At 39.2% G+C, this 144,179-nt stretch overlaps 1 protein-coding gene, 2 non-coding genes and 1 pseudogene across 3 annotated transcripts; 3 read left to right on the forward strand and 1 right to left on the reverse strand.

Annotated features, from left to right (window-relative positions):
- The first annotated feature begins 46,772 nt into the window (after window positions 1-46,772).
- Window positions 46,773-67,355, forward strand: LOC140840652 (protein NRT1/ PTR FAMILY 4.5-like; annotated as a pseudogene).
- A 22,664-nt stretch (window positions 67,356-90,019) lies between these two features.
- On the forward strand, window positions 90,020-90,490 carry LOC140840653 (uncharacterized mitochondrial protein AtMg00860-like). Its single transcript, XM_073207830.1, has 2 exons — window positions 90,020-90,073; window positions 90,182-90,490. Exons 1-2 carry the CDS (start codon window positions 90,020-90,022, stop codon window positions 90,488-90,490), a joined length of 363 nt encoding a protein of 120 aa, XP_073063931.1.
- A 9,902-nt stretch (window positions 90,491-100,392) lies between these two features.
- On the forward strand, window positions 100,393-100,498 carry LOC140842238 (small nucleolar RNA R71). Its single transcript, XR_012120367.1, has one exon. It is a non-coding gene; the product is annotated as a small nucleolar RNA R71 (small nucleolar RNA).
- Window positions 100,499-123,291: 22,793 nt separating this feature from the next.
- On the reverse strand, window positions 123,292-123,397 carry LOC140842233 (small nucleolar RNA R71). Its single transcript, XR_012120363.1, has one exon. It is a non-coding gene; the product is annotated as a small nucleolar RNA R71 (small nucleolar RNA).
- Between the last annotated feature and the right edge of the window lie 20,782 nt (window positions 123,398-144,179).

A 144,179-nucleotide genomic window follows, 5' to 3' on the forward strand; every position in this document is an offset into this window, starting at 1 on the left:
AAAGATTTTTCTCATTTTCAACCTTTTTGACAAAAATTTTGAAATGATCAAAGGCATCATTTTTGTGGGCTAAAAACAATGTCCAAGTAAAACGTGAAAAATCATCTACAATGACAAAAGCATAAGATTTTCCTCCTAGACTAGTTGTCCTCGAGGGACCACATAAATCTAGGTGAAGTAATTCAAGGGGCATAGAAGTGGATACAAAATTTTTATTTTTGAAAGATTCCTTTGTGTGTTTACCAAGTTGACAAGCATCACAAAAAGAATCTAATTTTAAATTCAGCTTTGGCATTCCGGAAACTAGGTCAAGTTTTAAAAGTTTTTCTATGGTGCTCATCCCAACATGACCAAGTCGTCTATGCCAAAGAATGTTGTCATCAACATTTAATGTTACAAGGCTTTTTATTTTTGAAAAAGATGAAATCTTTAAATCGACCTTGTAAACATTTTCACTTCTATAACCTTTGAAACTAATGGTTTTGTCAGTTGTGAGTGATACAGTGCAATCGTGTGGTGTGAATTTGACTTCATAACCCCTATCGCACAATTGACTAATGCTTAGGAGGTTATGTTTAAGCCCTTTCACAAGAAGTACATCATCAATAATAGTAGAGTTAGATATACCTATTGAGCCGATGCCTTCTATGATCCCTTTGCTGTTGTCTCCGAAGGTCACCGATCCCTTTTCTTTTGGTCGAATGGATTGTAGCAGCTTCTTTTCTCCCGTCATGTGTCGAGAGCATCCACTGTCAAGATACCAAGTGCTCGATGACTTGTCTCCCCTTTGTCCCTACAAGGTTGAGATACAGTTTGATAGTTGGTACCCGTTTCTTTGGGTCCTTTGGGGTTAGTAGTAGTTGGGGATTTGGGGATCCATTTCCAATAACTATTCTTGTTGTGTTGGTGTCTAAGTTTCTTGCATTTAGGTCTTATGTGGCCTATCTTACAACAGTAAGTGCATGTTGGTGGTGTTCTTGGTTTTGCCTTTGCGATAAGACTAGCGAAGTTGACTGATTTCTTTTCATATCCTAGACCTCCTTTGTCGAAGTTACACCTTTGCATGCTCAAGAGGTTTTCTAGTTTACCGCTACTCACATTGAACTTGTTGAAGGCTTTCTCTAAGTCTCTTAGGTTTGTTTTGAGCTTAGTGTTGTCATGCATCCTAGCTTCTAGTTCAGTTTTAAGTTGCTTATTCTCATTTCTAAGTGACTTAGCCTTATTGTACATACTAGTGTACGCGGAGAGTAATTCATCGTAAGAGGGTACCTCGTCGTCATCTGAGTCGGTCAGATGATCTTCCTTCGCCATGAAGCATAGGGTAGACTCCTCTTCGTTGTCGCTGTCGCTCCACGTGGCTAGAAGGGCCTTTTTCTTGTCTTTGCCGGCCTTCTTCTTGGAGGGACACTCGTTTGCATAGTGACCCTGTTGTTGACAGTTGTAGCAGGTCACTTCCTTCTCAAACTTTTTGTCTTTCTTGTTGAAGTTGGAACTCCGTATGAATCTTTTGAACTTTCTAGTGAGGAGTGCCATTTCTTCATCGTCGCTATCTTCAAGTTGACTGGTCAAGGCGATCCCTTTCGCCTTTACTTTGTCGTCATCTTTCTTTGTCTCCTTCCGGGTAGATACTTCAAGTTCATGGGTCTTTAGGGTCCCATGAAGTTGATCAAGGTCGTAGGATGCCGCATCTCCCTTGTTGGATTCAACGATAGCCGTGCGCTTTGCATCCCATTCCGCCGGTAATGCTCGAAGGGCTCTCCTCCACACTTGTTTAGTTGGGTAGTTCTCATCAAGTTGGGCAAGCTCATTGATGATTTGGGTGAGCCGCCGGAACATGGTGTCGATATCCTCCTTGGGTTCCATCTCAAAGGTCTCGTACTTGAGTTGGAGAAGGTCTATCTTCGTTTCTTTGACTTGATTGGTTCCCTCGTGGCAAATCTTCAATTTGTCCCAAATCTCTTTGGCGGAGGTACAAGCCGAGATTCGGTTGTATTCATTCATATCTAGAGAACAATGAAGAATATTCATAGCTTTAGCATTTTGAGAGATAAGTTTCATATCGTCCTTGGTGAAGTCATCCATTCCCTTAGGAATTTCCTTATTATCCACCGTTTTCATGGGGATATAGGGACCTTTCACCGTTATTTTCCAAAGGTCGTAATCGACGGATTGGATGTATAGAGATATTCTATTTTTCCAATATCCGTAATTAGTACCATTGAAAAGAGGGGGACGATTTGTGGATTGTCCTTGGGCATACTCGCTTGCTAGATTGGCCATTTAAAAGATTTTGAAAAACCTTGCTCTGATACCACTTGAAGAACCTAAAAGGGAGGTGAATAGGTTCTTTTAGGCCCTTTAGCGTTTTTAAAACGAGTTTGCAAAAATTGCAAGCAGAAGACTTGAGGGACAATCACAAATGAATGCGTAAAGTAAGTGCGTAAAATAAATGCGTAGTAAAGTAAATACGTAAAGTAAAGAGGGATAGAGATGTTTATGGAAGTTCGACGAAGAATCGTCTACGTCTCCCCTTCTCGATGAGGATCGAGGTATCACTATATCGACTTGGCTTTAGGAGCTCCAAGCTAGCTTTTACAACCACGCCTCGATGCGTCTACTTGGCCTTGAGGGCTCCAAGGATAGCCACGAACTTTACAACCCACTCGAGAGTATTACTTTCACTCTTTTTCTACAACTCTTTTGATATTACAACTCTTTTAATCAACGCACACAAGAGATAGTAGAAAGCTTTGTAAGAGACAAGAGAGAGTGGAGTGGGATGATTGAAAATGCATCCTCAAAGGCCTATTTATACTAGTCTTGGACGCCAAGGTTCGGATCTTCTGTTTATGCTTCGGAACGTCCGATGTGATTGAAATCAATTTGCGTAATTCTGGGATGACTTCGGATCGTCCGTTCTTGACTTCGTAGGGTCCGAACATATGCTTCGGAGGGACCGATCCAGCTTCGTTTCTTCCGAACGGTTCTTTCAGACAGTGTATGACAGCTTCGGAAGGTCCGAACTCAAGTTCGTACCGTCCGAACATTCCCGCGTTTCCGGAGATTTGAAATCTTCAACACTTCGTAGCGTCCGATCATGTCCTTCGTAGCGTCCGAAATCTTACTCAATCAACAGTCAGATCAATTTGTCTCCGCATTCAAGTGATTTGATTGCTTGTGTTCGGAACGTCCGATCACGTCTTCGGACCGTCCGAACTAGCTCCTCGCAGCTTCCGAACAGCTTCCACTTTGCTTCTGATCGGCACCTTTTCGGAACGTCCGAACCAACTTCGGATCTTCCGAACTTAACTTTGTTCTTAGTTTCCTGCATGCCTCAATATAAAACATTAGTACATTTTTAAGCCAAGTTTTGGTATCATCAAAACAAAAACTTTGGGATATGTTACAGCATTAAAAACATTAATCTCATCCTCGAGATTTGTATGCGTTTAAGGCGTAACACCATCCTTATCAGAGGTGCCAGTAGTCAAAGAATTTCCAGACGTCTTTCCTGATGACGTCACCGGCCTTCCACCAGAGAGAGAGGTGGAGTTTTCAATCGAGCTTGTGCCGGGCACAGCGCCAATCTCCAAGGCGTCATACAGATTAGCTCCAGCTGAGATGTTAGAGCTCAAACAGCAGATTCAGGAGCTCCTCGACAAAGGATTTATCCGCCCTAGTTTCTCACCGTGGGGCGCACCAGTGCTCTTTGTAAAGAAGAAGGATGGGAGCATGAGGCTGTGCATCGATTACCGTGAGCTGAACAAGGTAACGATCAAGAACAAATACCTTTTGCCTAGAATCGAAGACTTGTTCGATCAATTGCAGGGAGCCACCGTGTTCTCTAAGATAGATCTTCGATCAGGGTACCATCAGCTGAAAGTGAAGGATGCAGATGTCCACAAGACAGCTTTCAGGACCAGATATGGTCATTACGAGTTCTTGGTGATGCCATTTGGATTGACAAATGCTCCAGCGATTTTCATGGATCTCATGAACCGAGTATTTCAGCCGTTCCTCGATCAATTCGTCATAGTATTCATTGACGACATTCTAATATACTCGAAGAGCCATGAGGAGCACAACCAGCACATGAGGACAGTATTACAGACATTGCAGAGTCGCAAGTTATTTGCGAAATTCAGTAAGTGTGAATTTTGGTTAGAAAAGGTGGCATTTTTGGGGCATATAGTATCTAGCAGTGGAATCGAGGTGGATCCAGCGAAAGTAGCGGCTGTCAAGGAATGGGTTGAGCCGAAGAATGCATCTAAAATCAGCAGCTTTTTGGGTTTAGCAGGCTACTACCGTAAGTTTATTAAGGGATTTTCATCCATAGCGGTGCCACTCACTTCACTCACCAAGAAGAATGCTAAATTCGTGTGGAGTGATGAATGTCAGAAGAGCTTTGATACTCTGAAGCAAGCTCTTATTTCAGCGCCAGTGCTAGCCATGCCGACAGGGCAAGGTGAGTTTGTGCTTTATACCGATGCATCTAAGCTCGGATTAGGCGCAGTGTTGATGCAGCAAGGTCAGGTCATAGCTTATGCTTCCAGACAGTTAAAGGTGCACGAGAAGAACTACCCGACGCACGACCTTGAATTAGCCGCCGTTGTCTTTGCATTGAAGATTTGGAGACATTACTTATACGGCGAGAAATGTCAGATCTTCACCGACCACAAGAGTCTCAAATACTTCTTCACGCAGAAAGAGCTGAATATGAGACAAAGACGGTGGTTAGAACTTGTGAAAGATTACGACTGCGAAATTAGCTACCATCCGGGAAAGGCTAATGTTGTCGCAGACGCTTTGAGCAGAAAAGTGGCAGTTGTTGCTCAGTTGACAGCTCAGAGACCACTACAGTCGGAGATTCAGAAGTTTGGTCTAGAGATTTATCGTGATGGCAAGGCTCCTAGGCTGTCTAATCTGACAGTCAAATCTGATTTGCTAGACCGAATCCGAGTAGGTCAGTCTTCAGATGAGCAGTTACAGAAATGGAGACTGAAAGACGAAGCCAAGGGCGGTGTGCTGTACACAGTTTCAGACGGCATTGTGAGATACAGAGGTAGAATGTGGGTGCCTATTGTTGGTTCGATCAAACAGGATATTTTGACAGAGGCACACGCATCTCCGTATTCCATTCACCCAGGAGGCACCAAGATGTACAAAGACCTACAATTATTGTATTGGTGGCCAGGGATGAAGCGAGACATCTGTAGATTTGTATCAGAATGTCTCACTTGCCAGCAAGTAAAAGCTGAACATCAGAGGCCAGCAGGATTGGTTAAGCCACTACCCATTCCCGAGTGGAAGTGGGAGAACATTACTATGGATTTTGTGGTTGGATTACCGAGATCAGTCGGAGGATTGAACTCCATTTGGGTTATAGTGGACCGACTCACTAAGTCAGCGCATTTTCTGCCAGTGAAGACGACTTTCTCCATGACGCAGTATGCGGATCTTTATATCCGGGAGATCGTCCGGTTGCATGGTTTCCCAGTCTCTATTGTGTCCGACAGGGACCCGAGGTTTACATCGTCCTTCTGGAAGAGCTTACATGCAGCTATGGGGACGAAATTGCTTTTTAGTACAGCTTTTCACCCGCAGACAGATGGCCAGTCTAAGCGAGTGATTCAGATTTTAGAGGACTTGCTAAGAGCCTGCATGATTGATTTTCAGGGAGCTTGGGAGTCTAGACTACCTCTAGTGGAGTTCACATACAACAACAGCTTCCAAGCATCTATTGGTATGGCCCCCTATGAGGCACTGTATGGGAGAAAGTGCAGATCACCAGTTCATTGGGATGAGGTTGGTGAGAGAACAGAGCTTGGGCCAGAAATAGTTCAGCAGACTGCAGACGTGGTGGTCAAGATTCGTGAGAGAATGAAGACTGCCCAAAGCCGTCAGAAGAGTTATGCTGATAAGAGGAGGAGAGATCTCGAATTTTCAGTGGGTGATCACGTTTTCGTCAAGATAGCACCCATGAAGGGTGTGATGAGATTTGGAAAAAGAGGCAAGTTGAGTCCGAGGTTTATTGGACCGTTCGAGGTTTTGGACAGAGTTGGGACACTAGCTTATCGTGTAGCCCTTCCGCCGAATCTGGCCGGGGTGCACAATGTGTTCCATGTCTCGATGTTGAGAAAATATTTGGCTAATCCTTCTCATGTTCTGAGTTATGAGCCGTTACAGTTGACTCCAGAACTGTCTTATGAGGAGAGACCAGTCCAAATCCTAGACAGGCAGGAGCGCAGACTTCGGAACAAAGTGACTTAGCTAGTCAAAGTTCGGTGGTTAAACCAATCAGTGGAAGAAGCCACTTGGGAGTCAGAGGCCGACATGAGACTTCGCTACCCGGAGTTGTTCGGTAAGACTTAATTTCGAGGACGAAATTTTTATAAGTGGGGGAGGATCTGTAGTGCCCAAAAAAATTCAGTACACGTATAACCTATGCATTTATTTAATTATTAGATCAATTATTTACTTTTAAATGAGTTTTAGTCATGCATAATTTATTTAAATGGATTATTTTAAATTATTTACGTTTATGGGATGCACGTTAAAACATTTTTCAAGTTTCATGTTCCAGGCGATTATTCGAGGCGGGATCGAGGAGGAGACCGGTGACGATTTTGGAAATTTTATGCGGTGTTTTATTTTAAGTTAGGAAGGGGCATTTTAAATAATTTATTTAGTTTAGCATTTTAAAATCCTTATTTATGTGCTTAATTATTTAAGAGTTTGAAACTTTTAAAATTAGCACTTTTGTGTATTTATTTCTAAGGAGGATTAACTATTAATTATTGGTTAATTCATTTTTAAGAAATATTTTAACCCCCTAATCTAGCCACACACACACTACACGATTTTCACACTTTTACACACACCTAACACACACACCGATACACACACACTCACACACATTCAGATTTTATTATTTTGAAAAAGAAGAAAGCTAGGGTTCTTGAGAGAAAAGCAGCCGCCCCCTTCCCCTTATCTTTCCATCGAGTTTTTGGTGAGTTTTATTGCAAGAAAACGGTGCCACGTTCGTCCCGGATCAACCTCGCTTCCATCTCCGCGTCGATGTCGTCGTCACGGTATTTTTAATATAAAAAAGGCACGTATAATCTGTTCTTGCTGTGTCGATCAAGTCATATATTGCATTGCGTTGTTTTTATGCGTAAAATTTATGTATGATGATAGTAGTTTGAGCGGATCATGAATTAGATCAATTGCGAAGGAAAATTTTTAGATCTAAAACTCGTTTTACTGTTCATGTCAAAACTGCGATTTTTCTGTTCATATTTTGGGAAAACTTTCAACGGCAAAAACGTAGAACTTTTCGATACCTTCGATTTGATATATGATTCGAAATTTTTGGACGAATATTGAGTGAGTTATGGTGTTTTTCGTGGGACTGCTCAAACTTCGTTTCAGAAAAGTGTTGATATTGATAATTTTTGAAGTTTCAGTGTTGCAGGCTTCGTTGGAAATCGACGGGCGATCGTTGCTGCGTAGGAGTATGTTAGTATTGAGGTTTGTTGTATTTTTCAAGGTTTTGTTGGACGTCGTTAGGCGTTTGAGTTAGTTTAAAGTCGTAGGAACTCAATTGATGTCAATTGCTAATTAGCGTTTTATTGGGTAGTATGGTGGACGTCGTATCTTGAAGTGTTTATATAAGTTTTATGCAATGTTATGGTGTCCTTAAGGTGTTGAATCATAGTGTTCAAGTGTCAATTTGGGTGTGTAGGCATGTGCATAAGTTTCTCGCAGGTTTCTTCGTACAGCGTGCAGACGGACCCCCATACGGACCCGAGCACGGGGTCCGTGCCCTTGTTTTCCATTTGGTGTTCCAAGACAGTAGCCGCACGGACCTCAACCCGGACCCTCACACGGGGTCCGTGTCCTTTCCTTTTCGAGACACTTGACATGCAGTACCTACACGGACCCCCATCCGGACCTAAGCACGGGGTCCGTGCCCCTTCCGTTTTCCGACACATTTTAGGCAGTACGTACACGGACCCTCTCCCGGACCCAAGCACGGGGTCCGTGTACCCTTGTTTTTGGGAAATATTTGTAAGTTCATTTTAAGTTTGATGTCATGGTTTAGTGCAAGGATTTTCTAGGTCGTGTCATGGGAAATGTTAGAACGTCCTAAGTATTGATTTGAACTTGAGGGTAAGTATGATTCCTACGTTTATGTTGTGAAAATTCATGTTAGTTGGTGCAGCAACGGCCCCGATCGAAGTCCAACGAATCCCTCAATGCCAAGTAAGTATGCTGACGTGCAAAGAAAATATTTTAAGTTTTGAGGTATGCTAAATGTCTTGTGACCAAATTATGTTAGGATTGGAAAGCGTTAAATTATGAACGGGGACCAATCCGCCCGTTAAATTATGAACGGGTTAGATCATGGTTGGAAAGCGTTAAATTATGAACGGGGACCAACCAGCCCGTTAAATTATGAACGGGGATCTTATGTATGTGGCAGTGGATACGTCCCTGTCAGCCCAGTACTGCGGTGTGTCTGATCAGGCGTTTATTATGTTATGAGTCACTTGCTTTGAAACATGCCTCTACGCAAAATGATGAAGTTATGTATGTTTACGTATGCAGTATGTTTATGAAAGTTTATGTTGATGGCACGTCTAGTTTTGTATGTACGTATGTTCAAGCTTCAAATTATGTATGTCCTATTTTAAAGTGCATGTGATTTTTATTATGTAGTACTCGTTATTCCAGTTTATACGTGTTGAGTCTTTAGACTCACTAGACTTGATCGATGCAGGTGAGTACGATGAGCAGGAGACAGGAGGTGGCGACCAAGGGGCAGACTTGGGCTGAGCGGCAGGCTAAACCCGAGGACCGCAAGTTTATGTTTATGCAAATTTTTAAAATACTCTGATGTTTTGATTTGAATGTGAGACGTTTTGAGACAGCGTTCTTTTAGCAAACTTTTATTTGGTGATGGATTATTTTAAAGATATTTTATGTATGTTGGGTGACGACCGTACGGATGTTTTATTTGATTAAAATTTTTAATTTCCGCAAATTTCAAGTAGTAAAAGTACGGTATGTTACAGATATTGTCAGTATTTTGAGCATCTGTCGGACAAAATAAATCCTAACAAGTGGTATCAAAGCATACTCTTGATATACCAAGTGCTGATTCTAGTTTTTGTTTTGTTTGACAGTAAATCTATCAAATGGACACTTCATTCGCTGGCTCAGCACTTCGACCACCAGACCTAGATGGTACAAATTATAACCTATGGAAAGTTAAAATAAGATACTACATACAATTTATAGATTAACGGGCATGGCAGCGTGTCATCAATGGATGGTCTCCACCAATCATGTTAGATCAGGAGGGTGATAAAACTTGCCAAAGCCTGAAATCGACTGGACTGCTGATGAAGTGCAAAATTCGAACTATAACGCAAAAGCTTTGAATGCCATATTTACATCGGTTGACATGAATATGTTCAGTTTAATCACAAACTGTACTACAGCTAAAAGTGCATGGGATACCCTCCAAAGACACTGTGAAGGTTCTGAAAGTGTGCGACGAACCAGATTGAGTATGCTCACTTCCAAATTCGAGATGATGAGGATGGAGGAGTCTGATAATATACTAGACTATGATCGTCGTCTACGGGAAATTGCTATGAATCGTTCAGTTGCGGAGACCCTATTTCCAATGAGAGTTTAGTTAGCAAGGTACTTCTTTCTTTGCCTGAGAGATTTAACATAAAGATTTGCGCAATAGATGAGGCTAAAGACACTTCTCAGATGGCTCTGGAAGTTCTTATCAGTTCACTTCGGACCTTTGAGATGAACCTGGACATGCAGAAAAAGGATAAAGGAAAGAAAAATGCACTCCAAGCTTCAAATGACTCCTACAATGAACTCCATAAAATTTCCCAGGAAGTCAATGACTCTATCTTTGCGAAGATTCTATCTCCTTGATCACCAAGAAATTCGGTGATTACTTGAAGAGAATCCGAGACAAGAAGAAGGATACACAACCATCAAAATTTTCAAGTCTTTCACCCCTTGAAAGGCCACAAAAGGTCCCTGCCAAACAACAATTTCAACCAAGGAATGATGGCAAGGGAAAATCTACTGCAAGGAAGTATGATTCGGTGCAGTGTAGAGTGTGCCAAGGTTTCGGTCACTATACCAATGAATGTGCCAACAGATTACGCAAGAACAAAGGCTACACTGTTTCCCTAAGTGATGAAGAATCTGATGAGGAGGAGAAATCCAAAGATGAAGATAACCACACCTTCTTGAATGCACTGTTGACAGAAAAACGATGGCTGCAAGTGAACCCGTTAGGTGTTGCCACTCCTGGCCGCAACATCAGCGCAAAACCAGTATGTTTGAAATCCATGACTTCTGGAAATCCCGATGAAAATGATGTGGAAGCTAATGATGAAGAAATCACTCTTCAGAGTGTACAAAAACTATACGAAGAGTTGTTTGTAGATTGGACCAAGAGAAATAAGTTGAACTCAACTCTCATGAAGTAGAACACTAATCTAAAAGCTGTGGTTGCTAAACTTGAAGTAATCTTGAGCAAAAAGGAATTAGAACTTGGTAAGACCAAAGAAGAGCTTCAAAAGGCAACTGAAACTGTAACGTCCCGAAAATTTTAAAGTTCACGTAAACCTCATGCGCGCAATTATTAATGGCTTTTGTATTTTAATTAATTGTTGGGATTGCATTAATTGAGTATGTGGTGCATAATTGACATGTTTAAATTATATTTTCTACATGATTGCATAAAATGGCATTTTTAGGAATATTCAAGTGACGATCGAGGAATGGGGACCGAGGGCTGAAAAATGTAAAACGATTTTATTAAATGATTATTTTTTGTAATTATTTAAAATGAGGTCGATGTTTTTAAGTAATTCGTGAAAGTAGCGGGTTGTGAGGTGATTTTATACGCCGGAACGTAATTTTTATCGGTATTGGCTTTTCAAATAAAATTCGAGCTTTCGGGCATCCCGGCTATTAAAATCACATTTTTATGTAAAAGAAAACTTTGTTTTTATTTTTATTTAAAATCTAATTAATTTAATTGGGCTTTAATTTATGGCTTAATAGGCCTAAGCCTAGTTAGAAAATTAATCTAGTATTTAAAATACAATTTAACTCAAAACCTATTCTAGTCTGCACAATTCAATCGGCCACTCTATTTTATCTTTTAAAAACTCTCTCCAACACAACACCACACACGGCACTCTTCTTTTGGAGAAAAGAAAATCGGCAGCAGCTTTGGGAAGGCAGTCGCGTGTGGTTCTAGCCTCGTCGTTCCTCCGTTCTTCGTCGTCGTCGTATATTCGAGGGTAAATTACGCTAAGGCACCCTCTAATCTCCCTTGCTCATCCATTATATCATATTAAGATTGAATTATTGAGTGCATGAAAAAGAAAAACAATGCGTTGTTTCCAGATTTTTGTTTTATTGCATGGGTTCTTGAAGCAACTTGTTTTCTTGATTCATATAAACTGTATATTGATTGTTAAGGGGCTGCCATGACATAGGGCAAGATCAAGAGAGGGTTTGACGTGCACTAGAGTCACACACACTCACCAAACTCACGGCAATAAGGAAAAGAATCAGCAAGAACCGAAATCTGCACCAAAGAAGTCGATTGCTGTCAACAGCTTGGGGGCGATCGAATTCTTGGGTTTGAGGGAAGGGGAGCCACGGCTTGGGGCCAAGGTCTCGGTCAGGGGTGGGTTGTGTACGGGGAAGGGTCTAAACCTCGGTTGGGATCGAGTTTGGAGGAGGGGAAGGAGTCCTAAACCACTAGGACTCTAACCCGAGTAGGCGCAGCCTGCACGCTGGAGTGTAGTTGCACGCCTAGGGTCTTGGGGGTTGTTTAAGGGGCTTGGCTTGGGCTAGGTCGAAGTTTAAGGGTCCTAGTAGTGTGCCAAGTGCGCTGGGTCGTGGTCAGGGTCGTCGGCTAGATTCAGAAACGTAACAAACTTAGAGTCTTGCATTGTAGAACTCTCGGCCAGCATATGCATGACTTGAGGGTCTTCGTTTTTGGGTTTTTGGCTGTTCCCTTGTCAAACTTAGAGTCCAGTAGGTAACTTTAACATGTTGGGCACCTTTTGGCTCGATATGGTTCGGGGGTAACTCGATAAAATTAAGAGATGGCTCGGGGTCGAAGTTTAGGTGTCAAATTGAGTTCTAAAATAAAGAAAATTTGGAAAACGGCTCACGGGGGTCGAGTCGTGATCCATAAGGGCTAAAATAATATAAAAAGACTAAATTTAGAATTTAGGAATTTTATATTAAAGTTTGGTATTTTTCGGGATTAAAACACCGTTAAAATAATTAAGAAAAGATAAATTAAAAAGTTTAAGTTTTATGCCAAATAAAATTACGAAAAAATTCATATAAGCTTAATTAATTATTTGGGACATTTTAGAGTCATGAAACCAAGAAAAAAATTCGAAAACGAAAAATGTCGAGTCCAGGGGTAAAACGGTTTTTTTACACCTAGAAATTAGTAAAGGTCATGGCCGTGCCCGAAATGCTGTTTTTATGATATTATGATTATTTTTAAATGTTTATGAAATGTTCATGATTAAATTATGATTTTTTTAAATGTCTATTTGATATTTATGATTGCGGGAAGACAATTAAAATACATGTTGCATGCTTGGTTTCAAAATGAAAATGTAATGATATTCATGATTTTTCTAAGTGATGTGAATGAAATGAAAAATGTTGAAGGATGTGAAGTTATTGTGACGAATTCGTTAATGGTGGCGACGTCGTGAGGGTTATGGTCCCAGTGGGAGCCCGACGATCGTGTTTCCATCATTGCGAATATGTGGTAACGGTTTTGTGGTAACGGAAGAATAGGAATATCGTGAGGGGAGAAGGCCCCAGAGGGAGCCCATTTATGGGAAAAGGCCCCAGAGGGAGCCCCGACGATCGTATTTCTATTCGAATCATGATAGGCCAGGGCCCGGTTGACCGGTGAGAGTGTTGCCGGTGTCCCCCGCCGCCCAGTACTGTGGTTTTATGTAGATGGATCCATCGACCCTCATGAGCATGATCAGGAAAGTCACAATTAACGATCTGAATTCAACAAAGGAAAAGGAAAAGGAAAAAGGGAAAATGATTATGATCAAGTTAAAATGTTTTATGTCATGATAAGGGAAACGATCAAAACTTTAATGTGCATGTTATGAAATGGTTTATGATAAAGTTTTATGCATCATGAAAGTATTTATGAAAATGATTATGTTTAAGTTTATGCATCTTCATGATAAAGATATTTTGAGTACAAGTATTTTTCACCGTTATATGTTGACTGTATTACGTATTACTAGTTATCAAGATTATGGTGTGTTGAGTCTTTAGACTCACTAGGTGTGATGGATGCAGGTGGTTCTGAGGGAGGCCTTGATGAGTGATACTACTGGACTGATGGCGCACACAACCCGAGGACCAGCGCATTATTTTCCGCATTACGCTTTATGATTTCTTTTAAAGATTTTAAGACTATTTATTTATGCTTTTGAGAGGTTTTTTGAGAGTTTAGTATGGGCTACACTTTTCAACATTTATTGTTTTTTTAGGTTTGGTAAAACGTTTTACGATTTCTGGTTTGACTATTACCTTTCAATTTTCAAATACTAGTTGGATGATTTACTTTAAAATGGTGCAAGATTATTTTATGTGCATGTGCATGCAATGATTGAAAATGTGAGAGATTTAAAATAAAAAAAAAATAAAAAATTTCTAATACTTTTAAAGCAATAAAAAGGTCAGGACGTTTCAGTTGGTATCAGAGCGGTGGTTCCTGTAAAGGGTTGTGCCACCATCAGCGCCGGAAAGATCAGTCGTCAAGCCTCAAATTTGTAAGTTTACATGCTTTATATGATTTTTGATATTACCTGCATAAGTACATGAATTATATGTTTATGTCACATGTTTAATAGTTTTATGATGAGTTATGATTTATATGCTTCATGATTTTTATTCGTAATACGACATGAAATGAAAAATTATTTTCAACGCATGTTGGCTTCGTGGTGGAATTGGACTATGTTGATATTTGGGTTTTAGTATTGACGTTCTAATTTTTGGGCTATAAGTTAATCGTGAATATTATGAAAGCTTTGGGACACGTAGATTTTCTAAGAAAATATTTATGATTCACGGTTACTAGTCGAATTAATTTTTGGAAATTAAGCGTAAGGAATAATGATTTAAGGATTTACAACGACTTTGGGAGTAAGAAAATGTATAAATTGGGATTTAAGTTTGATGAAAAGTAAAATTGGTTATAGAAATTGATTTTTGGGTTAATAAGTTTAAATTTATCGAAATTATGTTATGGAAAACCGTAGAAGAAAATTAAGAATACCGAGAATTTATGGGTTAATTATAAGATTTTCGAAATTAAGGACCAATTAAGATAATTTTGAGGAAATTAAGAATTTATTTTGCAAATATTAAAGAAATTGGGGACTAATTTAGCAATAAGCGATAATTTGATGGTTTAAAAGATGAGAATTTTGAAGATTTAGACTTGTAGTAATATTTGGAACTTTGAGATATTTCGGTTATAGTGTTATAAGGAATGTCGATCATGGGTTTTTAAGGATAAACAATATTAGGCTTGAAAAATCTAAGCGTTAGCGATTACGTTGGGGATTTTAATATTGAAATTTAATAAGTTGATGAATATTTTGGGTATAAAGTAAGGAAAATAATATACCATAAGTACGACCATCCATATTTTATATCGGGAATTTTAAGAAAATGTGAAATTCGAGGTTATAATAGTATAATATTAAGTCATCATGGGTCATTTTAAGTTGCAAATTTGCAAATAAGGATTTAAGAAAGAAAATTTAATTGGGATACTAGAACTGAATCTAAACTTTGGGTTATTGAGGATAAGCGAATTTCGAGGACGAAATTCAATTTAAGGGGGGGAGATTGTAACGCCCCGAAAATTTTAAAGTTCACGTAAACCTCATGCGCGCAATTATTAATGGCTTTTGTATTTTAATTAATTGTTGGGATTGCATTAATTGAGTATGTGGTGCATAATTGACATGTTTAAATTATATTTTCTACATGATTGCATAAAATGGCATTTTTAGGAATATTCAAGTGACGATCGAGGAACGGGGACCGAGGGCTGAAAAATGTAAAACGATTTTATTAAATGATTATTTTTTTTAATTATTTAAAATGAGGTCGATGTTTTTAAGTAATTCGTGAAAGTCGCGGGTAATGAGGTGATTTTATACGCCGGAACGTAATTTTTATCGGTATTGGATTTTCAAATAAAATTCGAGCTTTCGGGCATCCCGGCTATTAAAATCACATTTTTATGTAAAAGAAAACTTTGTTTTTATTTTTATTTAAAATCTAATTAATTTAATTGGGCTTTAATTTATGGCTTAATAGGCCTAAGCCTAGTTAGAAAATTAATCTAGTATTTAAAATACAATTTAACTCAAAACCTATTCTAGTCTACACAATTCAATCGGCCACTCTATTTTATCTTTTAAAAACTCTCTCCAACACAACACCACACACGGCACTCTTCTTTTGGAGAAAAGAAAATCGGCAGCAGCTTTGGGAAGGCAGTCGCGTGTGGTTCTAGACTCGTCGTTCCTCCGTTCTTCGTCGTCGTCGTATATTCGAGCGTAAATTACGCTAAGGCACCCTCTAATCTCCCTTGCTCATCCATTATATCATATTAAGATTGAATTATTGAGTGCATGAAAAAGAAAAACAATGTGTTGTTTCCAGATTTTTGTTTTATTGCATGGGTTCTTGAAGCAACTTGTTTTCTTGATTCATATAAACTGTATATTGATTGTTAAGGGGCTGCCATGACATAGGGCAAGATCAAGAGAGGGTTTGACGTGCACTAGAGTCACACACACTCACCAAACTCACGGCAATAAGGAAAAGAATCAGCAAGAACCGAAATCTGCACCAAAGAAGTCGATTGCTGTCAACAGCTTGGGGGCGATCGAATTCTTGGGTTTGAGGGAAGGGGAGCCACGGCTTGGGGCCAAGGTATCGGTCAGGGGTGGGTTGTGTACGGGGAAGGGTCTAAACCTCGGTTGGGATCGAGTTTGGATGAGGGGAAGGAGTCCTAAACCACTAGGACTCTAACCCGAGTAGGCGCAGCCTGCACGCTGGAGTGTAGTTGCACGCCTAGGGTCTTGGGGTTGTTTAAGGGGCTTGGCTTGGGCTAGGTCGAAGTTTAAGGGTCCTAGTAGTGTGCCAAGTGCGCTGGGTCGTGGTCAGGGTCGTCGGCTAGATTCAGAAACGTAACAAACTTAGAGTCCTTGCATTGTAGAACTCTCGGCCAGCATATGCATGACTTGAGGGTCTTCGTTTTCGGGTTTTTGGCTGTTCCCTTGTCAAACTTAGAGTCCAGTAGGTAACTTTAACATGTTGGGCACCTTTTGGCTCGATATGGTTCGGGGGTAACTCGATAAAATTAAGAGATGGCTCGGGGTCGAAGTTTAGGTGTCAAATTGAGTTCTAAAATAAAGAAAATTTGGAAAACGGCTCACGGGGGTCGAGTCGTGATCCATAAGGGCTAAAATAATATAAAAAGACTAAATTTAGAATTTAGGAATTTTATATTAAAGTTTGGTATTTTTCGGGATTAAAACACCGTTAAAATAATTAAGAAAAGATAAATTAAAAAGTCTAAGTTTTATGCCAAATAAAATTACGAAAAAATTCATATAAGCTTAATTAATTATTTGGGAAATTTTAGAGTCATGAAACCAAGAAAACAAGTCGAAAACGAAAAATGTCGAGTCGAGGGTAAAACGGTCTTTTTACACCTAGAAATTAGTAAAGGTCATGGCAGTGCCCGAAATGCTGTTTTTATGATATTATGATTATTTTTAAATGTTTATGAAATGTTCATGATTAAATTATGATTTTTTTAAATGTCTATTTGATATTTATGATTGAGGGAAGACAATTAAAATACATGTTGCATGCTTGGTTTCAAAATGAAAATGTAATGATATTCATGATTTTTCTAAGTGATGTGAATGAAATGAAAAATGTTGAAGGATGTGAAGTTATTGTGACGAATTCGTTAATGGTGGCGACGTCGTGAGGGTTATGGTCCAAGTGGGAGCCCGACGATCGTGTTTCCATCATTGCGAATATGTGGTAACGGATATGTGGTAACGGTTTTGTGGTAACGGAAGAATAGGAATATCGTGAGGGGAGAAGGCCCCAGAGGGAGCCCATTTATGGGAAAAGGCCCAGAGGGAGCCCCGACGATCGTATTTCTATTCGAATCATGATAGGCCAGGGCCCGGTTGACCGGTGAGAGTGTTGCCGGTGTCCCCCGCCGCCCAGTACTGTGGTTTTATGTAGATGGATCCATCGACCCTCATGAGCATGATCAGGAAAGTCACAATTAACGATCTGAATTCAACAAAGGAAAAGGAAAAGGAAAAAGGGAAAATGATTATGATCAAGTTAAAATGTTTTATGTCATGATAAGGGAAACGATCAAGACTTTTATGTGCATGTTATGAAATGGTTTATGATAAAGTTTTATGCATCATGAAAGTATTTATGAAAATGATTATGTTTAAGTTTATGCATCTTCATGATAAAGATATTTTGAATACAAGTATTTTTCACCGTTATATGTTGACTGTATTACTCGTTATCAAGATTATGGTGTGTTGAGTCTTTAGACTCACTAGGTGTGATGGATGCAGGTGGTTCTGAGGGAGGCCTTGATGAGTGATACTACTGGACTGATGGCGCACACAACCCGAGGACCAGCGCATTATTTTTCGCATTACGCTTTATGATTTCTTTTAAAGATTTTAAGACTATTTATTTATGCTTTTGAGAGGTTTTTTGAGAGTTTAGTATGGGCTACACTTTTCAACATTTATTGTTTTTTTAGGTTTGGTAAAACGTTTTACGATTTCTGGTTTGACTATTACCTTTCAATTTTCAAATACTAGTTGGATGATTTAATTTAAAATGGTGCAAGATTATTTTATGTGCATGTGCATGCAATGATTGAAAATGTGAGAGATTTAAAAAAAAAAAAAAATTTCTAGTACTTTTAAAGCAATAAAAAGGTCAGGACGTTTTAGAAACTCTATCCAAGTTCAACTCAAGCACATCCAAGCTTGATTCCACACTCTTGATGGGAAGGGATGAAAAGAAAGGTTTAGGCTTCAAAAACAGTGTGTTTGAAATTGGTGAATCTTCAGAATCTACTGTGTCTGTGAAAGGAAAAACTGAAACATTCACATCATCACAAACTACATCTTCAATCAAAAACTCTCCATCAAAAAGACAACCTGTTGCACCCACTCCTAAGAAGAAACGCAGGTATGTATGTCATTACTGTTTTAAGCCTGGTCATATCAGGCCCTATTGTTTTAAACTCAGGGATGATCGCATGAATCAAAAGTCAAGTCGGATGTTGCCCCGAATGTTGACCAACACTTACCGCAACACCTCCAACCATCGACCTACAGTAAGACAAATTTGGGTCCCAAAGGTAAAAACTCACTGTAAAGTTGTTTATACTTCGTTGAAAACTAATACTGCAGGTCATTGGTACTTTGATAGTGGAATCTCACGTCACATGACGGGATCACGAGAATATCTCACCGATTATGTTGAGCAAAAATGTGGTAGAGTGACATATGGAGGGGGAGCTAAAGGAAAAATTGTTGGAAAGGGTACTTTGAATGTTGAAGGACTGCCGAAGCTCCACAATGTGCTTCATGTTGAAAGATTAAATTCAAATCTTATAAGCATAAGCCAATTGTGTGATGATAATTTGCTTGTTAAGTTTGATAAACATAATTGTGAAGTTTTTGATGAAGCTAACATGTGCATTATGACAGGTACAAGGTCTTCGGATAATTGCTATCAAATAACTGAAGGATCTTCATGCAAACATATGCAAATTACCGAACTTGACCTTTGGCATCAAAAACTTGGACATGCAAGTTTCAAAACCTGAAGAATTTGAGTAATTACGATGTTTTACGAGGTATGTCTAACCTTTCATCTAGTACACCATATGTTTGTGGAGACTGTCAAAAGGGTAAGCAAACTCGTGTGACACATCACATGTTGCCCTACTTTGGGACAACACATTCCCTCGAATTGCTACACATGGATCTTATGGGTCCTGTGGAAGTGAAAAGTTTTGGAGGTAAGAAGTATTCCTTTGTTTGTGTTGATGATTTCTCACGGTTTTAATGGATAAGTTTCATTAGGGAGAAATCAGACACCTTCAATGTGTTTAAAAAATTGGTCACAAGGATTACAAATTTTCATAATTTGAAGGTGAGAAGGATAAGGACTAACCATGGTAAGGAATTTGAAAACTCCTCATTCTCATCTTTTTGTGACAAGAAAGGTATTTCACATGAAGTTTCTGCTCCAAATAAACCACAACAAAATGGGATAGCCGAACGTAAGAATAGAACACTTCAAGAAATGGCAAGGGTGATGTTGACTTCAAAGTGCATTTCAAAGCGTTTTTGGGCAGAAGCCCTTAACACCGCATGTCATATTTCAAATAGGGTGTATTTGAGAAGTGGTTCGACTATGACATCGTACGAGATAATTATGGGAAAGAAGCCTAACCTTAAATATTTTCATGTTTTTGGTTGTGTGTGCTATGTTTTGAATGACATGGATCAACTTGCAAAATTTTATTCAAAGAGTGCTAAGTGTTTGTTTTTGGGATATGCAACTAATAGTCGAGCTTACCGCATGTTTAATTTACGAACTAGGACTATTATGGAATCCATTAATGTTGCTTTTGATGACTGTGCAGATTTGAAAAAGAAAACAGCTGAAGATGATGTGGAAGACCTACTGGAAATTCCAATCATACTGGAAAATGCAGATGTTGCTCCGGATGTTGCAACACCTAGCACAACACTTGACACTGAAGTCACTGAGGACGAAACGAATAACGATGATGACGCAGTAGATGATGGACAGAATATTCCAAGTAAAATTCAGAAAAACCATCCATCATCTCAAATAATTGGAAGTATGCATGAAGGTGTCCAAACTCGAAAGAAAGAAAAAGTGGATTACCGAAATATGGCTGGACTTATTTGAATGAGCTCCTTATACTTACAGATTAAGTGAATATCTACTGGAAATTGGCTTCAAACGAGGTGAGGTAGACAAAACTTTTTTTATTCAGAAATCTAAAGGTGAAATTCTTATTTGTCAAGTCTAAGTTGATGATTTCTCACAATTTTCATGGATTAGTTTCATTAGAGAGAAATCGGATACTGTGATAATTCTAGTACAATTGATATTTCAAAAATTCCAGTAAAACACTCTCGAACAAAACATATTGACATTAGACATCACTTTATTCGAGAATTAGTAGAAAAAGAATTGATTCGAATTGAATTTTTTGGTACAAATAACCAACTGGCTGACATATTCACAAAAGCATTAATTTTTTTAGAGATTCTTCAACCTTAGGAAATCTCTCAGCATGTGTTTTGCCTGATCATTCATAGATGTTGTCCTAGATGTTACAACATCTCGGACAACACCTAACATGCATGTGCATTTTTAGGACTTAGGCATTCTGCATTTTCATGCATCCTGTGATATGATGTGTTTTAATGATGTTGCTTAATCTTCTGTTACACTTAAAATTCCTTATTCTATCTCGTTTAACACACTTGGACATTAAAAATACTCTAATTGAGTCACTAAGTAGTGAAGGATAATCATGTGCATCATGAGTTTGTCCCATGTGAAAAGTGATTTGAGTAGATTGAAAATAGTTATAAACGTGTCTTGTATCAGAAGAAAAGATTGGAAAAAGCTACCTAAAAGAGTCAAATGAAGATAGTACTTTTAGTGTGGGAGCTACCTATACAAGAAATCAAAATAGAAGAAATTGGAAAAAGCTACCTAGAGGAGTCCAAAAGAAGACAGTTCTTCTAGTGTGGGAGCTACCTCTTCTATGATCAGAAAGTTTTTAGGTCCCTAAATGTGTAGAAAAATCAAAATATTTTTTTTCAGGAATTGGACGTGTGGTCAGAAGATGTTGCCAACATTTGCGAAAAACACTTCATTTCTGATCATATCTCATATTTGCTTTCATGTTTCTATTTGTGTTACATTCTGTTATTAGGCATAAATAGGTCATGCATAACATTGTGAATTTTGTTGTGTCACGAGGACATGAGTATCTCGACAAAGAAAATTTGATGAAAATCCAGATTTTACGAAAAATTGAATATGTGTAATTTTTGATGGTTCAGTGCTGTTAGATCGATGTGGGATTTAATCCTGAAAATTATTTTGAAAAGATATTGGACGCAATTATCTTGGTATTCTTGGAAGGTGATAACGGCTAAAAATATTTCCCATTAAATTTTTTTTCCATTAAGGATCTTAGGATTGTTTGAGTTAATTTTGATTTTGTTACCGCTGCATGCATGCTTATTCTTTTGATTTACACTCTTCACAATATTCACATAATTCCTTCTTCAAGATTTCGTGATATAGCCTATTACTATAATCTTGTTGTTGACTACAGGCTGCTATTGGATGTTTGTAATAGCCGAGCCCGGTGTACGGTACAATTTAAGTTTCGTTTGTTATTTGAGTTATTTGATTAGAGGTTTAGAGTTGTGTTTATGGGCTATAGTATTGTTAGTTTTATTGTCTTGAGGTGTTAGTTGATGTTGGTTGTTCGTTTCAGAGTTCCGGATCGATTTTAGTTGCATGGGAATAGTGCTTGGCCGTGGCTTGAGTGCACCCGCGCTCTTAACTGGAGTGCCCCCGCGGTGTACTGTGCAGTTTTTGTGTTGGAGGGCCGTAGCATCACCGCACCCGCGGTGATGCAGTGACCGCACCCGCGGTGTGTAGCGCACCCGCGGTGCTTGCAGTGCCGCACCCGCGGTGTCTGTGGTTCAGGAATTTTGTGGACTGCCGAAAGCTCAGCGCACCCGCGGTGCTTAGAGGAGCGCACCCGCGGTGAAGGTATGGGCGAGTTTTTAAGCTACTTTTTGGAGTGGTTGGCCATACTTTCCCTTTCTTTTCTCCTCCATTCTCGACTTTTCTCTCCATTTCTAGGGTTTTTAGTCATTTCTTTCCTTTCCTATCTTCGATTCAGGCGTTTGTTTGGAATTTCGACTTGAGATCGACGTTCTCCTTGGTGCTAGGAAGCTTGGGTAAGCTTTTGGTGCGATTCTGTTAAGGTTGTAAATTAAGAGTTGTTTAGGTTGGTTGTTTATGTGGATTTATGGATTATTTAGCTTGTAATCTTGGATATTTAGTTGATATTGGTGTTATTTGTGGATTATTTGTTGTAGGTGGTGATCAAGAGCTAAGTTGAGGTGTTTGTTGTGGTTTGTAAGTGGAAATTCATTCCTTTTGCTCACATGATTATATATGTATGTGTTTCAAAGAGTTTATTGTGTTATTCCCTTTCATTTGATCCATAGTATGTATTGTTATATGTATTGGAGGCATTGTATGTCTCATTATTGATTAAAGGGAATACAAAGAGATATATAGAGTTCAAAGTGATTGTTAAAACCAGAGAAGAGTTTAAATGTTTTCGGATTGATAAATACATAGTCAGAGATTGCATGCAATATTAGATGATCATCGCCTATAGGCTTATATCCCTCAGAGTTATCGGTATTTATATCGATTTGGGATACGAGCACCCCAGAGCAGAGATACTATTGATATCAATCCCCAGAGCAAAAGAGAAATACCATCATATTTTTATGCTATTGCTATGTTATTGATATTCAGAGTTTACAGTTCAGAGTTGATGGTATTTATGATTTCAAAGAGATGTTTTACAGAGTTATTGTTCATTGTTATATAAGAGTTACACTTGCTGAGATTTATTCTCATTTCAGTTATTTTCATGTGATGCAGATCAGAGTGGTGCCTCGGGACGTTGACTGTAGATCGGGGGTCATATGCATACACCGTTGGAAGGAGGATTTTGGCATGATCATAGGAATGATGTTTTGTTTTTGTTATGTCATTTAAATGATCATGTATTTATTTTGTAAAGATATTTGATGAAATGTATTTTGAAACTCCTTCCGTATAATTTAAAGAGAAAATTTTATTTCCGCTGCGTATTTATTTTAAAAGAGGATCGGGGTGTCACATTTAGTGGTATCAGAGCGGTGTTCTTCGGACCAATGCATATGACTTCGTCTACTTTCAACTGTCCGGGTATGTTTTCTTTGCATCTATCTATTGTTTTGTATTGATTGGTGTCTTGTGAGCATTGTAGAGTAGAGGATGCCTCCTAAGCGTAAGGCGTCAGAGGGAGAGGATAGTTCGTCCTCGAGAGTTGTCGACGAGTTCGGCAAGTTACTGAAGGAGCAGGCTAAGGTTCACAGTGAGCAGATCCAGCAGTTGCTTAGACTGCAAGGAGCAGGCCAGGGCAGAGGCCAAGGTAGAGGGCAGGTTGCTCCAGCTGCAGTTGGTTCTGATGCTATCTTTTCTGCGTTTAAGAGGATGGATCCACCCGAGTTTCCAGGCAGCTCCGATCCTTTAGCTGCAGTAGAGTGGGTCAAGGCTTTGGAGGCGATTTTTGATCATCTCCACTATGAGGACAGAGACCGTATCAGTTGTGCTGTTTTCATGCTGGTTAAAGCTGAACGTTTGTGGTGGAATGCGACCAAGGTTGGCATTGATGTTTCTACTTTGAAGTGGTCTGAGTTTACTGAGCTTTTCTACGACAAGTACTTTCCTGATGCACTGCGAGCGAGGAAGGTTACAGAGTTCTTGGAGCTTCGTCAGGGGAGCTTGAATGTGGACGAGTATATTCTCAGGTTCGAGGAGGGTTGCCTTTTTGCTCCGTACATTGCTACTAGTGATAAAGATAAAGGCGCTCACTTCATTCGAGGCCTTAGAGCGGAGATCAGGCGTGATATCAATATGTCCAAGGCTGTGACTTTCAAGGAGATTGTGTCCAAGGCGTTGCTAGCAGAGCAGGACGAGAAGGATATCGCCAGGGAGAGACAGGCGAGGCACCAGGCTAGTGTTCAAAGAGGCCAGAGTTCAGGTCAGCGTGGCAGAGATCGATTCAAGGGGAAGGGCAAGGTGGATCAGAGTCCTAGGCCACAGTCAGTGCCAGTTGCTCCGTCTGATTCTGAGAGATCTTTGTGTCCCAAGTGTGGCAGACCTCATCGTGGAGAGTGTAGATTTGGCACTCGTTCTTGCTATCGTTGTGGCATGCCAGGCCATATTTCCAGAGATTGTCCTAAGGGAGCTAGCCAGGAGAAGGTGCAGGGTCGTATCTTTTCGATGACTAAGGAAGGTATTAATCGTAATTCTTCTGTAATCTCTAGTTCCATTTTAATTTCAGGCAGAGTAGCTACTACTTTGATTGATACTGGTGCTACTCATTCTTTTATGTCTGAATTGTTTTTGAGATCTTTGAGTATAGTTCCTTCTGTTATTCCCCTTCAGCTTAGTGTTGTTTTGCCTTCGGGAGATGTTTTGTGCCCGACTTCCATAGTGTATGCGTGCCCCGTTCGTTTTGTTGATCGAGAGGTCTTTGCTGATTTGATTGTGATCCCGATGGTTGCCTTTGATGTTATTCTTGGCATGGATTGGCTGTCGACCTATCGTGCTGTTATTGATTGCGTTGCTAAGACGGTGACTTTTGCAGATGATGGCCAGGGAGGAGTTCTCGCCAGCTCAGGTACTTCGATGGTCCTTCCTTTTATTTCGTGTCTTGATGCTGAGAGGCTATTGTGTAGAGGTTGTGATGTTTTTCTAGCATCTGTTGTGGATATGGACAGACTGATTAAGTTGAATATTGATGATATTGATGTGGTGAGGGAGTTTGCTGATGTGTTTGAGGATGATGTTCCGGGTTTGCCGCCGGATAGAGATGTAGAGTTTGTTATTGATCTTGCTCCAGGTACGGTTCCTATTTCTAAGGCTCCGTATAGGATGGCTCCTACCGAGATGAAAGAGTTGAAGACGCAGTTGCAGGATCTTCTAGATAAGGGTTTCATTCGTCCGAGTTCTTCGCCTTGGGGAGCTCCGGTTCTATTTGTTAAGAAGAAGGACGGGTCTTTGCGTCTGTGTATCGATTACAGAGAGCTCAACAAAGTGACGATCAAGAACAAGTATCCGTTGCCACGGATTGACGATCTATTTGACCAACTCCAGGGTGCCACTGTTTTCTCTAAGATTGATCTTCGGTCTGGCTACTATCAGTTGAAGGTTAGGGAGTCTGATATCCCTAAGACGGCTTTCAGGACCAGGTATGGTCACTTTGAGTTTCTCGTGATGTCTTTTGGTTTGACCAATGCCCCTTCTGTTTTCATGGACCTGATGAACCGTGTGTTCAAGCCGTATTTGGATAGCTTCGTCATTGTCTTTATCGACGATATCTTGATCTATTCCAAGACCAGAGAGCTTCATTCAGAGCATCTCAGAGTTGTTCTCCAGTTGCTGAGAGAGCGGAGGTTGTTTGCTAAGTTGAAGAAGTGTGAGTTTTGGCTGGATCAGATTTCTTTTCTAGGCCATGTCGTTTCGAGGGATGGCATTGCTGTTGATCCGATGAAGATAGAGGCGATTCAGAAGTGGCCTATTCCTACGACTGTTTCAGAGGTACGCAGTTTCTTTGGTTTGGCGGGTTATTATCGTCGTTTCATTTCGGATTTTTCCAAGATTGCCCTGCCATTGTCCAATCTGACAAGGAAGACTGTGAAGTTCGAGTGGTCTATAGATTGCCAGAGCGCATTTCAGGAGTTGAAGGATAGATTGACGTCAGCTCCTATTCTCGCATTGCCCAGTGGTTCAGAGGATTTTGTGGTCTTTACCGATGCGTCGAAGAAGGGTCTCGGTGCAGTGTTGATGCAGAGAGGTAAGGTCATTGCCTATGCTTCTCGCCAGTTGAAGGATTATGAGAAGAATTATCCGACGCACGATTTGGAGCTAGTAGCTGTGGTTTTCGCCCTTAAGATTTGGAGACATTATCTGTATGGCGAAAAGTGTGAGATCTTCACAGACCACAAGAGTTTGAAGTATCTGTTCTCGCAGAAAGAGCTCAATATGCGACAGAGGAGGTGGTTAGAGCTTGTCAAGGATTACGATGTGACTATCAGTTATCACCCAGGGAAGGCGAATGTTGTGGCTGATGCTTTAAGCCGCAAGTCGAGTGTTTCATTGAGTTCTTTGATTCAGAGACCGTTGCTGATGGATTTGCAGAGAGAGGATATTGATCTGGTGATTCCAGGCACCATTGCTCGTCTTTCAGCGTTAGTTATTCGATCTTCATTGACGGACAGGATCCGTAGAGAGCAGTCGACTGATGTTCAGTTGACAGAGTTGAGAGATAGGGCAGAGATTAGAGGTAATTCAGAGTTCGCCTTGAATGGTGATGGTTTGGTGACTTTCAGAGGTCGTATTTGTGTTCCTGTTGGCGATGATATTCGTAGAGATATTCTGACAGAGGCTCATACCGCGCCGTATTCGATTCATCCAGGCAGTACGAAGATGTATCAGGATCTTCGTCGACTCTACTGGTGGCCAGGTATGAAGAAGGATGTTGCCGTGTTCATTTCTCAGTGCCTTACTTGTCAGCAGGTGAAGATTGAGCACCAGAGACCTGCTGGGACATTGTTGTCGTTGCCGATTCCTCAGTGGAAGTGGGAGCATATTACGATGGATTTCGTGACTGGTCTTCCCAGAGTGCGGAGAGGTTTCAATTCTATTTGGGTTATCGTTGATAGATTGACTAAGTCAGCGCACTTTCTTCCAGTCAAGACGACGTATTCGATGAACCAGTATGCTGAGGACTACATAGCAGAGATTGTCAGACTTCATGGTGTCCCTGTGTCGATCGTGTCTGATCGTGACCCCAGATTTACTTCAGAGTTTTGGAAGAGTTTGCACAGAGCTATGGGTTCGCGATTAGCGTTCAGTACAGCCTATCATCCTCAGAGTGATGGTCAGTCAGAGAGAGTCATTCAGATTCTTGAGGATATGCTCAGAGCTTGTACTATAGACTTTCCAGGTAGCTGGGATTCTTTGTTTCCTTTGGTTGAGTTCACTTATAATAATAGCTACCAGGCGACGATTGGCATGGCACCGTATGAGGCACTTTATGGCAGGAAGTGCAGGTCTCCCTTGTATTGGGACGAGGTTGGTGAGAGGAAGATGTTTGGACCAGAGTTGGTCCAGCAGACTGCTGATGTTGTTGATGTTATCAGAGAAAGGATGAAGACTGCCCAGTCCAGACAAAAGAGCTATGCAGATGTTCGTCGCAGACCTTTGCAGTTCGAGGTTGGCGACCATGTGTTTCTGAAGATAGCACCTCTCAAAGGTGTGATGAGATTTGGTAAGAAGGGCAAGTTGAGTCCTAGATTTATTGGTCCATTCGAGATATTGGACAGAGTTGGCGATCGAGCCTACAGATTAGCCCTACCTCCAGATCTTGACAGAGTTCATAATGTGTTTCACGTTTCGATGCTCAGGAAGTATGTTACAGATCCTTCCCATGTTCTACGCCATGAGCCATTGGACTTGACGCCGAATTTGACATATCAAGAGATTCCGATTCAGATTTTGGATCGCACAGTTAGAGTTCTGAGGAACAAAGAGATCGGCATTGTCAAAGTTCTTTGGAGGAACCATTTGTTAGAGGAGGCTACGTGGGAACCAGAGGATGAGATGAGAGAGAAGTATCCTGAGTTGTTCGTGCCGTGACGTCAATTTCGCGGACGAAATTCCCTTAAGGGGGGGAGATTGTAATAGCCGAGCCCGGTGTACGGTACGATTTAAGTTTCGTTTGTTATTTGAGTTATTTGATTAGAGGTTTAGAGTTGTGTTTATGGGCTATAGTATTGTTAGTTTTATTGTCTTGAGGTGTTAGTTGATGTTGGTTGTTCGTTTCAGAGTTCCGGATCGATTTTAGTTGCATGGGAATAGTGCTTGGCCGTGGCTTGAGTGCACCCGCGCTCTTAACTGGAGTGCCCCCGCGGTGTACTGTGCAGTTTTTGTGTTGGAGGGCCGTAGCATCACCGCACCCGCGGTGATGCAGTGACCGCACCCGCGGTGTGTAGCGCACCCGCGGTGCTTGCAGTGCCGCACCCGCGGTGTCTGTGGTTCAGGAATTTTGTGGACTGCCGAAAGCTCAGCGCACCCGCGGTGCTTAGAGGAGCGCACCCGCGGTGAAGGTATGGGCGAGTTTTTAAGCTACTTTTTGGAGTGGTTGGCCATACTTTCCCTTTCTTTTCTCCTCCATTCTCGACTTTTCTCTCCATTTCTAGGGTTTTTAGTCATTTCTTTCCTTTCCTATCTTCGATTCAGGCGTTTGTTTGGAATTTCGACTTGAGATCGACGTTCTCCTTGGTGCTAGGAAGCTTGGGTAAGCTTTTGGTGCGATTCTGTTAAGGTTGTAAATTAAGAGTTGTTTAGGTTGGTTGTTTATGTGGATTTATGGATTATTTAGCTTGTAATCTTGGATATTTAGTTGATATTGGTGTTATTTGTGGATTATTTGTTGTAGGTGGTGATCAAGAGCTAAGTTGAGGTGTTTGTTGTGGTTTGTAAGTGGAAATTCATTCCTTTTGCTCACATGATTATATATGTATGTGTTTCAAAGAGTTTATTGTGTTATTCCCTTTCATTTGATCCATAGTATGTATTGTTATATGTATTGGAGGCATTGTATGTCTCATTATTGATTAAAGGGAATACAAAGAGATATATAGAGTTCAAAGTGATTGTTAAAACCAGAGAAGAGTTTAAATGTTTTCGGATTGATAAATACATAGTCAGAGATTGCATGCAATATTAGATGATCATCGCCTATAGGCTTATATCCCTCAGAGTTATCGGTATTTATATCGATTTGGGATACGAGCACCCCAGAGCAGAGATACTATTGATATCAATCCCCAGAGCAAAAGAGAAATACCATCATATTTTTATGCTATTGCTATGTTATTGATATTCAGAGTTTACAGTTCAGAGTTGATGGTATTTATGATTTCAAAGAGATGTTTTACAGAGTTATTGTTCATTGTTATATAAGAGTTACACTTGCTGAGATTTATTCTCATTTCAGTTATTTTCATGTGATGCAGATCAGAGTGGTGCCTCGGGACGTTGACTGTAGATCGGGGGTCATATGCATACACCGTTGGAAGGAGGATTTTGGCATGATCATAGGAATGATGTTTTGTTTTTGTTATGTCATTTAAATGATCATGTATTTATTTTGTAAAGATATTTGATGAAATGTATTTTGAAACTCCTTCCGTATAATTTAAAGAGAAAATTTTATTTCCGCTGCGTATTTATTTTAAAAGAGGATCGGGGTGTCACAATGTTAGTGTCCATTCTGGACAAAAAGGGGGACAAGACGTGACTCAAATTCAAGGGAGTGTGAATTGAAAGGACCAAATGATACCATCTATCTGATGCTTCCCTGATGTGTTTTTGTTTTAATGAACTGCTAATGTTTTTGCAGGTATTGTCTCAGGTGTTGCCAACACAATGAACAACACATGTACTAACTTGATTTTATTCAGGGGGAGAATTTACTAACTTGATTTTATTCAGGGGGGAGAAAAAATCTCATATTAAGGAGGCGTTAACTGGAGTTCAACTGAGAAATTGAGTTTGATTTGATTTTGTCCAGAAAGGCAAAAAGAGAGAGATTGAAGGGAAATATATATTTTTTATTTAATTGATATAACTTCTTATCTTAAATAATTTCCTTAATATTATATTTCCTTGTTGATTTGATTGTGTATAATATTTAATTATGATTTTGCCTTTCTAGATAATTATGTTAAGATTTTATTGTGATATATATCTTCCTGAAATCAATTTCATTCTTGATAAGATTATGAGGAATATTGGGTTTGTATTTTCTAGATATTATATTTATGATAATGATTTAATGAGATATGATATCAATGTTTAAAAGGAGTTTATTTATAATTAAACTCTCAATTTCCTTGTGAAATAGGTTTCCTTGAATAATAAAAGTCTACATCTATAAATAAGAGATCAAGGACATTGTTGAAGCTCTCTCTCTCACTCTCTCTACTCTCTCTTGTGCACGAGCCTTCTCGATTATTCATCCACGCACTTTGGAGAGAGCTCTTGCATTGAGGATTCACGCAAACTTTTAAGAGAGAGCTTTTTCGATTTATATGGTTTTCACTCTTCGCTTGGAGATTTTCATAAATGCATAACTGATGCACTTTTGCACGTCGAGATTTCATAGACAAATAATTCTACAAAGACGTTGTTTTGAAGAGTGTTGGACATGTTGCTGCAAATGTTGCCAACATCTACAGACAACATCCGTAACGATGTTGACTGAAGATTGCATCTAATTGATCGTGCTTTTCGGGATCAAGTTTTTGCTTTTTTGTTTTAGGTTTATTCTGGTAATTTGTTTTAGAAACCATTGTTTTCTCAACTTGTTGAGAAAATTGATTTTTGTCATAATCACTAGTGTTAGGTTTTTGTAAACGATTGATTTTTCTAGTGATTAATTTTTGTCATAAGGCACCGCACAAGTATTTATACTTGTGCATATTTAATCTCGTCCATTTATTTACGTTGAGCGAATTTGTGTTACAAACTATATTTTTCTGCTGCATGTTGTGCCAGATGTTGTAACTATCTGGAACAACATTTAATTCTGATAAAACACAAATTTTCTGCTTTACATCATATACTGATATTGTCAGTATTTTGAGCATCTGTCGGACACAATAAATCTTAACAGTATTTGTTGAGGAAATTTAATCCATTTATTTTTACATGTTTAGTTTGTCATAATCTTTAGAAGTGTCAGTAAGTTTGTTTCCATTTACCTAGTCAATAGGAGTTTGTTTTTTTAACGTTGGATAATTTTTTTTTCATGCTAGTTTCAGTTATGTATTAGTCTATATATATAGGTTGTTTGTTTATTGATGAATAAGGAATAAGCATATTTATCCTTTGCTCCTTCAGTTTGTATTCTTATATCTCCTTCAGTTTTTTTTTTCTTCTTGCATCAGTATTTGGAGTCAAAATATTCAAATACTGGGAAGAAAGGTTCTTGAATTCTTTCGAACGTATGAGTCTTTGTAATTTATATCTCATTTTTTGTTCTGTCTTCATATGAATATTTATTGTTTTAAATTAAAATAAAATATAAAGTATCTTAATTTTAAGGCAAAATATCAAGCTAATACCGAAAATAAGTATTCGTAATTAGATAAATCGCAAAATATGCAAAAATTTAAAAGAAAACAAAAAACGTATTCACGTAGTGGATTAGAAGAATAAACTTACTAGTCACACTATTAAACATAATACTCCATAAGATGAAGATTATACATATGAGTCGAGCTTTATTTCAAAATTATTATAGTTAGTGTAAGAAGGTTTATGAGATCCTATAACTGTCAAATATTTTAAAGACAATATAAATTGCACTCCATTTCATGTTATTCACCGTACGCCAAGAAATAACACTTCATTGGATCGGAAGTGGACACCAATTTCCCCCAAAATATGCTGCAAGCAACATAATGATTTTAACATTCAAGACATCCAAAAATCAAAAGCACACTAACATTACTTGTTGGCAAACTGTGACTATGTTCTGTATAATTTACAACAGTAGTATCACAAAATCTATTCCACGTTATGCATGTCACGCCCCGAGACCGGGGTTAGTTGACACCGGCGTTGTTTTACAACCACACAATTGACCAAAAACCAGTTTATCACTCATAATCAATCAAAAGATTTTCTTTACAACGTAGATTCTTAAAATGATAAAAATAATATGCGGAAACTTTTACAACTTACTAAGCCAAAACTAAAATAAACTTCTCGAATCATCTTATTATCAGTCCCAAAACTGGTCATGTTCATCTTTCTCGATTTTCTTTTCTGATTTATCTGAGAGAGTAGAGTAAGGGGTGAGTGATATGGTCGTCACTCAACAAGTGGAGGCCGTTCGAGCACAAAATTAAAATACTTACACAATTTTTGAAAATAACACGTAAATATATCATGCTTTTCATATCAAATCATCATATTCATATCATAATAGCACTGAGATTTTTCCACCTTCTATGGTTTACTGATATCAGTCTCTAATTTTTAATCTTCTAAGGGGGTGAGGCAATAAAACGGTTCTATCCCACCGTGAAGGGCCATATGTTGGGATTCTCACCCATTTTCAGTGAATCCTCACAGTGCCAACACGTAAACGAACCAAAATCGCACAAAAAAAACGTAGAAATAGAGTGAAGGTGCTCAATCGAAACTTTCGAAAACGAAATAATTCATACGCAATATATTTAAAACAAGCCTACTTACAAAGAACAAGTGTGCAAATTATAATATAGCAAAAACCCAATTACCTTAGACTGGAAGAAAACGTGAAGAACTCGAAAACCATAGAAGAATCATGCTCCGAAAACGCAACAACACATCTATCGAAAAATCAGCCATCTTGCAAAATTTCTTTCACATAATTGAACCGTTGGATCGGGTTCAAACTTTTACACTACGTTCACAAGTACGTTAAGTAAATTATTAACGGTGACGATCGAGTTTGTAAGACGTTTTAATCTGCTTATGGACGAAAAACCTTAGGTATACTGTTTCTCGCATAAAATCTTAGCAATTTTCTTACGAAGGCTACAAACGAAAAACTAACCGTTGGATTTGGCCGAAATTTGGAAATGTTATGCAAAACATATGGAAGCATATTCTAAATGGTGGAGATCGGAGTCGGAGAAATTGAGCGAGAGAAACGAATTTCTGAACTTGGACAAAACTTTGATAACTCATGCAGAATTTTGGAGAGGAATTTCGAAAATATCAAGAGAAACTCGAAAATTGAGGTGTGAAATTTGAATGAGAGGTCCTCCTATTTATAGAGAGGTGGTAATAATCTTACCATAATTTGATTGATATCTTTCCATAATTTGGAGATGCTCTTTCCATAAATTCGAGATAATCATTCCATAAATATTGATATGCTTCCTTGTTGAGAAAATCTATCTTATATGTAATATTTCCTTCCAAATTTGAATAATATCCAGCCTTATTTATCGTGTATCTTACACTGGATTTTGTATTCCATGTATTATTTATATTTTCGAATTTATTATAACTCGAAAAATAAATTCTTATACATGTCTATATTTAATTAATTACTGGTCCAAAAATTTGGGTTCTCACAATGCATATATAATCCGCACGAAGTTGGCTAATCACAAATTTGATAAAACAACTATTCGTCCTCGAATTTGTTGCAACAAAAAATCTCAAAATGGTGTCTACCAAAAGTATTTGCTCGAACCTCAAACAGTAACACAAAATCAGAGTAATTAAACATTTTCATAAAATTAAAACTTGGCGGTCCTCGGGTTTAGCCTCCCGCTCAGTCCAAGCCTGCTCCTTGGTCCCCACCTCCTGTCTCCTCATAAACATCTTCACCTGCATCGATCAAGTCTAGTGAGTTTAAAGACTCAACACGCATACACTCGAAGTATCAAGTACTACATAATAAAATCACATGCAACTTTAAAATAGGACATATATACTTTAAACTTGAACTTGCAAGATAAAACTTGAACATACGTACATACATACTTAGACGTGCCATAAACTTTTCTTAAACATGCTTGCATACTTGAACGTACTTAAACATACATGGCTTCATCATTTTGCGTAGAGGATGTTTCAAAACAAGTGACCCATAACATAATTCGCCTGATCAGACTAAACCACAGTACTGGGATGACAGGGACGTATCCAATGCCACATACATGAGATCTCCGTTCATAATTTAACAAGCTGATTGGTCCACGTTCATAATTTAACACTTTCCAATCACGATCTAAACCCGTTAATAATTTAACGGGCGAATTGGTCCCTTTTCATAATTTAACGCTTTTCAATCCTAAACATAATTGGTCACAAGACATTTAGCATACCTCAAAAACTTAAAATATTTTCTTTGCACGTCAACATACTTACTTGGCGTTGAGGGATTCGTTGGATCTCGCTGGGGTTCGTTGCTGCAACATACTAAACATGAACTCAACACTTAAATTGCATAAATTAGACGTAGGTATTCGTGCTCACCTCAAATTCAATAAATAACTTAAGACATTCTATAACACACGGGAATTGACCTCATTTAAATTATCGTACTAACCCAAGACATGAAACTCTAAGACAAAATAAGATATCCCAAAAATAAGGAGTACACCCCGTGCATGGGTCCGGGTAGGAGTCTGTGTAGGTGCGCAAAAAGGAATACTCGGGAAGAAAAAGGGACATTGACCCCGTGCCCAGGTCCGGCTCCGAGTCCGTGTAGACTCGGTTAAATTGACGTCCAGAAGGGGGAAGGCACGGACCTTGTGCATGGGTCCGTGTGGGCTCGGTAAAAAGACACTTCGAAGGACATAAAGGCACGGACCCCGTTTAAGGGTCCGTGAAAGGGTCCGTGTGGATGTCCGTGTAGGCTCGGTAAAAAGACACTTCGAAGGAAATAAAGGCACGGACCCCGTGTAAGGGTCCGTGTACCTGCGCAAATTGCAAACTCACTAAAATCCTGTACATGTCATGCTTAACATTCTAGACTTGTTTGTACGGACCATGAATCGACACCCCGAGACCCATCCTAGCCTGCCAAAACATCGAACCAACTTCATACAAGCACCCAAAGCAATGACGTCCACCCTACGACACATACAATTCAAAAACGTGGCAATTGTACACCAAGTCGGTTTTATACGACTTCTAATACAATCGAATGCTTATCGACACTAAACGACGCATCACATAACAACCCATATAGCTGTATATTTTTACATGTGAGCATGTGACACACATTGGTGTTGTCCATATAGTTGATATGCCTGTACAGTGTGAGTTTGTATTCGGTTTGAGCATTGACTCATTTAACATGATTTAAGTTTCTGTACAGACTAAGGTTTATTTGAATTACTTTGAAATAAAGTGATGTCTTTCATAGAGGTTTAGCATTTGGTTGAAAGTCTGTTATTGGACTCTTTGAATCATTAGGAGGACCAGTTGGAAATACAGGTTTATTCTGGGATCACATTTATGTATTTTCATGCTACACATCCATACTTGATCTATGTTATTGATTATGCTAATATTGTGATCATTGATGGGTCTAGTGATTTTAAATGTAGCGATGACTGCTTTGGTTCGATATTGGTATAATTGATAGACCAAATTGTTAAGGAATATTTTGGTTTGGATAGCAAGAGCTCCAGTTTTTGCATGTACAATATCCGGATAACTTATGTGGCCCAAGTGGGAGATTGTTGGAATTATTTTGTGGGCTCGCATAAGTCAATTAATTGTACATGAACAAGCTATCTAATAAAAGACCCAATAAAGTGATCTAATTAATTATGGGTTTCCAAAGTATTAAATAAATTGGTATGGTCCACCTTATGTGTAGAAGCGCAGCCCAATTAGGTCTTCTATAACGGATCGAAGACTGCTAAAGTTATATAAGGTTATGGTCCCCAAGGCACAGAGAATATAACACAGAATACATACGGCACATGTATTCTAGATCTCTCTCCTTCTCCCATCAAAGGCAAGAATAAGGTGGTCGATTCTCTGTTGCCTTGGAAGATCCATAACTCTGACGCTAGATCAATCAATGGATTCTGATACGTATTTACTGTTATTTATATTTTCTGATAACTCGACTTGAATTCCTGAAGTGTTGTGATATATGGATTTAATCACATGATTTATAGATTTATTTTATTAAATCTCCAATATTTGGATGTTCTGTGTGTTGAATTGAGCCAGCTTTGTTTCTTTTCTTCCCATAGTTATGATTTTTATACTTGAGATATGTTTCCAGATACTTCCTCCTGCTTTTATTCGAATATACGGGCACAATCTGCCAGACCGTGTCTATCTCGAGGTTCCAAATGGTTTAGTTTGGAAAGTGGAATTGACACACTCTGCTGGTGAAGATTGGCTGCTGGGAGAATGGCATTGGCAGCGGTTTGAAGAGCATTATTCCATCCGACTTGGGTACTTCTTGTTATTCAAATATGTTGGGGATTCTCATTTTGAGGTTAACATATTCGACACCACTGCTACGGAGATAGAATATTCTTATTATTATTCCCTTGTGAGAGACGCTGGTATGAACCATAAACATTCATCTCCAAAACATCGATCTGATATCGGTAAGTCGTGTTCATGTTTTAGTCTGTTTAAAATCTTCTGATACATATATATGGTGATGCAACCTTGAATGTTAGTTCATCAAAACATGTGAATCATTGTGTTAGATATGTTGTGAGATATCATGTCAACGTATCGGAAGGATACATCACCAAGATTTGATATAACATATTGATTCTCGGGGTTAAACTTTATTGAAACTGTTGGAGTAGGTGCCCGTCGAGCCAAGTGTTGGCCGAGTGTTCACAATGAAACTCTATGTATAAGCAATCTTTATTTTAGTAATATTTGAAATTATTACTTTGGCACATCTTTATCTGTATACCCATGCTAGTTGCATAGATAAAGCCCTTGAATATACAAATAGTAGAAAGAATATGAGATGCTCATATGATGAGTATCATGAAACTCATATTTGGAATACTGTATATTCTAAACAGTTCCTAGTCGATTCAGCCGCCGTTAAGAAGGATATAGGCCGCTAGAGTTAGAGACTAGTATCTGCGATGTGAGTACCATGTTTCATTGGTAGGGGACATTGTGATGTCCGAGCATGCAGATAGGTGCTCCTGGTAGAGTGCACTGAACAACCCTCCATTAAAGGACTTTCCAAGTGGTTCTCACTTATCGAGTGGAAGCGTCCTAGTTTATGGTTGTACACCATTAGTCCTTATGACCCGGGACAACATTGAGACTCTATGTGCTAGCGTTTCACTTTGACTTGTTTACCGACTCTCATGGGGTCATCAGGTGGCAAGGTTGGGTGTTATGTCGAAACATATAGGAGTCGATGCATTTTAGTCGGGGATTCACCGCTTACCTTCGGGTATGGATATCCTATGTGTTATCATGTGTATGTAGGTTGAAATCTCTGGCCAGAGTATGGTGGTAATTATGAAAGGGGTTTCGTAGATTACACCATTGATGCAACTACGACATGACACATAGTATCGATTCATTGACAACTCTCGATAAACCAATGGTTGTCGAATCGATCGGGATATATGAGTTGAAGGGACCGTACTGTACGCTAACCATAATTGAATGGTTCTTGCAGGCACTATCATTTGATACCTAGGGAATCATGTAAGCGATGCTGCTAGGCGTTTAACATGATTGGTTGGGTACTATCAGACTTGAGTTCTGACGTTCTTGTTATCAAGGTGTTGATAAGTAAGAATGGAGCAATTGGGGTATGCTCATATAAGGACATGTTTAGTCCGAATCACATGGAGATGTGAACCCACGGCTAGTTGTATCAATGAACCATTGAGGGCCACACAAGTAATGGCTTTCTAGAACCCGTTGAGAAGTAAAAATAGTTCAATGTGTTGAACGGCTTATAAAGGAGTTTATAAGCGTAAGGAAAATTAGAAGTATGACTTCTATAAAGGAGAAACTAGTTCAATGTGTTGAACGACTTATAAATGATTTTATAAGTGTAAGGAAAAATAGAAGTATGACTTCTATGAGAGAAATGTATCTTTTAATTTGTGGAAGTGTTCCTAAATTAAAAGTTGACCAAATAAATAATATATTTGAAAATTGCGATTTTCATAAACATTATTATGGACTAAATTAAATTAATTCAAGTGTTGAATTAATTAAACACTAGTGGACCTAGTAGAGTCCAAATATTAAATTAATTCAAGTGTTGAATTAATTAAATCATATTGGGTCTTGTAGAGCCCAATATTAAAATAATTATTCAACTAGTGACTTGAGTAAATTCAAGTAATGTTTAATTAGTCTCAAATATGTTTGAGATAATTAAAAATAAGTCCATGGATTTTTAATTGTTAAAAATCAAATAAGACTTGCATGCATGGGAGGTGAAGAGTTGGGAGACAACTTTCTCAATAATCAAGACATGTGTCACACATGCCAACAACAACTTTTTACACTACCAAGGCTAGTCTCCCTTCCCCCCATTCAAGATGAAGTGGCCGAACTCTCCTCTCATTTTCTCTCCAATTTTTCTCTCAATTTTTGTTCTTCAATGGTTGAGGAAACAATACACTTCTCAAAGAAAAATGCTCTAATTTTTCTAGTGCAAAATTAGAGTGGTTCTAGCTAGTTGGTGGTGGGCTTAATATTTGAGCAAGGTGGGCTCAAAGGAAGCTTGAAGATTGTCTTGCCATTGAAGAGCTTAGTTGTATATCAACTAAGTTGGAGCCATCATCAATCTTTTAAGATTGATAGGTACAATTCTAAACACACTATGAATGTCATTTTTGAGTTTTATTATATTTGCTACACAAAGAACATGGTGGCCGAAAATTTGATGTAAAATTTTGATTTTTTAAAACTTCCGTTGCGCTTCCGGTCACCGTAACCGATCCCCTTTCAGAAACAATGATATCATGGGATTTTTTTCTACTATACGAGTTGCAATGTTCTAATATCTTGCGTGTATATTTGTGCATATAATGTTATTTTTTGAAGTCACGGAATTGAAATACCCAGACAGGAAGCAAAACTGCAGGCAAGGTATGGTGACGACAGATTCAAAGCCTATACGAGGGCATTAGATTTCATGTCTGAGAAGCCAACAAAAACCGATTTACCATAGTTGTGATGCATCCATCTTATATCTGCACTGGAAGTTTGGTTTTGGTAATTCATCAATAGATATCTTGAGTAATTATTATTGTTTCTATTATTATATATGCTACTTTTCATGATTCCTTAGTTTAAGGCTTCAAGCCCATGAATTAAAATCGCTTAATAATTTTATTTTTGTTGCAAGAATATACCGCGAGAATTCGGCAAGAAAATCTTGGTTGGCACAGGAAATAGCTCGATCCTCCTTGTTTTCGAAGGGAAGACATGGCTTGTAAGGTGCATTTGTAGAAAAGGGAAAGTTCCATTCACTACTGGATGGAGAAAATTTGCTGAAGACAATGATTTAAAAGTAGGCGATGCTTGTGTGCTTGAAGTATCCAAAAATATCGACGTCAAATGTGAAGTTCTTATTTTTCGTGGTTGATCGTCAAAGACATTGATTGGTTGTCGCATGTGAAGTTCTTATTTTTCATGGCTGCTCGAATTCAGAAGTTCTTAAATTTGTTGGGGACCTTTTCTGGGCAAATTAAGTGTTTTATGTCTTCGTGAATTGCTTGCTTATGTGTTGAATGAGTTGATCGTGTGGAGAAGTGATTCTCTGTTGTGGGATTTTACTCGTTTCCATTGGAAGTTAAATCATGTATTCGCCTCACACTGTCCTCTCCACTATATCCTTCTCTTCCCAAGAATCACTTCCGCTGTGATTCCTCATTTTAAAATTCTACTGGACATTTTTTTAAATGCAATGACCGGAACCATGCCCATATAAAACTATAAAATTCGAAACATACATTTTGTAAAATCGCCCCACTGCGAAATAAAATAACTACAGTTTAAATTATGAAAGGAGCAACCAACCTAAACAATTAAAATATTTAAATATGTTCTCATGAAATCATATTATTGCGAAAGAATACAAGGTCCTCGGGTTAACGTGCGCCACCAGCTCCGCCCGTTCAGTCATCATCACCTCTCGTCTCCTCATCATTAAGCTCACCTGCATATCACACGCCTAGTGAGTCTAAAGACTCAACACGCCTGCACCGTTAATAGCAAATACATATACATAGCACACAAAGTGAAAAATACCATACTGAACATACCTTTCATTAACTTGAAAAGCGTAACATAATCATGTCGTGTAAAATCATGAAGTGTCAAAACATCTCATCGTTAATCATCCTTCATCATTCATCATTTATCATTCATCATTTATCATTTCCTTAGGTGAAATCCGTTCATTAGAGGTGACTATCAAACATCATCATTTACGATGGATCCATCATACCAAGAGCCGCGGTACCCGACGGCTGTCGGACATCAGTGACATGATCACCCATCCACTGTGCCTAGGCCTCATCATCATCATTTACATATACGTCTTAAACATTTACATATACTTTGATAGCCACTACTAATTCCCATCATTCAAAACATTACCATTTTCATCAGTTGTAAAAATCATGCTAAGATGCAATTTTCTTAAAATTCAAGCATGCAACGTATAAATTCATAAAATCTATTAAATCGTGAATCATGATGCATGGAAGTTTAAAATATCATAAATTTGTGCTCAGGGCGCTGCAAGGACCAAAATCTCATCCCGGGTGCAAAATGACCATTTTGCCCCTAGAAACCCAAAAATTATCGTTTCACCTTGGACCTCTAAAATTTGACCCGAAGCTTACCAACTTCCTTAAAATTTTTTGGTTTTATAAGTATTCCTAGACGTAAATTAGAGCCCAAAACCAAACTTAATCGATTCGTTTTAAACTTGGATCGGGGTCCCGGTTTTAATCTGAATCGACCCAAAACACCACCAAATTTTTCCCAACTTTTTCCTACACTAAAAAAAAAACTTAAAAGGCCCTAAAATGCTAAGATTGGACCTAAAGCTTCACGGCTGAAATTTCCAGCAAGCACCCAATTCTCGGCCCTCCTTAACAAGACACGTCCACCCTTACTCACCCTTCTAAATTTGTGCTAGCCTTCCTCCACCGAAATCAGCCCTCAACCAATCACACTTCGGCTACTCTAGGCTCCCCTGGTCCCAATGAACCCACGCCTACACTTCCATGCATTACTCCCTTCTTTCCCGGAAGCTAAACTCCAAGATGAGCCACTCATGGTTTAAACTCTCTCACACGGCCGATCTGTACCAAGGGTGGTACCAGCAGCTCTCGAGCCTTTCCTCAGCCAGGACTTAGACTCAATACGGTCTGGTTCAGGCCTCGGATTGTCCCTCAAGCCATCGGCTCCACCCTTGTCTCTCGATCTGCACCAACCGAGCCCTTCCTCGCCACAACTCCCGATCTACAATGCAAACCCCTTAAGTCTCGGGTCCAGCACCAGAACCCTTATCTTATGACAAGTCTCGGTCCCATAGCAACGAAACTACAGTTGCCCCTTGCAAAAAATCAGAAAAACGTGAGCCACGAATGCAATAATCACATGTAACCGAAAATTCTTACCCACACTCGTTTGGATCGAGGGTTATAGCTTGCAAAAACACATACAACATAATATATGACATGTATGATGCACAAACAATGGTACAATGCGTGCCTTGATCATTGTTTTAGGAAAAACGATCGAGGACCACAGCCGAAGGAGGAAGCTTGTGCTTGAAGTGGAAAAGAATGGTCACCGACACTTGCAGCAGCCGTTCACGAGAGAAGTTGTGAGTGGAGGAGGTGGGCGGCTAATGAAACGTAAATAGGTTTAGTGGGGAGTTTAGAGAGGTAATTAGGTGCTAAATAAAATGTTTAGGATTAATTAAAGGGGCCTTAAATGCTAATCAAAAGTTTAAAAAAAATTATTTAAGTCCAACAAGTTTAAAAGTACGCCTTTTAAATCTAAACACACTCTCGAAAAATATTTCGTGTTGGAATGCTTTTGAAAATAATAGTCGAACCCTCAAAAAGTCCCCTGATTCGACAAAATTTACGTACCGTTAAAACATAAAATCTTGAGGGTAAAAATATCCAATAAATCTCATTTTTTGAAAAATACCTTTAAAACATCTTATATTAATTAATAAAAATTAATCGTGTAATAAAATAATTTCTTGAAAATTCTCTGGTCTCCGATCCTCGTTCGGACGTGAAATGCATATAGAAACCTAATATGTGAACCTTTAAAATTACATGAATTAAATCCTATCATGCATGAATTATGCATAAAATAATTTAACTTCACAATTTAAATAAAAATCCTAGATTGCATGAAATTTAAATAAACAATGAATTAAAACACAATTAATGAAATAAACATGCAGTTAAAGCTATAAAACAATTTAATAAAATACCAAAGAAATTTAATAATTTGCATACATGTGGTTTACGTGAACATTCAAATTTTTGGGACGTTACAATACGAATGTAATAAAATATGGAAATTTTAATATCTTATTTTTTCAAAGGATTTGTTAGATCAATTCACCAACAAAGCACTTTGTTTGTCAAGACCAGCTGCTTTTCATTCACTTCTTGATCTCGGCTGATGTATAAAAGTGACCAAGAACATACACACATGCACAAGTTCGAATCTATAGATGATGCAACAAATAAACAAACAAAGATAGAGACACAACATATTTACGTGGTTCAGCCAAAATGGCTTACATCCACGGGAGAACAGCAACCTTTATTAACAATCAAAGAAGTGGAGTCAATTACAAATGCGTGTCAAAGATGAAGAGTTACAGAATAGATTTCTTCTTTCAATCTATCTTCTACTTTCTCACGTTTTCTTGCTGTGATCTTCCCACCACTTCTTGCTTCTATATCCTTGAGAGGGTTATGAGAATTCTTCGTGAGATCTTTTTCTACCGCTGGACTCCTAAAAGCATACCTTGGGAACCAGCTACCGGAAGCTCCCTTCTCCCAACTACCATCCAACGGTTTAGCATGGGTTTGTGAGTTTCTCCCCAATCCCCAAGCACTGGTGATGGCCTGTCCAATTTGTTATGGCCAATAACAAAATGTTTAACTAATCCTGCCCTACGCCGTTGACTAGCCAGCTTGGAAGACAATTAATCAACAGGATCAACATGAAATATTTGAACCTAATTTAAAAGAAATATTTTGGGATATGTATGTTGAATTGTGCACACAGTTAATATTTAGGAAAAATTGCAATGTTTTAAAGTAGAAAAATTTGCGATTTTGATTCTGAATATTGGTTTTTATTGTGATTTTGGTCTTTTAAGCAGTCAAATTTCATTCTAAATATGCTATCTTTTATCTTTGTTTTTCCCCTCAAATTTAGTACTTTTCTGATACGGTGTTGATGTGATGTTAACATGACATACAATATTGTTGATGTGTACGATATCAAGTCTGCATTCTCGTTGAAAAATGACTAAAATTACAAACGAAACAATAAAAAAAATAAAATCTTACTAAGAGTAGTTTTGGTGATATAAACAATCAAACTCATAAATAGAGAAAGATGCATATATCACTAGCTGACATGACATGTAATGTCCCGAAAATTTGAAAGTCCATGTGAACCACATGCATGCAAATTATTAAATTTCTTTGGTATTTTATTTAATTGTTTTAATACGTTAAATGCATGTTTATTTCATTAATTTATGTTTAATTATTTTTATGCATTTTAGGCATAATTCATGCATGATAGGATTTAATTCATGAAATTTTAAAAGTTCATGCATTAGGGTTTCTGGATGCATTTCGCGCTCGAACGAGGAACGGAGCCGGAGAATTATCAGGAAAAATTATTTTAATTACATGACTTATTTTATTAACTAATTTTAGGTGTTTTTAAGTGTATTTTTCAAAAATAGGATTTTATTGGGTATTTTTACCCTAGAACTTTATTTTTAACGATACGCAAATTTTATCAAATCGGAAGACTTTTTGAGGGTTCGGCTAATAATTTTAAAATCTTTCAAATAAAAAATATTTTTCGGGAGTGCATTTAGATTTAATGGGCCTAATTTAAGCTTGTTGGACTTAAAATCCTCTTTTAAAGTTTTAGATATCAAAATATGTCTCATTAGTTGATTATTAGCTATTTTAATATTACATAATTATCTATTAAACCTAACCCTAGTCATTAGCTCCCCCACTAAACATAATCCACTCCATTTAACCGCCCACCCTCCTCCAATCAGTCGCCTCCTTCGTGAATTTCAGCAGCAATATTTCCAAACTCAAGCATTTCCTCCCCGCTTCGTGTCCCTTCGAGCAATTGTTCACCAATTATCTCATCAGGCACACATGTATCTTTCATTCTGCATCATACACGTTATATATTTTCTGATTTGTGGGTTTGGCTGCATAGCATTCTCGATCTGATCGTTATCATGAAGGATTTACGGGTTTTGTTCATATCATGATCTCACGTTATTTTATATTTTAAGGTGCAAGTGGTTGCCATAGGGTGTGGTTTGGGGTCTGTCATCACCGTAATGGAGAGGGTTTGTGATCGGGAAGAGAGACCATGCAGCGGGTGTGAGGGTAGGCTACGGTTCTTGTTGGCATTGGCTACATACAATATTTGGCATTGCTCTATCTATCATTAATCCATGACTCCCAACTACGGTTAGTATTGTTAGGTGAGGTGTGGGGCCCACGTCAAAATAAAATATTCAGAAATCCCTCATCCCACATCGGAAAGTTTACAAAGTTGCTGGAGAGAATTAGTTATAAATAGAGCTCAATTCCTTCAGTTATTGTATCCCAAAATCAAAAGCTTTTCAGCTTTGATAAAAAGAGAGTGCATAGAAAAAAGAGTATATTTTTTTCTTGAGTGCGGGTATTCTCTTGTGTGAGTTAGAGAAAATATTTTTCTCGGTATACTCGGGTTGTGAGTGAGAAATATTTAGTGTATTGGTGTATACACTTGTTGTAATATTTCTTCCTGTTATAAAAGATTTGCAGTAGCTCCGTGGACGTAGCCTATTCTGGGTGAACCACGTAAATCTTGTGTTCTTGTTGATTATTTTCTTCCGCAAGTTTGGGTACTATCATCATCGTGGTCGGCATCAATTCGAGGTAATTCCCCAACAACTGGTATCAGAGCCTTGTTGTGAAAATTCTTAAGAATTCTGAGTATGCTCTATGGTTGCAGCTTTGTCTGATCTTCCACATCAGAAAGATTTTTTAGATTTTTTGCTAAGACTAGAGAAGTGATGGCCGAAGATGATGGATCGGGACCGAGAATCAACAAGTTTGACGGAACAGATTTTTCGTTCTGGCGGTTACAGATAAGAGATTATCTGTACAGTAAGAAGCTGCATAAACCTCTATCAGGAAAGAAACCAGAAAAGATGGAGGATGATGATTGGGAGCTCCTTGACCGACAGGTGTTAGGTGTTATACGATTGACCCTAACAAAGAACGTGGCGCATAACGTGGCGGAGGCCAAAACCACAGAGGACATGATGACCATTCTGTCAGACATGTACGAGAAGCCATCAGCAAACAACAAAGTACATCTCATGAAAAAGTTATTCAACTTGAAGATGGGAGAAGGTGCTTCGGTGGCTAAACACATCAATGAATTCAACACGATTGTGTCTCAACTAACATCGGTTGAAATAAATTTTGATGATGAGATTCGTGCACTTATTCTTTTGGCGTCTTTACCAAATAATTGGGAACCAATGCGGGCAGCGGTTAGCAACTCTGTTGGAAAAAGAAAACTACAAATTCAATGATGTTAGAGACCAGATTCTTGCCGAAGAAGTTCGCAGGATGGATTCAGGTGAAGGAACATCATCGAGATCTGCTCCAAATCTCGAGAATAGAAGAAGGGACAGGAGTGGCGAAAAGTTTCTAACCGATGGCGCGGAAGGTCCAAGTCAAGAAATGGTAAAGACAAAAGCAACTTTGAAAAGAATTTGAAGTGCTGGAGCTGTGGTGAAACTGGTCACTTGAAAAAGAACTACAAATCAATGAAGAATAATGCCAATGCTGTCACTGAGGAAGTACATGACGCTCTGCTATTATCCATGGAAAGCCCTGTTGATTCTTGGGTTATGGACTCGGGAGCTTCGTTTCATACCACTGGTGATCGCGATGTATTTGATAATTACATCGCTGGCGATTACGGAAAAGTTTTCCTAGCTGATGGAAAACCTTTGAAAATTGTTGGTATGGGTGATGTACGAATGAAGATGTCAAATGGATCTGTCTGGAAAATTAACAAAGTCATGCATGTACCAAAATTGACACGCAATCTGATCTCGGTGGGACAGCTCGATGATGAAGGCCACAATGTGACCTTCGGTGATGGTTCCTGGAAAGCGAACAAAGGAGCCATGATTGTTTCTCGAGGAAAGAAAACTGGAACACTGTATATGACTTCCAGTTGCAGAGACACATTAGCAGCTGTGGATGCTGGAGCCAATTCAAGTCTATGGCATTATATACTTGGACATATGAGTGAGACGGGAATGAAGATGTTGGTGTCAAAAGGAAAGCTACCAAAATTAAATACTGTTGAACACCAACTATGTGAAAGTTGTATATTTGGAAAGTAGAAGAAGGTGAGCTTTTCAAAAGGCGGTAGAGAACCGAAAGCAGCAAAGTTGGAGCTGGTTCATACTGATGTATGGGGACCATCTCCTGTTACATCTCTTGGAGGCTCGAGATACTATGTCACATTCATTGACGATTCGAGTAGAAAAGTTTGGGTTTATTTTCTGAAAAATAAATCTGATGTTTACGAGACCTTTAAAAGGTGGAAAGCCATGGTGGAAAATGAGACCAACTTGAAGGTGAAGTGCTTACGGTCTGACAATGGTAGAGAATATGAAGATGATGAGTTAAAGAAATATTATGCACAGAACAAGATCAAGATGGAGAAAACCATTCTTGGTACACATCAACAAAATGGTGTAGCTGAAAGGATGAACAGGACCTTGAATGAACGCGCAAGGAGCATGAGATTGCATTCTGGATTGCCAAAATCATTCTGGGTTGATGCTGTTAACACTACAGCATATCTGATCAACAGAGGACCTTCGATACCGCTAGACTGCAGAATACCCGAAGAGGTATGGAGCGGCAAAGAAGTAAACCTTTCATTCTTGAAAGTGTTTGGATGTCTATCCTATGTTCATATAGATTCAGCAAACAGAACAAAACTTGATCCGAAATCAAAGAAGTGCTTCTTTATTGGTTATCGAGATAATGAGTTTGGTTATCGTTTCTGGGATGACCAAAATCGGAAGATCATTCGGAGCAGGGATGTAATATTTAATGAGCAACTTCTGTACAAGGACAAGTCAGACATTGGAGCTGGAGATGAATGTCCTGAAGTCAAGAAGACTGATGAAGTGCCATTGACATATATTCCTGTGAATGAATCAAAAATCAGTAACCAGAAAGATGAAGAAGAAACTGCACAAGATGATGACCCACAAACTCCGGTGATTGAACTCAGGAGATCTTTGAGAACCATTAGACCACCTGAGAGATACTCCCCTGCACTTCACTATATTTTGCTGACAGACAAAGGTGAACCGGAGACCTATGAAGAGGCAATGAAAAATGATGATTCAGTCAAGTGGGAGTTGGCCATGGAAGATGAGATGGATTCACTGTCATCCAATCAGACGTGGGAGTTGACAGAACTTCCGCAAGGCAAAAAGTCATTACATAACAAGTGGGTGTACCGGTTAAAAGAAGAGCATGATGGTAGCAAGCGGTACAAGGCAAGACTTGTTGTAAAAGGATTCCAACAACGGGAAGGAATTGATTACACCGAGATTTTCTCTCCGGTGGTTAAATTAACCACTATCAGGACAGTACTTGGAATAGTGGCAAAGGAAGACTTACATTTGGAGCAGTTGGATGTAAAGACTGCGTTTCTTCATGGTGATCTAGATGAAGAAATTTATATGAAGCAGCCACAGGGCTTTGAAGTACGGGGAAAAGAGAGAATGGTGTGCAAACTTCAGAAGAGCTTGTACGGTCTCAAACAAGCTCCAAGACAGTGGTACAAGAAGTTTGATGGATTCATGAGTGAAAATGGTTTCATAAGGTGTCAAGCTGATCACTTCTGTTATGTGAAACAGTTTGATGGTTCTTATATCATACTACTGCTATATGTAGATGATATGCTGATAGCTGGAGCTTGTCTGGAAGAAATTGATAAACTCAAGAAAGATTTATCAAAGGAATTTGCCATGAAAGATTTGGGTGCTGCAAAGCAAATCCTTGGAATGAGGATCTTTAGAGACCGGGTGAATGGATTCTTGAAGTTATCTCAAGAAGAGTACGTGAAAAAAGTGGTTAGAAGATTTAATATGGATGAAACTAAATCTGTAAGTACTCCTTTCGCTAGTCATTTCAAACTAACTAAAGCACAATCATCATCGACGGAGCAGGAGCAGGCTTATATGAATAAGTTTCCTTATGCTTCTGCTGTCGGAAGCCTCATGTATGCAATGGTGTGTACAAGACCAGACATAGCATATTCAGTGGGAGTTGTGAGCAGGTTTATGAGTAATCCAGGAAAGCAACACTGGGAAGCAGTTAAGTGGATTCTCAGGTATTTGAAAGGTACTGCTAGCTGTTCTTTATGCTTCAGGATGTCAAAATTGGGCTTACAGGATTTTGTCCATGCCGATATGGGTGGTGACCTGGATGGCAGGAAAAGTACTACTGGATATGTGTTCACATTAGGTGGTACAGTTGTAAGCTGGGTGTCTAAGCTGCAAAAGATTGTTGTGCTTTCGACTACTGAGGCTGAGTATGTTGCAGTTACAGAAGCTAGCAAGGAGATGATATGGTTGAGATCCTTTCTGGAAGAATTGGGTTAGAAGCTTGAAGATAGCACGTTACACTGTGACAGTGAGAGTGCTTTTCATTTAGCAAAAAATCATGTTTATCATGCTAGGACAAAGCATATACAGGTTAGGTACCATTTCATCAGATCAGTGCTGGAAGATGGAATCTTGATGCTGGAGAAGATTTCTAGAAGTAAGAATCCAGCAGATATGCTCACAAAAACAGTAACCATTGACAAACTGAAGTTGTGTTCAACTTCAGTCGGACTGCAAGTATAAATGGAGATATATGAGCTGCTGCAATGATGGTGTGAAGACTTGATTGAAATCAAGTCTTCAAGTGGGAGAATTGTCAGGTGAGGTGTGGGGCCCACGTCAAAATAAAATATTCAAAAATCCCTCATCCCACATCGGAAAGTTTACAAAGTTGCTGGAGAGAATTAGTTATAAATAGAGCTCAATTCTTTCAGTTATTGTATCCCAAAATCAAAAGCTTTTCAGCTTTGATAAATAGAGAGTGCATATAAAAAAGAGTGTATTTTTTTCTTGAGTGTCGGTATTCTCTTGTGTGAGTTAGAGAAAATATTTTTCTCGGTATACTCGGGTTGGGAGTGAGAAATATTTAGTGTATTGGTGTATACACTTGTTGTAATATTTCTTCCTGTTATAAAAGATTTGCAGTAGCTCCGTGGACGTAGCCTATTCTGGGTGAACCACGTAAATCTTGTGTTCTTGTTGATTATTTCCTTCTGCAAGTTTGGGTACTATTATCATCGTGGTCGGCATCACTTCGGGGTAATTCCCCAACAAGTATCTCATCATATATTTATGTGGTTTATTAATAATTCTAATTAAGTTTGAATCATTCAGTTTGTTGATTTACGGGGGGAAGACGCTGAGCACGTTTACAACCCGCTGAAAATCAAACGCGAAGGAAGATTTAAAACCAATGTCTATGGTATTAATGAATGTAGCTTTGCTGGCATTGGAGAAGATGTGTTATATTGCCAACATGGTGAGCTTGGTCATATATTTCTCATATACCGGCTTTGCTTCGATGTGGCACCCACAGCCAACACTCTCACAAATCTCATGGGATCAACTTTCTTGCTCTGCATAGTTTGTTGTCGTTTCATATCCGACACCTACGTCAACAGTTTCAAAACCTATCTCATTTTCGGGGCCATTGAAGTCTTGGTAATTTAATTCATCCGTACATATATTAGCTTTTTGTCGTTGTTGTTGTTATGTTACATATAAGTATTTAAGGTCAGAATCTTAAAAAAACGAAAAACTCAATTTAAGGGACACAATACATATATGTTTGAAAAATACTAAAAAATTGCTAAAGAAATTTACTTTATTTTAGCTAGGTCCATCTCCAAAGTAGTGTTTAGAGAGACATAATTGAAAGAATATTTAATCAAAGAAAATGAATCTAGCCCATGATCTAGTTTGACAAAGCCAAATCATTTTGTATTTGTTGAAATCACTTTCATAAAATTATAGGTGTATGTACAATCAAGAAAGCATAACCAATTAAAGTTCACATTTCTATATATTTTGGGTGCATGCATCTAATCAGTTGAGTGGAGAGGCAAACTCAGATGGGAATTATGTATTCAGAGTTTCGAAAAATAAATACATAACAAGATGCATGTGCATCCATGTTTTAGGCTTGTGCAATGATGACATATCAAGCACACAACCCTAACTTGCTACCAAATGAACCCTGCTCGAAGCCAGTTAATGCCATGGAGGGTGGCATGGGCCTTCACTTCCACGCAACACTTTGTTTCCTAGCAGTCGGTGTCAGCGGGGTAAGAGGGGCTCTTCCGGCTCTTGGGGCCTATCAATTCGATACAAGAGATCCAAAAGAAGCCAAGGGTCTAGCAAGCTACTTCAACTGGCTTCTTCTTATCACGGTTTCTGGTGCAGTTGTTGGAGTTACAGTCATTGTTTGGGTTGCTACAAACCCGAATAACAAGAACTGGTGGATCGGTTTTTTTATTACGACAACCGGTGCATTTCTTGGTTACAGTTGTCTGGCCTTTGGAAGTCATTTTTAATTATCGTATTCAATTCCCTGGAGGTAGCCCTCTTGTCAGAACCGCTGAGGTGTATATATATGTACAATGTTCCTTTCAAAGACCATATATATAAAAAGAAATAGTGGATTGATAATATTTCTCGAAAAAAAATAGTGGATTGATTGTATTTCTGCTACAGGTTTTAGTCGTGGCTATAAAAAATCTTGGTTTATCTCTTCTGGGGAGCCATAGTGAATTGTATGAAATCAACGAAAAAATTCCCAATTTGAGGAGACAAAAGTTGTTCATGCCAAACAATTCAGGTAAACAAGTTCATCTGTTACATTAGATGGGAATGCACGCAACTCGTTTGCATCATTAAAACTAGTAACAAAGTCAGATACCTGTGTATGCATAATATGGTTAATTTACAACAGAATCCATTCATACTCTTTTCCATTACAAGAGGCAGTGATATCTATGAGAATTGTACATCTTTATTCACTTAAAAAATCGGATATTTAACAGCTAGAATATGATATCTTAAGATATTTCTTGATATTGTCTAAACTAGGTGGCTGGACAAAGCTGCAATTCTTCCGGAAAAACAGACCCTCTACCATGGAAAGTTTTCACAGTGACACAAGCAGAAGAAGTTAAAGTTCTAACTAGCTAGAATGCGACCAATCATAGCCAGCACCATCATAATGAACACATGCACGTCACAGCTTCTCACCTTCTCTGTAGAACAAGGCTACATCATGAACCCTCATCTCGGAAAATTCGAAGTCCCTGCCACATCGATCCCAGCCATCCCCTTACTTTTCATGGTCGTTCTCATCCCAATCTACTGTTGGTGCATCGTATTCTCGTACCCAAGACTCAGCGGAAGTTTAAAAATTTTATTCTTGGGCGTCGTGTGTTTAAAACATCCATAGGGTGTTTAGAATTACACCTCAAGTCTATAAGTTTTATTCTTGTAAAGGGTTATGCCTACTGCCAGTCGCAAGAAGCTCTAGAAGTCACACCTCAAGTCTGTAAGTTTTAAAGTTTTGCATATGTCATGTAGTAAGCATTAAGTCAGGATTTCAGCATGTATATGTTTTCAGTTCAAAGTACGTGCATCTTCTGTTATTGGTATTATAATCATGCATGTTGGGTTTACGTGTTGGGTAAATTATTGGAACAGTATGCCTCCGAGACGTATGGTTAACCAGGAAGCTAGGACTGAGGACATGGAGCACCGGGAGGAGGAAAGAGCCAATCCTCCGCCACCACCACCTCCCGACATGCAGGCACAGATGCTTGCAGGCATGACGCAGTTCTTCGCACAGTTTGCGGGGAACCAGGCTGCAGCAGCAGGCGCAGGGGCAAGGCCCCAACCAGAGGCCGTTTATGAGAGATTCCGGAGGATGAGTCCGAAGGAGTTTTCGGGTACCACTGATCCGATGATAGCTGAGGGGTGGATCAAATCCATCGAAGTGATTTTCGACTTTATGGAACTGACCGACGCAGATAGGGTCAGATGTGCCACGTTCCTTCTGACAGGGGATGCCAGATTGTGGTGGGAGAGTGCATCTGTGGCAGTCAACTTGCAGGTAATGCCATGGAATGGTTTCAAGGAGGTCTTTTACTCCAAGTACTTCACTGAGGAAGTACGAACCAGACTCACCAACGAGTTTATGACGCTGCGACAGGGAGACAGTAGCGTGGCAGAATTCGTGAGGAAGTTTGAGAGAGGGTGTCACTTCGTGCCCCTCATTGCAAATGATGTGCAGGCAAAGTTGAGGCATTTTCTGAATGGTCTGCGGCCGATTCTGCGCCGTGACGTGAGGGTAGCTGGCCCTACTTCTTATGCAGTTGCTGTCTCTAGAGCTCTGGCTGCAGAGCAAGACCAGCGGGATATTGAGGCGGACAGGCAGGGCAAGAGGCCCTATCAGGCTCCACCGCAGCCACACCATCAGCAGCAGAACCAGCGACCCCACTTCAAGAAACCGTATCAGGGGCCGCCAGGAAAGAAACTTTTTCAGGGACCGCCGAAGGGCAAGGGTCCCGTTCAGCAGCAGGGAGCGCCGCAGAGACCAGTTGTTTTTCCAGTGTGCCCAAAATGCAACCGCCAGCATCCGGGACAGTGCCTAAATGGGTCAGGCAAGTGTTTTAAATGTGGAGCTACAGACCACATGCTGAAAGAGTGCCCACAGTGGAAGCAACCAACCCAGGGCAGGGTATTCGCCAAGCATGCTCAAGAGGCGGATCCAGACACTACTTTACTGACAGGTAACCTTTCTACCTAAGCTCGACATTTCGCCGCCTTGCATGTGAAATTTTATTTGGGACTATTGGCGTGCTAGAAATTTTGTGTGCCTAGAGTTATTGAGTTCTATTTTACTGGAGGTATGTTAGTAAGTTTGGGGATATAAGTTTTGTGTTGTGCTAACGCATCTCAGGAAACATTTTTATTAAGAGACTATCCACAACTGCACTGATAGACTCAGGAGCCACTCACTCTTTCATATCGGAGTCGTACGCTAATCATTTGGACCTCAAGTCCATTGGCCTAGACGTGAACTTTTCGGTGACAGTCCCGTCAGGGGAAGAGCTGTTGGCCACCAGTGTGATCAGAGACATTGATCTAGAACTACATGGCCACTTGGTATATGCAGATTTAATCCTATTGCCGATTCCAGAATTCGACATTATCTTGGGCATGGACTGGCTGACTAAGAATAGAGTTCTGATAGATTTTCAGAAGAGGTCAGTTTTAGTTAGACCGCCGGGCATGGAGCAATTTCTTTTTGAGCCAGCCAGATGGAGAAGTTTTCCTCGCATGATTTCGTGCTTGCAGGCGAGGAGTTTGATCTCCAAGGGATGTCAGGCCTTCTTGGCTAGTATTATTTCAGCGCCTGACGTGCCCACTCCATCTTTGCCAGAGGTACCTGTAGTCAAAGAATTTCCAGACGTCTTTCCTGATGACGTCGCCGGCTTTCCACCAGAGAGAGAGGTGGAGTTTGCCATTGATCTCATGCCAGGTACAGTGCCCATCTCTAAGGCACCGTACAGATTAGCTCCAGCAGAGATGCTAGAACTCAAACAGCAGATTCAAGAACTCTTAGACAAGGAGTTTATCCGCCCGAGCTTCTCACCGTGGGGAGCACCCGTACTCTTTGTGAAAAAGAAGGATGGGAGCATGAGACTGTGCATCGATTACCGTGAGTTGAACAAGGTAACGATCAAGAATAGGTACCCGTTGCCTAGAATCGAAGATTTGTTCGATCAATTGCAGGGAGCTGTCGTGTTCTCCAAAATCGATCTTCGATCAGGGTATCACCAACTGAGAGTAAAGGATGCAGATGTGCATAAGACAGCTTTCAGGACCAGATACGGGCATTACGGGTTCTTAGTGATGCCGTTTGGATTGACCAATGCTCCAGCTATTTTCATGGATCTCATGAACCGAGTATTTCAGCCGTTCCTCGATCAGTTCGTCATAGTGTTCATTGACGATATTCTCATATACTCGAAGAACCATGAGGAGCACGACCAGCACTTGAGGACAGTTTTGCGGACCCTGCAGAGCCGTAAGTTGTATGCAAAATTCAGCAAGTGCGAGTTCTGGTTGCAGAAAGTCGCGTTTTTGGGGCATATAGTGTCTAGTAGAGGGATTGAAGTGGACCCAACCAAAGTGGCAGCTGTCAAGGAGTGGGTAGAGCCAAAGAATGCATCAGAGATCCGCAGCTTTTTGGGTTTAGCAGGTTACTACCGTAAGTTTATTTGGGGGTTTTCGTCTATAGCAGTGCCACTCACTTCACTAACCAAGAAAAATGCTAAATTTGTGTGGAGTGATGAATGTCAGAAGAGCTTCGACACCTTGAAGCAAGCTCTCATTTCAGCACCGGTGTTAGCCATCCCATCAGGGCAAGGAGATTATGTGTTATACACCGATGCATCTAAGCTCGGTTTAGGAGCAGTCTTGATGCAAAAGGGTCGAGTTATAGCTTATGCTTCCAGACAGTTAAAGGTGCATGAGAAGAACTACCCGACTCACGATTTGGAATTAGCCGCCGTTGTCTTTGCATTGAAGACTTGGAGACATTACCTATACGGCGAGAAGTGTCAGATTTTCACCGATCACAAAAGTCTCAAATATTTCTTCACGCAGAAAGAGCTGAATATGAGACAGAGACGGTGGTTAGAACTTGTGAAAGACTATGATTGCGAGATTAGCTACCATCCGGGAAAAGCTAACGTCGTGGCAGACGCTTTGAGCAGAAAGGTGGCAGTCATAGCACAATTGTCAGTTCAGAGACCACTTCAGTCTGAGATTCAGAGGTTTGGTCTAGAGATTTATCATAAGGGCAGAGCTCCTAGACTGTCTAATCTGACAGTCAAATCTGATTTACTAGACCGCATTCGAACAGGACAGTCTTCAGATGAACAACTACAGAAATGGAGACTGAAGGATGAAGCTAAGGGCAGTGTTTTGTACACAGTGTCAGACGGCATTGTGCGATACAGAGGTAGAATGTGGGTGCCTAGTGTTGGTTCGATCAGACAGGATATTCTGACAGAGGCACACGCATCTCCGTATTCTATCCATCCGGGAGGTACCAAGATGTATAAGGACCTTCAGATTTTGTATTGGTGGCCAGGGATGAAGCGAGACATCTGTAGATTCGTATCGGAATGTCTCACTTGTCAGCAAGTAAAAGCTGAACATCAGAGACCAGCAGGATTGGTTAAGTCACTCCCCATCCCCGAGTGGAAGTGGGAGAACATTACTATGGATTTTGTTGTTGGGTTGCCGAGATCAGTCAGAGGATCAAATTCTATTTGGGTTATAGTGGACCGACTCACTAAATCAGCGCATTTCCTACGGGTGAAGACGACTTTCTCTATGACGCAGTATGCGGAGCTTTATCTCAGAGAGATAGTTCGTTTGCATGGATTTCCAGTATCGATTGTGTCCGACAGGGACCCAAAGTTTACGTCGTCCTTTTGGAAGAGCTTACATACAGCCATGGGGACGAAGTTGCTTTTCACTACAGCTTTTCACCCGCAGACAGATGGCCAGTCTGAGCGAGTGATTCAGATTTTAGAGGATTTGCTGAGAGCGTGCATGATTGATTTTCAAGGAACTTGGGAGTCTAGACTACCTCTAGTGGAGTTCACATACAACAACAGCTTCCAAGCATCTATTGGTATGGCTCCCTATGAGGGAGGAAGTGCAGATCACCAGTTCATTGGGATGAAGTTGGTGAGAGGACAGAACTTGGTCCCGAGATAGTTCAACAGACTGCAGACGTGGTGGTCAAGATTCGTGAGAGAATGAAGACTGCCCAAAGCCGTCAGAAGAGCTATGCCGATAAAAGAAGAAGAGATCTCGAGTTTGCCGTAGGAGATCATGTTTTTATCAAGATAGCACCTATGAAGGGTGTTATGAGATTTGGAAAGAGAGGCAAGTTGAGTCCAAGGTTTATTGGACTGTTTGAGATTCTGGACAGAGTTGGGACACTAGCTTATCGTGTAGCCCTTCCGCCGAATCTGGCCGGGGTGCACAATGTGTTCCATGTCTCGATGCTGAGGAAATATTTGGCTAATCTTTCGCACATTCTGAGTTATGAACCCTTGCAGCTTGCTCCAGATTTATCTTATGAGGAAAGACCGACTCAAATCCTCGACAGACAGGAGCGCAGACTCCGGAACAAAGTGACTAAGCTAGTCAAAGTTCAGTGGCTGAATCAATCAGTGGAAGAGGCCACTTGGGAGTCAGAGGCAGATATGAGACTTCGCTACCCGGAGTTGTTCGGTAAGACTTAATTTCGAGGACGAAATTTTTATAAGTGGGGGAGGAACTGTAGTGCCCAAAATTAATACACGTATAACCCATGCATTCATTTATTTATTTTAGCATTTAAATTATTTTAATCTGAGTTTAGCAGTGCATGATTTAATTAAATGCATTTTTCTAAAATTAATTATGTTTATGGGATGCACGTTATAATAGTTTTTCGAGCTTAATGTTTCAGGCGATTATTCGAGGCGAGATTGAGGAAAAGACTCGGTGACGATTTTCGGCAATTTAAAAATGTGGTATTTTATTTTAAGTTATGGATGGGGTATTTTTAACTAATTATTATGTTTTTAGCATTTTAAAGTCCAAATTTAATTATTAGGTGAATTTTGGGAAATGGAAAACTTTTAAAGTCTAGACCATGTGCCTTTTAATTTTTATTAGAGGTGGTATTAGAGTAAGAGAGTGTTAGTATTTTTAAATTAGTGCTAATTATCAATTAAGCTAAATTATCTCCTAATTAAACACAAAACACACGCACACACACACTCTACACACACTAGAAACGTGAAAGCACATACACACACATTTTTATTTCAAATCTTTTTGAAGAAAAACCTAGGTTTCTAGGAACCATAGCAGCCGCCCCTTCCCCCTTCAAATCGCCAGCAAATTTTCGTGTAATTTCTTCAAGGAAATCGAGCCACAGTCGTCCCGGATCAAGCCTCGCTCCATCTCCGCTTCGGTGTCGTCGTACGGTACTTTTAAATATAAAAAAAGCACGTATAATCTGTTCTTGCTGTGTCGATCAAGTCATATATTGTATTGCATTGTTTTTATGCGTAAAAGTTATGTATGATGATAGTAGTTTGAGCGGATCATGAATCGGATCAATTTCGAAGGAAAATTTTTAGATCTAAAACTCGTTTTTACTGTTCATGTCAAAACTGCGATTTTTCTGTTCATATTTTGGGAAACCTTTCAACGGCACAGTCGTAGAGCGTTTCGATACCTTCGATTTGATATATGATTCAAAATTTTTGGACAAAATTGAGTGAGTTATGGCGTTTTTCGTGGGACTGCTCAAACTGCGACTTTTACGTAAATTATGTTCTTGAAGTTTTATGTTGCAGGCCTCGTTAGGGATCGACGGGTGATCGTTGCTGCGTATAGGTATATTATTTATGATGTTGGGATGTATAATGAAGCTTCGTTTCTTGTCATTAGGCGCTTGGGAGATTGAATGTCGTATAGAACCGTTTGTTGTCAAAAAGTCTCGTTCACGGGTTTGTTGGGTTGATTGTGATTTTGGGTTGTTTTGGGACAATTTTTTAGGCTTGGGTCATTGAATTAGTAGCCTAAGATGAGCTCGTGGTGTCGATTCATAGTCCGTGCAATCGAGTCTAGAAAGTTAAGCGAAACATGTACAAAATTTTCGTTGGTTCGCGTTCACAGTAGGTACACGGACCTCCACACGGACCTATGCACGGGGTCCGTGCCCCTTCCTCCTTTGCGATGTCTTTTTACAGTGTCTACACGGACCCCTACCCGGACCTCAGCACGGGGTCCGTGTCTCCTCATTTCTGCGCACACAACTTCCAGTACCTACACGGACCCATGCACGGATGTAGGTACGGGGTCCGTATCCTTCATATTTTGGGAAAAATATTATAACACGTTTGAGGTTTGATGTTATGGTTTTGTGCAAGGATTATCCAGGGTCGTGTTATGGGAAACGTTAGAACGTCCTAAGTATCGATTGAACTTGAGAGTAAGTATGATATTTATGTCTAAGTTATGCAAGTTACGTATGTGAATTCACGTTAGTATGTGCAGCAACGACCCACAATCGAAGTCCAATGAGTCCCTCAACGCCAAGTAAGTATGTTGACGTGCAAGAAAATATTTTAAGTTTTGAGGTATGCTAAATGTCTTGTGACTAAATTATGTTAGGATTGGAAAGCGTTAAATTATGAACGGGGACCAATCCGCCCGTTAAATTATGAACGGGTTAGATCGTGGTTGTGAAGCGTTAAATTATGAACGTGGATCAACTGGCCTGTTAAATTATGAACAGGGATCTTATTTATGCGGCAGTGGATACGTCCCTGTCAGCCCAGTACTGTGGTATAGTCTGATCAGGCTCTTTTACGTTATGGGTCACTTGCTTTAAAACATGCCTCTACGAAAAATGATCATGTTATGAATGTTTACGTATGCAGTATGTTATGAAAGTTATGTTGATGGCACGTCTAGTTACGCATGTACGTATGTTCAAGTTTCAAGTTATGTATGCCTTATTTTAAAGTTGCATGCGATTTTATTACTTAGTACTAGTTATCCCAGTTTATACGTGTTGAGTCTTTAGACTCACTAGACTTGATCGATGCAGGTGAGTATGTTGGAGAGGAGGCAGGAGGTGGTGACCAAGGGGCAGGCTTGGACTGAGCGGCAGGCTAAACCCGAGGACCACAAGTTTATGTTTATGCAAACTTTTAAAATACTCTGTTGTTTTGATTTGAATGTGAGACGTTTTGAGACAGCGTTCTTTTAGCAAACTTTTACTTGGTGATGGATTATTTTAAAGATATTTTATGTATGTTGGGTGACGACTTTACGGATGTTTTATTTGATTAAAATTTTTAATTTTCCGCAAATTTTAAGTAGTAAAGAATACGGTTCGTTACATAATACGTATAGCCCCTACATTGTCCCGGGTCAAAGGACTAATAGTGTACAACCATAAATGCGGACTATTCCACTCGATAAGTGATAACCACTTGAAACGTCTGTGGGAGGGTAGTTCGGTATAATCATCATATGACTACCCATCTGCATGTTTGGACATCTCTATGCCCTTACCAAGAAACGCGGTACACAACATCACAGATGCTAGTATCGATCTCAAGCGACCTTTATCCATGTTTTAGGCTACTGAATCGACTAGGAACAAATTTAGAATATACAGTGTTTACAAATGAGTTTCAACATCGAATTACGATTCATTTGTGTTAAAGTATAATCAAGGACTTTATCTATGCTTATTGCATGGGTATACAGATAAAGTATAATGCCATAATCTAATAAAATCATAATATATTATTAAAATAAAGATTGTGTTACATTAGAATCAATAAATCCCGAGCCACAAATTGGCTTACCGGGCACCTACTCTAACAATCTCCCACTTTCGTTATAGCAAGCTACCCATAGATCTTAGACCCATTGTTTCGCGATGCTTCTCAAACAATGGTCCTGGCAGGGGCTTTGTCAGTGGATCAGCAATGTTATCTGCCAAGGATACTCTCTCTAACGATATGTCTCCACTTCCCACAATCTCTCGGATTATGTGGAACTTCCTCAATATATGTTTGGATCGCTGATGAAACCTCGGTTCCTTTGCTTGTGCAATGGCACCGATGTTGTCACAGTAGACCGGGACTGGATCAACTGTTTGAGGAATGACACCCAACTCTTGGATGAGATTCCTCATCCAAACACCCTCCTTTGCTGCAATCAATGCAGCTATGTATTCGGCCTTACTGGTTGAATCCTCTGTTGTGTCTTACTTGGAACTCTTCCAAGAGACAGCATCACCATTGAGCTTGAATACAAATCCAGAGGTTGATTTCGAATCATCCACATCTGATTGGATGCTAGAATCAGTGTAGCCTTCCAATTTTAGTTCTCCACTCTCATATACCAAGAACAAATTCTTAGTTCTTCTCAAGTACTTAAGAATGTCCTTCACTGCTTTCCAATGCAGTAGATCGGGATTCGACTTATATCGGCTTGCAACACTCAGTGCATATGCAATATCAGGTCGAGTAGATATCATACCATACATAATACTGCCTAAGGCAAACGCATATGGAACGCGGCTCATGGTTTCTATCTCTTCATCAGTCTTAGGGCACATAGACTTGAATAGATTCACATCATGAGAAATTGGGAGATATCCTCTCATGGACTCCTCCATAGAGAATCTCCTCAGTATGGTATCAATATATGTAGATTGGGTGAGCCCTAGCATCCTCTTCGATCTATCCCTATAGATCTGTATTCCAAATACATATGATACTTTACCCATATCCTTCATGAAGAACTTACCAGCTAACCATAGTTTAGTTGATTGTAACATCCCTACATCATTCCCAATAAGTATAAATATGTCATCAACATAAAGTACTAGGAATGTCACTGCACTCCCACTAAACTTTTTGTATACACAAGGTTCCTCAGGATTTTTGGCAAAATCAAACTCTTTGATAGTGATGTCAAATTAGCGGTTCCAGCTCTTTGATGCCTGTTTGAGTCCATAAATGGATCTCTAAATTTTGCATACTTTATGCTCACTTCTTACTGATGTGAATTTTTCAGGTTGAGATCTCCCCATTAAGGAAAGATGTCTTCACATCCATCTGCCATATTTCATAGTCATACCTTGCTGCTATGGCTAGCAGTATCCTAATAGACTTGAACATTGCGACTGGAGAAAGATTTCCTCATAGTAAACACCTTGCCTTTGAGTATATCATTTTGCTACCAATCTAGCTTTGAAGGCCCACCACCTTCTCATTTGCTCCAAGTTTTCTTTTGTAAATCCATTTGCATCATATGAAAACAATTCTCATAGGTGGACCTATTAAGGACCATACTTGGTTCGAATACATGGAGTCCATCTCGGACTGCATGGCTTCAAGCCATTTAGATGAATCCGCATCAGACAATGCTTCCTTGAAATTTCTTGGATCACATCCAGGAATGGGCTTATCTTGGCCCTCTTCATGAAGCAGGCTCAACCTATTAAGCAATCTTTGGATCCATTTGGATTTTCCAGGAGCTTCTGTTTCTTTGATTAACTGTTGGGGTGTGGATTCTACTACTTGTGTAGTGGGTGGTTCTCGAATCTCATTGAGTTCTATCATCCTGCTTTTTCTATCTAATAGAAACTCCTTCTCTAAGAAGGTGGCATTCATTGAAACAAACCCCTTTGTTTCACTAGGATAAATAGAAGTAGTATCTAACAGAATTATTTGGATATCCCACAAAGTAAGACAAATTGGTTATCTATCCAATTTGTTTCTCACTTCCTACTTCACGTAAGCAAGGCATCCCCGTATTCTTAGGGAATATTTGGGCGGCCTTTTCATCCATATCTCATATGGAGTTTTATTCACAGTCTTTGTATGGACTTGATTCAACAACATTGCCGCTGTTTCAAGCGTACATCCCCAAGGGATGGCGGTTACTCAGTGAATCCAATAATAGATCGAACCATGTCCATCTCGTCCGATTACAATGTTCTGACACACCATACAACTGTGGTGTGGCAGACGGAGTTCACTGTGAGAGAATATCATTCTCTTTAATGTAGTCTTGAAACTCAGTACTCAATTATTCTCCACCTCGATCTAATCGTAGTGTTTTAATATTTTTACCTAACTGTTTCTTTACTTCTGCTCTGAATTCTTTGAACTTTTCAAAAGCTTCAGACTTGTATTTCATTAAATACACATACACAAACCTCGAATGGTCATCGGTAAAAGTAATGAATTAGAAATGGCCAAATCTCGTGTTAACACTTAGTGGGCCACACACATATGTATGGATCAAATCCAACAGATCATGTGCACGTTCCACTTTCCCCAGGAAAAGGGCCTTGGTCATTTTTCCTTTCAGACAGGACTCACACGTCTCTTAGGGAGTTTATGTCTGATGAGTCAAACATGCCTTCTCCCACTAGTTTGTGGATCCTTCTTTGGGAAATATAGCCTAACGTTTCACAAATGTGCTTGGTTTAGACTATCTTGTTTTGTTTTGGTTGTTGTTGAAATTGTGTTTACATGGACATTCACTTATCATTGCCAAAACATTTCTGACCCAGATAATTTCTTATGTCACGACTTCTTGCAGTAAAGCAAACATGTTCTGACTTATCGGGCTTTGTCAAATTCCAGGCCCACCGTCTTCTCATTAGGCCCAATCATACTTACACCATGCTCATGGGCAAGAGCCCATCTTGCATGCGTTGTAGTCATCTGTTCCTTGAAAGTGGCGTGCATCATTATGCGAGTTTCATGCACTATGCAACTCTTGCATGTGTATTTGAATGTCAACATCATTCAAAATTTTCTCAAACTGTCTCTACAGTTCATTTGACATAGAAGCAAGCATATTACACTTTAGCTTGCATCCTATGATCCTACCATCTTGCATGCTTTGTCAGTTCAGCAAGACTGACATTAGTGTGTATGCTATTTTCTCCGAATTTAGAACAATTTTACCTGCCAATCATGAAAATTAGTATTAGGTTATCTTGTTTTAAAGATAGAAATGGATTACGTGACGAAATCGTAAATATACTTATATGGAAACAGAATAAACGTTACCGACTATTTTAAAATATTTTGTAAGACATAAAATATGGACTTTTGTTTTTACGAATTGCCTCCCCACTATTTTGACATTTTACCACCCTCTGATGACAAACGGGAAATCCAATTCTTTAGTGAGTACGCAAGGCCCAATTGCGAAATTATGATCCCGAATAATATTAGCCAATCATAACTTCCAAAAGGTAGAGCCCAATTGCAACTCCTTGCAACCCTTATGTAATTTTGCCTCACGTTTGAGAAGGGGCCAATAATATGATCCCCCTTCTCTTCACGTGTAGAGCCCGGCCCATCAATGTTGAACCATAATGGACTGCCGCCATGAGATCCCTTCCACGTAGTTCACATCAAATATGTCAGTGGAAGTCACATCTTTCCGACGTCCAGGCCTCCCCAATAATATGAGCCAGACACTGACCGCGGGTAGCATTAATCATGCAACCACCGTTGATGGAAGGCAATGAATTATTAAAAGTTCTTTTAATTATCCTTTTAATGTGCTTGATTTAAATTTTGGATCTAATTCAAAATGAGGGATTTTAATTTTAAAAATTTGTCTCATCATTAATTTTAAAACTCGTTTCATGATTATTTGTATGATTGTCGGATTCATGCAACTCTTGTCATTATATTAATAATAACACATACTGATTATTTATAATATATCACATACATCATAAATAATAAAATATGATCGATAACCTAGAGCTAATTGATCCGTACGAGCCACATACGGATCTATGTCCATAACCTAAGTAAATGCAGGGATGCAAAAGCTGCTAATATTTTACATGCCTTCGATCTTCAAAACTCTTTCCGAGGATATGGTTCACCATCTTCAAATCTTGATCTCCCACTAATTCTTATATTTACATTAAATATCCATGTCACATTGGGATACAAATTTACGGGTGGGAACGGAACATAAACCAGGTCCAATTTTAATTATGAAATAATAAAAAATTACAACACGTAAAATATCCAACATACACCTAGCATATTGGTCATGTCTCTCGGTCATCCTTTTAACATATAATATCATATATTATATAAATCCGATAATATCACATATTATCAATAAATCGTTTATCTCGTAAATTATCACTAACCGTCATAATTATCAAATTAAATAATCATTTTTATTTGATTTCAAATAATTAAATTTCTTGTAAAACACATTTTACCATAAATAATTTAAATTATATTTCAATTATTTATTTTGTAAGAAATTGATTTTATCAAAATTATTGTAGGGGTAAAATCGTTGGTATTTCCACAAAATATCAATTTAACCCAAAATTTTAAAAAATCAGAAAATCGCCCCTGGCCCGAACAATTCAAGCCCACGACCCAGCGCGGTGCCCGAGACATTCTCGGGTACCCGCCCGCGCCGCCTGTCCACTGCCCGATCCTATCGGGCACGGGGCGCGTGCTTGCGCACGCCGTGCGGCGCCGCGTGCAGCACGCGGCCCTGCGCGCGCGTCTGCCCGGAACAGTTCCGGGCAAACCAATTTTTATTTTTTTTTTCAAAAACAGATTTTTCAAAAATAATTTTTAGAGGCGTTTTTCGTAAAAATTGTTACGCGGTTAGAAATAATAAACTCAACATAATTTAATTAAAACACACGATTGAGAATTACCGGCTTTGATACCACTGTTGGTGCATCGTATTCTCGCACCCAAGACGTAGCGGAAGTTTAAAAATTTTGTTCATGGGCGTCATGTGTTTAAAACATCCATAGGGTGTTTAGAATTATAACTTTGCGTTCTTAAGGTTGGACTCCAAACTATTCCGATGTTTAGGCGGATATAGCCCTTCTTGTAAATCCCTATGAAAGGCTCCTCTCCATTAATCGTCTAATTAGGTCCACGATCGAAGACTATATTCCTCGCTTGGATTTGCACTAGAAAATCCAAAATTAATGCGGTGCGGCGGCATGGGTGCGACGGTGGAAGAAATTGCTATGGCCGAAATTTCCCAACCTTTTTTTGTACATTGGCCAAGATCTTCATGATTCCAAATCATGGTTTTATAGTAATTGATTTTTAATCAAATGTTAACTATTAATATTGATTCTTAATCAAATATTACGCAAATCAATTTTTCTTTTTATTTCCAAAATCTCTTCCAATTTTCTTATGAGGTGGCCGTGGGTTTCATTGTGATTGGGAAGGAAATTTTGTGAAAAATTGTGGTATTTAATTATGAGTCTTATTGGTGTATGTATAGAGGTTGACTCTTAATCTCATTAGGAGTCCCTCTCCACAAGAACTCTAATGATTTCATTATATTAAAACTCTCACATAATTAATAAATAATATAATTATTAACATTTAATAATACATGATATAATAGTACCATATACACATATTTTATATCATCATATAAAATATATATGTACATTAATTAAATTAAATAGCCATTATTTAATTTAAAAATTAACTTCTTGGTTAATTTAATTCTAGACTCCTCTAGAAAATATATGAGAATTTGTGTATGTTAATAGTCACCCTACTAGCATAATTATTTAATTAGTAAATTTTCAATTCACTAAATAAATGATTCCGAACTCATTATAATCACGATCGACGATCCTAAAGCGCCGATGTACCAAGGATACAAATCTTGTTCATATAATGAAAAACGAAAATTTTGAAATTTTCACTTACCAAATTTAGAACTTACCATTTATGACAGTTACCATATTTGGCAGCTGCAAGTTTTAATTAACTCCTTCACAAAACAGGCAGCTCCACTCTCCTTCCTTATTTAGCAATCATGCCAACTTCCATTTCTTTTATCCTATGGAATCAGCTCATAAACTCTTTTATAAGCTTCATGTTTGATCTCCATCAAACTATAGTCGTCAAATTCCAATTCCTTGAAATTTCACTATCTCAACGAGAACATAGAATCCGATACTTGTGTGACCCTCAATAATTCAAGGATACAGCTAGCCATGGGTTCACATTTCCATGTGATTCAGAATAACATTTATTCTTATTCGGACTTACCCTAGTTAGCCTCATTCTTTTCATCAACTCTTTGACCAAGAATGTCAGAACTCATTTCTAATTGCACCTATCGGATCATGGTAAGAGCGTCTAGTAGCTGATCCCAATGATCCCCTTGGTATCACTGATAGTGCCTACAAGAACCTTTTGTCATGGTTAACGTACAGTACGGTCCCTTCAACACATATATCCCGATCGAATCTGCAATCATTGGTATATCGAGAGTTGCATATGAATTCGATAACGATGTGATTTATCTTTGAGTACTAATAGTCGCAAGGTATGTGCAACTAGGAAAACACCTTTCTCTAAAGCACATTTATTGCTTTGGCCAGAGACTCTTTGCACTATTAACTCATCAGATCACATAGGATATCTTCACCCATAGGCGAACGGTGAATCCCCGACTACAATGCATTTGTTCCTATGTATTTCGAAACTACACCCAACCTCGCTACCTGATGACCCTCGACAGAGTCGGTAAATGGATCAAAGTGCATGCTTGTACTTATAGCCCCTACATTGTCCCGGATCAAAGGACTAATAGTGTACAACAATAACTACGGACTATTACACTCGATAAGTGATAACCACTTGGAAAGTCCGAGGGAGGGTAGTTCGGTATAATCATCATATGACTACCCATCTGCATGTTTAGACATCTCTATGCCCTTACCTAGAAACGCGGTACACAACATTACAGATGCTAGTCTCGATCTCAAGGGACCTTTATCCATGTTTTAGGCGGCTGAATCGACTAGGAACAAATTTAGATTATACAATGTTTTCAAATGAGTTTCAACATCGAATTACGATTCATTTGTATTAAAGTATAATCAAGGACTTATCTTTGCTTATTGCATGAGTATACAGATAAAGTATAATGCCATAATCGAATAAAATCATAATATATTATTAAAATAAATATTGTTTTACATTAGAGTCAATAAACCCCGATCCACAAGTTGGCTTGCCGGGCACCTACTCTAACATCTACCACCTTGTTTTTGTGCCCTTCATGCTGAAATTCACCGGACAATCATAGGGGATCACTCAGATTCAACGAATCGGGGGTTGGCCTGGTTCTATCCACGCTGTCAATGGCCACAACAATATTGGTCGAAGTTAAGAGAAAGCATTATTCTTTGAACAATCCTTCGAAATCCATAAGTCTTTTTTGGCTCTCTTTCCAGCATGGAATCTTTGGGATTAGTGACATGTTTACAATTGTGGGATTTCTTGAATTCTTCTATAATGAACCCCGACAGGTATGAAGGCTCTCTCGACTTTTTTTATGTGGATTTATGTGTTGTTCCGGTTTTTTCTGAGCAGTATCTTTGTGGGCGTTTTCAACTCGGTGACAGAGAAAATTACTCCGAGTAGACGAGGGTGGTTTCATGGAAAGCTTTTGGATTACAACTTCTTGAATCTATTATACTGTTTTTTGTCATTTGTCAATCCTGAGTGTGCTCAACTTTCTCAACTATATGTATTGGTTAAATTGGTAAAATTATAAAATAGATGATAAGCTTAACAAAGCTAGCACAGTGGAGGGAGGTGTGGCACCACAGTCGATGAGTAGCATACCATTCCTCAAAGTCGCTGATGCCGGGGAAGATGAGTCTAAGGCCATCGAAAAAGGTGGTGGCGCCACCCCTGAACCGGTGGAGGTAACCAAGGAGGGAAACTGACGAAGTTATTGGAAACTCATGCATGGATCACGAAATGATGTTGAAATAAGAACATTATCAAAGCCAAATTGTATCTTAGGAAGATTGCAAGCAAAAATTTGGAGGAAAAAAATTTTTTTGGTCATACGGTGCATTTAGTTTGAAGGGAATATTATTTCTAAATTTAATTGATATAATTTTTATTTTAAATAATTTTTCTAATATTATATTTTCCTTATTTGATTTGATTGACCATAATCTTTTATAAGATTTTGTGTTTCTTGATAATGAGATAATTATGCAAATATTATTATGATATGGTATCAAGATTTAAAAAGAGTTTTGTTTCTAATAAAACTTTTACTTTCCTTGTTGAATAGGTTTCTTTGTGGAGAAAAACTTTAGGCGAGAGAATATCTATAAATAAGAGAAACAAGGACATCGTGGCGGCTTCTTCTACTCGATCACACATACACGCACTTGTGCATGTTCTGAATTTTAGAGAAAAATATTATCAACGTTGCTGCTGCTTTGAAGATTGCTGTCGCACGTGTTGCCTTGATTGTTGGAGACATCTTCAGACAACATCCGTAACTATGTTGGCTGAAGATCATTTTTGTTGCTCCAAGCTTTTGGCTTCACGTTTTTGCTTTCTTAATTACGCTTTATTATTGTTGGTTGTTTTAGAAAGAGTTTATTTTCTCAAAGTGTTGAGAAAATTTATTTTTGTGAAAATCACTAGTGATAGGTTTTTGTAAACAATTTGGTTTTCTAGTGATTAATTTTTGTCCTGAGGCACCGCACAAGTATAAACCACAAGTATTTATACTTGTGCATATTCAATCTTGTCCATCGTATATATTTCAAGTCAATTTGTGTTACAAACTTTAATATTCCGATGAATGTTGTCTCAAATGTTGTAACATTTTGCACAACACTTAATTCTTAAAACACAAATTTATATTTTATACTGATATTGTTATATACACTCGTATTTGTCGAACAACATTTCTTACAAGTGGTATCAGAGCCTCTCTTGATATACTAAGTACTGATTCTGGTTTTTTGTTTTGTTTGGCAGAATTATTTAAATGGATACATCACTTGCAAACAGAACACTTCGACCACGAGTCCTAGATGGAACCAATTACAGTCTATGGAAGGTCAAAATCAGGTTCTATATAAAATCCATAGATGAGAGAACATGACAACGAGTTATAGGCGGTTGAACTCCCCCAAGGAGACTTGACGAAGATTGTGATAGTCTGATAAAATCGAAAAGTTACTGGACTACTGATGAAGTGCAAATTTCTAACTGCAACTCAAAGGCATTGAATGCGATCTTTTCCTCGGTTGATATGAATATGTTCAGTTTGATTACTAATTGTATTTCTTGTAAGGATGCATGTGAAATCCTCCAAAGACACTGTGAAGGTTCTGAGAGTGTGCGACGAACTAGACTAAGGATGCTTACTTCCAAGTTCGAAATCATGAGGATAGAAGAATCTGAGAATATACTTGATTATGATCGTCGCCTACGGGAAATTAGTAATGAGGCGTTCAGTCTTGGATATACCATCTCTAATGAACGATTAGTTAGCAAGGTTCTCTGCTCTTTGCCCGAAAGATTCAACGTAAAAATATGTGCAATAGACGAAACTAAAGACACATCTCAGATGGCTTTGGAGGATCTAATAAATTCACTTCGCAACTTCGAAATGAACATGGACATGCAGAAGTAAGAAAAAGGGAAGACGATTGCATTCCAAGTCTCAAATGACTCCTATAATGAACTTCTTCAAATATCCCAAGAAGTTAATGAATCAGACCTTTGTGAAGACTCCATCGCCTATATCACAAAGAAATTCGGGGATTACTTGAAGAGAATCAGAGATAAGAAGAAGGATGCACAACCATCTAAATTCCTAAGTCTTCCAGCACCTGAAAGGCCACAAAAGTTCCCTGTCGCACGTGTTGCCTTGATTGTTGGAGACATCTTCAGACAACATCCGTAACTATGTTGGCTGAAGATCATTTTTGTTGCTCCAAGCTTTTGGCTTCACGTTTTTGCTTTCTTAATTACGCTTTATTATTGTTGGTTGTTTTAGAAAGAGTTTATTTTCTCAAAGTGTTGAGAAAATTTATTTTTGTGAAAATCACTAGTGATAGGTTTTTGTAAACAATTTGGTTTTCTAGTGATTAATTTTTGTCCTGAGGCACCGCACAAGTATAAACCACAAGTATTTATACTTGTGCATATTCAATCTTGTCCATCGTATATATTTCAAGTCAATTTGTGTTACAAACTTTAATATTCCGATGAATGTTGTCTCAAATGTTGTAATATTTTGCACAACACTTAATTCTTAAAACACAAATTTAAATTTTATACTGATATTTTTATATACACTCGTATCTGTCGAACAACATTTCTTACAAGTGGTATCAGAGCCTCTCTTGATATACTAAGTACTGATTCTGGTTTTTTGTTTTGTTTGGCAGAATTATTTAAATGGATACATCACTTGCAAACAGAACACTTCGACCACGAGTCCTAGATGGAACCAATTACAGTCTATGGAAGGTCAAAATCAGGTTCTATATAAAATCCATAGATGAGAGAACATGACAACGAGTTATAGGCGGTTGAACTCCCCCAAGGAGACTTGACGAAGATGGTGATAGTCTGATAAAATCGAAAAGTTACTGGACTACTGATGAAGTGCAAATTTCTAACTGCAACTCAAAGGCATTGAATGCGATCTTTTCCTCGGTTGATATGAATATGTTCAGTTTGATTACTAATTGTATTTCTTGTAAGGATGCATGTGAAATCCTCCAAAGACACTGTGAAGGTTCTGAGAGTGTGCGACGAACTAGACTAAGGATGCTTACTTCCAAGTTCGAAATCATGAGGATAGAAGAATCTGAGAATATACTTGATTATGATCGTCGCCTACGGGAAATTAGTAATGAGGCGTTCAGTCTTGGATATACCATCTCTAATGAACGATTAGTTAGCAAGGTTCTCTGCTCTTTGCCCGAAAGATTCAACGTAAAAATATGTGCAATAGATGAAACTAAAGACACATCTCAGATGGCTTTGGAGGATCTAATAAATTCACTTCGCAACTTCGAAATGAACATGGACATGCAGAAGTAAGAAAAAGGGAAGACGATTGCATTCCAAGTCTCAAATGACTCCTATAATGAACTTCTTCAAATATCCCAAGAAGTTAATGAATCAGACCTTTGTGAAGACTCCATCGCCTATATCACAAAGAAATTCGGGGATTACTTGAAGAGAATCAGAGATAAGAAGAAGGATGCACAACCATCTAAATTCCTAAGTCTTCCAGCACCTGAAAGGCCACAAAAGTTCCCTGTCGCACGTGTTGCCTTGATTGTTGGAGACATCTTCAGACAACATCCGTAACTATGTTGGCTGAAGATCATTTTTGTTGCTCCAAGCTTTTGGCTTCACGTTTTTGCTTTCTTAATTACGCTTTATTATTGTTGGTTGTTTTAGAAAGAGTTTATTTTCTCAAAGTGTTGAGAAAATTTATTTTTGTGAAAATCACTAGTGATAGGTTTTTGTAAACAATTTGGTTTTCTAGTGATTAATTTTTGTCCTGAGGCACCGCACAAGTATAAACCACAAGTATTTATACTTGTGCATATTCAATCTTGTCCATCGTATATATTTCAAGTCAATTTGTGTTACAAACTTTAATATTCCGATGAATGTTGTCTCAAATGTTGTAACATTTTGCACAACACTTAATTCTTAAAACACAAATTTAAATTTTATACTGATATTGTTATATACACTCGTATCTGTCGAACAACATTTCTTACAAGTGGTATCAGAGCCTCTCTTGATATACTAAGTACTGATTCTGGTTTTTTGTTTTGTTTGGCAGAATTATTTAAATGGATACATCACTTGCAAACAGAACACTTCGACCACGAGTCCTAGATGGAACCAATTACAGTCTATGGAAGGTCAAAATCAGGTTCTATATAAAATCCATAGATGAGAGAACATGACAACGAGTTATAGGCGGTTGAACTCCCCCAAGGAGACTTGACGAAGATGGTGATAGTCTGATAAAATCGAAAAGTTACTGGACTACTGATGAAGTGCAAATTTCTAACTGCAACTCAAAGGCATTGAATGCGATCTTTTCCTCGGTTGATATGAATATGTTCAGTTTGATTACTAATTGTATTTCTTGTAAGGATGCATGTGAAATCCTCCAAAGACACTGTGAAGGTTCTGAGAGTGTGCGACGAACTAGACTAAGGATGCTTACTTCCAAGTTCGAAATCATGAGGATAGAAGAATCTGAGAATATACTTGATTATGATCGTCGCCTACGGGAAATTAGTAATGAGGCGTTCAGTCTTGGATATACCATCTCTAATGAACGATTAGTTAGCAAGGTTCTCTGCTCTTTGCCCGAAAGATTCAACGTAAAAATATGTGCAATAGACGAAACTAAAGACACATCTCAGATGGCTTTGGAGGATCTAATAAATTCACTTCGCAACTTCGAAATGAACATGGACATGCAGAAGTAAGAAAAAGGGAAGACGATTGCATTCCAAGTCTCAAATGACTCCTATAATGAACTTCTTCAAATATCCCAAGAAGTTAATGAATCAGACCTTTGTGAAGACTCCATCGCCTATATCACAAAGAAATTCGGGGATTACTTGAAGAGAATCAGAGATAAGAAGAAGGATGCACAACCATCTAAATTCCTAAGTCTTCCAGCACCTGAAAGGCCACAAAAGTTCCCTGTCGCACGTGTTGCCTTGATTGTTGGAGACATCTTCAGACAACATCCGTAACTATGTTGGCTGAAGATCATTTTTGTTGCTCCAAGCTTTTGGCTTCACGTTTTTGCTTTCTTAATTACGCTTTATTATTGTTGGTTGTTTTAGAAAGAGTTTATTTTCTCAAAGTGTTGAGAAAATTTATTTTTGTGAAAATCACTAGTGATAGGTTTTTGTAAACAATTTGGTTTTCTAGTGATTAATTTTTGTCCTGAGGCACCGCACAAGTATAAACCACAAGTATTTATACTTGTGCATATTCAATCTTGTCCATCGTATATATTTCAAGTCAATTTGTGTTACAAACTTTAATATTCCGATGAATGTTGTCTCAAATGTTGTAACATTTTGCACAACACTTAATTCTTAAAACACAAATTTAAATTTTATACTGATATTGTTATATACACTCGTATCTGTCGAACAACATTTCTTACAAGTGGTATCAGAGCCTCTCTTGATATACTAAGTACTGATTCTGGTTTTTTGTTTTGTTTGGCAGAATTATTTAAATGGATACATCACTTGCAAACAGAACACTTCGACCACGAGTCCTAGATGGAACCAATTACAGTCTATGGAAGGTCAAAATCAGGTTCTATATAAAATCCATAGATGAGAGAACATGACAACGAGTTATAGGCGGTTGAACTCCCCCAAGGAGACTTGACGAAGATTGTGATAGTCTGATAAAATCGAAAAGTTACTGGACTACTGATGAAGTGCAAATTTCTAACTGCAACTCAAAGGCATTGAATGCGATCTTTTCCTCGGTTGATATGAATATGTTCAGTTTGATTACTAATTGTATTTCTTGTAAGGATGCATGTGAAATCCTCCAAAGACACTGTGAAGGTTCTGAGAGTGTGCGACGAACTAGACTAAGGATGCTTACTTCCAAGTTCGAAATCATGAGGATAGAAGAATCTGAGAATATACTTGATTATGATCGTCGCCTACGGGAAATTAGTAATGAGGCGTTCAGTCTTGGATATACCATCTCTAATGAACGATTAGTTAGCAAGGTTCTCTGCTCTTTGCCCGAAAGATTCAACGTAAAAATATGTGCAATAGACGAAACTAAAGACACATCTCAGATGGCTTTGGAGGATCTAATAAATTCACTTCGCAACTTCGAAATGAACATGGACATGCAGAAGTAAGAAAAAGGGAAGACGATTGCATTCCAAGTCTCAAATGACTCCTATAATGAACTTCTTCAAATATCCCAAGAAGTTAATGAATCAGACCTTTGTGAAGACTCCATCGCCTATATCACAAAGAAATTCGGGGATTACTTGAAGAGAATCAGAGATAAGAAGAAGGATGCACAACCATCTAAATTCCTAAGTCTTCCAGCACCTGAAAGGCCACAAAAGTTCCCTGTCGCACGTGTTGCCTTGATTGTTGGAGACATCTTCAGACAACATCCGTAACTATGTTGGCTGAAGATCATTTTTGTTGCTCCAAGCTTTTGGCTTCACGTTTTTGCTTTCTTAATTACGCTTTATTATTGTTGGTTGTTTTAGAAAGAGTTTATTTTCTCAAAGTGTTGAGAAAATTTATTTTTGTGAAAATCACTAGTGATAGGTTTTTGTAAACAATTTGGTTTTCTAGTGATTAATTTTTGTCCTGAGGCACCGCACAAGTATAAACCACAAGTATTTATACTTGTGCATATTCAATCTTGTCCATCGTATATATTTCAAGTCAATTTGTGTTACAAACTTTAATATTCCGATGAATGTTGTCTCAAATGTTGTAATATTTTGCACAACACTTAATTCTTAAAACACAAATTTAAATTTTATACTGATATTTTTATATACACTCGTATCTGTCGAACAACATTTCTTACAAGTGGTATCAGAGCCTCTCTTGATATACTAAGTACTGATTCTGGTTTTTTGTTTTGTTTGGCAGAATTATTTAAATGGATACATCACTTGCAAACAGAACACTTCGACCACGAGTCCTAGATGGAACCAATTACAGTCTATGGAAGGTCAAAATCAGGTTCTATATAAAATCCATAGATGAGAGAACATGACAACGAGTTATAGGCGGTTGAACTCCCCCAAGGAGACTTGACGAAGATGGTGATAGTCTGATAAAATCGAAAAGTTACTGGACTACTGATGAAGTGCAAATTTCTAACTGCAACTCAAAGGCATTGAATGCGATCTTTTCCTCGGTTGATATGAATATGTTCAGTTTGATTACTAATTGTATTTCTTGTAAGGATGCATGTGAAATCCTCCAAAGACACTGTGAAGGTTCTGAGAGTGTGCGACGAACTAGACTAAGGATGCTTACTTCCAAGTTCGAAATCATGAGGATAGAAGAATCTGAGAATATACTTGATTATGATCGTCGCCTACGGGAAATTAGTAATGAGGCGTTCAGTCTTGGATATACCATCTCTAATGAACGATTAGTTAGCAAGGTTCTCTGCTCTTTGCCCGAAAGATTCAACGTAAAAATATGTGCAATAGATGAAACTAAAGACACATCTCAGATGGCTTTGGAGGATCTAATAAATTCACTTCGCAACTTCGAAATGAACATGGACATGCAGAAGTAAGAAAAAGGGAAGACGATTGCATTCCAAGTCTCAAATGACTCCTATAATGAACTTCTTCAAATATCCCAAGAAGTTAATGAATCAGACCTTTGTGAAGACTCCATCGCCTATATCACAAAGAAATTCGGGGATTACTTGAAGAGAATCAGAGATAAGAAGAAGGATGCACAACCATCTAAATTCCTAAGTCTTCCAGCACCTGAAAGGCCACAAAAGTTCCCTGTCGCACGTGTTGCCTTGATTGTTGGAGACATCTTCAGACAACATCCGTAACTATGTTGGCTGAAGATCATTTTTGTTGCTCCAAGCTTTTGGCTTCACGTTTTTGCTTTCTTAATTACGCTTTATTATTGTTGGTTGTTTTAGAAAGAGTTTATTTTCTCAAAGTGTTGAGAAAATTTATTTTTGTGAAAATCACTAGTGATAGGTTTTTGTAAACAATTTGGTTTTCTAGTGATTAATTTTTGTCCTGAGGCACCGCACAAGTATAAACCACAAGTATTTATACTTGTGCATATTCAATCTTGTCCATCGTATATATTTCAAGTCAATTTGTGTTACAAACTTTAATATTCCGATGAATGTTGTCTCAAATGTTGTAACATTTTGCACAACACTTAATTCTTAAAACACAAATTTAAATTTTATACTGATATTGTTATATACACTCGTATCTGTCGAACAACATTTCTTACAAGTGGTATCAGAGCCTCTCTTGATATACTAAGTACTGATTCTGGTTTTTTGTTTTGTTTGGCAGAATTATTTAAATGGATACATCACTTGCAAACAGAACACTTCGACCACGAGTCCTAGATGGAACCAATTACAGTCTATGGAAGGTCAAAATCAGGTTCTATATAAAATCCATAGATGAGAGAACATGACAACGAGTTATAGGCGGTTGAACTCCCCCAAGGAGACTTGACGAAGATGGTGATAGTCTGATAAAATCGAAAAGTTACTGGACTACTGATGAAGTGCAAATTTCTAACTGCAACTCAAAGGCATTGAATGCGATCTTTTCCTCGGTTGATATGAATATGTTCAGTTTGATTACTAATTGTATTTCTTGTAAGGATGCATGTGAAATCCTCCAAAGACACTGTGAAGGTTCTGAGAGTGTGCGACGAACTAGACTAAGGATGCTTACTTCCAAGTTCGAAATCATGAGGATAGAAGAATCTGAGAATATACTTGATTATGATCGTCGCCTACGGGAAATTAGTAATGAGGCGTTCAGTCTTGGATATAACATCTCTAATGAACGATTAGTTAGCAAGGTTCTCTGCTCTTTGCCCGAAAGATTCAACGTAAAAATATGTGCAATAGACGAAACTAAAGACACATCTCAGATGGCTTTGGAGGATCTAATAAATTCACTTCGCAACTTCGAAATGAACATGGACATGCAGAAGTAAGAAAAAGGGAAGACGATTGCATTCCAAGTCTCAAATGACTCCTATAATGAACTTCTTCAAATATCCCAAGAAGTTAATGAATCAGACCTTTGTGAAGACTCCATCGCCTATATCACAAAGAAATTCGGGGATTACTTGAAGAGAATCAGAGATAAGAAGAAGGATGCACAACCATCTAAATTCCTAAGTCTTCCAGCACCTGAAAGGCCACAAAAGTTCCCTGTCGCACGTGTTGCCTTGATTGTTGGAGACATCTTCAGACAACATCCGTAACTATGTTGGCTGAAGATCATTTTTGTTGCTCCAAGCTTTTGGCTTCACGTTTTTGCTTTCTTAATTACGCTTTATTATTGTTGGTTGTTTTAGAAAGAGTTTATTTTCTCAAAGTGTTGAGAAAATTTATTTTTGTGAAAATCACTAGTGATAGGTTTTTGTAAACAATTTGGTTTTCTAGTGATTAATTTTTGTCCTGAGGCACCGCACAAGTATAAACCACAAGTATTTATACTTGTGCATATTCAATCTTGTCCATCGTATATATTTCAAGTCAATTTGTGTTACAAACTTTAATATTCCGATGAATGTTGTCTCAAATGTTGTAACATTTTGCACAACACTTAATTCTTAAAACACAAATTTAAATTTTATACTGATATTGTTATATACACTCGTATCTGTCGAACAACATTTCTTACAAGTGGTATCAGAGCCTCTCTTGATATACTAAGTACTGATTCTGGTTTTTTGTTTTGTTTGGCAGAATTATTTAAATGGATACATCACTTGCAAACAGAACACTTCGACCACGAGTCCTAGATGGAACCAATTACAGTCTATGGAAGGTCAAAATCAGGTTCTATATAAAATCCATAGATGAGAGAACATGACAACGAGTTATAGGCGGTTGAACTCCCCCAAGGAGACTTGACGAAGATGGTGATAGTCTGATAAAATCGAAAAGTTACTGGACTACTGATGAAGTGCAAATTTCTAACTGCAACTCAAAGGCATTGAATGCGATCTTTTCCTCGGTTGATATGAATATGTTCAGTTTGATTACTAATTGTATTTCTTGTAAGGATGCATGTGAAATCCTCCAAAGACACTGTGAAGGTTCTGAGAGTGTGCGACGAACTAGACTAAGGATGCTTACTTCCAAGTTCGAAATCATGAGGATAGAAGAATCTGAGAATATACTTGATTATGATCGTCGCCTACGGGAAATTAGTAATGAGGCGTTCAGTCTTGGAGATACCATCTCTAATGAACGATTAGTTAGCAAGGTTCTCTGCTCTTTGCCCGAAAGATTCAACGTAAAAATATGTGCAATAGACGAAACTAAAGACACATCTCAGATGGCTTTGGAGGATCTAATAAATTCACTTCGCAACTTCGAAATGAACATGGACATGCAGAAGTAAGAAAAAGGGAAGACGATTGCATTCCAAGTCTCAAATGACTCCTATAATGAACTTCTTCAAATATCCCAAGAAGTTAATGAATCAGACCTTTGTGAAGACTCCATCGCCTATATCACAAAGAAATTCGGGGATTACTTGAAGAGAATCAGAGATAAGAAGAAGGATGCACAACCATCTAAATTCCTAAGTCTTCCAGCACCTGAAAGGCCACAAAAGTTCCCTGTCGCACGTGTTGCCTTGATTGTTGGAGACATCTTCAGACAACATCCGTAACTATGTTGGCTGAAGATCATTTTTGTTGCTCCAAGCTTTTGGCTTCACGTTTTTGCTTTCTTAATTACGCTTTATTATTGTTGGTTGTTTTAGAAAGAGTTTATTTTCTCAAAGTGTTGAGAAAATTTATTTTTGTGAAAATCACTAGTGATAGGTTTTTGTAAACAATTTGGTTTTCTAGTGATTAATTTTTGTCCTGAGGCACCGCACAAGTATAAACCACAAGTATTTATACTTGTGCATATTCAATCTTGTCCATCGTATATATTTCAAGTCAATTTGTGTTACAAACTTTAATATTCCGATGAATGTTGTCTCAAATGTTGTAACATTTTGCACAACACTTAATTCTTAAAACACAAATTTAAATTTTATACTGATATTGTTATATACACTCGTATCTGTCGAACAACATTTCTTACAAGTGGTATCAGAGCCTCTCTTGATATACTAAGTACTGATTCTGGTTTTTTGTTTTGTTTGGCAGAATTATTTAAATGGATACATCACTTGCAAACAGAACACTTCGACCACGAGTCCTAGATGGAACCAATTACAGTCTATGGAAGGTCAAAATCAGGTTCTATATAAAATCCATAGATGAGAGAACATGACAACGAGTTATAGGCGGTTGAACTCCCCCAAGGAGACTTGACGAAGATGGTGATAGTCTGATAAAATCGAAAAGTTACTGGACTACTGATGAAGTGCAAATTTCTAACTGCAACTCAAAGGCATTGAATGCGATCTTTTCCTCGGTTGATATGAATATGTTCAGTTTGATTACTAATTGTATTTCTTGTAAGGATGCATGTGAAATCCTCCAAAGACACTGTGAAGGTTCTGAGAGTGTGCGACGAACTAGACTAAGGATGCTTACTTCCAAGTTCGAAATCATGAGGATAGAAGAATCTGAGAATATACTTGATTATGATCGTCGCCTACGGGAAATTAGTAATGAGGCGTTCAGTCTTGGATATAACATCTCTAATGAACGATTAGTTAGCAAGGTTCTCTGCTCTTTGCCCGAAAGATTCAACGTAAAAATATGTGCAATAGACGAAACTAAAGACACATCTCAGATGGCTTTGGAGGATCTAATAAATTCACTTCGCAACTTCGAAATGAACATGGACATGCAGAAGTAAGAAAAAGGGAAGACGATTGCATTCCAAGTCTCAAATGACTCCTATAATGAACTTCTTCAAATATCCCAAGAAGTTAATGAATCAGACCTTTGTGAAGACTCCATCGCCTATATCACAAAGAAATTCGGGGATTACTTGAAGAGAATCAGAGATAAGAAGAAGGATGCACAACCATCTAAATTCCTAAGTCTTCCAGCACCTGAAAGGCCACAAAAGTTCCCTGTCGCACGTGTTGCCTTGATTGTTGGAGACATCTTCAGACAACATCCGTAACTATGTTGGCTGAAGATCATTTTTGTTGCTCCAAGCTTTTGGCTTCACGTTTTTGCTTTCTTAATTACGCTTTATTATTGTTGGTTGTTTTAGAAAGAGTTTATTTTCTCAAAGTGTTGAGAAAATTTATTTTTGTGAAAATCACTAGTGATAGGTTTTTGTAAACAATTTGGTTTTCTAGTGATTAATTTTTGTCCTGAGGCACCGCACAAGTATAAACCACAAGTATTTATACTTGTGCATATTCAATCTTGTCCATCGTATATATTTCAAGTCAATTTGTGTTACAAACTTTAATATTCCGATGAATGTTGTCTCAAATGTTGTAACATTTTGCACAACACTTAATTCTTAAAACACAAATTTAAATTTTATACTGATATTGTTATATACACTCGTATCTGTCGAACAACATTTCTTACAAGTGGTATCAGAGCCTCTCTTGATATACTAAGTACTGATTCTGGTTTTTTGTTTTGTTTGGCAGAATTATTTAAATGGATACATCACTTGCAAACAGAACACTTCGACCACGAGTCCTAGATGGAACCAATTACAGTCTATGGAAGGTCAAAATCAGGTTCTATATAAAATCCATAGATGAGAGAACATGACAACGAGTTATAGGCGGTTGAACTCCCCCAAGGAGACTTGACGAAGATGGTGATAGTCTGATAAAATCGAAAAGTTACTGGACTACTGATGAAGTGCAAATTTCTAACTGCAACTCAAAGGCATTGAATGCGATCTTTTCCTCGGTTGATATGAATATGTTCAGTTTGATTACTAATTGTATTTCTTGTAAGGATGCATGTGAAATCCTCCAAAGACACTGTGAAGGTTCTGAGAGTGTGCGACGAACTAGACTAAGGATGCTTACTTCCAAGTTCGAAATCATGAGGATAGAAGAATCTGAGAATATACTTGATTATGATCGTCGCCTACGGGAAATTAGTAATGAGGCGTTCAGTCTTGGAGATACCATCTCTAATGAACGATTAGTTAGCAAGGTTCTCTGCTCTTTGCCCGAAAGATTCAACGTAAAAATATGTGCAATAGACGAAACTAAAGACACATCTCAGATGGCTTTGGAGGATCTAATAAATTCACTTCGCAACTTCGAAATGAACATGGACATGCAGAAGTAAGAAAAAGGGAAGACGATTGCATTCCAAGTCTCAAATGACTCCTATAATGAACTTCTTCAAATATCCCAAGAAGTTAATGAATCAGACCTTTGTGAAGACTCCATCGCCTATATCACAAAGAAATTCGGGGATTACTTGAAGAGAATCAGAGATAAGAAGAAGGATGCACAACCATCTAAATTCCTAAGTCTTCCAGCACCTGAAAGGCCACAAAAGTTCCCTGTCGCACGTGTTGCCTTGATTGTTGGAGACATCTTCAGACAACATCCGTAACTATGTTGGCTGAAGATCATTTTTGTTGCTCCAAGCTTTTGGCTTCACGTTTTTGCTTTCTTAATTACGCTTTATTATTGTTGGTTGTTTTAGAAAGAGTTTATTTTCTCAAAGTGTTGAGAAAATTTATTTTTGTGAAAATCACTAGTGATAGGTTTTTGTAAACAATTTGGTTTTCTAGTGATTAATTTTTGTCCTGAGGCACCGCACAAGTATAAACCACAAGTATTTATACTTGTGCATATTCAATCTTGTCCATCGTATATATTTCAAGTCAATTTGTGTTACAAACTTTAATATTCCGATGAATGTTGTCTCAAATGTTGTAACATTTTGCACAACACTTAATTCTTAAAACACAAATTTAAATTTTATACTGATATTGTTATATACACTCGTATCTGTCGAACAACATTTCTTACAAGTGGTATCAGAGCCTCTCTTGATATACTAAGTACTGATTCTGGTTTTTTGTTTTGTTTGGCAGAATTATTTAAATGGATACATCACTTGCAAACAGAACACTTCGACCACGAGTCCTAGATGGAACCAATTACAGTCTATGGAAGGTCAAAATCAGGTTCTATATAAAATCCATAGATGAGAGAACATGACAACGAGTTATAGGCGGTTGAACTCCCCCAAGGAGACTTGACGAAGATGGTGATAGTCTGATAAAATCGAAAAGTTACTGGACTACTGATGAAGTGCAAATTTCTAACTGCAACTCAAAGGCATTGAATGCGATCTTTTCCTCGGTTGATATGAATATGTTCAGTTTGATTACTAATTGTATTTCTTGTAAGGATGCATGTGAAATCCTCCAAAGACACTGTGAAGGTTCTGAGAGTGTGCGACGAACTAGACTAAGGATGCTTACTTCCAAGTTCGAAATCATGAGGATAGAAGAATCTGAGAATATACTTGATTATGATCGTCGCCTACGGGAAATTAGTAATGAGGCGTTCAGTCTTGGAGATACCATCTCTAATGAACGATTAGTTAGCAAGGTTCTCTGCTCTTTGCCCGAAAGATTCAACGTAAAAATATGTGCAATAGACGAAACTAAAGACACATCTCAGATGGCTTTGGAGGATCTAATAAATTCACTTCGCAACTTCGAAATGAACATGGACATGCAGAAGTAAGAAAAAGGGAAGACGATTGCATTCCAAGTCTCAAATGACTCCTATAATGAACTTCTTCAAATATCCCAAGAAGTTAATGAATCAGACCTTTGTGAAGACTCCATCGCCTATATCACAAAGAAATTCGGGGATTACTTGAAGAGAATCAGAGATAAGAAGAAGGATGCACAACCATCTAAATTCCTAAGTCTTCCAGCACCTGAAAGGCCACAAAAGTTCCCTGTCGCACGTGTTGCCTTGATTGTTGGAGACATCTTCAGACAACATCCGTAACTATGTTGGCTGAAGATCATTTTTGTTGCTCCAAGCTTTTGGCTTCACGTTTTTGCTTTCTTAATTACGCTTTATTATTGTTGGTTGTTTTAGAAAGAGTTTATTTTCTCAAAGTGTTGAGAAAATTTATTTTTGTGAAAATCACTAGTGATAGGTTTTTGTAAACAATTTGGTTTTCTAGTGATTAATTTTTGTCCTGAGGCACCGCACAAGTATAAACCACAAGTATTTATACTTGTGCATATTCAATCTTGTCCATCGTATATATTTCAAGTCAATTTGTGTTACAAACTTTAATATTCCGATGAATGTTGTCTCAAATGTTGTAACATTTTGCACAACACTTAATTCTTAAAACACAAATTTAAATTTTATACTGATATTGTTATATACACTCGTATCTGTCGAACAACATTTCTTACAAGTGGTATCAGAGCCTCTCTTGATATACTAAGTACTGATTCTGGTTTTTTGTTTTGTTTGGCAGAATTATTTAAATGGATACATCACTTGCAAACAGAACACTTCGACCACGAGTCCTAGATGGAACCAATTACAGTCTATGGAAGGTCAAAATCAGGTTCTATATAAAATCCATAGATGAGAGAACATGACAACGAGTTATAGGCGGTTGAACTCCCCCAAGGAGACTTGACGAAGATGGTGATAGTCTGATAAAATCGAAAAGTTACTGGACTACTGATGAAGTGCAAATTTCTAACTGCAACTCAAAGGCATTGAATGCGATCTTTTCCTCGGTTGATATGAATATGTTCAGTTTGATTACTAATTGTATTTCTTGTAAGGATGCATGTGAAATCCTCCAAAGACACTGTGAAGGTTCTGAGAGTGTGCGACGAACTAGACTAAGGATGCTTACTTCCAAGTTCGAAATCATGAGGATAGAAGAATCTGAGAATATACTTGATTATGATCGTCGCCTACGGGAAATTAGTAATGAGGCGTTCAGTCTTGGAGATACCATCTCTAATGAACGATTAGTTAGCAAGGTTCTCTGCTCTTTGCCCGAAAGATTCAACGTAAAAATATGTGCAATAGACGAAACTAAAGACACATCTCATATGGCTTTGGAGGATCTAATAAATTCACTTCGCAACTTCGAAATGAACATGGACATGCAGAAGTAAGAAAAAGGGAAGACGATTGCATTCCAAGTCTCAAATGACTCCTATAATGAACTTCTTCAAATATCCCAAGAAGTTAATGAATCAGACCTTTGTGAAGACTCCATCGCCTATATCACAAAGAAATTCGGGGATTACTTGAAGAGAATCAGAGATAAGAAGAAGGATGCACAACCATCTAAATTCCTAAGTCTTACAGCACCTGAAAGGCCACAAAAGTTCCCTGCCCAACAACAATTTCGACCAAGGAATGAAGGCAAGGGACAATTCAATTCGAAAAGGTATGACTCGGTACAACGTAGAGAGCTCAATGGTTTCGGCCACTAAGCCAATGAATGTGCTAACAGGTTACAAAAGAACAAAGGTTATAATGTCTCTCTAAGCGATGAAGAATCTGATGAGGATGAGAAATCAAATGAAGAAGCTGATAACACCTCCTTGACTGCACTACTGACCGAAAAACATTGGCTGCAAGTGAACCCGTTAGGTGTTTCCACTCCTAGACCCAACACGTGGTTAAATTCAGTTTGGTTAAAATCTACATTTTATGGAAATTCAAATGTAGATGATGAGCCAAAGGTTGATGAAAAAGAAATCACTCTTGAGAATGTACAAAAACTTTATGTGGAGTTGTATGCCGATTGGACTAAAAGAAACAAGCTTAACTCAACTCTCATGAATGAGAACACCAAACTAAAAGCTGTGGTTGCCAAACCTTAAGTTATCCTTAGCAAAAAAGACTTAGAACTGAACAAGACCAAGGATGAACTTCAAAAAGCAACTGAGACCTTATCCAAGTTTAATTCGAGCACTTCTAAGCTTGAATTCATACTTTTGATGGAAAAAGATGACAAGAAGGGTTTAGGGTTCAAAGATAATGTATTTGAAATTGGTGAATCTTCAAAATCTACTGTTTTTGTGAAAGTAAAAACGGAAATATTCACATCGTCACAACCTACACCTTCAACCAAAAGCTCTCCACTGAAAAGACAACCTACTGCACCTTTTCCTAAGAAAAGAAAACGCAGGTATGTATGTCATTACTGCTTTAAGCCTGGTCATATCAGACCCTACTGTTTTAAACTCAAGGATGACCGCATGAATCAAAATACGAGCCGAATGTTGTCCCGAATGTTGCACAACACTTCCCGCAACACCTCCAAACACCGACCTACAGTAAGACAGGTTTGGTTACCAAAGGAACAACTCACTGTAATGTTGTTTATACTTCTTTAAAAACTAACACTGCATGTTATTGGTACTTCAATAGTGGAAGCTCACGCCACATGACAGGATCACGAGAACATCTCATTGATTATGTTGATAAAAAAGGTGGTAGAGTAACGTATGGAGGTGGAGCAAAATGAAGGATTGTAGGAAAGAGGACATTGAATGTTGAAGGACTTCCAAAGCTCCACAATGTGCTTAATGTTGAAGGATTAAATTCGAATTTGATTAGCATAAGCCAATTGTGTGATGATAATTTGCATGTCAAATTTAATAAACATACTAGTGAAGTTTTTGATGAAACTAACTTGTGCATCATAACAGGTACAAGGTCATTAGATAATTGCTACCAATCAGTGAAGAACTTTCATCCAATCGCGCACAAGTTAGTGAACTAGATATATGGCATCACAAACTTGGACATGTGAATTTCAAGACCTAAAGAACTTATGTAAGTATGATGCAGTACGAGGTATGCCTGATGTAAGAACCAGGATTTTCCCACCATGTAATTAAATATTTGTAAGGGATTTTTTTAGGATTTTATTGCTATGTTTTCGGGAACTTATATTTGAGGAGATATATTGGAATACCTTGGAGATACAATATTAAGTCATTAGAATATCATGCATATTTTCGAAATTTGGGGAATATAGTGCAAGATTGGAAGGCAATATATTGACTAGAAGACTAAGGCATAAATCTTGCATGATTTTCGAAAATCTCTACTAGGATAGATGCCCAGATATCTTGACCCATGAATGCAAGATTAAGCCACCAGAATGGAAAAAAATCTCCCTCTCCCTTGCACCAATTTTCGAGCCATCCAAGGGGTGGGGAATCAAGGAAGAGAATCCACAATTTAGGAAGATACATCATCAGCCATGGCAAGGAATAATTGGAGCCAATTTATGAGATTTGGACACAAATTTTGGTAAGGATTTAGCCACCAAATTTATCTTAACCCCCTCCCCTATAAATAGTGCACCATACCTAGCCATTCATCACACCTAATTTTCGAAAATCCCTTTGCTGAAATCTCGAAATTCAGAAGCTTTTCCTAGCCAAACTCTGCCGAAAATCTTCCAAGAAAAATCGAGCCGTAGTGCCACCGAGTGAAGAACAAGGAACGATCCACTTCCCGAAGCCGAGAACCTACGTTTTTCGCAGCTAAAAACACGGTAAGTGGGCTTGTTTTTAAACTTAAAGCTTCGAATTTTATGCATATGTGATTTTCGGTTTTTGATAAAAACTTCGGTCGAGTATAATTCTTTTCCTTCTCCTTCTTGCGTTGTGTCATTCGGTTTTAAGCACTGTGAGGAGTCGACTGTATATGGGTTGGAATCCCAACCATGACGTACCCTTACGCCGTGGGAGATATAACCGCTATACGGCCTCGCCCCCTTAAAGGAGTAAAAATTAGGGACTGAAGTCAGTAAACCATAGAAAGTTAGATAAATCACATTGGCTAGTAAAGTTTATGCATGTTTTATGAAGTACGTATGAACTCAAGATTATGATTCGAAATTTATGCATGTTGTTATATTGTGCTCGATTTTCCCCCACTTGCTGAGTATTCCCAAATACTCACCCCCTCTTACAACCCTTCCCAGATAAGTCTGAAGAACAGATTGAGGAGGAAGAATCCGAGCAGTTTTGGGGATGGTGAATGCTCAAGGAAATTGATTATGTTTAAGTTATTAGTATTTAGATTCACGTTTCCGCATTAAAACTATGTCGTCTTAGTTATTTCGGTAAGTGTAAAGACAAAGGCTTATTTCGTTGAAATTATGAATGATAAACTGGTTTCAGTTTACACTGTACTACGAAAGGTTTGTTGTTTTTATTGTGTGATTGTTAAACAACGCCGGTGTCAAGCCTGAGTTTCGGGGCGTGACATTTAAGTGGTATCAGAGCCGCCAAGTTCATAATCCGAGTGGAAAAATCGATTTTCGAAAAATAAAAATCGTCCGTGGAATTACGACCTTAAAGTCGTGAGGTAGGGCGCGAAATCGCGAAATTCCTTCGTTTAGGCCTCCGAAAACGTCGTTTTTGCCGTTTTTAAAAATATTCGTAGACCCTATAACTTCTCATAGGAAATTCTGAATTCGATTCCGTCGATTGTTCCGGAATCCTCTCAACATATGCTTCGAACCCATGTGTCTAAATCCACACTTTTCATTTTTGGAAAAAAATATATATTTATTTAAATTTCGAAAATTTCATATATATTGCATATTCTCACTTGTTATATACTGTTTATTTCGGATTCTGAGCATTTCCGTTTTTTCGATTTCAAGAAATGGCTCCATCTACCCCTATGCGATCCCGCACCCGTGCCCAAGCTGCCATCCGTATGAAGCAGCTTGCCCTTGACAATCAGTCGCGCCTGATCAAGCGACTTCGAGCCCGATTAGGCGATAAGAAACAAGAAATTCAGACTCTAGCCACGGAAAAGGAGGACATAAGGGTCCAACTCAATAAGGCGATCTATCAAGGAGAGTTGGTAAGAGGAGATAACATGGATTTGAGGGATGGCATAGAGCATGGCTTGTATCGAGAGAAAAAGTTGCGAGAAGATATCGATCGGTACCGAAAAGAATTGGAGGAAGAAAAACAGTTGAATGCCAGGAGCAAAAAGAGACTGGAAAATTTGAGTGAGGCTATAAGCTGCATTGCCAAGGTGAACCATCAACTGACTCAACAGGGTGAAGCGCTGAAGAACAAGATCAAGGAGAATAAGAGGGGGTATGAACTGCGCCACCAGTGTACCATAGATCTGTTGGACGAGGCAGAGGCAGATGTTCAGGGGTGGAAGACGCAGGTGGCCTAGTTTAATGCAGAGAATGCCCAGCTTAATGCAAAGAATGCCCAGCTTACCCACATGGTGGAGCTACTGCAAGAGGAAGAGCCGGAGGAGGAGTCGGAAGAAGAGGAGCCGATAGAGATCGACGAGCCTATAGCTGCCATAGGAGATGGAGAGATAGATTAGTAGAATTTCTTAGTGACCTTTCCTTATTACTAGGAGTTTATCTTTCCATTGTTGCTATTTTATTTCAGTCAGTATGATTTATTTCCATTCAGGTACACTTTGTTCATTCAGTTGTTTCTTTACATTTGAAAATTGATAAAATTATGATTATTTATAATCTCAGTCGTTCATCTATATTTAAGTTATGTTTACTTATTAACTTCAGTTGTGCTAGCATAACTCATTTATCCAATCTTGTCATTATGCACATCAAATTCTTAGAAGCGTTTAACTTGTAGGAAAAGGCCGGTAGACCACCAAAACAAAATCGCAACCCCCGTTATGCTAACAACAACAACAATGCCAACGAAGAAGGCAACGTACCTCTACCTCAGTTCAGTCTTAATCAAGCAGACTTGATGGCTATAGCCACGATTGTGGCCCCGACGCAGCAAGGGTTAGTGAACCCGAACGCAAATCAACCACCACCACCTCCACCGCAGCACGGAGTCAAGTTTCATTATGAATCACTGTGCAAGAATAGGTGCCCAACTTTCAGTGGTGCTGCCGACCCCGAAGTTAGCCAGAGCTGTCTCAAAAGCGGAAACTCAGCTGCGACTGTTGGAAGTCCTTCAGGTACTGAAAGTGGATGTGGTTGTGCCTTTCTTGGAGGATAGAGCAGCCAAGTGGTGGGAAGAAATCTCACCAGCCATGACAGCTGCAGGACCAATCACTTGGCAGCATTTTAGAGAAGATTTTCTGAAACAGTATTATTCCGCCGAGGACAGACTGCAGAAACTGAGTGAGTTTGAAAATTTCGGTCAAGCTCCAGACATGTCAGTTGTGGAATACACCTCCTAGTTCAACGCCCTAGGATCTTATGCTCCGGCAATTATGGCGGATGAAGTTCTGAAATTGCATCGATTTAAGAAGGGGTTGAACAGTAGGATCCAATCAGATCTGGCAGTCTACCAACCTACCAACTTTTCAGACTTGATGGGCGCGGCTATCCAAGACGAAGCTGATATTCGTCAAAGAGAAGAGGGAAAATAGGAACAAGCGACCCCCTGTCAGCCAGCCTTCCCAGGGAAAACCAGTGTTCAAGAGGCCCAATCATTCAGGTGGACCTCCCTCAGGGCAATTCCCCGCCCATAACCATCAAGGACTCAAGCCATGCCCAACTTGCCGCTTCAAGCACTCTGGAGAATGCCGAAGGGCCAGCGGTGTATGCTTTGGATGTGGAAAATAGGGCACAGAATTGCTGAGTGTCCTATCGCCGCCAACCGACCAGCAAGGCCGAATGCGGGAGCAGGCCCTAGTAAATCAAAAGAGGACAAACCCAATGCAAGGGTCTTTGCCATGACTCAGGAGGAGGCAGACGACGCCAATGAAGTCGTGTCAGGTACCATACTAATCCAGCAAGTGCCTGCTTATGCATTATTTGACTGTGGTGCTACCCATTCCTTTATGTCTAAGAGATTTGCTAAGAAGTTAGGCTGTAAGCCCGAGAAATTAAATGAGCCCTTTCGTATAGCAACACCTACTAGTAGGGCCATTGAAACTCACGAAATTTTCAGAGATTGTAAAATCAGTATTATTGATCAGACTTTTAGTGCCGACTTGATACAGTTGATCATGGTCGATTTCGACGTAATCTTAGGAATGGATTGGTTAGCAAGAAACGATGTGATAGTAGATTGTAAGGGGAAAAGGGTCACACTCCGAACCCTAGATCAGGAGGAAGTCGTGTATCATGGCAAGTCCAAGGAACGAAAGTCATTGCTTTCCGCAACTCAAGCTTGGAGAGCCATGAAATCCGGAGAAGACATCTACCTAGCAATGGTCAGTGAAATAAAAGAGGAAGCCGAGATGAAACTGGAGTACATCCCTATAGTAAGAGAGTTCCCAGATGTTTTTCCAGAAGAACTCTCGGGGACGGTCCCGAACCGTGAAGTGGAGTTCGAGATCAATCTGGTTCACGGTGCTGCTCCAATCTCTAAATCACCTTACAGAATGGCACCAGCCGAACTCAAGGAAATAAAAGAACAACTCCAAGAATTGCTAGATAAAAGGCAAATTCGACCGAGTGCTTCCTCCTGGGGAGCTCCAGTACTCTTCGTAAAGAAGAAAGACGGTAGTATGAGATTATGCATCGACTACAGAGAATTGGACAAGATCACAATCAAGAACAGGTACCTTATACCTCGGATAGACGATCTGTTTGATCAGCTTAAAGGAGCCGCCGTATTTTCTAAACTAGATCTGAGGACAGGTTAACACCAGTTGAAGGTCAGGGCTGAAGATATCCCCAAGATAGCCTTTCGAACCAGGTATGGGCATTATGAATTCATAGTGATGCCTTTTGGTTTGACCAATGCACTGGCAACATTCATGGATCTGATGAACAGAGTATTCAAACCATTCCTGGATCACTTCATAGTAGTATTCATCTACAATATCCTCGTCTATTCTCCTGATGAGACGAGCCATGAAGAGTAGCTTCACCTTGCTCTGCAGACCTTAAGAGGAAATAAGCTCTATGCTAAGTTCAGCAAGTGTGAATTCAAGCTAAGGAGTGTGTCATTTCTGGGACACGTGATCTCGAGAGAAGGAGTGTCAGTGGACCCAAGGAAGGTAGAGGTGATTACTGAGTGGCCGAGACCGAAGAACGCCACCGATATCAGAAGTTTTCTTGGATTGGCAGGTTACTACCGGAAGTTTGTGGAAGAGTTCTCCTCGATAGCCGTTCCACTGACGAAGCTCACACAGAAGAATTCTAAATTCATCTGGGATGAGGATTGTGAGAAGTTTTTCCAGACACTGTAAGAGAAACTCGCATCCACACCAGTGTTGATCCTGTCTGCAGAGAATAAAGATTTCACTATCTACAGTGACGCCTCTAAGGATTGTTTAGGATGCGTACTCATGCAGGAGGGAAGAGTGATCGCCTACGCATCAAGGCAGTTGAAACCGCACGAGCAGAACTATCCTACTCATGATCTGGAGCTAGCAGCGGTTGTCTTCGCCTTAAAGATTTGGAGGCACTACCTCTATGGTGCTAAATGTGAAATCTTCACAGACCATCAGAGCCTCAAGTACTTGTTCACCCAAAAAGAACTTAATATGAGGCAAAGGCGATGGATCGAACTTCTGAAAGACTACGATTTGATCATAAGTTACCATCCGGGTAAAACAAACAAAGTGGCTGATGCGCTAAGTCGGAAGGGCCCTGGCAAGGTAACTCTAGCGTCCTTCTTGGCCCAGCCATGTCTGCAGGAGACCGTCATGTTAAACCAGGATCGAGACCCGGTACTGACTAAACTTAAGGAGCAGGTCAGAGAAGGGAAGTCTCAGGATCATCAGATTGATGACAAGGGAATCTTGTGGATGAAAGGAAGACTGTGTGTGCCCGATGATCGAGCAAAACTTGCACAATAAAATTCCCAATAAAAACATGGTTTTGTATGATCAAAATTTATCGCAAGTGCACGATGTCAAGTAATAGTATAGTGTACGTGAGTACGAGTATCGTTCCACTGAAGACTGTATTTAACAATTGTTATTTTCAGTTATTGAACATTTAGCAACGAAAATTGATTTGATTGTTTTACCACTACTATGCTCAAATAAATATGCAAATAAAACAATTCAATGAGTAACGAATGAGAATTAATGTGTAAAATGTTGAGTAAAATTCAATGAGAAATTAATTTGTTGGGAATATCGGTTCACCTACCCCTCGTTAATTAATTAATTATTTCGATACTGATTATATGTTCCGACAGGATTTCCTATTCTATTGAACACACTCTCTCGAGCTATGCCAAACTAATTTGACTCAATGAAATAATTAAATGTCTTTAATTATTTATCTAGTGTGAATTGCATTTCAATCTGTAAAACCCCCTAGTTTTCGACCCTTAGAACTATGACTATCGGCGCGTATCCAATTTTATATATCTATGTAAATTGTAGATCCACGGATTATACTACTCGTTCCTATTACAAGTTATTCTCTCGAACTCACTCGCAATATAAAAATGTTGTTAAAGTTAGCTACGCTCTAACAACACGATAAAACAATAGCATAATCAATAAATAACTCAGAAATCGAAATATATATTAACTAAATCAAAGTTTGGGGTAGGATCCCCTTAAATCCCAACAAATATTAAAGGTTTAGCTACTAAAGTTCATGATTGAAAATAACCAAAACAAAGTTCAAATGATAAAAACTAAATAAGAAATACTAGAGTTGACGAAAAACGCGAAGAACGACGCCCGGAAAACTTCAAATCTTCAATCCAAGCGCAAAGTGCTCTCCAAGGCTTGTGCTGGCTCTTGAATAAAGTCTGAATAATCTCCAAAAGTCTTCCAATACCCTTCCATATCAGCCATACCTCCGAAATAAGGAAAAGAATCGGATGCAAAATCTTGCCAAAATTAGGTGGCGCTCGGGCGGTAGAGAATTACCGCTCGAGCGCCACACTCTCTGTAGAAGACTTGGGGAATACGGATTCTGGCGCTCGGGCGGTAGAAAAGTACCGCTCGAGCGCCAAACTTCTGTGACTTGGATCCATGTTCACGCTCGAGCGGTACCAAACAACCGCTCGAGCGCCAACCTCTCGGGATTTCTCCTTGGCCTTTCACCTCTCGCGCTCGGGCGGTATAAAAGTACCGTTCGAACGCCGTATTTTCTGCTCACTTTTTGCTTCAGTTCGCACTTTGCTCCATATTCGGCTTCCCGGTCATTTTTCCTGCAAATTTTTCACATACGAGTGAGACATGATTGAATGCAAATGTTTATTCTATAATGAACAAAATGTAAATGAAATAAACGCACTCACAATGCAAACACACACACATTAATGCAATAAAACACGTAAAAACAACACCTATCAACCCCCTCATACTAACCTTTTGCTTGCCCTCAAGAAAAATAGGTTACAGACCACAACCAAAATACGAAAACAAAACACAATACAAAAGTATGAAATAACGAACTGATGGTGAAGTAGCAAACTGACATCTCCTGTCTCAGCGGGTCTGTGAACCACATTCAATTAGTCAAATCACGATTTATCAATACCCCTTTCAAAACACCTTTTGACCATAAAGTGTGGTCGTGTGTGTGTGCTGTGGGTTTCATTAGCTTGTGTTTTAGACAGTTTTATTCGCAAATCATGTGGGTCGCCAAATAGACAAATCGACGCAAGTTTCGCTCTCTTGAGTTCTTCTTCCATTCGGGACCGACCAGTGAACACATAACGTGGTAGAGTTTCATGGTAAAACAGCAAAATGTATGGGGTCAATGGCTATAACTGCTCAACTGGCTCAGGGAGATTGGGAGTACGTAGATCATTTTCACTATGCCCTTGTCAGAAATTTTCTCTGACATTCCTCAACGCCTTATATCTCCATCTTTTTAGCCTTGGGATAGGATTTCATCCCTTTTTGGCTTCCCCACACCTTACATCCCCTTTATTATACCATGTTATTATTAATTTTTTTTTTGGGTGCATATTTTTCTCATACGTACTCCCTAGGCTTGGGATGTGGTATATGTTTGTTAATCTTGCCTAGGGATTAATTTTCAGGTCCTATGCACGATTGGAAGGAGGATGTTTGATATGTACTCTTGATTTTCTATTCGAATTGAAGCTCCAAGTTAGTCCCTCATATCAATAGATATTCATTCAAGCTCAATTCGCATCTAATGTTTCTCCAGTTCCCCTCACAGATTATTTTAAAATCGACTGTCATTCACACCACCACCAAAACACACTTTTATGTTCATAAGAAAACTTACAAAACCGAGGTATTCCTAACGAGTGATAAGACTAAGTTAACATGCAGTTCATTTATCCCGCAATCATCATTGGCTGCCAATGGACTAGATTCACCATCAACTGACACCCATGCAAGACAAATACGAACGCCTACAGATAAGACTACGGACAACGACCCCCTCATACTAGAAGTGTGCAATGTCCCCATTGCACAAAAAAAAAAAATTCACGACACAGAAATGCAAACACAAATGTAGACTCATAAATATGAAAGCTATAAACATGCCAGATGTAAACAACGGAAAGAAAGAAAAACAGAAAGCAAGTAAAAATTAAAAGTGCAGGAAAGGGGAAACAGTGAACTCCCCTGATCAAAGCTCCTCGTCGTCATGTTCCGGCGGTGGTACTCCAGCCGCATCCCCCGGCTGAAGATAGTCGTACTGAAACTGATAGGGAGGGATGCCTGGAATGGGTGGCGGTATGGTGTTGGGGTCCACGCCCCCGTGGATAAGCATCATGCGCATCATAGATGCGAGTTGGTCCAGGCGTGCCGTGACGTTCATGTTGATCTGCTCCTGGTGGGCCATGAAGGCCAAACTTTCATCCATTTTTTCATTTTGAGTACGCCTGCGGGGTTGTGGGCGACGAGGGACGGCAGAGCTTGATCCACCGGCTTTCTCCTGAGTAGGGAAGTCCATCTATCGGTTTGCCCTCTTTCTCCGCTCATCCTCCCCACAAATTGGCTTCATCGGTTGAGGCCACTCCTCGTCGTTGCGGAAAACAACCCCCGCCCGTGCACACAGTTCGGATATGATGGTTGGGAAGAAAAGACCGATATGGCTGTTGTGGGCACTCAACATGATCTGAGAAGCTATAAGTTTGCCCACATTGGTGTCGTATTCTTGGGTCAACGCAAACAGTAGCACAACTCTTTCCTTTTGAACCTCGCTCTTATGCGAGACTGGCATCATCCTTCGGGCCACAAACAAATACCAGATTGCAGCAGTGGTGTGCAAATACTTCTCGTCGAAACAACTCGGGGGTCCCCCTAGTTGTTTCCATGTAGCCCTCGGGAGACACAAAGTCTCGATAATCAAAGTGTAGTTGGGCTCAACCATCAACGCCTGGTAGTTGGAGTCGTCAACCTACGCTGTTTCTAATAGGGCGTTAATCGTAGCCGAATCAAATGGCACAAGCTTGCCTCTAACAAACGCCCTACCATCAGTTCGCTCACAAGCATTTGCATAGAATTCCCTAACAACCGACACCACTGCCGCTTGAGGTTTCTCGCTAAATTTTTCCCATCCTCTTCTCTCCAAGCTCACAAGTGGTCCTAAGTATCTATCCTCAAACTGGCGACGAAATCCCCTCTCAGGAATGGGGTTTCTGTGAATCTTCGCATGATCATATCTATTCCGAGCCGCCTCACTTACAAAGCGTGTTCTATCAAACGAAGATGAAGTAGAGGAGCCAGGGTTACCTCTTTTTTTCTTGGGCGCCATGGTGTGAGAAGATGGAGATGGTGACCGGAGAAGAAGACCCGAGTTATGGAATATTCTTGTGTCCCTACGAAGAAGTTCAACCTTTCCGAGTATTGGAGGAGGAATTGACAACCTGCACAAGAAAATCGAAGAAGAGAGTGAGGGAGAGTTAGGGATTGGGGGGAGGGGTTTCGCGCAGAATGAAAAGGGGAAAAGGGAAATCACGACTTAAAAGCAGTCGCGCTCGAGCGGTAGAAAAATACCGCTCGAGCGCCGAGTCCTCGGGAAACGTTTTTCGGAAGTCATTTTTCGCGCTCGAGCGGTAAAAATTACCGCCCGAGCGCGGAGCTCTCTGGAATCTTGCGTTTGATAACAAGTTGTCGCACTCGAGCGGTACAAAATTACCGCCCGAGCGCCGAGCTCTCTGGAAATTTCGTTCATTTTTTTTAATAATAAAAAAAACAAAACAACAGTAAAAGAAAAAAAAGATAATGACAAGAAAGAAAAATCAAATTAAATGCAAGAGAAGGGAAAGAAAGGTAGTTCTCAATTTACAGTCGAGAGCTAGACTGTCTGTCGGTCTCAGTTTGGGTTGTCTTGGAACCGGGTGATTCCATGTTGTGGCTCAACTGTGCCACCCATGTAGTGCTTCAGCCGCTGGGCGTTGACCGTAAATGTCCCATCTTTTCCATCGTGCAGTTCCACGGCTCCCGACGGGTATACTTTAGAAATCACGAATGGTCCAGACCATCGTGACTTCAATTTTCCAGGGAACAGTCGCAATCGAGAGTTGTAGAGTAGGACATTGTCACCTTCCTTGAATTCCCTCTCGATGATCCGCTTGTCGTGGGCCTTCTTAGTCTTCTCCTTGTATGACAGTGCAAGATCTTATGCCAGGTTCCGGAATTCCTCTAATTGATCCAGTTGTAGGAGACGTAGTTCACCTGCATCAGTAAAATTAAAGTTCAATGCTTTTGTAGCCCAGTATGCTCGATGCTCTAACTCTACAGGTAAATGACATGCTTTACCAAACAACAACCTATATGGTGTAGTGCCTATAGATGTTTTAAAAGCAGTCCTATATGCCCAAAGAGCATCATCTAATCTCACTGACCAGTCTTTTCTACTGACACCTACAACTTTCTCCAAAATTTGCTTTATCTCTCGGTTCGACACTTCCACTTGACCACTCGTTTGGGGGTGATAGGGGGTAGAGATCTTGTGTGTGACACTATATTTTCTCAAGAGTTTTTCAAATAATTTATTGCAAAAATGGGTGCCACCATCACTAATGATTGCTCGTGGTGTTCCAAATCTGTTAAAAATATTTTTCTTCAAAAATTTCAGGACTACCTGAGCATCATTAGTGGCATATGCTTCTGCCTCTACCCATTTAGACACATAGTCAACCTGCCACCAAAATATATATTTTCGTGAATGAACTGGGAAACGGTCCCATGAAGTCTATCCCCCACACATCAAAAACCTCACACTCAATGATATTATTCAATGGCATTTCATGACGGTTAGAGATGTTACCTGTCCGTTGGCATTTATCGCATGCTAGCACATAAGAACGAGCATCTTTAAAAAGGGTTGGCCAATAAAAGCCACATTCAAGTACCTTTGATGCCGTCCTCGTTGGTCCAAAATGACCACCTACCTCACGGTCATGGCAATGATTGAGAATTTGCCCAAACTCCTCCTCTGCAACACACCTTCTTATCATGGAATCTGCACATATTTTGAACAAGAAAGGTTCCTCCCAAAACAATATTTCACGTCCGAGAAGAATTTCTTTCTTTGGTGAAATGTTAAATTTGGGGGGGGGGGGGGGGGGTGAGCCTGTAACAAGGAAATTTGCAAAATTTGCATACCATGGGCAATTTTTCACCTCAAACAGTTGCTCATCAGGGAACCAATCATTAATAGCATCATACACACAATCATCACTGATCAATTCTAATCTAGACAAGTGATCTGCTACCACATTTGAATCAGGTAAACAGCGGAAAAACAGTAATACAACCCAATCGAATCTGTAAGTACAAAATACTTAAACAACCAGATCGAACTAAATACCAAGAACAAATACCAATAACTACAAGTCAACCTCTGCCAGCTCCCTGTCCACTCCCTCCTGGACCGTCCAACCTGAGACCTGCCCTTCAACACCTTTTTTATCTTTGATTTCTAAATCAAATTCTTGCAACAGTAAAATCCACCTAAAGTAGGCGTGGTTTGGCATCCTTTTTAGCAAATAAATAATTCAATGCTGAGTGGTCTGTGTAAACAATGACTTTAGACAAAACAAAGTATGAATGAAATTTATCAAGTGCAAACACTACTGCAAGTAACTCCTTTTCAGTGGTGGCATAATTTAATTGTGCTTCATCTAGAGTCTTACTTGCATAGTATATAGTTTGGAATAACTTGTTCCGTCTTTGGCCGAGGACAGCACCAACCGCAGTATCACTGGCATCGCACATGACCTCGAAGGGCAGATCCCAGTCTGGTGCCACCAAGACAGGAGCCGTCACCAAGCGCTCCTTTAAATCCTCGTATGCCTGCAAACAGTTAGAATTAAAATCAAAGGGCATATCTTTCATAAGTAGAGAAGATAGAGGTTTGGCAACTTTAGAAAAATCTTTGATAAACCGCCGATAGAAACCGGTGTGGCCTAGAAAAATTCTAACTCCCTTTATTGAGGATGGTGGTGGTAAGTTCTTGATGACTTCTACTTTTGCTTTGTCCACCTCAATCCCTTGTTCCGAAATCTTGTGCCCTAGGACAATTCCTTCTTGTACAATTGAAGTGGCATTTTTCCCAATTCAGCACCAAATTTGTCTCCTCGCATCGCATCAACACCACCTTCAAGTTCTGCAAACAGTTATCAAAAGAAGAGCAAAAAATCGAGAAATCATCCATAAAAATCTCAAGAAAGGTTTCTATCATATCATGAAATATAGCGGTCATGCACCGTTGAAATGGGGCAGGGACATTACACAAACCAAAGGGCATCCGTCTAAAAGCAAAAGTGACATAAGGACAAGTGAAAGTGGTTTTCTCTTGGTCCTCAGGCGCAATCATAATTTGGTTATACCCAGAATACCCATCCAAAAAGCAATAAAACTCATGACCCGCTAACCTCTCAAGCATTTGATCAATAAAGGGAAGGGGAAAGTGGTCTTTACGGGTGGCATCATTTAATTTCCTATAATCAATGCACACACGCCATCCCGTAACAGTCCTTGTGGGTGTTAATTCATTCTTTTCATTTGTGATCACAGTCATCCCACCTTTTTTCGACACACATTGAACAGGACTTACCCATGCACTATCAGATATAGGATAGATAATACATGCATCAAGGAGTTTGATAGTTTCTGTCTTTACTACCTCTTGCATCTTTGGATTCAATCTTCTCTGAGGTTGCACGAGAGGTGAGTACTTTTTTTCCATCAATATCTTGTGCATGCAGACTGATGGATTGATCCCTTTAATATCCGCCACTTTCCACGCAAATGCACTCTTGTGCGCTTTCAAGACTTTAAACAGTTTGTCCTCCATCACATCTGTCAAAGTAGCAGAAATAATGACAGGTAAAGTGTTATCCTCACCTAGGTACACGTACTTTAGGTGCGGAGGCAATGGTTTGAGCTCAAGCGTCGGTGGCTCATCCAGGCTTGACTTCTGAGGGAGCAAGTCTCTTCGATCTCCCAAATACTCTAATCTCATCCTTATTGGCCTCTTCCATGGCTGGTTGGCATTGAGGTATGCCACTATTTCGTCTTTCTCTGCATCCAATTCATCTTCTCTAATTTCAGTAGTGAGAGTGGCCTACAAGGGGTCTCTAAGAGCATCCTGCACATAGTTAGACACAAAGACATCGAAAGCATCAACTCTATAACAACTATCAGAATGAAGTGTGTGCTTAAGTGCATTAAAAACATCAAAAGTAATCTCTTCCTCGCCCACTCTCAATCTCAACTTCCCTTCTTGAACATCAATTAGGGCCTTGCCAGTTGCAAGGAATGGTCTCCCCAAAATCAAAGGCATCTCCATATCCTCCTCCATGTCTAGCACCACGAAATCAGCAAGAAAAATAAACTTATCTACTTTCACTAGAACATCCTCAATAACTCCCCGTGGATACTTGACAGATCTGTCTGCCAGCTGTAAAGACATCCCCGTTGGCTTAGGTTCCCCCAACCCAAGTTTCCTAAACACAGACAAAGGCATAAGATTAATACTCGCACCAAAATCACACAAAACTTTGTGAAAAATAACATCACCTATCATGCAAGGGATAGAGAAACTCTCTGGGTCTTTTGGTTTTGGTGAGATTTTGTTTTGCACCAAAGCGGAGCAATTTTCAGTTAAGTTCACTGTCATGTGATCCTCCAACTTCCTCTTATTAGCTAAGATGTCCTTCAAACATTTAGCATAACTAGGCATTTGCATTAAAGCATCGGCGAAGGAAATATTGATATGCAATTTTTTAAATACCTCAAGAAACTTACCGAATTGTGCATCTAGTTTTGCTTTTTTCAATGCTGCAGGAAAAGGAGGAGGTATAACCATTTTAGGTTGTGCAGTGGGTGCTGGTGTAGAGTTAGAAGACTTACCTTTGGATGTCTCAGTCACTTCATCCGATATTTGAATTTTTTCTTTTCCCTTTGACTCCACAATTTTCCCACTCTTCAACTCAATGGCCTTCACTTGCTCTTTTGGATTAGTCTCGGTGTTACTTGGCAAGGTGCCCGGCTCTCTACTTGCTATCATCTTTGCCAACTGTCCAATTTGATTCTCGAACCCTTTTATTGATGCATCTTTGTTTTGAAGTCTAGTTTCAGTGGATGAAATAAACTTAGACATCATTTGCTCCAAGTTGGATTTTTCTTCTCTAGGAGGATCGGATCTGTACATCGGTTGTTTCCCATATTTTTGTCCTCCTTGCAGTCGATTCTCACTGTTTTGACCGCCCCATGAGAAGTTGGGATGTTGCCTCCACCCAGGATTGTATGTGTTCGAATAAGGGTCATTCCTTGGGCGGTTTTGGACTCCCACTTGATTCACTGGTGCCTCATTTTTCACATAGAATCGATTGTCATCTTGACAGTCCTTCGCATAGTGTTCCCCTCCACACTTTTCACAGAATATCTCTTGAAGACGCATCGCCATGCCACCCACATTCAAGCTGTCTAGTTTCCTGTTTAAAGCGTCAAGTTGTGCAGTAATAGCAGAAAAAACAGTTACCTGATGAACTACTGCACTCTTCCGCTGGTTTTTTCTTTCAGATTGAGGATGATAGCTTCTAGCAGCCATCTCCTCTAACAATTCATATCCTTCCTCTGCGGTTTTTCTCAACAGGTTTCCACAAGCAGCAGCATCTATCATAGTACGGTTAGGAGTAAGCAAACCATAATAAAATGTTTGAACGACTAACCCAAGTGGTAACTCGTGATGTGGGCATCTTCGTAGTAGATCCTTGAAGCGTTCCCATGCCTCATATAAAGATTCCTGATCGAATTCAGCAAATGTTGTAATGTCTGCCCGCAGCTTCATGGTCTTGGAGGGAGGGAAGTATTTGATGAGAAAGGCTTTCGCCATGTCCTCCCATGTAGCGATCGACCCTACAGGCAAACAATTTAACCATGCTTTAGCTTTATCACGTAAAGAGAAAGGAAATAAACACAACCTAACAACATCATCAGAAACTCCATTGAATTTAAAGGTATCGCAAATTTCAAGAAAATCCGTGATGTGCGTGTTTGGGTCATCTACTGCAGTTCCTCCAAATTGGACTGTGTTCTGAATCATCTGGATTATGGCTGGCTTGATTTCAAAGTGATTTGCCTGGACGATAGGCCGCACAATGCTAGGGCGTGCACCCTCCAAAGAAGGCTGGGCATACTCTAGCATTGGTATGCGACGCGGTATCTCCACATGTCTATTTTCACGATGTTCCTCCTCTTGATAATTCAACTGCCTCTCCATCAGTTCTTTTAGCCTCTGCTGTTGTCTTCTCCTGCGGAAAGTTCTTTCGATTTCAGGATCAAACTCAAACTCCACGTCAAGTGACTTTGTCATGCACTAGACAAGATATCTGGAATAAAATATGGAGTGTTAGCTCAAGACAAATAAAATAACGCTAAAGAAAATGACTAAAAATAAAATTGTAGATTAACAGTCTCCGGCAACGGCGCCAAAAACTTGATCGAGCAAAACTTGCACAGTAAAATCCCCAATAAAAATATGGTTTTGTATGCTCAAAATTTATCGCAAGTGCACGATGTCAAGTAATAGTATAGTGTACGCGAGTACGAGTATCGTTCCACTGAAGACTGTATTTAACAATTGTTATTTTCAGTTATTGAACATTTAGCAACGAAAATTGATTTGATTGTTTTACCACTACTATGCTCAAATAAATATGCAAATAAAACAATTCAATGAGTAACGAATGAGAATTAATGTCTAAAATGTTGAGTAAAATTCAATGAGAAATGAATTTGTTGGGAATATCGGTTCACCTACCCCTCGTTAATTAATTAATTATTTCGATACTGATTATATGTTCCGACAGGATTTCCTATTCTATTGAACACACTCTCTCGAGCTATGCCAAACTAATTTGACTCAATGAAATAATTAAATGTATTTAATTATTTATCAAGAGTGAATCGCATTTCGATCTGTAAAACCCCCTAGTTTTCGACCCTTAGAACTATGACTATCGGCGCGTATCCAATTTTATATATCTATGTAAATTGTAGATCCACGGATTATACTACTCGTTCCTATCACAAGTTATTCTCTCGAACTCACTCGCAATATAAAAATGTTGTTAAAGTTAGCTACGCTCTAACAACACGATAAAACAATATCATAATCAATAAATAACTCAGAAATCGAAATATATATTAACTAAATCAAAGTTTGGGGTAGGATCCCCTTAAATCCCAACAAATATTAAAGGTTTAGCTACTAAAGTTCATGATTGAAAATAACAAAACAAAGTTCAAATGATAAAAACTAAATAAGAAATACTAGAGTTGACGAAAAACGCGAAGAACGACGCCCGGAAAACTTCAAATCTTCAATCCAAGCGCAAAGTGCTCTCCAAGGCTTGTGCTGGCTCTTGAATAAAGTCTAAATAATCTCCAAAAGTCGTCCAATACCCTTCCATATCAGCCATACCTCCGAAATAAGGAATCGGATGCAAAATCTTGCCAAAATTAGGTGGCGCTCGGGCGGTAGAGAATTACCGCTCGAGCGCCACACTCTTTGTAGAAGACTTGGGGAATGCGGATTCTGGCGCTCGGGCGGTAGAAAAGTACCGCTCGAGCGCCAAACTTCTGTGACTTGGATCCATGTTCGCGCTCGAGCGGTACCAAACAACCGCTCGAGCACCGACCTCTCGGGATTTCTCCTTGGCCTTTCACCTCTCGCGCTTGGGCGGTATAAAAGTACCGTTCGAGCGCCGCCTTTTCTGCTCACTTTTTGCTTCAGTTCGCACTTTGCTCCATATTCGGCTTCCCGGTCATTTTTCCTGGAAATTTTTCACATACGAGTGAGACATGATTGAATGCAAATGTTTATTCTATAATGAACAAAATGTAAATGAAATAAACGCACGCACAATGCAAACACACACACATTAATGCAATAAAACACGTAAAAACAACACCTATCACCCGACAGTGATAACCTTCGCCAAGAAATAATGGCAGAGGCGCACAAGTCAAAATTCTCAGTCCATCCAGGCAGTACGAAAATGTACAGGGACCTCAAGAATAGTTTCTGGTGGAATGGCATGAAGAGAGATGTAGCTAAATTCGTCTCCATATGTCAGGTATGCCAGCAGGTCAAAGCAGACCTGGAGGATTACTGCAACCTTTGGAAATTCCCGAATGGAAGTGGGAGCATATTTCCATGGACTTTGTGGTAGGATTGCCAAAGTCTAGGCAAAGCCACGACAGTATATGGGTGATCGTGGACAGACTCACAAAGACTGCACACTTCCTACCCGTCCGCATGAATTACAATCTCGACAAATTGGCTTCACTGTACATGGACAACATTGTGAGGTTGCATGGAGTGCCAGTGAGCATCCTATCTGATAGAGACCCGAGGTTCGTCTCGCGCTTTTGGAAGAGCTTTCAAGAGGCCATGGGAAAGAAAGTGACCCTAAGTACTGCCTATCATCCTCAAACCGATGGATAAACGGAGAGAACCATACAGACCTTAGAAGATATGTTGCGAGCGTGCGCCCTTGAATTCAGTAGCAACTGGAGCACTCATCTACCTTAATTGAGTTTTCTTATAACAACAACTATCACAGCAGCATCGGAATGGCTCCGTACGAAGCCCTTTATGGAAAGAAATGTCGGTCACCACTTTACTGGGATGAAGTGGGAGAGAAAGCCGTGGTGGGACCCGAGCTAGTACAGATGACAGTGGACAAGGTTAAAATTGTCCGAGAAAAGCTCAAGGCAGCTCAAGACCGACAGAAGAGCTGGGCAGATCTTAATAGAAGGCCTGTAGAGTTCAATGTGGGCGAGAAGGCTTATGTGAAAGTCTCTCCTATGAGAGGAGTTGTCTGATTTAGTAAAGCCGGGAAACTGAACCCTCGATATGTTGGACCCTTCGAAATCTTGGAAAAAGTGGGCACACTAGCATGCAGACTGGCATTGCCACAAAGCATGTCAAGGATCCACAACGTGTTCCATGTGTCCCAACATGAGAAGGTACATTCCAGACCCGAGTCACGTGTTGGAGGTAGAAACACTCTTGGTCGAAGGAAACTTGGGAAAAGAACTAAAATACGAAGAAGTTCCAATCAGAATCGTGGACACCAAGGAACAAGTCCTCAGACGACACATCATTCCCTACGTCAAGGTGCAGTGGTCCAACCACACAGAGCGAGAAGCGACATGGGAAGTTGAAGAGAAGATGCGAAAGGATTATCCCTACCTATTTGAAGACCAAGCCAACTCAACTTTCAAGGACGAAACTTTTCATAAGAAGGGAGGGATGTAAGAACCAGGATTTTCCGACCATGTAATTAAATATTTGTAAGGGATTTTTTTAGGATTTTATTGCTATGTTTTTGGGAACTTATATTTGAGGAGATATATTGGAATACCATGGAGATACAATATTAAGTCATTAGAATATCATGCATATTTTCGAAATTTTGGGAATATATTGCAAGATTGGAAGGCAATATATTAACTAGAAGACTAAGGCATAAATCTTGCATGATTTTCGAAAATCTCTACTAGGATAGATGCCTAGATATCTTGACCCATGAATGCAAGATTAAGCCACAAGAATAGAAACAAATCTCCCTCTCACTTGCACCAATTTTCGAGCCATCCAAGGGGTGGGGAATCAAGGAAAAGAATCCACAATTTAGGAAGATACATCATCAGCCATGGCAAGGAATAATTGGAGCCAATTTATGAGATTTGGACACAAATTTTGGTAAGGATTTAGCCACCAAATTTAGCTTAACCCCCTCCCCTATAAATAGTGCACCATACCTAGCCATTCATCACAACTAATTTTCGAAAATCTCTTTGCTGAAATCTTGAAATTCAGCATCTTTTCCTAGCCAAACTCTGCCGAAAATCTTCCAAGAAAAATTGAGCCGTAGTGCCGCCGAGTGAAGAACAAGGAACGATCCACTTCCCGAAGCCGAGCACCTATGTTTTTCGCAGCTAAAAACACGGTAATTGGGCTTGTTTTTAAACTTAAAGTTTCGAATTTTATGCATATGTGATTTTTGGTTTTTGATAAAAGCTTCGGTCGAGTACAATTCTTTTCCTACTCCTTCTTGCGTGGTGTCATTCGGTTTTAAGCACTGTGAGGAGTCGACTGTATATGGGTGGGAATCCCAACCATGACGTACCCTTACGCGGTGGGAGATATAACCGCTATACGGCCTCGCCCCCTTAGAGGACTAAAAATTAGGGACTAACGTCAGTAAACCATAGAAAGTTAGATAAATCACAGTGGCTAATAAAGTTTATGCATGTGTTATGAAGTACGTAAGAACTCATTATTATGATTCGAAATTTATGCATGTTGTTTTATTGTGCTCGATTTTCCCCCACTTGCTGAGTATTCCCAAATACTCACCCCCCTTACAACCCTTCCTCGATAAGTCCGAAGAACAGATTGAGGAGGAAGAATCCGAGCAGTTTTGGGGATGGTGAATGCTCAAGGAAATTGATTATGTTTAAGTTATTATTATTTAGATTCACGTTTCCGCATTAAAACTCTGTCATCTTATTTATTTCAGTAAGTGCAAAGACAAAGGCTTATTTCATTGAAATTATGAATGATAAACTGGTTTTGATTTACACTGTACTACGAAAGGCTTGTTGTTTCGATTGTGTGATTGTTAAACAACGCCGGTGTCAAGCCCGAGTTTCGGGGCGTGACACCTAATCTCTCTTCTGGTATACCATATATGTGCGGAGATTGTCAAAAGAGTAAGCAGACTCGCATGTCACACCCAGTGTTGCCATCATCTGGGACAACACGCTGTTTGGAGTTACTCCACATGGATCTTATGGGTCCCATGGAAGTGGAAAGCTTTGGAGGTAAGAAGTATTCTTTTGTATGTATTGATTATTTCTCACGATTTTCATGGATAAGTTTCATTAGGGAGAAATCATACACTTTTGATGTGTTTAAACACTTGGTCACAAGAATCACGAACTTCCACAGTTTGAAGGTGAGAAAGATCATGACTGATCATGGTAAGGAGTTTGAAAACTCTTCATTCTCATCATTTTGTGACAGGAAAGGAATTTCACATGAGTTTTCAGCACCAAAAACCCCACAGAAAAATGGCATTGCCGAACGCAAAAACAAGATGTTGCAAGAAATGGTTAGGATGATGCTAGCTTCAAAGAATGTTTCAAAAAGTTTTTGGGCAGAAGCCCTTAATACAGCCTACCATCTTTCAAATGGAGTGTATTTAAGAAGTGGTTCAACCATGACTTCTTATGAAATAATCATGAGAAAGAAGCCTAATCTTAAATATTTTCATTTTTTTGGTTGTGTTTGTTACACTTTGAATGACAGTGATCAACTTGCAAAATTTGATTCAAAGAGTGATAAGTGTTTGTTCTTGGGATATGCCACTAATAGTCGAGCTTATCGCATGTTTAATTACGAACTAGGATTATTATGGAATCCATTAATGTTGTTTTTTATGACTGTGCAGACCTGAAAAAGAAAACATCTGAAGATGATGTGGAAGAACTACTGGAAATTCCAATCGTACTGAAAATGCAGGTGTTGCCCCAGATGTTGCAACACCTAGCACAACACGTGACACTGAAGTCACTGAATCTGAGGACGAAACGATACATCGATGATGACACAGTAGATGATGGACACAATATTCCAAGTAAAATTCAAAGAGACCATCCATCATCTCAAATAATTGGAAATATGCGCGAAGATTTCCAAACTCGAAAGAAAGAAAAAAATATATTATTGCAAGATGGCTGGACTTATATGCATGAGCTCCATAAACTCACATGTCAGATTTTCATGTTTTATATCCAATATTGAGCCTACAAATATTGATGAAGCTTTAAAAGATGAATTTTTTATTAATGCAATGCATGAGGAGCTTGATCAATTTGTTCGAAATGATGTGTGGCACTTGGTTCCACCTCTTGACCGTGGTAATATTATTGGTACAAAATAGATTTTTAAAAATAAAACTGATGAGTCGGGAAACATCATTCGAAACAAAGCAAGGTTGGTTGCTCAAGGGTACACATAGGTTGAGGGGTTGATTTTAATGAGATCTTTTCTCCTATTGCCCGTATTGAGTCTCATACTATTGCTAGCTATTGCATGCTACATGAAAATCAAACTTTTTTAAATGGATGTTAAAAGTGCGTTTTTAAATGGGATATTGGTTGAAAAAGTGTATGTGAGACAACCGAAGGGTTTTGGAGATCCACATCATTTGGATCATGTTTACAAATTAAAAAAGGCACTTTATAGTTTGAAGCAAGCACCACGTGCGTGGTATGGAAGGTTAACATAATATCTACTTGAAATTGGCTTCAAACGAGGCGAGGTAGACAAAACTCTTCTCAATCAAAAATGCAAAAGTGAGATCCTTATTTGTCAAGTCTATGTTGATGATATAATCTTTGGTTCTTCATCCCAAAAGCATGCTGATAATTTTTTGAATGCATGTCATCCACATTCGAAATGAGCATGGTTGGTGAGTTGAATTACTTTCTTGGCTTGCAAATTAAACAATTGAATGATGACATCTTTCTGTGTCAAAGTAAGTATGCTAAGAATCTGATTAAGAAGTTTGCAAATGAAAAAACTAAACACATGAGAACTCCTATCGGCTCGAGTGAAAAATTGTGCAAAGATGATGTTGCCGAAAATGTTGGCAACACCCTATACCGCAGCATCATAGGAAGCCTCCTGTATCTGACGGCCAATCAACCCGCCATCATGTATAGTGTGTGCCTATATGCTAGATATCAAGCCAATCCTAAAATTTCTCATTTGAAAGTCGTGAAACTCATCTTACGTTACATAGCAGGTAGTATTGACTTCGGATTATGGTACACTCAAGAAACAAATTCGAATTTAGTAGGATTTTCTGATGCTGATTGGGCTGGTGATTTAGATGACAGGAAGAGCACATCTGGAGGTTGCTTTTATCTTGGGAATAATTTGATCTCATGGCATAGTAGGAAACAAAAATGTGTTTCGCTTTCAACTGCTGAATCTGAATATGTGGCAGCTGGAAGTTGTTGTTCTCAACTTTTGTGGATGGACCAAATGATTAAGGACTATGGGCTTAATAGTGAAAACTTAGTTGTGTACTGTGATAACTCTAGTGCAATTGATATTTCAAAAAATCCAGTACAACACTCTCGAACTAAACTCATTGACATTAGACATCACTTCATTCGAGATTTAGTATAAAAAAGATTAATTCGAATTGAATTTGTTTGTACAAATAACCAACTGGCTGACATATTCACAAAAGCACTAGACTTTGAGAGATTCTCCAACCTTAGGAAATCACTCAGCATGTGTTCTGCCTAAACATTCATCGATGTTGTCCCAGATGTTTCAACATCTCGGACAACACGGTCAACACCTAACATGCATGTGTATTTTTAGGACTTAGGCATTCTGCATTACATTCATACTGTGATATGTTGTGTTGAACTGTGTTGCTTCATGTTCTGATGCACGTACAATTTCATGTTCTAGTTTAATTCCTCACACCCATACATGTGAAATTAGTCACGAAAGATTTGAAGAATGATCACTTGACACCAAGAAAAATTGAAACATAAGAAAAAAAAATTTTGGTCTGTGTTAAAAGGAAAGATGGAAAAAGCTACCTAAAGGAGCCCAATGAAGGTTGTCCTTTCAGTGTGGGAGCTACCCCTTCTAAAATTAACACAGAAATAGAAGAAAATGGAAAAAGCTACATAAGAGAGTCCAATGAAGAGGGTTCTTCTAGTGTGGGAGCTACCACTTCTATGTTTAGGAAGTTGTTAAGTCATTGAGTGTGAAGAGAATTTCAAATCGTTTTTCCGGAATTGTGCGTGTTGTCAGAAGATGTTGCCAACATTTGTGACAACACGTCATTTGTAAACATATCTCATATGTGCTTTCATGTTTTTATTTATGTTACATTCTATTATTAGGCATAATTAAGTCATGCATAAACATAACATTGTGAATATTGTTGTGTCATAAGGACATGAGTATTTCAACGACAAAAAAATTTGATGAAAATCCAGATTTCGCGAAAAATCAAATTCATGTGTTCTTTGATGTTTAGTGGAGTTAAATTCGATGTGGGTTTTATTTCTGAAAATTACTTTGAACAATCATTGCACGAAATTATCTTAGTAAGTGCATGAAGGTGATAACGACTATTTTTTCGGTTTCATATTTTTTACCGTTAGACTAAGTCAGTTACTGAATTTTTGTTACCGTTGCACTGCGCTTTCATGTTTATCTCCTTGATTTACAACGCCTAATTCATCATTATCTGTATAATAGTTTTCTCGAATTTTCGTATCTTTCTCACGTAATTTCTCTCTGTCTTTCTGCATTCCTCATTCGCAATCTAAACTCCATCAAAGGCAGGAAAGTGTAGTTCCCGAATTCAGTACATGTATAACTCATGCATTTATTTAATTATTAAAGCATTTATTTAAGTTTAAATTGAGTTTTAGCCATGCATGATTTATTTAAATGCATTGTTTATAATTATTTATGTTTATGAGATGCACGTTTAATTGTTTTTTCGAGTTTCATGTTTCAAGCGATTATTCAAAGTAGGATCGGAGAATAGGGACGGGTGACGAGTTTAGCAATTTTTAAATTTGGTATTTTATTCTAAGTTGAAGATGGAGCATTTTAAATTTTTTACTAAGATTTAGTATTTATAAAAGCCTAATTTATGTATTTAGTCATTTAAGAGTTTAAAACTTTTAAAATTAGCATTTTGTGTGTTTTATTTTAATTAAGCAGCTTGTTTAAAATTAGTGTGGGTTAGCCTTTTCATTATCATTTTTAATTAGTATTTTAATTGGGCAATTAAGTCATTTAATTCCCTAATTATACCCACAAACACACGCACGCACACACTCACACACACAAACTCACGACACAAACACACACACATACATTCATTAAGATTTATTTAATTTTTGATAGAGCAAACCTAGGGTTCTTAGAAGGAAGAGCAGCCGCCCCATTCTCTTCATATTCTAGCAAATTTTCGTGTGTTTTATTCGAGGATTTTAGCTCCACGTTCGTCCCAGATCAACCTCGCATCTTTCCCCGCTTCGGTATCGTCGTTTCGGTAACGTTAAAGATTTAAAGGCACGTATATTCTATTAATTATGCATCGATCTCGTCATATTATGTGTTGTGTTATTTTTATGCGTAAAAATTTATGTGTGACATTCGTCGTTTAAGCAGAAAATGGTTTGGATCAATTTTTAAAAAATTTTAGATCTAAAATCACGTCTTTACTATCTTTTTAAATACTGTAATTTTTTGGTCGTGATTCTGAGAAAACTTTCAACACAAAAATTGTATAACTTTTCGATACCTTTGATTTGACAGTAAAATCAAAATATTTGGATAACAATTGAGTGAGTTAAGAGGTTTTTCGTGGGACTGCTCAAACTGCGTTTTTCAGAAAACTTTGATATTGATGCGTTCTTGAAGTTTATTTGTTGCAGGCTTCGTTGAGGAACGACGGGTGATCGTTTCTATGTATAGGTATGCTTAGTGTGACATTGGGTTGACATTTGAATTGTCGGTTAGTGTCGATAGGCACTTGAATACATTAGAAGTCGTAGGAAACGATTTGGTGTCAATTGTCACGTTTTTGAATTGTATGTGTCATAGGGTGGACGTCGTTGCTTTGGGTGTTTGTACGAATTTGAATCGATGTTAGGGCATACTAGGATGGGTCTCGGGGTGTCGGTTCATGGTCCGTAAAGTCGATTCTAGAATGATAAGCATTGTATGTATTGAATTGTCATGGGTTCACAAGTCGGGCAGGTACACGGACCCGGACCCGGACCCTAGCACGGGGTCCGTGCCTTTGTTTTCTTTCACGGTGTCAATTTTGCGACCTTACACGGACCCTTACACGGATCCTGGCACGAGGTCCGTGCCTTTCCATCTTTTCGATATTTCTTTTGCGCACCTACACGGACATGTACACGGACCCGGGTACGGGGTCCGTGTACTTCATGACTTTGGGAAAAATTGATTGTTTGCTTGGGAGTTTCATGTCTGGGTTTAACACGATGATTTAAATGAGGTCAAGCCACGAGTGTTTTAGAATGTCTTTAAGTTATGTATGGAATTCGGTGGTGAGCATGTGTACCTACGTCTAAGTTATACAAATTAAGTATTTAAATTCATGTTAGTATGTGTAGAAACGGCCCCAAACGAAATCCAATGAATCCCTCAACGCCAGGTAATTATGTTGACGTGCAAGAAAATATTTTCAAATTTTGGAGGTATGCTAAATGTCTTGTGACCAAATTATGTATGGGGTTGGAAAGAGTTAAATCATGAACGGGGACCAACCCACCCTATTAAATTATGAACGGGTTTAGATTGAGATTGGAAATCGTTAAATCATGAACGAGGACCAATCAGCCCGTTAAATTATGAACGGGGATCTCATGTATGTGGTAGTGGAATTTTTCCTGTCAGCCCAGTACTGTGGTTTAGTCTGATCAGGCGATTTATGTTATGGGTCACTTGCTTTGAAACATGCCTCTACGCAAAATGATGAAGTTATGTATGTTCAAGTATGTTCAAGTATGAAAGTATGTTTAAGAAAAGTTTATGTTGATGGCACGTCTAAGTATGTATGTACGTATGTTCAGGTTTTGTTATGAAAGTTCAGGTTTTAAGTATGCATGTTCTATTTTAAAGTTACATGTGATTTTATTATGTAGTACTTGTTACTTCCAGTTTATACGTATTGAGTCTTTAGCCTCACTAGACTTGATCGATGCAGGTGAGGATATTTATGAGGAGACTGAAGGTGGGGACCAAGGGACAGACTTGGACTGAGCGGGAGGCTAAACCTGAGGACCGCCATGTTTAAAGTTTTATGAAAACATTCAAGACTTTTGTCAAACTTTAAATTTCAAAGCTTTTGTTGCAACAACTTTTGAGACGTACAGTTTATTTATTTTATCGAATTTTGAATGTTCACGTTTTAATTAAGAAAATTTTAAATTTTTCCGAAAATTTTGAGTAGTAAAAGTACGGTACGTTACAGTTGGTATCAGAGCCAGGTTCATGTAAAGGGTTATGCCTACTGCCAGTTGCAAGAAGCTCACGAAGTCACACCTCAAGTCTGTAAGTTTTAAAGTTTTGAATTATGTTACATAGTAAGCATTGAGTCATGATTTCAGCATGTTTACATTTTTAGTTCAAAGTACGTGCATCTTATGATACTATTATTATGTTCTTGCATGTGGGGTTTACGTGTTGGGTAAATTGTTGGAACACTATGTTGGAACTTAATTCGCAATCTTGATTTTGATGATAACAAAACTTGTTAATTGTGTTACTAATGATCTACCTTAGTTGTGCAGCATCTAAGATCATTCGCGAGTTGTTTACATCTTAAAACTGAAGATCCAACTGATCGCACAAAATGAATCAGTTCAACTGGCTACGTCATTTGAGCAGTACAGCTGATTGACCAGTTGATAAGTGATTCAGCAGGAAAATCTCAGAAGCCTGGCCAGCCGAAAGAGTGTTCAACTGATGAAGAAACCCAGCTTGTCAGTTCAACTGAGCGAGTGTGAAATCAGTTCAACTGACGAGTCAACTGATTTCACCGGCCCAACTAAAAATCAGTTCAAACTGACCAATTCAAAGCATCAGTTAGAATCCTTCAGTTATGGATGATGATAAATCCCTTCGAGTGGATTCCCGCTGTGCGAGAAGGTACAAAGCCATTATCCAGTCAAAGGACAATAATCGACGTTGCATCAGAGCATTAAAGACAAAACGCTTCAGATGGACAGTCAAAAAGACGAGACACATAGTCCAAGAAGACGATTCAAATGCAACAGATACAATTGATGAGTCTCACTGTACGATCAGCTTCCTCCGCCTATATAAAGAGAAGATCACTGAAGACTCAATAGATTTACAATGGTGAGACATCCTTGAGAGTGAAAAGAAAAACATAGAAGGGCACGGTCTTTTGCAAATTAGCTTGTCGAAGTATTTAAGCCCAGAGGGAAATCTTCATCGTCATATCTGCTTAGTTAGAAGTCCTTTGTCCCTCGGTGTGTGAGAACATTTGTTCAGTTCTCACACACATTCACTCTCAATACCACCCAAATACAGTCTTGCACAAAGACTTTAAACTTGTGTATGTATTCTTTTTCACATAGACATTAAATAATTGTTGACTGGAAGCTGCTGTTTTTAGTCGTAGCTAGGAGTTCAGTTTAGGCAATAGATAAGTCCTAGCTGAGTGGGCTTGTACACATCGTTGTATAAATCAAAGTTTTCTAGTGGATCCTATCCGTGGAGATAGAAGGGGTGACGTAGGAGCAGTTGAAGTCTCCGAACATCCATAAACATATCTAGCATACTTAACTGATTAACTATCGTTTTAAAATTGTTTTGATCAGTTGGAGTCTTCGTGTGTTCAGTTGTTACCATAACTGAAATACAAGAATGCAAAAACTAATATGTGTTCTATCAGTTAGTCAGTTTACACTAGTTAAAATATTTTCTAACATTTCAGTTTTTTTTACGAAGGATTACTTCGAGTTTCTTCCGCTTGGTTTAAAACCAAACTCGATTTAATTCATCGGTGGTAATATTCGTAGAACACGAGCTATTGAAGCTCATTGAAGTTTGTTGTGTACGAAATACCTTCAAAGGCGCTAGCACACACGATCCATCACAGTATGCCTCCTAGACGGGTGATTGAACGAGAAGCAACGGAAGAGGGCCAAGAGCCTCGATTTGAGGAGAGGGCCAATCCCCCACCTCCACCACCAGATATACAGGCTCATATGCTTGCTGGGATGAATCAGTTCTTCGTACAATTTGCGGAGAACCAGGCTGCAGTTGATGCAGGGGCGAGGCCTCGACCTGAGGCGGTGTATGAAAGATTCAGGAGGATGAATCCAAAGGAGTTTTCGGGTACCACTGACCCGTTGATAGCTGAGGGATGGATTAAGTCCATCGAGATAATCTTTGATTTTATGGAACTGACCGATGCAGATAGGGTCAGGTTTGTCACATTCCTTATGACAGGAGACGCCAGACTATGGTGGGAGAGTGCGTCAGTGGCAGTCAACTTGCAAGTGTTGCCTTGGAATGGTTTCAAAGAGGTTTTCTACTCTAAGTACTTCACTGAAGAAGTATGTTACCGTCTGACCAGGGAGTTCATGTCGCTACGGCAGGGAGACAGCAGCGTGGCAGACTTTGTCAGGAAGTTTGAGATGGGGTGTCACTTTGTACCCTTGATAGCTAATGATGCCCAGAGTAAGCTGAGGACATTTCATGGATGGATTGCGGCCGATATTGCGCCGTGATGTCCGAGTTGTTGGTCCTACTTTTTATGTAGTCGCCGTATCTAGAGATTGGCGGCAGAGCAGGATCAGAGGTATATCGAGTTGGACAGGTAGGGCAAGAGGCCCTATCAGGCACCACCACAACACCAGCAGCAGCAGCATCAGAGACCCCATTTTAAGAAACCGTATCAGGGGCCCCCGGGGAAGAAGCTTTATCAGGGACCGCCAAGAGGCAAGGGTCCGATTCAGCAGCAGGGGGCGTCTCAGAAGCCAGAAATTTCCCGGTATCCCCTAAGTGCAACCGCCAACATCCGGGGCAGTATTTATATGGGTCAGGAAAGTGTTTTAAATGTGGAGCTACTAACCACATGCTGAAAGAGTGCCCACAATGGAAGCAGCCAACTCAGGGCAGAGTGTTCGCAATGCATGCACAAGAGGCGAACCCAGACACCACTTTACTGACCGGTAAACTTTTCTACCTAAGCCCAGTATAATTTTGCCTTGCATGTGGAAGTTTATTTGGGATTATTAACGTGCTAGTGATATTTTGAGTAACTTTGAGTATTGATTTCTTCTATGCTTAAGGTTAATGTTAGTAATTTGGGATATAAGTTTGTGTTGTGCTAACGTCTCTCAAGAAATATTTTCATTAAGAGAATAGCCACTCAGGCCTTAATAGATTCAGGAGCCACCCATTCATTTATTTCGGAAACGTTCGCTAGCCACTTGGATATCAAGACCATTGGACTCAACTTGAATTATTCAGTGACAGTCTCATCCGGGGAAAAATTATTAGCTACTAGTGTGGTCAGAGACATCGATCTGGAATTACACGGCCACCTAGTGTATGCCGACATGATCGTCTTACCAATGCCAGAGTTTGATATTATTCTTGGAATGGACTGGCTGACGAGGAACAGAGTCTTGATTGATTTTCAGAAGAGATCCGTTTTGGTTAGGCCGGTGGGCATGGAGCAGTTTCTGTTTGAACCAGCCAGATGGAGAAGTTTCCCTCGCATGATCTCTTGCATGCAGGCTCGGAGACTTATTTATAAGGGGTGTCAGGCCTTCTTGGCCAGCGTTATTTCTACACTTGACGTGCCTACTTCATCAGTATTAGATTTGCTAGTAGTCAGATACTTCCCAGACGTCTTTCTTGACGACGTCACAGGTCTTCCACCAGAGAGAGAGGTGGAGTTTACAATTGAGCTCATGCCAGGCACAGCGCCAATCTCTAAGGCACCGTACCGATTAGTCCCAGCTGAGATGTTAGAATTCAAGCAACAGATTCAAGAGCTTCTCGACCAGGAATTCATCCGCCCCAGTTTCTCACCGTGGGGCCCACCGGTACTTTTTGTAAAGAATAAGGATGGGAGTATGAGGCTGTGCATCGATTACCGAGAGTTGAACAAGGTAACGATAAAGAACAAGTACCCACTTCCTAGAATCGAAGAGTTGTTTGATTAGTTGCAGGGAGCCACGGTGTTCTCTAAGATAGATCTTCGATCAGGGTATCACTAGCTGAAGGTGAAAGATGCAGATGTACACAAGACAGCTTTAGGACCAGGTATGGGCATTGCGAGTTCTTAGTGATGCCATTCGAACTGACGAATGCTCCAGCAATTTTCATGGACTTGATGAACCGAGTATTTCAGCCCTACTTAGACCAATTCATCAAAGTGTTCATTGACAATATTCTTATTTACTCGAAGAGTCATGAGGAGCACAGTCAGCACTTGAAGAGAGTTTTGCAGACATTGCAGAGTCACAAGTTATTTGCGAAGTTCAGTAAGTGCGAGTTTTTGTTGGAGAAGGTGGCGTTTTTGGGTCACATTATATCTAGAAATGTGATTGAAGTGGATCCAACCAAGGTGGCAGCAGTTAGAGATTGGGTTTAACAGAAGAATGCATCAGAGATCCGCAGTTTCATGGGTTTAGCCGGTTACTACCGTAAGTTTATTCAGGGGGTTTCATCCATAGTACTGCCACTCACTTCACTAACCAAGAAGAATGCTAAGTTCATGTGGAGTGGCGAGTGTCAGAAGAGCTTCGATACTTTGAGGCAAGCTCTTATTTCAGCACCAGTGTTAGCCATGCCAACCGGGCAAGGTGATTTTGAGCTATACACCGATGCATCTAAGCTCGGGTGAGGCGCAGTATTGATGCAGCAGGATCGGGTTATAGATTATGCTTCCAGACAGTTGAAGGTGCATGAGAAGAACTACCCGACTCATGACCTTGAGTTAGCAGCTGTAGTCTTAGCATTGAAGATTTGGAGACACTACTTGTATGGCGAGAAGTGTCAGATATTCACTGATCACAAGAGTCTCAAATATTTCTTCACACAGAAAGAACTAAATATGAGACAGTGACGGTGGTTGGAGTTAGTAAAAGACTACGACTGCGAAATTAGCTGCCATCCGAGAAAAGCTAACGTTGTGGCAGATGTCTTGAGCAGAAAAGTCGCAGTTGTAGCACAGTTGTCAGTGCAGAGACCTCTTCAGTCTCAGATTCAGAGGTTTGGGTTAGAAGTTTATCGCAAGGGCAGAGCTCTGAGGCTGTCTAATCTGATAGTCCAATCTTTCTTACCTGGCCGTATTCGTACAGGTAAGCCTTTAGATGATCAGTTACAGAAATGGAGGCTGAAGATGAAGCCAAAGGCAGTGTACTCTACACAGTGTTAGATGGTTTGGTGAGATACAGAGGTAGAATGTGGGTGCCTAGTGTTAATTCGATCAGAGAGGATATTCTAACAGATGCACATGTATCTCCGCATTCTATTCACCCAGGAAGGACCAAAATGTACAAATACTCGCAGGCTTTGTATTGGTGGCCAGGGATGAAGAGATACATCTGCAGATTTCTGTCTGAATGCTTCACTTGTCAGCAGGTGAAGGCAGAGCATCAGTGGCCAGCAGGAATGCTTAAGCCACTCCCCATCCCAGAGTGGAAATGGGAGAATATTACAATGGACTTTGTGGTTGGTTTGCCAAAGTCAACCAGAGGTTTCAATGCCATTTGGGTTATAGTGGACCGACTCACCAAGTCAGCACACTTCTTGCCAGTGAAGACGACTTCCTCCATGACGCAATATGCGGAGCTCTATATCAGGGAGATAGTTCGTTTGCACGGAATTCCAGTTACTATTGTGTCCGACAGGGACCCGAGGTTTACATCGTCTTTTGGAAGAGCTGACATGCAGCCATGGGGACGAAGTTGCTTTTCAGTACGGCTTTTCACCCGCAGACAGATGACCAGTCTGAGCGAGTGATTCAGATTTGGAGGACTTATTGCGAGAATGTATAATCGATTTCCAGGGGACTTGGGATTCTTAACTACCTCTAGTGGAGTTTATCTACAACAACACTTTTCAATCATCCATAGGTATAGCTCCCTACGAGGCATTGTATGGAAGGAAGTTCAGATCGTCGATTCATTGGGATGAAGTCGATGAAAGAGCAGAACTTGATCCCGAGATAGTCCAGCAGAATGCAGATTTAGTGGTCAAGATCCGAGACAGGATGAAGACTGCCCTAGAGTCGTCAGAAAAGTTATGCTGATAAGAGAAGGAGAGATCTTGAATTTGCCGTAGGTGACCACGTTTTTATAAAGATAGCACCCATGAAGGGTGTTATGAGATTTGAGAAAAGAGGCAAGCTCAGTCCGAGGTTTATTGGGCAGTTCGAGATTCTTGATAGAGTTGAGACACTAGCTTATCGTGTTGCCCTTCCGCCAAATCTGGCCGGGGTAAACAATGTGTTCTACGTCTCGATGCTGAGGAAGTACCTATCTAATCCTTCGCACGTGTTGAGCTACGAACCGTTGCAATTGGCTCCAAACATGTCTTATGAGGAGAGACCTGTCCAAATCCTAGACAGACAGGAGCGGAGATTTTGGAATAAAGTGACCAATTTGGTCAAAGTCCGGTGGCTAAATCAATCAGTAGATGAGGCCACTTGGAAAGCCAAAGCAGATATGAGATTTCGCTACCCGGAGTTGTTGGGTAAGATTTAATTTCGAGGACGAAATTTTTATTAGTGGGGGAGGAACTGTAGTGCCCGAATTCAATACACGTATAACCCATGCATTTATTTAATTATTAAAGCATTTATTTAAGTCTAAATTGAGTTTTAGACATGCATGATTTATTTAAATGCATTGTTTATAATTATTTATGTTTATGAGATGCACATTAAAATGTTTTTTCGAGTTTCATGTTTTAGGCGATTATTCGAGGCGGGATCGGGGAATAGAGACCGGTGACGAGTTTGGCAATTTTTAAATGTGGTATTTTATTTTAAGTTGAAGATGTAGCATTTTAAATCGTTTACTAAGATTTAGTATTTATAAAAGCCTAATTTATGTATTTAGTCATTTAAGAGTTTAAAACTTTTAAAATTAGCATTTTGTGTGTTTTATTTTAATTAAGCAGCTTGTTTAAATTAGTGTGGGTTAGCCTTTTCATTATCATTTTTAATTAGTATTTTAATTGGGTAATTCAGTCATTTAATTCCCTAATTATACCCACAAACACACTCACACACACAAACTCACGACACAAACACACACACATACATTCATTCAGATTTATTTAATTTTTGATAGAGCAGACCTGGGGTTCTTAGAAAGAAGAGCAGCCGCCCCATTCCCTTCATATTCTAGCAAATTTTTTGTGTTTTATTCGAGGATTTTAGCGCCACGTTCGTCCTAGATCAACCTCGCATCTTTCCCCGCTTCGGTATCGTCGTTTCGGTAACGTTAAAGATTTAAAGACACGTATATTCTGTTAATTATGCATCGATCTCGTCATATTATTTGTTGTGTTATTTTTATGTGTAAAAATTTATGTGTGACATTCGTCGTTTGAGCAGAAAATGGTTTGGATCAGTTTTGAAATAATTTTAGATCTAAAATCATGTCTTTACTATCTTTTTAAATACTGCGATTTTTCGGTCGTAATTCTGAGAAAACTTTCAAAACATAAATTGTAGAACTTTTCGATACCTTTGATTTGACAGTAAAAGCAAAATATTTGGATAAAAATTGAGTGAGTTATGGGGTTTTTCGTGGGACATCTCAAACTGCGTTTTTCAGAAAACTTTGATATTGATGCGTTCTTGAAGTTTATATGTTGCAAGCTTCGTTGAGGAACAACGGGTGATCGTTTCTATGTCTAGATATCCTTAGTATGACATTGGGTTGACATTTGAATTGTCGGTTAGTGTCGATAGGCACTTGAATACATTAGAAGTCATAGAAACGATTTGGTGTCAATTGCCACGTTTTTGAATTGTGTGTGTCATAGGGTGGACGTCGTTGCTTTGGGTATTTGTACGAATTTTAATCGATGTTACGACATACTAGGATGGGTCTCGGGGTGTCGGTTCATGGTCCATACAATCGGGTCTAGAATGATAGGCATTGCATGTATTGAATTTTCATGGGTTTACAAGTCGCGCAGCTAGACCCTAGCACGAGGTCCGTGCCTTCGTTTTCTTCTTGGTGTCATTCTTGCGAGCCAATACAAACCCCCCACACGGACTAGGACTTGGGGTTCGTGCCTTTGTTTTCTTTCACGGTGTCAATTTTGCGACCTTACACGAACCCTTACACGGATCCTTGCACGGGGTCCGTGTTCTTCCTTATTTTCGGTATTTCTTTTGCGCACCTACACGGACCCGTACACGGACCGGGGTACGGGGTCCGTGTACTTCATGACTTTGGGAAAAATTGATTGTTTGCTTGGGAGTTTCATGTCTGGGTTTAACACGATGATTTAAATGAGGTAAAGTCACGAGTGTTTTAGAATGTCTTTAAGTTATGTATGGAATTCGGTGGTGAGCATGTGTACCTACGTCTAAGTTATGCAAATTTAGTATTTAAATTCATGTCAGTATGTGCAGCAATGGCCCCAAATGAAATCCAACGAATCCCTCAACGTCAGGTAAGTATGTTGACGTGCAAGAAAATATTTTCAACTTTTTGGAGGTATGCTAAATGTCTTGTGACCAAATTATGTATGGGGTTGGAAAGAGTTAAATCATGAACGGGGACCAACCCACCCCGTTAAATTATGAACGGATTGGGGACCAATCATCCCTTTAAAATACGAACGGGGATCTCATGTATGTGGCAGTGGAATTTTCCCTGTCAGCCCAGTACTGTGGTTTAGTCTGATCAGGCGATTTATGTTATGACACAAAATGATGAAGTTATGTATGTTCAAGTATGTTAAAGTATGCAAGAATGTTTAAGAAAAGTTTATGTTGATGGCACGTCTAAGTATGTATGTACGTATGTTCACGTTTTGTTATGAAAGTTCAGGTTTTAAGTATGCATCTTCTATTTTAAAGTTGAATGTGATTTTATTATGTAGTACTTGTTACTTCCAGTTTATACGTGTTGAGTCTTCAGAATCACTAGACTTGATCGATGCAGGTGAGGATGTTTATGAGGACACTGAAGGTGGGGATCAAGAGGCAGGCTTGGATTGAGCGGGAGGCTAAACCCGAGGACCGCCACTTTTTAAGTTTTATGAAAACATTCAAAACTTTTGTCAAACTTTAAATTTCAAATCTTTTGTTGCAACAACTTGTGAAACGTACATTTTATTTCTTTTATAGAATTTTGAATGTTCACGTTTTAATTAAGAAAATTTTAAATTTTTCCGCAAATTTTGAGTAGTAAAAGTACGGTACGCTACAGAAAGGGATACGATCCACATGACATTCGAAGTGAGATGGGTCATACAGAGGATGTTGTACCAACTCACGCAACATCTGATGTAACACCCACTAATCCAAATCTACAGATCATCTCTGCTGTTCTATCACCAGAACCGTTGGAGTTCATTGCCCCAGGAGAGCCAGGAAATCCAGCAGACATCGATATCCACTTAATTATATAGGTTTTTGATCCACCACGACCACCGATGAGAAGATAAAAACGACAGGCTGGGTATAACCCTGATCTAACACTCGGCAAGCAATTTCGATACAAAGGCAAGCCCTCCATTCGCCCATCGCTTATTGATCCGGCAGAAACCTCGGGAGATGACTCGGATGACGCCGATTATGAACTTGTGGCTCATAAGAAAGTTGAACCTACAAAGGAGAGTAGCCCTCTGTCTGATGACGCTACATAATCTGATGAACCTGCTACCACTGTTCCCCTACCGGAGACTACCCAACCTGATAAAGATTAGATCTTGATATAGGTGGATTTTACTTGTTTTTCATATCGTGTTATGTCTCGTTGTGTTGCATTTATCATTTATATTGCATGCATTTTGTGTTATTTTAGAGTAATTTATATCTTCGTGTTGCTCATGTGTTTAGTTGGTGAAAATGCAGGAGATTCGTGCAAAACTGAAGATCAAAGGGAGAAATTCGAGAGACCTCCGCCCGGGCGCCTCAAAGATGTGAGAAAAAGAATTTGTGCGAGAGTCGTCCGCCCGGGAGGAAACTTAAGTCTGCCCAGGCGCGTCAAAAGAAATGTGAAAATTAAAATTTGCTCAAGCCATCCGCCCGGGTGGAAACTTATGTCCGCCCGGGCGCGCCTGTATTTTTTGGAAAAAATTTTGGACGTTCCTTACCTTATTTTCTGGAGATGGATGATATGGAAAGGGGGATGGCACGAATTCAGACAGAATTTCAGCAGCCGCACAAGCTTGGAGAGGACCTTGGCGCTTGGAGTTGAAGATTCGAAGATTTCCGGGCGTCGTTCCTCGCATTTTCGTCACGCATAGTATTTCTAATCTAGTTTTTATCATTCAAACATTGTTTTGATTATTTTAAATATGAATTCGAGTAGCTAACTTAATTATTTGTTGGGGTTTAAGGGGATCCTACCCCGAACTTCGATTTGAATTAATTCACATTTCGATTGTTGCATTATTCTTGATTATACTACTGTTTTATCGTGTTGTTAGAGCGTAGCTAACTTTAACAACGTTTTTATATTGCGAGTGAATTCGAGAGAATAACTTGTGATAGGAACGAGTAGTATAATCCGTGAATCTACAATTTACATAGACATATGAAATTGGATACGCGCCGATAGTTATAGTCCTAAGGGTCGAAAACTAGGGGATTTCATGAATCGACATACAATTCACTCTTGATAAATAATTACATACATTTAATTACTTCATTGAGTAGAATTAGTTTGGCATAGCTCAAGAGAGTGTGTTCAATTGAATAGGAAATCCTGTCGGAAGCATACAATCATTATCGAACGAATTAATTAATTAACGAGGGGTAGGTGAACCAATATTCCCAACAAATTCATTTCTCATTGAATTTTTAATCAACCATTTTAGATAATATATTTCATTAACCAATTCTTGAATAATTTTATTTGCATGTTTATTTGATCATAGTAGTAACAAAACAACCAATCAATTTTCGTTGCTAAAGATTTAATAACTGAAAATAATAACTGTCAAACACAGTCTTCAGTGGAACGATTCTTGTACTCATGTACATTATACTATTACTTGACATCGTGCACTTGCGATTAATTTTTGAGCAGACAAAATAATATTTTTATTGAGGATTCCACAGTACAAGTTTTGCTCGATCAAGTTTTTGGCACCGTTGTCGGGGACTGTTAATTCACAATTTTATTTTAATTATTTTCTTTAACATTGTTTCATTTTATTACATTAACACTCCATATTCTGTTACAGATATCTCGTCCAGTGCAAGCCAAAGTCACTTGACGTGGAGCTTGAACAGTTCGACCCTGAAATTGAAAGGACTTTCCGCAGGAGAAGACAGCAGCCGAGACTGAAAGAACTGATGGAGAGGCACGAGAACGATCGCGAGAAAGAACATTGTGAAGATAGACATGTTGAGATGCCGCACCGCATACAAATGCTGGAGTATGCCCAACCCTCTTTGGATGGAGCACGCCCCAGCATTGTGAGGCCTATTGTGCGAGCAAACCACTTCGAAATCAAACCAGCTATAATTCAGATGATTCAGAACACAGTCCAGTTTGGAGGATCTGCAGTAGATGACCCAACACGCACATCGCAGATTTTCTCGAAATTGGCGATACTTTTAAATTTAATGGAGTTTCTGATGATGTTGTTAGACTGCGTTTGTTTCCTTTCTTCTTACGTGATAAAGCTAAAGCATGGTTGAATTGTTTGGCTGTAGGTTCGATCACTACATGGGAGGGCATGGCGAAAGCGTTTCTCATTAAATACTTTCCTCCATCTAAGACCATGAAGCTGCGGGCAGACATCACCACTTTTGCTCAGTTCGAGCAGGAATCTTTATATGAGGCATGGGAACGCTTCAAGGATCTACTACTAAGATGCCCTCATCACGAACTGCCACTTGGGTTAGTCGTTCAAACCTTTTATTATGGCTTGCTTACTCTTAATCGTACTATGATAGATGCTGCTGTATGTGGAAACCTATTGAGGAAGACTGCTGAAAAGGGATATGAGCTATTGGAGGAGATGGCTGCTAGCAGCTATAATCCTCAATCTGAAAGGAACAACCAGCGGAGAAGTGCAGGAGTCCACCAGGTAACTGACCTTTCTGCTATTACTGCACAACTTGTTGTTTTGAACAAGAAACTAGATGGCTTGAACATGTGTGGCACAGCTATGCATCTTCAAGAAATATTCTGTGAAAAGTTTGGAGGTGAACATTTTGTGAAGGACTGTCAAGATGACAATCCCTTCTATGTGCAAAATGAGGCACCAGTTAATCAAGTGGGAGTCCACAGCCGTCCGAGGAATGATCCATATTCGAACACATATAACCCTGGATGGAGGAAACATCCCAACTTCTCATGGGGTGGTCAAAACAGTCAGAATCGACCGCAAGGAGGACAACCATATGGGAAACAACCGATGTAAAGGTCTGACCCTCCTAGAGAAGAGAAGTCCAATTTGGAGCAGATGATGTCTAAGTTCATATCATCCACCGAAACTAGACTCCAAAATCAAGATGCATCGATAAAGGGGCTAGAAAATCAGATTGGACAGTTAGCAAAGATGATAGCAAGTAGATTGCCGGTCACCTTGCCAAGTAACGCGGAAACCAATCCAAAAGAGCAAGTGAAGGCCATTGAGTTGAAGAGTGGAAAAATTTTAGAGTCAATAGAAAAAGAAAAAGAAAAAAATCAAGTCCCGGATGAACTGACTGAGACATCTAAAGGTAAGTCTTCTAACTCTACACCAGCCCACTGCACATTCTAAAATTGTTATACCTCCTCTTTTTCTTACAGCACTGGAAAAAGCAAAACTTGATGCACAATTCGATAAGTTTCTTGAGGTATTTAAAAAATTCCATATCAATATTCTTTTTGCCGATGCTTTGATGTAAATGCCTAGTTATGCTAAATTTTTGAAAGATATATTATCTAATAAGAGGAATTTGGAGGATCACATGACAGTGAACTTAACTGAAAATTGATCCGCTTTGGTGCAAAACAAAATTCCACCTGAAACTAAAAGACCCAGGGAGTTATTCTATCCCTTGCATGATTGGGGATGTTGTTTTTCATAAAAGCTTTGTGTGATCTTGGTGCAAGTATTAATCTTATGCCTTTATCTGTATTCAAGAAACTCGGATTAGGAGAGCATAAGCCAATCAGGATGTCCTTACAACTAGCTAATAGATCTATCAAGTATCCACGAGGAGTGATTGAGGATGTGCTAGTGAAAGTGGACAAATTTATTTTTCCAGCTGATTTCGTGGTGCTCGACATGGAGGAAGATGTGGAGATGCCTTTGATTTTGGGGAGAGCGTTCGTTGCAACTGGAAAGGCTCTGATTGATGCTCAAGAAGAAAACTTGAGATTGAGAGTGGGGGAGGAAGATATTACTTTTGATGTTTTTAATGAACTTAAGCACACACTGCAGTCTGATAGTTGTTATAGAATTGATGCTTTTGATGCTCTTGTGTCTAACTATATGCAGGGTGCTACTAGAGATCCTTTGGAAGCCACTCTCACTATCGAACTGAGCGAAGATGACTTGGACGAAGAGAAAGCCGAAATAGTGGCATACCTCAATGCCAACCAGCCATGAAAGAGGCCAATAAGGATGAGATTAGAGGACTTGGGAGATCGAAGAGACTTGATCCCTCAGAAGTCAAGCCTGGAGGAGCCACCATAGCCTGAGCTCAAACCATTGCCTCCACACCTAAAGTACATATACCTAGGTGATAATAACACTTTACCTGTCATTATTTCTTATTCTTTGACAGATGTAATGGAGGACAAACTGGTGGAAGTTTTAAAAGCACACAAAAGTGCATTTGCATGGAAAGTGGCGGATATCAAAGGGATCAATCCATCAGTCTGCATGCATAAGATATTGATGGAAGACAAATACTCACCTCTTGTGCAACCTCAGAGAAGACTGAATCCAAAGATGCAAGAGGTAGTAAAAGCAGAAACTATCAAACTCTTTGATGCATGTATTATCTATCATATATCTGATAGTGCATGGGTAAGTCCAGTTCAATGTGTGCCAAAAAAAGGTGGGATTACTGTGATCACAAATGAAAAAAAATGAATTAATACCCACTAGGACAGTTACGGGATGGCGTGTGTGCATTGACTATAGGAAATTAAATGATGCTACCCGTAAAGATCACTTTCCACTGCCCTTTATTGATCAAATGTTAGAGAGGTTAGCGGGTCATGAGTTTTACTGTTTTCTAGATGGGTATTCGGGGTATAACCAAATCATGATTGTGCCTGAGGACCAAGAGAAAACCACTTTCACTTGTCCTTATGGCACTTTTGCTCTTAGACGGATGCATTTTGGCTTATGTAATGCTCCTGCCACTTTTCAACGATGCATGACCGCTATATTTCATGACATGATCGAAAATTTCCTTGAAATTTTTATGGATGACTTCTCAATTTTTGGATCTTCTTATGATGACGGTTTGCAGAATTTGAAGGTGGTGTTGATTAAATGTGAGGAGACAAATTTGGTCCTGAACTGGGAAAAGTGTCATTTTATGGTACAAGAAGGAACAGTGTTGAGGCACAAGATATCACCGCATGGGATAGAGGTGGATAAGGCAAAAGTGGAAGTTATCAAGAAATATTTTAACAGCATGTTTTCATGAAATGATTTATGTCCAGATTATGATTATACAGTATTTATTTAAATTTAAAGAAATAATAGAAATTATGCATGTTGGTTATGTATGGGTTGTATTTATGGAATAGTATGCCTCCTACACGCATTCTTGAGCGCACGAGAGATGATGAGCCTTGCCAGGAGGACGGAAAGAATCAGAGACAGGAGAGTAATGTACCTCCACCCCCTCCACCGGACATGAACGCCCAGATGTTAGCTGGGATGACTCAATTCTTCGCACAGTTTGCGGGGAATAACGTTGTGGCAGCCAGGCCGGCGGGGCCTGAGGCGACCTATGAGCGATTCATGAAGATGAGACCTAAGTAGTTCTCAGGGACGACAGATCCTATGATTGCCGAGGGCTGGATTAAGTCCCTCGAGGTTATTTTCGAATTCATGGAGCTCGGAGATGAAGATAGGGTTCGTTATGCAATCTATCTGTTTGGAGGAGACGCCCGCTTATGGTGGGAAGGTGCATCTGTAGCCTTGAACTTGGCTACTCTGAGCTGGACGCGCTTTACAGAGATATTCTACTCTAAATATTTTACCGACGAGGTGCATTCTTCCAGGTTGACCAGGGAGTTCATGACCCTGAGGCAGGGAGATATGACTGTTACGGAGTTCATCCGTAAGTTTGAGAGGGGTTGTCATTTCGTGCCCCTGATTGCAAGTGACGCTGGAGCCAAGTTGAGACATTTTCTAGATGGTCTACTGCCGATCTTGCGCCGTGATGTTAGGGTGGCAGGCCCTACTACCTATGATGTCGCTGTCTCCAGAGCTCTAGCTGCAGAGCAGGACCAGAATGATATAGAGCGAGACCACCAAGGCAAGCGACCAGTCCAAGTGCCACACCACCCTCCTCCTCAGCAGCATCAGAGTAAAAGAGGCCTTTCTACGGCCCACCCAGAAACAGTGAACAGCAGCAGCAGGGACGTGAAGTCCCGAGGACTTTAGAGCATCCAGTCTGTCCTAAGTGCTCACGCCGCATGCTGGAGCATGTATGTATGGCTCGGGGAAGTGTTACAAGTGTGGTAGTCCAGACCACTTGCTGAAGCAGTGCACGTAGGGTAGTCTGCCTACCCAAGGCAGATTTTTTGCTCTCCATGTAGCGGAGAAGAACCCGGAGACCATGCTCATGATAGGTATATTAAAGCTTTAATTTTGTATTTGAAATTCAATTTTTTGGAAGTCTGGGCTAAGATTTTTAATTTAGAATTGATATAGGATTGCATGCTCTAATCAGTGTTATTTTCGGGAATTTAGTTTAGAAGAACTCTGGCCTTCGCATGTCTATAAGTTTAGTTCTTGTAACTATTGGGTTCAGCTTAGTGTTCCAATCTTTGAGGGAGAATTTTTATAGCTGGTTCACCTACGAAAGCTTTGATAGATTCAGGGGCTACTCATTCGTTCGTTTTGGAGACCTTTACTAATTTTCTCAAGGGCAAGATCATTAAGCTAGATATATCCTATTCAGTAGTAGTGCCTTCTGGAGAGGAGCTGACAGCTACTAATGTAATCCGAGAAATAGACCTCGAGCTTCATGGCAATCTTGTTTATGCGGATCCTATCGTTTTTCCGATGCCATGAGTTTGATATCATTCTGGTTATGGACTGGCTACTAAGGAACAGAGTTTTGATCGACTTTCAGCCGAGATCTGTTCTAGTCCGACCGCCTGGGATGGAGCAGTTCTTATTCGAGCCAGACAGGTACTTTTCCTTACCACGCATTATACCTTGTGTCCAGCTAGGAAGCTCATGCATAGAGGGTGTCGGACATTTTTAACGACTTTTGTATCTGTTTTCGAGGCACCCAGTCAGTCAGCCTCCAATATCCCAATTGTTAGGGATTTTCTAGACGTTTTCCTAACGACGTCTCTGGTATGCCACCTGAGCGAGATGTGGAGTTTTCTATTGAGCTTATGCCAGGTACGACTCCAATCTCCAAAGCACCGTACCGATTAGCACCGACATAGATGGCAGAACATCAGAAGCAGATTCAGGAACTTCTTGACAAGGAGTTCATTCGCATGAGTTTTTCATCGTGGGGCGCGCCAGTCTTGTTTGTGAAGAAGAATGATGGTACGATGAGGCTCTGTATTGATTAACGGGAATTGAACAGGGTTACAGTGAAGAACAACTTCCCACTTCTGCGGATTGAAGATTTATTTGATCAGTTACAAGGAGCTTCACTATTCTCTAAGATCGATCTGCGTTCTGGCTATCACCAGTTGAGGGTGAAAGACGTCGATGTTCTCAAGACTGCTTTTAGGACTCGTTATGGCCACTTCGAGTTCTTTGTGATGCCGTTCGGTTTGACGAATGCGCCAGCGATCTTCATGGATACAGTTTGTGATAGTATTCATAGACGACATTCTCGTCTACTCAAAGAATCAAGAGGATCACAGCAGACATCTGACTGCAGTTTTGCAGACCCTATATAGCATAAGCTATTCGCGAAGTTCAGTAAATGCGAATTTTGGTTAAAGAAGGTGGCGTTCTTAGGCCACATCTTTTCTAGCAGCGGTATTGAGGTAGACCCAGCGAAAGTTACAGCAGTCAGAGATTGGGTTGTGCCGCAGAATGCATCAGAGATCCGTAGTTTCCTTGGGCTAATAGGATACTATCGGAAGTTTATTCAGGGATTCTCCTCTATCGCAGCCTTCTCTTCTAGACCGTATTCGCAGTGGTCAGTCAGCAGATGAGCAGTTGGCAAAGTGGAAGCAGAGAGATGAGGCCAAGGGAAGTGTCTTGTATACAGTTAGCGACGGTATTGTGAGATACCGAGACAGAATGTGGGTTCCTAGCAGTGATTCTATTCGATCAGATATTCTATCAGAGGCCCATATGTCGTCGTACTCTATTCATCCTGGGAGTACAAAGATGTACAAAGATCTGCAGTTGTTGTATTGGTGGTCAGGAATGAAGAAGGATATCAGACGTTTTGCATCCGAGTGTCTGACGTGCCAGCTAGTGAAAGCGGAGCTTCAGAGACCAGCAGGCCTTGCTCAAGCCTCTTCCTATTCTCGAGTGGAAGTGTGAGAATATTACCATGGACTTCGTGACCGGTTTGCCGAAGTCAGTCAGAGGATCAAATGCTATCTGGGTGATTGTTGATCGTCTTACCAAATCAGCGCACTTCTTGCCTATCAAGACAACTTTCACCATGATTCAGTATGAAGAGTTGAATATCCGAGAGATAGTCAGACTTAATGGTATTCCCGTTTCTATCGTGTCTGACCGAGATCCTAGATTCACTTCCGCATTTTGTAAGAGTCTGCATTCAGAACTAGGTACGAAGTTGTTGTTTAGCACAGCTTTCCACCTCAGACAGATGGGCAGTCAGAGAGAGTTATCCAGATTTTGGAAGATCTTCTCCGTGCTTGTGTCATCGATTCCTTAGAGAGTTAGGAGTCGAATTTGCCATTGGTAGAGTTCACCTATAACAATAGTTTTCAGTCGTCAATAGGTATGACTCCGTATGAAACACTGTATGGTCGTAAGTGCAGATCGCATGTTCAATGGGATGAAGTAGAGGAGAGATCAGAATTGGGTCCGGAGATTATTCAGCAGGCTGCTGATGTAGTAGTCAAGATCCGTGATGGGATGAGGACTGCTCAGAGCCGACAGATGAGCTATGCGGATCAGAGGAGGAGAGATCTAGAGTTTGCCGTTGGCGACCATGTTTTTGTGAAGGTAGAACCTATGAAAGGTGTCATGCGGTTCGGGAAGAAAGGAAAGCTCAGTCCGAGATTCATCGGACCATTTGAGATCCTCGACAGGGTTGGGACGTTAGCTTATCGTGTTGCTCTTCCGCCGAATCTGGCCGGAGTACACAATGTGTTCCACGTCTCTATGCTGAGGAAGTATATGGTGAATATTTCACATGTCTTGATCTTTGAACCGTTGCAGCTCACTCCGAACCTGTCTTATGAAGAAAAACCAGTGCAGATCTTAGACACACAAGAGAAGAAGCTTTGGAACAAACTGGTGAAGCTAGTGAAGGTCAAATGGCTTAATCATTCAGAGGAGGAAGCTAGGTGGGAATCAGAGCTAGAGATGAGGAGTCGGTATCCCGAGTTTATTCGGTGAGTTTTAATTTCGAGGACGAAATTTCTTTTAAGGGGGGGAGAGTAGTAGAACCCGTTAAATCAGACTACGTATTAGCCATGCATAATTAATACCATTTAAATTTAAAATGATTTCTTTTATTTTTAAAGCATTTTAAAAGTTGTTTAGTCATGATAATTTATTTTAAACAAAAGTTTAGTTTTTATCTTTTCGGGTAAATAAGCGAGGCCGGACCAGAGTTGGAGTATTGAAATAAAATGTAAGGATAAACATTCCTAGAATTTATTTAAGATAAAGAATAATTTATATTAATGAAAAAGAATGTTTAGGGATTTAATTAATTAATTATAGATAAGTAGTAAATAAGTTCTTTTATGTCCAATAATTAATTAAAAGCATAAATTAAATTGTTTAACCAATTGAGATAAATTAATCTAGGCTTATTTTATTTAATAAATTGTAACTTAACATGCTAGTAATTTAATTTAAAGAATTAGCCTTGCATACAAGATAATTATCATCCTAAATTAAATTTATTATTTCACTAAAATACATAATTAGTGTTTAAAACTTTAAGGAGAAAAAATTAATAATTTAAGCAATATTTTATCCCATTTTAATAAGAATAATTCGGCCACCCCTTGTAGGATTTAAATATGGATTGACAACTCACCATTTTGATATAATTCCTTAATCTTTTTCTTGGTATGATTAATTCCTTTAATTTAATTCAACAAAAATTATTAATTAAGCAATATTCCTACCCATTTTTGAAAGAAGAAATCGGCCAACACATCCAATTAAATCAACCCTCAAATCCCTTGATATCATATCATTTCCTATTTAACAAACTCAAAGGATAGAAAGATTTTTTCTTGCCTTTCAAATCTCCCATCTATTTTGGCAACTTCCTCATTCATCCCCTAGCTATTTTCCCTCCCCATATTCTCGAAAATTTCAGAGTATTCAGCAAGGAAAAAATCGTGAGAAGCTAGAAAGAAAATAAGAGAGAAATCAAACAAGAAAAGAGAACTCCGTCTCCGCCGCGCCGTATTCGTCATATTGATTTGTTTCTTTCGAAAACAAATTTCCAGGCATGTATATATGTTTCCTTTCTCTTCAATCAAGTCATATAATTATTTTTAAACATCACATGTATATGATTTTTATGGCAAAACCGAAATCACCACATCACTTTTCGAAAAATCGGTGCAGAATATTATCGGCTTCTCTTCACGCTTCACGGTTTGGCTTGTTTTGTTGATTTGCAGGTTGGCTCGGTTCCTAGGCTCCCAAGGCTGTTTATAATCATGTCCTACGGTGTGTTAGGGTCAAGTTTGATCAAGGATTCAAGCCCCAAAACCGTAAGTTAGGTGCTCAACTCAGTAAGTAAGAAACAAGTGTCATATTCGAGGTTCATTTGCTGTCATTGGCTTGTGTAGGATAGTGTTCGAGCCATGGCTGGCCTAGGGCCAGTAGTCATGGCTAGGGCCCTCCCCTAGCAAGCATAGGACGTGGTTAAGTCAGCCCTAAGTGGCTTGAGCCATGTCCCAAGTCGTTCGGACAGAAACAAGACAAGCGCCCCCTTCGAACCCTTTTTTTCCTGCATGTGTAGTTTCGGTTATGAGGTTGGTGTGGATCTTGGGTTGCTTTTTAGCACTTAGCCATGGTTCACACAATGCCTCATCATGTCTAGATCATGCCATAGTCGATCACATGGTCACTGGAATGATCCATGACAGCAAAACAAGCAACACCCCCACACGTGCAATGTGTGTTCTCGGGTGAAGCTTGGGATTGTCGTAGGTGTTGGCATGGATTGTGGTTGGCCTAGGGCCCTTAGCCATGGTTCAAACCATACCTTAGGATGTTGGTAAGAGGCTCTGGTCGGTGTTTCAAGCCCCAATGGCCGATAGTCTCGAAAACGAAGCACGGAAGCACAGCTGCTGCTGCAAAATGTTGTTGACAACAAATTTGGGCTTCAGTTCAGAGGCTTGTTTGAGTTCTTGGTTGGCTTTTAGCCTATGGCCTTTGATTGGACAGTACCACATTGAGTTAGGAAGGTCATGTTTTCGGCCGTTCTTGATTTGGTTAAGTTTAGAGGTCGTACGAGAATTTACGGTGAAATGTGCCAAAGCGACTCTCGAAAGAGCGTTTCATGTTTTTGGCCTCCATTGACCAAATTTCGAGTATCACAATTCTTAGGAGCATTATTTCATCATTTTAGGTGTATTTTAATCATGGCTAAACGATGGTTTAATGTAGGTTCGGGTTGGTACAAAGTCACGGTTGAATATTAAGTTTGTTGGGCGTAATAGTCTCGTTTTTGGTCCGGTTATGAAGTGTTGGACAAGTTAAGTTTATTTGCATGTCCTCATGTTAGAATTAGGTCGCCGCGAGCCTGGGAACGATCCAACCCATTTGGTAAAAGCAAGATCATAATTATATTACGTGCATAAAAATATAAAATGTTTATTTTTGAGATATATGCGATATGTCTTGTGGCCACCTCACGCTTATGGGATTCATCTTATGAGATTATTACTTCACCCGGTGACTTATGACCGGTTCATGTTCATGTATGGGTACGAATATCCGGTCCAAGGGCTGTGATGATCTCTACCGCCAAGTATACTGTGGTTTAGTTTGATCAGACGATTCATGTTATGTTATGTTATGGGCCACTTGCGTAGAACATTATCTCAACATAAAATTATGATATGCTATTTTATGACAGGGCTCTATCGAGCAAACATTTTATGTACGATATTTCAGATATGCAAGTATTTATAATTATTCATGACACGATTTTCACGTTACGCTTTACGATACGATATTTTTACGTACGCCAACTTTTACGATATATTTACTTGTTATCCATGATATATGCATGCTGAGTCTTTAGACTCACTAGACTTGATTGTTGTAGGTACTGATGAGGTCGGGACCGAGAGCAGGGACCAGTGAGCTAGCTTGGGTCGGCAGTAGTAGGAACCCAGATCAAATGAACGAGGGGATGTTTTGGTTCAATCTATTGCAGATCAAATGGAGTCTATGGAGAATTGTAATTGTGACCAGAAACATGACAGTGGGACTCCACTATAGTTCATTTTTTCTTAGGAATGTTTTCAAAATTGTGCAGGATGTCATAGTGAGATTTTGAAGTTCTAGGATTGAACTTGCTGGTTGAGCTATTCTTTATCTGAAGGCGCACTACTAACCTTTTTTGGTTTCATGTTTTGGGTTTTGTTGAAAGGCTAGTTGTGCTAGCCTTGCATTTGTGGTCACGTGGTGATTGATGATCATGTGAGTGCTGTCTCTCTGTTATTTTCGTATTTATAGCTGATGAGGCTGATCCTTTTTTCAATGTATAGATTTTCAAGAACTTGCAATACTGATTGTGTCTGGGCTTTGTTTTTTATATTTCACGTCTTAACTTTGTTTCTGAACTCATGCTACCAAATGGGTATATCTCCTTCAATGGGCCAGTATTTTAAATGTGTAATCAATCCTCTTGTTTTTATAAAGAATTATATGAAGCTCTCCGGCCTTAAGTGCTACTACTGATGAAATATTCTTATGGTTGTGGGGACTGAAGCTACTGGAACCGATCTGCTGATATGTACATTAATTTATATGAAGATATACATTAATTTATATGAAGAATCCGAGGAGTCGAATTTTTATTTACCGAAGGCCTGTAAACCGTATCTGCTGATATGTACCAAAGGCCTGTAAATGTAGTTTTAATTTTTTAATTTTGATTATATGTACATTAATTTGTATGAAGAATCCGGGGAATCGAATTTTTTCCTATGTTTTTCGAAAAAGGATAGAATCATTATGCCGCCCAACGATAGCCCATCCGGTACCCAGGACGATCCGTCGGAAAGAAGACAGAACGTAACAATCGAAATAATCAAGAGCGAAGGCAGGTCCAAAAACTAAAGGAAACGGGACAGATAGGCAAGTGAAAGAAACGTCTTGGCTTATTATAGACTTTGTATGACCTTTAGCACTTGGAATAAGCTTATCATTTTTGTCGACCCAACTTGCGAATTTCAAATTTTGTTAGGCACAATGGAACACATATTTGGGGTTTACTGTCTAAATTTGTTTATTAAATTACCAATGATAGAAAAAAGGAATTCTTGTTCAACCAATGGCATTTTCCTAAATCCGAGCAACGGCTGTCCCTTTTCTCTTACCAATTATTTATTAATATGTGTTTTAATTATCAAATATATCGTAACTGATATTTATTTAATGTAGAAACCAATAAAGCTAGTATTGTTACTGTAACGAACCGTACTTTAACTACTTGAAATTTGCGGAAAAATTTAAAATTTTCTTAAATGTAAACATCCATACGGTCGTCACTCAACATTCATAAAAATAATTCTCAAAATCATCCATCACACGAAAAAGTTTGCTAAAAGAAACTGTCTCAAAATATTTCACATCCAGATATTGAAAAATCAGAGTATTTTTAAATTTTGCATAAAACATAAACATTGCGGTCCTCGGGTCTAGCCTTCCACTCAGTCCAAGCCTGCCCCTTGGTCGCCACCTCCTGTCTCCTCAACATAGTCACCTGCATCGATCAAGTCTATTGAGTTTAAAGACTCAACACGTATAAACTGGGAAATAGTGAGTACTACATAATAAAATCGCATGCAACTTAAAAATAGGACATACATAACTTGAAACCTGAGCTTGCATAATAAACTTGAACATACGTACGTACATAACTAGACGTGCCATCAGCATAAACTTTCATAAACATACTGCATACTTAAACATACATAAACTTCATCATTTTGCGTAGAAGCATGTTTCAAAGCAAGTGACCCATAACATAATAAATGTCTGATCAGACAAACCACAGTACTAGGGCTGACAGGGACGTATCCACTGCCACATACATGAGATCCCGTTCATAATTTAACGGGCTGGTTGGTCCCGTTCATAATTTAACGCTTTCCAACCTCGATTTAACTCGTTCATAATTTAACGGACGGATTGGTCCCCGTTCATAATTTAACGCTTTCCAATCTTAACATAATTTGGTCACAAGACATTTAGCATACCTCCAAAAACTTAAAATATTTTCTTGCACGTCATACATACTTACTTGGCATTGAGAGATTCGTTGGACTTCGATCGGGGTCGTTGCTGTAACATACTAACCATAGATTCAGAGGCTTAACTTGAAAAGCTTAGACGTAAATATCATGATTACTCTCAAGCTCAATCATTTCTTAGGATATTCCATAATTTCCCATGACACGACCTTGATAACCCTTGCACTAAACCATAACATCGAACCTCAAAGCGTGCTAAAATATTTTCCCCAAAATATGCAAGACACGGACCCCGTGCCCAGGTCCGGCTCCGGGTCCGTGTAGGTACTGTAAAATGTGTGTGCAGAAAAGGGCAGACACGGACCCCGTGTCAGGGTCCGTCAAAGGGTCCGTGTACTCTCGAGTTCTCGACACTACGGAGGAAACAAAGGTACGGACCCCGTGTCAGGGTCCGTGTGCAGGTCCGTGTGGCCTCGATTTTTCTGCACCTACGAGAAAACTTATGCAATATCTATTCACCCAATTTGACACTTAAAGGATGTGATTCAACACCTTAATACTCTGCTTAGGACACCATAACATTGCACCAAAACCCGTACAAACTCCCCAAAACACGACGTCCCCTCTACTACCCAATGCAACACACAAAGAAAATACGGCAATTGACATCAAATCGATTTCCTACGTCTTCCCACTAGTCAAGTGCCTAACAACATGAAATGAAACCGCAATAACCACCTTAACAACATGCTAACCATGCCTAAATGCAGCAACGATCGTCCGTCGATCCTCAACGAAGCCTGCAACATATAAACTTCAAGAACACAAATTTTCGTAAAAGTCGCAGTTTGAGCAGTCCCACGAAAAACGTCATAACTCACTCAATTTTCATCCAAAAATCTCGAATTTTATATCAAATCGAAGGCATCAAAAAGTTCTACAATTTTTTAGTTGAAAGTTTTCTCAAAATCTCGACCGAAAATTTTCAGTTTCAACCAGAACAGTAAAAACGTGATTTTTAGATCTAAAAAGGACTCCAAAAGCGATTTAAACATGATTGCTCAAACTTCTACACAACATACACATAGTTTTACGCATAAATAACAACGCACGCATAATATGATATGATCGATGCATTAAGAACAGAATATACGTGCCTTTTGATATTTAAAAATACCGTAACGGCGACACCGAAGCGGAGATGGAGCGAGGCTTGATCCGGGACGATGGTGGCTCGATTTTTTTGAAGAAAAATGCAACAAAACCTTGCTGGAAATTTCAGAGAGAGGGCGGCTGCTATGTGCTCAAGAACCCTAATATTTTCTCTCAAAATTTTTAAGATAAAATGGGTAGAATGAAGTGTGTGTGTGTCGTGTGTTTGTGGGTGAAAAAGCGTGTGTGTGTGAGTGGCGTGAGTTAGTTGGATAATTTAGGGAATTGATTAAATAATTAACATGCTAATCCAATACTAATTAAAAAGGTTAACTCAAATAATAAATTAGCTAAAATATTAACTATACTCATCTTTAAACAAAATCCCCTAATAAAATAAAGTGCACACTTGTTCCAAAAATCGTCACCGGTCTCTTCCTCGATCCCGCCTCGAATAATCGCCTGAAATATGAAACTTGAAAGAAATTCTAACGTGCATCACATAAACATGAATAATTAAAATAATGCATTTAAATAAATCATGCACAGTTAAAATCAATATAAAATTGATTAAATTATTTAATAATTAAATAAATACATGGGTTATACGTGTACTGAATTTGGGCACTACAGTTACTAATATACTTTTTAATCGTTCGAAAAAATGAGTTTACCATTTTATTTTTTAAAATAAAATTAACACTTTCAATGAACTTTTATAAAAAAACCTTTTTTGACTTACTGATTTCTTGAGAAGTAATGATAAAAAAAAGAAGCAAAAACATTATTATTTTCAAACACAGTCGGTAGGTTCTGTTACAGAATTTGTTGTTTATGAGCGGAGAATACCAAAGCATATTCACCTACTGCGTAGAATATGTTGAATGTTGCATGAGTATAGAAAGCAAGGAATCTGTTGAATGTTGCATGAGAACAGAAACTCAAATTCATCAAAAAATAATTCCTTGTTTGCTGGTTTTTTTCAGTTCAGCCTCTGAAATAGAAAGCAAGGGTTAAAAGTTCTCTTTTTCTGCTGCCATAGTTGAAACTTACATTGGATATTAAGAAGGCATCTCTGTGGTTGTGCTTTGCAGCAAGGGTCATAAGTCACCTAGAAAATACAAACTAGATTATGTCCTTGTAAGGGAGAGGAAGCATAGCACTTCAGAAATTGACATTGGGATAATTTATTTCAAAAAAATATGTTGTGTGTTTGGATTCAATAGACTTCATCAGGAATCACAGTTAAATACATAAAAAGTAATCTATGATGAATTCACATGTCTAAAACTGATTTGATCATGCCAAAACTAAACATCTATCAGTTCAAACACTAGCATGATTGTGACTCCCAAAACATTCAAAATAGCGTCTGGTATCCAACCAATCATGATTTTTAGCTTTTCCATCACTCTGCTACATCTCCCTAAACTAATCTAAAATTTAGAGGAAAGTTTTATCATGTAAAATAAGGAAGATGAAATACTCTATCCTCAAGCAGAAACAGCAAACATAAATTGTGGTGAGAATTGAAGAGCTAAAATTGAATCTTCAGTACAGGTGGAAAAACACCAGCAGCCAATAAATCATGTTATTAGTCATCAAAATCCTGAGATCAATCAAATGCAGGATAACATGTATCATGGCACTAAAAGCATAAAAGCTAAAGCAACATGAATATATTATAATAAAGTAAGAAAATCAATACGCTAAATTACTAACTTCCTAAAAAAATGCACACCTTTCATGCTCAAAAGCTGATCTGCTTCTCGTTAAACCATCAGGGGAGTTACTTTCCTGCTTCAAAAATCCAAACCTGTCAACTTTATGAAGCAGCACGGGTCCTACGAGGCAGTTGTCCATCCTAAAACCTCGTTAAATTAAAGCCCCTAAAACTCTATGAAGAAAGTAAATTACTTTTCGCCTTGTTGCCGTGCAATCTCCAATTTCAACATTACCTACGATACAAAATCCAGAATTTACCCAAAAATTTAAAAGTTGCATAATTGCATCAAATCAAACAGCTGAAATTGAACTTATAAAAAAACAGCTGAAATTGTCCCTCCTAATTGTGCAATCATTCAAATCGATTTCTAATGCATGTACATTCTGGGAATTACGCCGAATAATCGCAAGTAAAAAATATCAATACATACCAACGTGTCAGGGTATCAAAAAAAAAAAAGAGCTTTATACCACATTGAAACAAAGACGGAACAAAAATCTCACAGGACAATGCAAAGATTGACAAAATGACTTTAAAAAATAAATCAGCACTGTCCAGAGGACACAAGAAGAAATAGATTTCTACCGATGATCACTCTTTCTTTTTTTTTTACGCCTTTTTTATACAGAAAGTTCAGGGGATGAATGAAAGAATGAAGCGCGTTGGAAACTCCAGCAAATGACATATTATGATATTGTAAATCAAATTTTAAAAGGGTTTCGAATATACTGGCTACTTAATTTTACATTAGATTGACAGGTCCCGAAACCTCGAAAAAGATTTGATTTTTATGCGCATCCGAGCCGAAAGCTGACATTTTTCCCGAATTATTTGTTCACGTGTTTTAATAATTAATTAATATAACATAGTCATATTTCGAGTAAATATAATGCGTTTTTTTTTTTTAAATGAACTAATTCATTGAAAAAAGAAAAAATGTAGCAGTATAGATATACTGGACATCCCCATGAGATAGTATACCAACATACAATACATAACCGCCTACTCAATGTTCTTAATAAATTATATCAATCATATTCGGTATACATATGTAGGTGTGAATCTGAATTTTTCTAATAGTATCTTCAATCTTCGATTTTTCTCCCTCAAAAAACACTCGATTCCTTAAGTTCCAAACATTGTATACCGTGGCTGCAACGGCTATGACTCTCATTTTGTCTAAACTAGACTTACCTCTGTACGTTTCTCTAAACGCTTTGAGGACAGAGGTTGGCGTGGCCATGATCTTCTTCATATCTAACCAATGTCGAACACTCCGCCTTAATATGAGCGAAAACCTTGATTCATGGATTACTTTATTATGCGGGTTGTGTGTAGGGGTGGGTACAGTACGGTATGCCGTACCGAACTACGGTACCGTATACCGTACCGAAAATATCGGTATGGAATTTTTCCATACCGATACCGGAAATTCGGTATACCGAATTTTCTGTATGAAAAAGGTTCATACCGGTACCGTACCGATACCTATACCGAAAATTTTGGTACGGTATCAAATTTTCGGTATACCGATCTTTTCGGTAATTTCGGTATTTTTTCGGTACGGTATTTCGGTATTCGGTATTTTTTCTCACCCCTAGTTGTGTGTTTGAGGCATCAAGAAAGTGCTGATAACAAGTGTTTTCAAATGGATTGGATCTCATTCGTTTTCAAACAAAAAAAAAAAGCTAAAAGTATCTGTCCAAATTAGTTATGCCAATCCGGTCGGATCGACCGTCTCATTCCACCAAATAGACTGTAAGAGTTATTTTGTCCGACATATGCTAAAAATAATAAGACTTTTAGTATAGGATGTAAAATAGTGAATTTGTGTTTAATCAGAATTAAGTGTTGTGCCAGATGTTTCAACATCTCGGACAACATGCAGCGGAATATTATATTTTGTAACACAAATTGACTTTAAATAAATAGATGGACAAAATTAAATTTGCAGTCATATGGCAAAAATTAATCACTAGAAAACCAAACCGTTTACACAAAAACCTATCACTGGTAATTAAGAACAAAAATCAATTTCCTCAACACGTTGAGAAAATAAAAGCTTTCTAAAACAACCACCAATAATAAAATGTAATTAAGAAAGCAAAACTTGATTCCGAAAAGCACGATCAATTAGATGCAATCTTCAGTCAACATCGTTACGGATTTTATCTGTAGATGTTGGCAACATTCAGAGCAACACGGTGATCACCACTCTTTAAACAACAACGAATTCGAGAATTTTCCTCTGAAAAATCTTCTCTCTGTGTATGTATGATCGATAATCAAGAAGCTTTTCCAAAGTACTTGATACCTTATTTATAGATGAAGAGTTTCACTTCACGAGGAAACATATTTCATAAGGAAGGTAGAGTTTAATTAGAAATAAACTCTTTTTAAACACTAATATCATATCTTATCAAATCATTCTCAAAAGTAACAAATCTTCGAATATATTTGAATGAAAATTATATCATCAACTAAGAAAGACAAAATCATATTAAATATTTACTTAGTCAAAGCAACAAGGAAAGCATGTTGTTGAGAAAATAATTTAAGTAAAAAAATATATCAATTAAATTCAGAAATAATATTTCTCTTAAATCTCCCCATTTTTGCCTTTCTTGGACAAAATGAGATCAAACTCCATTATCCTGGATTAGCTCAAATTGACTCCCCCTGAGTTAGTGAAATTTTCTCCCAGTGAAATTTTCTCCCCCTGAATAAAGTAAGATTAGCACGGGTGTTGTTATAGTTGTTGACAACACTTGAGACAACACTTGCACCATTTCATTAATAGTTCACAATTATCACAACAGAAAACAAATTTACTCACACCAGGGCAACACTTGAGACAACACCTGCACCATTTCATTAACAGTTTACAATTATCACAACAGAAAACAAATTTACTCACACCAAAAAACAAATTTACTAAACACAAGAACAGAAAAAAAAAAAAAAAAAAAAAAGACACATTCAAGCATCTCCCTCCATCATCATCCTCTTCCTCCTCTTCATCATCCTTGGTCCCAGATGGACCAGCTGCTGTTTGATCATCATCTCCCTTTTTTGTCCGGGAAAGACTGCTACATCCAAAAAGAGCCGAAAGTTTCTGACCACAGCTTCGTAGTAGGTAATGTCAATGTTTGCTTGCTCAATCATGTAGCAATAGTAGCCTTAGCTTGCTCAACCTTTGCCAGAGCATGATCAACGTGGGCGTGAGCATCAGGGACAGAGATCATGATGTAATAAGTGGTAATCGGAGGAGTATGAGCGTTGTGCTGTCCAGTAGGTGTGGCCAAAGGTGTAGTGATCGAGCAAAACTTGCACAGTGAATAGTCCCAAAATTTGTTTTATAAATGAAAGCTCGATTTAAAATATCGCAAGTGCACGATAGTCAAGTTATAATAAACGTACGTGAATACGAGTATCGATCCACAAGGACTGCGTTACAATATTCTTATTTTCACTTAAATTTCTTTAGCAACGATAGATTGAGTTGGTGATTAAACTAAAGTGAATTTAATAACTATAATGATTAAAATGCAAGAATAAATAGTGAAGAAATCAATGATTAAATTGGATGTAAATCAAATGAGAAGCGAATTTGTTGGGAATTATCAGTTCACCTACCACTCGTGTTCAGATAATTATACTCGACTTTTACTCGTGCATTCGACGGAATTCCCTAGACTAATCAATATACTCTGTCGAGCTATATTAATACTAATCATAAACATGCAGTAATCAAGTGTCCTCAATTATTTAACAGTTCACGATTGCATTACGTTCTATGGAATCCACTAGCTTTTATCCGGGTGAATTAACACTATCGACACGTACCCAATTCCGTATGTCTACTAAAATTGTAAATCCGTGGTTTATACTATGCGATCCTGTTGTTAATTATTCTGTCGAAATCGTTAACAACATGCAATAATCAACGGAAGATAGCTAGGCTTCGATTGAAACAAGAAAGAACAATAGCATAAACAAATCACTCGTAAAAACGTCAAGAAATAATGTTAAACAACGAGTGCGGGTAGGATCCCCTCAAATTCCAACAAATTTAGAGTTTAGCCAACCAAAGTCATACTAAAAATCAACAATCTACGCAAGAAAATAAAATACTGAATATGAAAATACTAAATATGACGACGGACGAAGGCCGCGACGCTTGGAAATCTCGAGGTCTTCAAAAATCTCCTTTGCTCCTAGCCTTCCTCCCAAGAAAAATGATGGAAAATCTGGTGTCAGACTGAAAAACGGCGCCCAATCTCGTGTATTAGGTTAGGTTCGGATAGAGTCCACAAAACTTGGAAACAAATCTTCTTTGATCTCGTCGCTCGCTAGGGCGACCACTTTTGACCGCTGGGGCGAGTGGTTCTCGAATAAAATCCTTGGCCATGTCTCTGGTCTCGCTGGGGCGGTCACTTTTGACCGCCCTAGCGAGAGCTTCGCGCAACAACTTCTCGGCTGGACCATCATTCTCGCTGGGGCGGTCACTTTTGACCGCCCTAGCGAGACACTTGCGCACCAACTCCTCGTCCAAGCAACACATGCTCGCTGGGGCGGTCACTTTTGACCGCCCTAGCGAGTACCTCTCGCTTCTTTGGCAAATAAAATCCCACTTTTCGGTCCAAGTCCTACAAAACAACCACAAAATACACGAGATCAGCCATATGCTAAATAATGATAGAAAAATGCTAAATTAAACTAAAACAAACTAATATGATGCATGAATGCGACTCGAAAACAACACTAAAAACACGTAAAAACGAGTCTCATCAACCCCCTCATACTAACCTTTTGCTCGCCCTCGAGTAAAATAGGTTAAAGCACGAGATTCTAACAAACTCAACAAACACAAAAAGAAAACTCACCCAAGAAAAAACACGAGTAAATGTCAATGGTGAGTTAACAACGTTTATGTTCATGCCTCAGTTTACTTTCCCATAACAAATCAAGTCAAATCGCAACCGAATACTCATTCTCATCTACACATAAATTTCGACACTAATTTGAACGTGTGTGTGTGTCATGATGGGTCTAGTCAATCGTACTTCAAATAGATCAATTATCAAATCATGCGAGTCACTCAATTTACACTTCAATACAAGTCTCACTAGCATGCATCCCCGTGTCCATTCATCACTAGCCACAAATTGAACTTTATTCAGCTTTTAAGTATAGATGAGGGTGTCGAAAAGAAAGGAAATAAGCTCAAGTGGCTAAAAATTTGGGAGTACACCGATCATTTTCATTGTGCAATCGTCAAGACTTTTGCGTCTGACTTTCCTCGTCTCCTTACATCTCCAACTTTTAGCCTAGGAATAGAATTTCATTCCTTTTATTTAGGCTCCCCCTCACCTTACATCTCCTTATTTTATTTTCTTCCCTTTTTTTTTTTTTTTTTGAATGCACAATTTTCACACATGTACTCCCTGGGTTAAGAATGATATCACTTTGGATTATAACCGGTTGGGAGTTTGATCTTTTAATTAGTGCATTGGAGAGGAGGTGCAAGTAAAGTTCAAGGCAAATCAACTTTTCTCAATCAAGGTCACTATTAGCAACTTATTTTCACGGGTTTGCATGCTAAATCAACTCATAAATGGTGCCTTTCAAGTTAACCAAACAAAATTTTCAAATTTCACCATTATTCCTACAAAATCCTAGTCCCCACGCAAATGTGCTCAAAAGTTCAAATTTTGTACCAAAATTTATGCTTCAACAATTAAGAGTACCGTTCACGAAGTGACCCAATCAACATTTTTGTAAACTATCAATTCAAGATCATCATTGGCTCATAAACTATGTCTTCTCACCATAAACGACACCAACTAAAAGAAATGCAACGAAACTTAAAGAAATGCAATGAACTAAAACAAATAACTAAACAACCAAAACAAACTACCCACCCCCTCATACTAGAGTTGTGCCATGCCCTCATAGCACAAAACGAAACAA

The sequence above is a fragment of the Primulina eburnea genome, chromosome 9 (genome assembly GCF_022965805.1).
Source record: "Primulina eburnea isolate SZY01 chromosome 9, ASM2296580v1, whole genome shotgun sequence".
Classification (NCBI taxonomy): Eukaryota; Viridiplantae; Streptophyta; class Magnoliopsida; order Lamiales; family Gesneriaceae; genus Primulina; species Primulina eburnea.

Excerpts from the sequence above, each read along its gene's own strand:
- LOC140840653 (XM_073207830.1), top strand. The coding sequence starts at position 90,020 with ATGCCTTTTGGTTTGACCAATGCACTGGCAACATTCATGGATCTGATG. Across the intron at positions 90,074-90,181 it reads TCATGGATCTGATGAACAGA|ACCTTAAGAGGAAATAAGCT; the intron begins GTATTCAAACCA and ends CTTGCTCTGCAG.